Source organism: Mya arenaria, chromosome 13 (genome assembly GCF_026914265.1).
Source record: "Mya arenaria isolate MELC-2E11 chromosome 13, ASM2691426v1".
In the NCBI taxonomy this organism is placed as follows: Eukaryota; Metazoa; Mollusca; class Bivalvia; order Myida; family Myidae; genus Mya; species Mya arenaria.
This window is the reverse complement of record NC_069134.1, coordinates 61,679,413-61,823,591: the sequence shown is the minus strand read 5'-3', so window position 1 is coordinate 61,823,591 and position 144,179 is coordinate 61,679,413. Positions and strand designations below refer to the sequence as shown.

Sequence of the window (144,179 nt, the reverse complement as noted above, 5' to 3'; positions counted from 1 at the left end):
TTCGCTGGCCAGCACCAGACGGGGAAGGAGGGGTGCTATTATCACATGCCCATATCACATGTCCATCAAGTACATTCGTCATGTCTGTCTCCCTGTTAAATTCAGCATTGGGAAACATTCAAGAAAGTTCAACTTTGGACGTGTCATAACGAAAAAGCGAAACATTGTATTTTTTATGCTTACATATTTAGGGTGTAAGTGTCGCTCATGGTTTGTAAAATGCACTTTTTTAATTACGAAGAAAAAAGTGGGGAATCATAAGGAGTGTTAAAACAAAAAAATATCAAAAGCTGGAACACTTCGCAAATGTAGATATTTGCTAAAACATCGTCTTTGAAGACCACAATTTTCATTACTGTTTATAACGCGATTGAAAATTAATTATGGCTGTGGTGTTGCGTGATTGGTTGATTATCATTATCACGTGTTATCAATGTAACAGGTACACATTTCTTCTATTTTGTTGACGTCCCGGTGGCCACGAAGACTAGCCGTTTGTTTAATCTATTTTTTCTTGACTTTACCAGCGACGGTCCGAACCCCACTAAAACCAAAATACTTTTTTATGCTGTAACTGTATTTTTCTGCAGTTTCGATATCATAAAGGAAAATAATGATAAAATAAGTGCTGTCTGATGCATTTCCGGGAAAACGAATTTTTGGTTCAAAAACATGAGCGAGTCACTTTAAATGTCTAGTCGAAATTGGATTTGTTATATCCGGACCAGTATGTCACTGTGATAATTTGTTAATTCAAATCGTTTATAATTATGATCTGATTCGATGCATGATTACATGTAAACTTAACTGTTGTGTTGCTTTGTTGTTTAAATATTTACACCTCAACTTCCATTCCTTAAATGAACTGCCTTCGGCAATTGCGTTTACAAATCGATGAACGCAACATCTTCGGATATGTTCGGATCGTAATTCATTGCATAACAATATACATGAAAACTATTGATGTTGTTATTTTTTTTGTATTGTGTCAGCAGGTCCCGAACGAATATAAATCCAAATTTAAGAAAGTATTAATTTACTATATTTTAAATGTATTGTTGCCATAAGTATTTCAATTTTCATTTTACGCTTAAAAGTGATTTCAAGTGGTTGATATTTTCCCGCGTTATTGTGACGTAATTTGAAAAAGTGTTTCCGGTTACAGTCGGGTCGTTCTATATACAGAATGGGTAAGAAAGGGTTTCTTAACTGAAATGAATTATGTTTTAAAAATGCTTGAATGGAATAATGAACTATTGGCGTAAATATAAGTAATGAATTGCGGTGTTGATGTCATTATCGGGGATATGAACGCAATTGGGCTGGTCAAAAGTACGCGTGGAGTCGGACTCCACACACTTTGACCAGCCCAATCGCGTTCATACACCGATAATGACATCAACCCCGCAATTCATTCCTTAAATAAATGCAAGTATCAATTTTTAACATACAATATATTCAAATCATTATTCTCTTAAATGTTCTCTTTATTAAATGATTATGGCGTGTATAATTATTAACTTAAACAAATGTACACCTCAACTTGTATTTTGAATGTGAAATACATCATTTTCTTAAAATTAAGTGACTTGTTACATTTAGACAAAGTTTTCCTTATTGCTCTAAAAACACCTCTTATGTGTTCAGCAAGTGACCTATATGAACCGGAAGTCACCTAATTGATAAGGTTAGTCATGCGTGTAAATATCCGTAACAGCCTTATTATTTTGTTACAAACTACATGTAGTTTGATTTGTTTTAGAAATAATATTTCGTACATTAAATATTACATTTTTTCATAGCACTGGTTTTACGCGAAAGGTAGTTACTCATCCGGAATACCCTAAAACAACTGTATTATCTTGTACATATATTATAGTATTTCTTGGAACATTATATCTTTTGCATCAAACAAAATTACTTCGAATCAGCGTTCGGAGTTCACTGATTCATTCGTTGTTGTTTTAGTCCGTTTGTTTCCTTTTACTTGTACAATCTGGTATATTATGCATCAGTCAATTGTAACCACGGCCCCCAGGTCCGGAAAATAGCGCGGAATTTGACTTTCCAGCCAATCCCGGTTAAAATCCCCGTCCTGTGGGGACAAACTGCTAGTAAAATCCCTGCCAAATGCACCCCGGGGACATCCAAGGTTAGGCCCATTCCACGCTATTTTCGGCGGGAAAAAAATCCCGCATTCACTCAGCACTGCAGGGTCACCTGGAAGGTAAAAACAACCCCATTTTCCCCGCTATCACCAGTATACCCCCGGACCTGGGGACGGGCGTGGTTACAATTAATTGGTGCATTACGAAAGCATTTTCGTTTCTATTGGCGGCTGTGCTGAATGTATTTGTTTTTTCATGTTTCGTCGTATCTATTTCAACGTAAACGCAAACACTTACTGGTTGCTAACTTGCAACAAAGGAGTTTGTAATTGCGATCTTAGTTTCGAAATACGTCATAGGCGATTCATCGCTTATTTACACCTTAATCCACTTCAATATTGCTTATCAAGTGCTTTTATGTTCATATACAAGATAAAGAAATACATTCCATTACAACTCAATAACAAAGTTGTAAACGAGAAATTGCTGTCACCATTCCATTTCGTGTACACTCCTTCTCCAAAACAATGACTCATGCACATTCTAGCTTTTCACTTCCACTAAAATGAAAACAATTACTCATACTATTTTCCAGCTTTTCACTTCCAAAATGTTACGGAGTTTGCATTACAGAATTCGACTACTGACAGTTGTGAATGTTAATCACATCAAATGAAATTATATGGACACCATATGTTCATTAAATGAACATTTCCTGAAAATACAAGCATACAGTTTAATATACTTTAAGCGACTGAATTTACTGAAAAAAGATCATTCGATTTCGACTTTAACACCACACTCATATCGGACTGTTTTGGTCATTCCTTAAGACTGAAGTTTTCCAAAGTCTAAAAATGTTTGTATGTTTTGCATTGAATGTTGAACGTCTTATGAGCGTTGGAAAAGGCTGAATCATTTTTATCTAACCCATCCTGAGGTGATTCAATGATCGATTCAATCCCCATAATTCAATAATAATGTGTCTAAACGATGTGTGTGAAGTTGGCTCAGCCATCGGCAATCGACAATCGACATTCGATATTATATAGCAAATCTTCAATGTCGAGCTGCAATGTCGAGCTGGACGGAATTCTAGCTCGACATTCGATATCATATAGCAAATCTTCAATGTCGAGCTGCAATGTCGAGCTGGACGGAATTTTAGCTCGACATTCGATATCATATAGCAAATCTTCAATGTCGAGCTGCAATGTCGAGCTGGACGGAATTCTAGCTCGACATTCGATATTATATATCAAATCTTCAATGTCGAGCTGCAATGTCGAGCTGGACGGAATCCTAGCTCGAAATCGATATTATATAGCAAGTTTTCAATGTCGAGCTGCAATGTCGAGCTGGACGGAATTCTAGCTCGACATTCGATATTATATAGCAAATCTTCAATGTCGAGGTGCAATGTCGAGCTGGACGGAATTCTAGCTCGACATTCGATATTATATAGCAAATCTTCAATGTCGAGCTGCAATGTCGAGCTGACGGAATTCTAGCTCGAAATTCGATATTATATAGCAAATCTTCAATGTCGAGCTGCAATGTCGAGCTGACGGAATTCGAGCTCGGCTTTCGATATTTTATACGAAATATTCAATGTCGAGCTGCAATGTCGAGCTCGACGGAGTTTTAGCTCGACATTCGATATTATATAGGTAGTCTTAAATGTCGAGCTGCAATGTCGAGCTGGACGGAATTCTAGCTCGACATTAGATTTTATATACGAAATATTCAATGTCGAGCTGCAATGTCGAGCTAGAATTCCGTCCTGCTCGACGTTGAAGCGCGACATTGAAGATTTGCTATATAATATCGAATGTCGAGCTAGAATTCCGTGCAGCTCGACATTGAAGACTTGCTAAATGATATCTTATGTCGAGCTAGAATTCCGTCCAGCTCGACATTGCAGCTCGACATTGAATATTTCGTTTATAATATCGAATGTCGAGCTAAAACTCCGTCCAGCTCGACATTGCAGCGCGACATTGAATATTTGCTATAAAATATCGAATGTTGATTGTCAATTGCTGATGGTTGAGCCATCTTCACACACATGTCTAAACGTTTGAACCAGATAACCTAAGTCAACACATGCATAATGATAGAAATAAAAGTGATCATGGATAAAGTGATGATAACAATATCATATGCACTAATTGTTTCACACTTGCATTCGGTTGATGAACACACTTAGTGTCTTAAGCCAATCAGTTCTCTGGTTACAATGACAGAACAGAACAGAACAAAACCGAACAATTATTAAGTCTTGTACAAAGTACATTATCTTCTTAACTACAAATGAATAATACATAAACACATGGTATGTATGCCGTAGGTTATACATTGTATACATCAAATAGAATCATAAATATAATTGAATCAGGTAAGGATGAACAAAACTACTAATTGTATATCAATATTAAAAGTTGATGTTCTAATACTCAAAGCTTGTTTGACAAATAAAGATATTGTTATAAATACTTGTTTATTTTTTGTGTTCAACAATTTATTGAACTTAAAAACAGACAGGCGTAAATAATAATGCCGTTTTAGTTTAAACATATTTATTTTACAACGATTGTGAAACAAGTTATTACAACATTATATTAATCACTCTCGTTGGCACGATTTTACGCGAGAGTGTGGTCTTGTGTTGTGGGGGAAACCGGAGAACCCGGAGAAAACCCACTTGTCCGGCTTGGTGACCACAAACCAAACTCACATGCGCCCAAGCGGGAATCGAACCCGGGTCGCCTAGGTGAGAAGCGTGTGCGCTAACAACTGCGCTAACCGGACAACCTGCCGTTTTGTATATTTCTTTCTTATAGTTTCAAAACGTGTACAAATATAAATAAAATGAAAATCATCTTCTGTATCTCTTGAAATAAAGCATTATTCATATCTTTCTTCGAGTCACAAAGAGAAGAAATATGAAAAGCAACGTAATGTCCAATGGAATGACGAATTCCTCTTACCATTAACAGACAAATGCCATTTCAATATGTGTTAAATGACGAAAATGTCTTTGTTTATTTGTAGATTTAAAATGACACTCTTCAAGAAATTTGTTTTATAAATGCCGTCCTACAAACAATTACAGGACAATGTCAACCTTAAACGAAAACAACTATTTCGCCCGCAATTCTGTAGCGGTAAACAAGTAAAAACGTAAAAGGATACTTTTTCCCTTTTTTGTACTCGTTTAAAGAGCTTTTGAAGAGCATAATAAAGCGTCAGAAACATTAGCTGGTCATTTGCAATTATTCTAAGACGGAAGTTTACGTAAAATTGCATTACCACGGGCAAACGTTTTTCGGATTGGTTCCAACGGTTTTAATGAAAGAACAAAACATGGTCGCTTTAAGTGTTGACTCGATTTCAAAACAACCAGGTGTTTTAAACTGATCAAAAGAGGGGAAAACATGTTACTAAATATGCAATCTTTGCGGAAAAAACAACACATCAGAAATGACATGTGCTATTGTTTTATAAAACATTTTAAAGTCCAATAAAGCCAAGACTGAGAATGTCGTTGTTTGATAGGACAATCATTACATTTCAGCCTGTAATATACATTTGTAACGTTCCGCCGTAGGCGGAAGTGCGTTTATAGTACGTTGATGTACTTGGTTGGTAATATGCAAATTGGTATAATTAGTTCTCCGTGTGAAAGTTCAGAGAATGTATATGTATAAACGGCCAGTCGACCCCTTCAGGGTTGAGAATGCTTTTCTCTGAAGGGATCTGTTGCGTCTTTGGCCCCGCTCGTTACAAATGGTGGCAGCGGTGTCATGAAGACAACTGCCGGATCGGAGTTGCCCTACCCACGAGTTCCCAGGGCAAGATTCGGGTCGAGTTTTCTCGATGGGGAAAGTAATATAACGTTCCGCTGTAGGCAGAAGTGCATTCATAGTGGAACATTCCCCTGTAGGCGGAAGTGCGTTCATTGTGCAACGTTCCGCTGTAGGCGGAAATGCCTTCATAGTGCAACGTTCCCCTGTAGGCGGAAGTGCGTTCATAGTGCAACGTTCCGCTGTAGGCGGAAGTGCGTTCATGGTGCAACGTTCCCTGTAGGCGGAAGTGCGTTCATAGTGCAACGGTCCGCTGTAAGCGGAAGTGCGTTCATAGTACAATGTTCCACCGTAGGCGGAAGTGCGTTTATAGTGCAACATTCCGCTGTAGGCGGAAGTGCGTTCATAGTGGAACGTTCCGCTGTAGGCGGAAGTGCGTTTATAGTGGAACGTTCCGCTGTAGGGGGAAGTGCGTTCATAGTGCAACGTTCCGGGTACGTGCAACGTTCCGCTCTAGGTGGAAGTGCGTTCATAGTGGAACGTTCCGTTGATGAACGCAACGTTCCGCTGTAGGCGAAAGTGCGTTCAAAGTGCAACGATCCGCTGTAGGCGGAAGAGCGTTCATAGTGCAACGTTCCGCTGTAGGCGGAAGTGCGTTTACAGTGGAACGTTCCGCTGATGAACGCAACGTTCCGCTGTAGTCGGAAGTGCGTTCATAGTGCAACATTCCCTGTAGGCGGAAGTGGGTTCATAGTGCAACGTTCCGCTGTAGGCGGAAGTGCGTTCATAGTGGAACGTTCCGCTATAGGCGGAAGTGCGTTTATAGTGCAACGTTCCGCTGTACGCGGAAATGCCTTCATAGTGCAACGTTCCGCTGATGAACGCAACGTTCCGCTGTAGGCGGAAGTGCGTTCATAGTGCAAGGTCCCGCTGTAGGCGGAAGTGCATTCATTGTGCAACGTTTCGCTGTAGGCGGAAGTGCGTTCATGGTGCAACGTTCCGCTGTAGGCGGAAGTGCGTTCATATTTCAACGTTCCGCTGTAGACGGAAGTGCGTTCATAGTGCAACGTTCCGCTGTAAACGGAAGTGCGTTCATAGTGCAACGTTCCACTGTAGACGGAAGTGCGTACATAGTGCAACGTTCCACTTGCAACGTTTCGCTGTAGGCGGAAGAGCGTTCATAGTGCAATGTTCCGTTGAAGGCTGAATTGCGTTTAAAGTGCATAGTGCAACGTTCCGCTGGAGGCGTTCTTTGTAAAATGTTCCGCTGTAAACGGAAGTGCGTTCATAGTGCAACGTTCCGCTGTAGACGGAAGTGCGTTCATAGTGCAACGTTCCGCTTGCAACGTTTCGCTGTAGGCGGAAGTGCGTTCATAGTGCAATGTTCCGTTGAAGGTTGAATTGCGTTCATAGTGCATAGTGCAACGGTGCAACGTTCCGCTGGAGGCGTTCTTGGTGCAACGTTCCGCTTTAAACGGGAGTGCGTTCATAGTGCAACGTTCCGCTGTAGCTTTCATAGTGGAACGTTCCGCTGTAGGCGGAAGTGCGTTCATAGTGCAAAGTTCCTCTGATGAACGCAACGTTCCGCTATAGGCGGAAAGGCGTTAATAGTGGAACGTTCCGCTGTAGGCGGAAGTGCGTTCATAGTGGAACTTTCCGCTGGAGGCGGAAGTGCGTTCATAGTGTAATGTTCCACTGTAGACGGAAGTGCGTTCATATTGTAACGTTCCGCTGTAGACGGAAGAGCGTTCATAGTGCAACGTTCCGCTTGCAAAGTTTCGCTGTAGGCGGAAGTGCGTTCATAGTGCAACGTTCCGTTGAAGGCGGTATTGCGTTCATAGTGCAACGGTGCAACGTTCCGCTGGAGGCGTTCTCGGTGCAACGTTCCGCTGTAGGCTGAAGTGCGTTCATGGTGCAACGTTCCGCTGTAGACGGAAGTGCGTTCATAGTGCAACGGTGCAACGTCCCGCTGAAGGCGCAAGTGCGTTCTTGGTGCAACGTTCCGCTGTAGGCGGAAGTGCGTACATAGTGGAACGTTCCGCTGTAGGCGGAAGTACGTCCATAGCACGTTGATGTGCTTGGTTGGTGATATGGAAATTTTCATAACTAGTTATCAGTGTGGTTTAGATTCTATAGATATATAAGACCAGTCTATCCTCTCAGAGTCAAGCATGTTATTCTCTGAAGAGATAAGAAAAGCCAAAGGTCGGGTCGAGACTTGTCTGATTGGAAAGTAATATCACGCTAATTTGCATAACCAGTTCTTCATGTGGAGGTTTAGAATGTATATATAAAAGACCAGTCGAGCCCGCTTTTCTCTGAAGGGATCTGTTTTGTCTTTGGCCTCACACGTGACACATTCAACAAAAGTTTTAACAAGACATGACGAGAAGGCCTGTTGTTTAATTAAATAAATAACGTAAAGTAACGAGATTAGAAAAACAAAATGTGGACGCTTCAACTGCTACGAACTTATGTTTAGAGTGGTGTAGTGGTATAGGCATCCGCCTGTCACCCAAGAGGTTGTAGGTTCGACCCCTATCAATGCAACCTTCTGATTATCCTTCAAAATGGACATCAGTGCTGGTGTCTACCCATGAAACCGACTCGATTGTGATTTTTTTTAAACTGTAAGCTAATGTATAAACTAAAGAATTTGATCTGAAATTCGCAAGTTTATAAAAAAACTGCAAATATTAGTCTGAAAAATGACCGTCTAACAAATACGACATGCACGCACAATACATGTACACACTAGCGGATTCACCCGAAATGCACCATTTCGGACTAAAAGTTGTTAAAATTTTCTTGGGGCAGTACCACCAAAGCCACTGTCAACCCTTTTATCCCAATTCATTCAGGTTCAGAGGGAGAGGCGCCCCTGCTACATCTTGGAATACCACACTCATTAAATGTGGTCACACATGCTTGGAGTAAGATTCATCATTGTTTAAACGAGAAGTTTGGAATTTAAGTTGAGTGACTTGTCTCGACAGAAGTTCTGTTTAGAAAAGAGCTGATACTTGGACAGAATATGCACTTTAACAAAAGTACATTTTAACAAGAACTCGAGCGTTAACCAGACTTGCCACTTATCGGTAAATGTTGGGACAAGCATAAGAATGGATGCACGTACACCGGTTTTAAATTTAGACTTGAGTGGGTTTTGACTTAATTTTCACTGTCAGTGCAAAGGCGGTATCCCCGCTTTTATTTATGACATTTTTTTGATAATTATGCAATGATAGTTGTCTTGTAGCGCTGTACTCTTGTGTGACGATTTAAGCCTTGGTATTATTAGTGTAATGTGACCGCCTCACGATTGCTTCCCTTTGTTATTAGTATTCATTTTGCTGTCTATTAATAAAGAGACATCTCCATTCGGAGCTACTCGGCCATTTTTATCGAAAACAACCTCGGATGTTTATGGACGGTTTACAATGTCAGAAATCGATACACTTTAACACGCTGCAAGAAGATCGCGTAGTAATTTCAGTTTAGCAGTTGAACTTAATTACTAAACTTTTGCAAATCTTAATTATGTTTGTAATAATACACTTCACTGGCAATCAATTTAAACTTAGATCTACAAACTACTTCTGATGTTCCGGCGGTTGTTTTCGTAGAAAATGACCGAGGAGTTCTGAATAGGGATTTCTCATTATAAAAGGGGTTAAATATTGTGAATATAATCATTTTACAAAAAAAACAATGGGAATGGAGCATTTTTTTAAAGCCGGGTATTGATTACTTAAAGATAATTTGATGTTATGGCTTCACGTTAGTATTGTAAAAAAATGCGATATACATCAAAATTCCAAAATATCAATACAGTTAAGCCCCGTTGGCTCGAACTCGCTTGGCTCGAATTACTCGTTGGCTCGAACTTTCTGAAGAGGTCCGATTTTCTTTGAAATGAAGGTTAACAATCTCGCCTGGCTCGAGGTAATTTCGATGTGTGTGAAGTTGGCTCAGCCATCGGCAATCGACAATCGACATTCGATATTATATAGCAAAATCTTCAATGCCGAGCTACAATGTCGAGCTGGACAGAATTCTAGCTCGACATTCGATATTATATAGCAAGTCTTCAATGTCGAGCTGCAATGTCGAGCTGGACGGAATTCTAGCTCGACATTCGATATCATATAGCAAATATTCAATGTCGAGCTGCAATGTCGAGCTGGACGGAATTCTATCTCGAAATTCGATATTATATAGCAAGTCTTCAATGTCGAGCTGCAATGTCGAGCTGGACGGAATTCTAGCTCGACATTCGATATCATATAGCAAATATTCAATGTCGAGCTGCAATGTCGAGCTGGACGGAATTCTAGCTCGACATTCGATATTATATAGCAAATCTTCAATCTTCAATGTCGAGCTGCAATGTCAAGCTGGACGGAATTCTAGCTCGACATTCGATATTATATAGGAAATATTCAATGTCGTGATGAATTGTCGAGCTAGACGGAATTCTAGCTGGACATTCGATATTATATAGAAAATCTTCAATGTCGAGCTGCAATGTCGAGCTGGACAGAATTCTAGCTCGACATTCGATATTATAATAGCAAATCTTCAATGTCGAGCTGCAATGTCGAGCTGGACAGAATTCTAGCTCGACATTCGATATTATATAGTAAATATTCAATGTCGAGCTGCAATGTCTAGCTGGACCGAATTCTAGCTGGACATTCGATATTATATAGGAAATCTTCAATGTCGTGATGAATTGTCGAGCTGGACGGAATTCTAGCTGGACATTCGATATTATATAGGAAATCTTCAATGTCGTGATGAATTGTCGAGCTGGACGGAATTCTAGCTCGACATTCGAAATTATATAGCAGATATTTAATGTCGACCTGGAACGTCGAGCTGGACGTAATTCTAGCTCGACATTCGATATTATATAGCTGATATTTAATGTCTACTTGAAACGTCGAGCTGGACGGAATTCTAGCTCGACATTCGATATTATATAGCAAATCTTCAATGTCGAGCTGCAATGTTGAGCTGGACTGAATTCTAGCTCAACATTCGATATTATATAGCAAATCTTCAATGTCGAGCTGCAATGTCGAGCTGGACGAAATTCTAGCTCGGCATTCGATATTATGATTATAGAAAATCTTCAATGTCGAGCTGCAATGTCGAGCTGGACGAAATTCTAGCTCGACATTCGATATTATATAGCAAATCTTCAATGTCGAGCTGCAATGTCTAGCTGGACCGAATTCTAGCTGGACATTCGATATTATATAGGAAATCTTCAATGTCGTGATGAATTGTCGAGCTGGACGGAATTCTAGCTGGACATTCGATATTATATAGGAAATCTTCAATGTCGTGATGAATTGTCGAGCTGGACGGAATTCTAGCTCGACATTCGAAATTATATAGCAGATATTTAATGTCGACCTGGAACGTCGAGCTGGACGTAATTCTAGCTCGACATTCGATATTATATAGCTGATATTTAATGTCTACTTGAAACGTCGAGCTGGACGGAATTCTAGCTCGACATTCGATATTATATAGCAAATCTTCAATGTCGAGCTGCAATGTTGAGCTGGACTGAATTCTAGCTCAACATTCGATATTATATAGCAAATCTTCAATGTCGAGCTGCAATGTCGAGCTGGACGAAATTCTAGCTCGGCATTCGATATTATGATTATAGAAAATCTTCAATGTCGAGCTGCAATGTCGAGCTGGACGAAATTCTAGCTCGACATTCGATATTATATAGCAAATCTTCAATGTCGAGCTGCAATGTCGAGCTGGACGAAATTCTAGCTCGACATTCGATATTATAATTATAGAAAATCTTCAATGTCGAGCTGCAATGTCGAGCTGGACGAAATTCTAGCTCGACATTCGATATTATATAGCAAATCTTCAATGTCGAGCTGCAATGTCGAGCTGGACGAAATTCTAGCTCGACATTCGATATTATAATTATAGAAAATCTTCAATGTCGAGCTGCAATGTCGAGCTGGACGGAATTCTAGCTCGACATTCGATATTATATAGCAAATCTTCAATGTCGAGCTGCAATGTCGAGCTGGACGGAATTCTAGCTCGACATTCGATATTATATAGCAAATCTTCAATGTCGAGCTGCAATGTCGAGCTGGACGGAATTCTAGCTCGACATTCGATATTATATAAAGAGCTTAACGTGATCACAGCATTAAATTGACATATTCGAGAAGTTTGGACCAATGAAAAATGCTATTTTACCTAAATTGTACCTTTGTTCTAAATGACGTTACAACTTGTTCGTGAATTAATAACATTCGGCTTGTCACGGCAAATTAACAAACACATTTGAGGTAAAGTAGTAGTTAAGTACCTCAATTTAGGTAAAATAGCATTTTTCATTGGTCCAAACTTCTCGAATCTGTCAATTTAATGCTGTGATCACGTTTAGCTCTTTTTTTCTTCAAAAAGCGAGTAGTACAAATTGATTTTAATGGCTTTACTATCACCTCAAAGTAGTACATTAAGCTGCACCGTTTATACTGCTTTCAAATGTGTAGAATGCTGTAAAACGACTTATTTTAGAGAATGTTCCATTCATATTAAGCATTCTTTTTATTATCTTAAACTATTGCTATAAAGTCATAATTCATGGAAGTTCAGCAAATAACATTTGAAAACACATTTATTAATAACAATCAAGTTCAATGAAGACAATCCTGCACGGTTGAGATTATAAGTCATACAAGTTAAAAAAAATAGACACACAAAACATGAATTCATCAAACAGCCACATCGGCCAAAAATGTGTTAGGACATTCCCTTGACCGAACAATATATAATCAGTTTAAACGTTTTGGTACTTTAAAACATCTGCTATTGAACACCTAATTTTGTAGCTGTGTGAAGTTAGCTAAACATACGACATTGGACATTGGACATTCAAAATCGAATGTTGTGCTGGCACGACATTGGACATTGGACATTCAAAAGTGAAAGTCGTGCTAGCACGACATTGGACATTGGACATTCAAAATCGAATGTTGTGCTGGCACGACATTGGACATTGGACATTCAAAACCGATTGTCGTACCGGCACGACATTGGACATTGGACATTCATAATCGAATGTTGTGCTGGCACGACATTGGACATTGGACATTCAAAATCGAATGTTGTGCTGGCACGACATTGGACATTGGACATTCAAAAACGATTGTCGTGCCGGCACGACATTGGACATTGGACATTCATAATCGAATGTTGTGCTGGCACGACATTGGACATTGGACATTCAAAAGTGAAAGTCGTGCTAGCACGACATTGGACATTGGACATTCAAAATCGAATGTTGTGCTGGCACGACATTGGACATTGGACATTCAAAAGTGAAAGTCGTGCTAGCACGACATTGGACATTGGACATTCAAAATTTAATGTTGTGCTGGCACGACATTGGACATTGGACATTCAAAAGTGAAAGTCGTGCTAGCACGACATTGGACATTGGACATTCAAAATCGAATGTTGTGCTGGCACGACATTGGACATTGGACATTCAAAAGTGAAAGTCGTGCTAGCACGACATTGGACATTGGACATTCAAAAGTGAAAGTCGTGCTAGCACGACATTGGACATTGGACATTCAAAAGTGAAAGTCGTGCTGGCACGAAATTGGACATTGGACATTCAAAAACGATTGTCGTGCCGGCACGACATTTGACATTGGACATTCATAATCGAATGTTGTGCTGGCACGACATTGGACATTGGACATTCAAAAGTGAAAGTCGTGCTAGCACGACATTGGACATTGGACATTCAAAATCGAATGTTGTGCTGGCACGACATTGGACATTGGACATTCAAAAGTGAAAGTCGTGCTAGCACGACATTGGACATTGGACATTCAAAAGTGAAAGTCGTGCTAGCACGACATTGGACATTGGACATTCAAAATCGAATGTTGTGCTGGCACGACATTGGACATTGGACATTCAAAAACGATTGTCGTGCCGGCACGACATTGGACATTGGACATTCATAATCGAATGTTGTGCTGGCACGACATTGGACATTGGACATTCAAAAGTGAAAGTCGTGCTAGCAGTTAGCACATTCAAATCAATGTATGACATGTTTTGTAAATGAATGTTTTTTTTTTACCGACTTTAAATTAATTTTGATGGCATGCAATATTCGGATTTTTTGTTTGAGATATTGTCTTGAAATTATTTAAAAAGGTTTAGAGATCACAAAGCAATGAACCATTATAAAATTTATTAACACCAAGAGAGCATCGTCATGACGATTCCATCGCAATATTTGAAACTTAAGCATGATTCAGATATATATGATGTCAAATATGCAGAGAAAGATTCAAATGAATATACTTATGAATGGTCGTGGATTATATGTAGGCAAACAGTGATAATGCTTTCAAAATGGCATATTTTTAATAAGCTTAATTGTTTACACACCACTGCTACACATCTAGTACCATTTATAAAGGAAGTGAAAATAATTATATCCACAGTATATAATGACATATGGAAAATATAGACATGCATTGATGATTCCTACAAGTATAAATGTAATCGTCCGTACATCTATCTGGTTTTACGTAAACACACCAATCAGCATTGTCAAATTTTATTATTTTTTATCATAAAGATGTCGATTTAATTTCATCAAAGGCTGTTAAACCCCCAAAAGGGCATTACATTTTCTACAAAAAGTGACTCTTACTTACATTTTCCTGTTCCTCTACGTAACACGGGAAAATGTTAACAAGTCAATGATATATATATATATGTTGTTCATAGCATACATGCTATCAAATTCAACGCCAATATACCTAACTTGATGACATAATTCATTTTTGTATTATAACATTGGTGTTCGGGTAAGTACACGCCCGTACATCGAATCCCATATACTCAAGATGTACGAGAACTGTTAATGAGTTAAGAATTGGAGTATTATCACCGGTAAAATTATCTTAAGTAACATAAAAAATGGATATACTAGCATTACATGTAAAACGCTGTGTGTTCCCCCTAGTATCGGCGAGATATTGAAACTATAACGTTTTTTTTTTTAATTTGCGTTCAGCATTGTAAGGAAACATAGAGCTCCCGACACACTCTAACCAGAACTTTGTTAAAGTTAACAATGTGTTTAACGACATCGTTGTTATTTTAAACGTGAATAAGTGATGATGTGCTGATTTATTTAAATGCTAACAAGTACAGCTCAAATATTGTTTGAAATACAGCAGATCACAAGTGAGTTCATTAAACTTCCAGAGCAGGAAAGATTTAAAAGTTAACAACGATGTTAACTTTTAAAAAATTCTGAACGATCGGCCCGAGATGCCTATGACCTTATTTTACCCATACTGTATCATCTTGTCACATCCATAAAAAAGGTGCTATTTCGAACAGGTGGGAATAATAGGATCTCATTTGCCACACACATTTCAAACACATACGTTCCTGTAAGTTTTTTTACCAAAATGTTTATTTTTTTTTACATTTCTGTCACATTTTTTAAATAAAGATAGTGTTGGGAATTTAAAGCTATGGTAAAATGTTCGTCTAAAGAGCCACTTTTCTATTCATAGTTGTTTTTGTTGTTCTAGGCGTGATTACTGAAGTAAAAAAACACGTTGTTTATGGTGTGTTGCTGTATTGGTAGTTGCGACTTTACTGCGATTGAAGGCAAAGTAACGTTTGATATAGAGATATTTGTTGTTGTAGTAGTTATAAAGAATATGTTTCTGTCTTTTATGTTGTTGTTGTAGTTTAAGTTATAGTTATGGCCGTTGTTGGTGTGGATATTTGGGTTGGTTGTGGGGTGTAAGCAGTAATGGACGTGTTTTCAGTTGAGGGATTTTGATAATTAAAATCAAGATTACTAGTGATAGACGAATACAATTAAGAAATAGTGTTCCAAATATAAGAAACAACAATGGATTTTGTTTAGAACAAACTAAAGAAGAGATCCTTTTTAAAAAGTACCGTTCAAAATTGACTTCTTTATATCAGTTTGAATTATACAATTTTCTATTAGTTTTCGAGTGTTACTTACGGAGCACTGTAGTACCTTAATATTCCCAGATATTCTTCACAGGTCTGGGAAAAATAGGATCCTATTCTTCACAGTTTCAAACTGTGACATATATGATTGACCAAAATGGTGGTAAGCAAGAGAATCATATTCTTCACAGATTTTGTCGATGACATTGCTGTTTGATAATTATGATTTTAAAAATGTAATATTAAAATGAATAATACTAATACTAATACTAATACTAATACTTATAATAATAATAATAATAATAATTATAATAATAATAATAATAATAATAATAATAATAATAATAATAATAATAATAGTAATAATAATAATTAATAATAGTAACAACAACAACAACAACAACAACAACATATATTCTTAAAACTACGCCTTATACAAAAACAATAAATCATATTCTTACAACAACAATAACAACAACACCACCACCAATTCTCTGTCTATCATGGGTCCAAAATTTATATTTATTACCAAGACAACTAGCCAGCACGACATATTATTTTGAATGCCCAATGTCGTGCTATTTCCATTTTGAATGTCTAATGTCCAATGTCGTGCCAGCACAACATTCGATTTTGAATGTCCAATGTCCAATGTCGTGCTAGCACGACTTTCACTTTTGAATGTCCAATGTCCAATGTCGTGCCAGCACAACATTCGATTATGAATGTCCAATGTCCAGTGTCGTGCCGGCACGACAATCGTTTTTGAATGTCCAATGTCCAATGTCGTGCCAGCACAACATTCGATTTTGAATGTCCAATGTCCAATGTCGTGCTAGCACGACTTTCACTTTTGAATGTCCAATGTCCAATGTCGTGCTAGCACGACTTTCACTTTTGAATGTCCAATGTCCAATGTCGTGCCAGCACAACATTCGATTTTGAATGTCCAATGTCCAATGTCGTGCTAGCACGACTTTCACTTTTGAATGTCCAATGTCCAATGTCGTGCCAGCACAACATTCAATTTTGAATGTCCAATGTCCAATGTCGTGCTAGCACGACTTTCACTTTTGAATGTCCAATGTCGTGCCAGCACATCATTCGATTTTGAATGTCCAATGTCCAATGTCGTGCTAGCACGACTTTCACTTTTGAATGTCCAATGTCCAATGTCGTGCCAGCACAACATTCGATTATGAATGTCCAATGTCCAATGTCGTGCCGGCACGACAATCGTTTTCTGAATGTCCAATGTCCAATGTCGTGCCAGCACAACATTCGATTTTGAATGTCCAATGTCCAATGTCGTGCCAGCACAACATTCGATTATGAATGTCCAATGTCCAATGTCGTGCCGGCACGACAATCGTTTTCGAATGTCCAATGTCCAATGTCGTGCCAGCACAACATTCGATTTTGAATGTCCAATGTCCAATGTCGTGCTAGCACGACTTTCACTTTTGAATGTCCAATGTCCAATGTCGTGCCAGCACAACATTCGATTATGAATGTCCAATGTCCAATGTCGTGCTAGCACGACTTTCACTTTTGAATGTCCAATGTCCAATGTCGTGCCAGCACAACATTCGATTTTGAATGTCCAATGTCCAATGTCGTATGTTTAGCTAACTTCACACAGCTTAATTTTGTTCAGCATATACAAAACAGTACGAATGTTGTGCTGGCACGACATTGGACATTGGACATTCAAAAGTGAAAGTCGTGCTAGCACGACATTGGACATTGGACATTCATAATCAAATGTTGTGCTGGCACGACATTGGACATTGGACATTCAAAATCGAATGTTGTGCTGGCACGACATTGGACATTGGACATTCAAAAGTGAAAGTCGTGCTAGCACGACATTGGACATTGGACATTCAAAATCGAATGTTGTGCTGGCACGACATTGGACATTGGACATTCAAAAACGATTGTCGTGCCGGCACGACATTGGACATTGGACATTGCTAGCACGACATTGGACATTCAAAATCGAATGTTGTGCTGGCACGACATTGGACATTGGACACTCAAAAGTGAATGTTGTGCTGGCACGACATTGGACATTGGACATTCAAAAGTGAAAGTCGTGCTAGCACGACATTGGACATTGGACATTCAAAATCGAATGTTGTGCTGGCACGACATTGGACATTCAAAAGTGAAAGTCGTGCTAGCACGACATTGGACATTGGACATTCAAAATCGAATGTTGTGCTGGCACGACATTGGACATTGGACATTCAAAAGTGAATGTTGTGCTGGCACGACATTGGACATTGGACATTCAAAAGTGAAAGTCGTGCTAGCACGACATTGGACATTGGACATTCAAAATCGAATGTTGTGCTGGCACGACATTGGACATTGGACATTCAAAAGTGAAAGTCGTGCTAGCACGACATTGGACATTGGACATTCAAAATCGAATGTTGAAAAAAGTGAAAGTCGTGCTAGTCGTCCAATGTCGTGCTAGCACGACTTTCACTTTTGAATACCCAATGTCCAATGTCGTGCCAGCACAACATTCGATTTTGAATGTCCAATGTCCAATGTCGTGCTAGCACGACTTTCACTTTTGAATGTCCAATGTTCAATGTCGTGCCAGCACAACATTCGATTTTGAATGTCCAATGTCCAATGTCGTGCCAGCACAACATTCGATTTTGAATGTCCAATGTCCAATGTCGTATGTTTAGCTAACTTCACACAGCTTATTTTCGCACGTACCTGGGAGTTCGAGCCAACGGCTGTATTCGACTGTACTAATACTGGTACGGTCTTGTAAACGAACTTACGCTGATTGTGAACATGTTTCCACTATGAATAGTTTTTAAAACTTATAGGCTTTTTGGTTTTGACTTATAAACGAAACTATTTTCTGTATTGTAACCCAGAACAGAATCATGATATACATGAAAACATAGCCAGTATAAGTACATGCATATTAACTTATTAACATTCAGAAAACACATGACCGTTGTTTTGGACTAAAAAGCGATATTTCAGTCAGAACTCGCTTTGGCGAAGTCGCTGTGACATCGGGACGTACTTCGAGATAACGAACATTCGATATAACCGAAATACCGAAGTGTATTTTTTTACCAAATACGTTTGAAAAAGGTTCGATTTTCACAGAACATCGAGAAAACAGAGTTCGACATAGCGAGTTTCGACTGTTGTTTTATATTATATTAGAGTTAAAACATGTTTTTGGTCATAGATGTATATGTATGAGTAATGAGACGGTCATGTATTTATTTGTATAGATAGACTTATACGATCATACTAACATTGAGATTGCTGATAAGCATTTTACACTTTGGTCTCAATAGTACAAGCATAAAAACATAAATCAGCACCTGACTTGATATGAAAAGTGCAGTCAAGAGAAAGAATTAATGAATCAATCTGCTAGGTAGAGCAGAAGTAAATTAACTATTGAATATTTATCCGCTAAGTTACACCATTCTTACTCGGAGACCACCGTCATATTCATATTTTGGTCTGATTTGATAGGACTTTAATAAGTTTAATTAATCGGTTAATACCTTTTGTCTCCATATGCGATATTTTACAATTTGGTGATGTTGTCGAAATGATTTCTCATTAGTGGTTTCTTGAGTTACTTCCTTTTGTTAACACTAGATAGCCTATGTCAAAGAGAGATACGTAAATCGCGCGCTCTTCTATTCTCCCATTGTTCATCGATCTTGATAAAGCCTTCGACTGTTGCAATCGCGACAGTCTACTCTAGTCAGGGCGCATGTGGACTCGTATATCACTAGCCACAGCTGAATACTTCACTGCCAAATTGTTAAAATCAGGTTCTTCGACCTCATATTTGTCAGTCATCTACCATCCGAAAATCTCCTGAATGACATGATAAGGGAAAAAAATAATTGGCAGATGGGGTTTTAATAATGACTAAGTATCTGTGATTTAGTACTATAGACTAGTTGACATGACATGTTATTTTGTATAAATTAATTATCAGAGAAATGTTACGCTATAGATATTTGGGCGAATATTTCTTTGGAATGTTATTTCAATGCACCTAAAACCTTTCTGCTTGCTTTCGTAACAACGTAGCTTTTGAGTGTACCTTTATTCTCATTGTTAAGGGTGGGAGTAATTTAGTGGATAAAGTCTTTAAAATAGGTATAAGTCTGTATTAGATTATATACATATCCGTCTTTTAATCAAGATGTCGTGCTTTCGATCTATACCAGGGGAACACTGTATTGGCCTCTCATAAAGAACACTACTGGTTTTTGTCAAGAATGATGAATATAAGTTTAATATGGTCTTGGTTCAAACGTACTTTTTTCATATAGAAGTACGAATCACAGCTAAGTTTCAATTTATGGATCTGGTTGTCTTATACAATAATCAAAACAAAGGCGTTAAAGTTAACAACGATGGCGTTAACAACGTTGTTAACTTTAACGAAGTTGTGAACAACCAATCCACAGTTAGTTGTTCAATGTAAAGATATATTACATAGTTAGGCATTATAAAACAGCCGACGACTTCTATTTGAAGGATTGGTTTATATTTGAAGTTTTGACTTCTTTGCTTGTCCCTGTACAGGGGCGGATCCAGGATTTGACATTAATGGGAGCGTAAATTAGGGGCGTGACCTTTTGACTTGCGCCCCCCTCCTTTCGAACCTTGATTTATTTCAAGTGTTGGCAGGGGGGTGGGGATATTCTAGTCTTGGGCGTATCTTTATACTTTTTTCTCCTATATTCCTTTTTTCTCCTATATTAAAATATTTCTATTTTTCAAAAATGGGGAAGGGGGCACCAGGTGCGCCCCCTTTCCTGGAGCAGCTGGTGCTGTAGTTTTTTTATTGTATCGTTGTCATTGCAAATAGCTGATCCATTTTAAACGCTACCAGAAATATTTGTTCTACGGGCTGGTTCCGCAGTTCGAAAAAAAAAACAGAACAAAAGTTATTTTTAAAAAAAGGTATGCGCATGACTCAAATAAAATAGCAACTTGGTATGAGGTCATGTTGTAAAAAAGGAAACATCCTTGCTCTAGAATGCGAATTATGTCGTGTAGATCCAGGTTTAGCACCATGACTGACTTTTAGCATAATCCAAGGAGATCATGATCGCGGCATTAGACACTTTCTCTGCTACAATGATCCCACCCTGTGTCATGAATTCCGCGAGTTGCAAGCATTCTTACATGCGGGTCATAACAAGAGTACTTATCTCGCCCTGGAATACAATTGCATTCTTACGAGGGCATGTCTTACATCATTTCGTGAGGAATATCATTGAAATATACAAAGGCTGTACCTGTTCTTGACTCGTGGTTCTTGTTTGAAGCGTCTTAGGTTTTGAAACATTTTGGTCGTAAATGTTGGTATTTTTTGCACACGTCAATTATTTCAAAAGGGCAGAACATAGATTACACCTGATATATGTATATTTTTAAAGTTTAATGCATTTGTTTTTATGCTGAACTTATTTGACTTTAATGATCAAAACAAAAAAGCGTATGGTTTGTGTACCAATAAAAAGCGGTATGTTGGGGCTATATTTTCCTTAGAGAGTTTGTGGCCACGTAGCTGAAGACCCCACTTATAATGACTAATATTTTTATATGTACACATATGATATGCTTTTTTGTTTTGATAATTTATTCTTTGTTAAACATCAATCTATTTTATTCCCCCTTCAAATTCAATGACTTAATATCGGGACATGATTAAAGAGATCTAGTCCACCTTCTCAATGGTATATAGATTATTAAGAATACGTTGAACCGTAATATACTGTGATGTTTTTATGTGTGTTATTTTGTTTTGTTTCGTGTTTTGCGACTTCGTTTGTATATATTCGTTTGTTTTTGTTTCGTTTTGTGTTTTGCTATTTCGTTTGCCTGCTTGCCTGCCTGCCTACCTGCCTGCCTACCTGCCTGCCTGCCTGTCCGTCCGTCCGTCCGTCCGGCCGTCCGGCCGTCTGTCTGTGTGACTGTCTGTGTGTCTGCGTCTGTCTGTCTGTCTATCTGTTTAAATGATAACGTTTTTGGTCTTTGATACCGAAATTATACAAGAAAACACCTTAAAGAATAAAAAAGTCTGGTTTTTAGTTTGGAGCGAATTCACGCCGGTACAGTCAATAAAAAAAATCAACAAAACCACTCGCCCACTAGGACTCATATCCCAACTGAATGATAACTAACCTTTAAGCCTTTTGTTGAATCGAGTTACTTACACTGTAGATAATATTTGAGGAAATATCAAAATTTGTTGAAGGGATCCAGCCGTCAGTACTTTGTTTTAACACTACTAATGATTTGCCAAACTTTATTTCGTCATAAAAAAGTGCATGAGCAAATCAATTTAAGGTAAGCCATCCATGATTATGATTCAAAGATGTGTCAGTGCATTTTAGATTTTAACATTGATACTAGTTCTACGTTGAATTTAAATTGATTAATCATTATAATATTTTTGCATGGATTACATTTTTAAGTACACCTTACTGACGATAATGCTATGATAGGTTATAACAACGGGGGATATGTTTTTGTTACTATTATAAATTAGCAATTTAAGTAATTTGTTTCTGAAATTACACACTGTCTGTATGAAAACTCTCGGTAAAACTTAAAGTATTAAAACTTAGCATTTTGTAAATTTAAATCGAATCTTCATCAGTAGCAAACGGTTCACTGGGAGGTAAAATCTCAACTTTTTGTCCGAAAGTTATCAATAAGAGCCAATCAAATGAGTAAGCAAAAATATCTTTAAGCGAAAAACGTAAAAGCAAAAAGTCATTTAAAATAGCGGGTACAATTCTCCGGCATTTGATGATGACAATATCAGGATGAGGAACCAAGTGACTTAAAGGTGTTCTTACGTGGGTCATCAAGGGTTAAAAACGATGTCAACAAACAAGTGACGTGAATTCTGAATAACTTTTTTTGTCAAAAAAATCTTAGCCTGTAAAAAGACTATGCTTTTTTCTGCTTCTGCATGTGTGAACTATTTTAGCTTTCTTGTATTTGTATGATGTAATCCTTGGCTAAATTTCACCTGGACATGATTGTGTAAAACAATGCAACGCTGAAATTCTGGCCAAGGATTGCATCATTGAATTACAAGCAAATCTAAAGCACTGTTTGATAAATCGGGTTTCAACCGTTATGACCCATGTGAAAACCCATTTGAAATCACGTGATTCCTCACCCTGGAGATAGTGAAATATGTGCAGTCTGACACTGTTGTCTAAGGATGTTGTCATGTGTCGTTGAGCTAGACCATGGCCATCGTTCCTTAGTTTAAACTTGCATGTAGTTACTTTAGGTAGATTATAACGAAAGCTGATATGATATAAAATCCCTATCGAGTCCGTTCCCTTGGCAACAAACAGTACTGGCTCTTTTTGACATGCTGTGAGAGTAAAACCTCTGGTTGTGCTAGAACGCACAACCTCTTGTGTGAGAGGCGGACTATGTGACGAAAGTTAACACGCTATAAAATCACTATTGAGTCCGTGCCCTGGGCAACACACACTGCTTTCTCCGTTTTGACATGCCGTAAGAAAGAACCTCTGGTTAGGCGCGAACCCCCAACGTCTTGTGTGAGAGGCGGAATTGTCTGAGAAGCGGACACTTATACTATTAGACCACTCTTACCCTAGTTCAAGTAATCAATGACTGTCTGATTTTCCCTGTAGTTTCAAATTTATCATTATTTAAGTATTGTTGTACCTTTATAAAAAAAAAAACTATTTTAGTAGTTTACAGAGATAAATCAGAGAATTAAAAATGATATTTCACTGTTCCAAACAGTGAAAGTATGAATTTGATTTGTTTTCCGTTTTAAAATCTAGCCCGTTCTGCTATTCAAATCAAACAACAACGCACACGATGCTGGGGAATGGTATCAAAGACGTGGCGTTACGTGCCAATGCGTATTGGCGCGTTTTTCTGATAAAATGCAATGAAATGCCTTAAAATAATCTTTTGAGGGATAAAATCAAAGATCACAATATATTTCACCTCGTGAACATCACAGTGAATACTTCACTCGTGGTATAGCTTTTGGTGTTCAGTATGTGAAATACATTACGATCTTTCTCGGAAACATACTATTATACGCTATGTATTATGTTCTTTATATGTACATTTAACACAAAAAACTGTTAAATTTTTCGTGTAACATATTGGGTTTTGTTCTATTCTGTTCATTGATAGAGTAGGAGTAGACAGATGATTTTATTTTGCGATCTAAGTCAAAAATAAAAGAATTCTTAGCACGGATATTTTAAGCATTTTGGCGTATAATTTTTTTTAAAACTATTGCTTTTAGAGAGCCAATTCACTAACCGGTAAAGACATTTACTTAAATCTTTAAATTTAATATTTGAACACAAATATGGATCAAATTTGACATAGCTTTTAGATCGTGCTTTTAAAACAAGCCTTACAATTTCTTCAGAAAATGGAGGCCAAACTGTCAACTTAAAATAACATTGACATTTAGATGCGAAAAATGACGACTTATATTACGATTGTAGACTTTATAGTTATTAAATATGCTGTGGTATTCACCAGTTGAAGATGAGGCCGATAGGGCTTTCATGTGGTGAAATCACATCATATTGAATTACTTACAAGTTCATTGGTTTGTTATTGTTAAGTTTACTATAATAAATGAATTAACGTCGTCTGTAAAAGTGAGACCTGTTGAGGCTTTCTTGTTTACAACAAAACACATTTTAAATCTGCACTCTCACAGATTGACTTTGACAACTTGTTTTTATTTTGTCTTGAAATGAGCAATTTTGCGTAAATGTCTGTAAACCAGGGATATAAGACTGCTGACAAAATATCAGCTCGCAATTTTTCATCTTAACGTTCGAAAATTGATGTTTGATGTCTAAAAGGGTAACCCGAGGTATTGAAGTGAAAAGTCTCGATAAAGCCGATATTTTATCACGAAGGGTCTCAATAAATCTGTAATTTGTAATTTGCTGTCTTTATAAGCGCGATTCTTTATATCGAGCAGTCTCAATAACCTGATGCATTGCATTGAACATGCTCAATTAATTCGATACCCTGTAATTAACAGTCTCAATAACCCCGATACTTTGCCGCGAATGGTCTCAATAAATCCGAGAATTTGTAGTTTACTGTCTTTATAAACCCGATACTTTGCCACGAATGGTCTCAATAAATCCGAGAATTTGTAGTTTACTGTCTTTATAAACCCGATACTTTGCCACGAATGGTCTCAATAAATCCGAGAAATAGTATTTGACATCTTAATAAGCCCGATACTTTGTAACGAGCAGTCTCAATTAACCCTTTACACTTCACTGAAAAGTCTCAATAAATTCATACTCTGTTTTTTACAGTCTCAGTAAATCTGAGATATTCTACTCACAGTCTCAAAAAATCTCCGGGACTTTGTAATCTCAAAAGAAATCCGACACTCAGTAATGAACAGTCTGAATAAATCCGAGACTATGTAATAAACAGTCTCGATCAATAAGAGACTTTGTAGAAAACAGTCTCGATAAATCCGAGACTTTGTATTAAACAGTATCGATGAATAAGATACTTTGTAAAAAGCAGTCTCAATAAATCCGAGACTTTGTTATAAACAATGTCGATAAATTAGAGACTTTGTAATAATCAGTCTCAATAAATCCGAAACTTTGTAATTAGCAGTATCGATAAATTAGAGACTTTGTAAAAACAGTCTCGATAAATAAGAGACTCTGCATATTATTTTTTTCGAAAGGATTTGCTTCAGGAATATTATTTTCATCGATCATGCTTTTAAACTTATGAATATGTTTAGAATAACTCAAAGTAAATTAATATCATCATCAGATGTGGCCTAGTATGACACGTCGTAAACTATAAATTAATAAAAAAAACTCCACCCATTATCAGCTATTGTGTATGCTAATTAATGACGTGTTTATTTTGAGATCTTTAACGATCACGCAAAAGAAAACACTAGAACTCGATTCTATTTTCAGACAAGAAGTGAATCTTTTTTAATTTAGAAATTCTTTAGAATAATGCTTTCGTCTTTCCTTTCTTTTCATTTTCTTTCAATTTGATTCAAACGTTTTTCAATTATCATTGCTGGATTGGATGTCTTAATTTTGAACTTTGATAAATATTTCCAATACGCTTGAATGCTGGTTGAATTTGATACTTCTGAAATTTAAGTGTTGTGTTCCATCACCCACTTCATCAAGTGCAAAAATTAGAATAGGGTAAGCTAGGAATAAAGGAAACATAGATATGTAAGAGAAGAAAAAGCGATAAAAATATCTGCTCATAAACATGAATTTTTGCGCACCGTGACTTTGCAAAACCATTAAAGCGTAATTTATTATTGTAAACCTTCGTGAATTATTGCCTTTTTAAAAGGATGATATAATTAAGGAGGCATGAAAAATTGTCTAAAAACTGATTAGATCTATGTAAAATGTTTAATTTCCATTCCAACCATGCCTCACGTTTCACTTAAAGGCAAGTATCCCAGAAACTGATTTACTTCATTACCTCATACAAAAAACATTAACACACATGGTCCATGTGCTGACATGGGGTATGCTTCATGAAGCCCCAACGAAATTCCTGTATTGATATACCTGCTTATGATGCCTCAACGGAATTCCTGTATTGATAGACTTGTTTATGATGCCTCAACGGAATTCCTGTATTGATAGACTTATTTATGATGCCTCAACGGAATTCCTGTATTGATAGACTTATTTATGATGCCTCAACGGAATTCCTGTATTGATAGACTTATTTATGAGGCCTCAACGGAATTCCTGTATTGATAGACTTATTTATGAGGCCTCAACGGAATTCCTGTATTGATAGACTAATTATGAGGCCTCAACGGAATTCCTGTGTTATTAGACTTATTTATGATGCCTCAACGGAATTCCTGTATTGATAGACTTGTTTATGATGCCTTAACAAAATTCCTGTTTTGATAGACTTATTTATGATGCCTTAATGAGATTTCCTGTATTGATAGACTTATTTTTGATGCCTCAACGAAATTCCTGTATTGATAGACTTCTTTATGATGCCTCAACGAAACTCCTGTATTGATAACCATATTTATGATGACTTAACGATGTTCCTGTTTTGATAGATTTATTAAGAATGACTCAACGATATTTCTGTATTGATAGACTTTTTTATGATGCCCCGATGAAATTCCTGTATTGATAACCATATTTATGATGACTTAACGATGTTCCTGTTTTGAAAGATTTATTAAGGATGACTCAACGAAATTCCTGTTTTGGTAGACGTTTTTATGATACCCCAACGTAATTCCTGTATTGATAACCATATTTTTGACGAAATTCCTGTATTGATAACCATATTTATGAGACTCCGACGAAATGCCTGTATTGATAACCATATCTATGAGACTCCGACGAAATGCCTGTATTGATAACCATATTTATGAGACTCCGACGAAATGCCTGTATTGATAACCATATTTATGAGTCTCCGACGAAATGCCTGTATTGATAACCATATTTATGAGTCTCCGACGAAATTCCTGTATTGATAACCATATTTATTGGACTCCAACTAAATTCCTCTATTGATAACCATATTTATGAGGCCCCAAAACAGTTCCTGTATACATTGATAAGCGATTTTATAAATAGAACAATTGGATTTATATGACCATTGACTTAAAACAGAAACAGGAAGGCCTCAACTGTGATGGTCAGTATTGGAAAATTCCAGCCGATTGACAAGGATGTCCTCTTTTCTTGTTTAAACAGGGATATGTGCCTTTAAGCACCCACTTGTTTAATCGAATTGACAATAAAGATTCACGCAAGCATGTAGACACAGCACAAAAAACTGACTTAAACCAAGTGGAAACCACATTTGGTGTATTCTAAACCATTTTACTCATGAACCATACCTCTTGCACTCAATTTTGACTGCAAAAATATAAAATGGTTATCTGAAAAGAAAAAGAAAACGGTATTTGGAAACGGTATTGACCACCAAGGCGGTAACCCTCACAATATATTATAACAATATTATAATGGTTTATCGTCTTGTAACGTTGTCATATATACAAGTAAGCAGGTCGTTTCAAAAATGCTGATTTTTGAATTGGATCTAAGAATGATGTAGCCAATCGGATTGCTCGTTATAAATAATGGACCTATACAGTGAATGGAGTCAATGACGGATAGGTTTTGGTCTACCCAATCAAAAAAACAACACATTTTATTTGATCAACGACCTTGACGATAATTTTCAATTTCCTTCTATTCTGTTCTGGAATTCCGACTACAGCTCACAAGTGCTAACAACAGGCTTCATACTTTGTACTAGTACTCTTAGCATTTGATTTCGGAAATGATGCATTATGTTATGTGTGATTACCATTATCAACACACTTAAATACAGGGTTAAATGAACACATTTTGCAGTGGAAATACGTCAAACAACTGAGAGAGGTCCAGAATGGGCTAATGAAGCTTTAGTAGTATCATGTAGTCAAGTACGCATACTGACAATTTGGCTGATTTGTTTTTCTCAGAATCATCTGGATTCATCTGCGTGTTCGCGTTTAGGCAGCTACGCGCCTGGCTCCAGGTTCTTCCTTTAAGATAACGTTGTTACTCGACAGTCTGGCTTCGCCTTGAATAGATATGATGTGACCACGTAAAGTTTTGATTCATTGCAATATGTCAAAACATCGGAATAAACATTATTATAGAACTATTTATTCCTTCAACATTCTTTCGCGAATGATATACACCTTTGATTGAAATTGTCAACCAATTATTACAAAGCGTTTTCTGATGCCGCAATGTTCACCCGACCGTGACAAGAGGAAACACCCTTTTCTGAAAGGTGATTGTGATGTATGTCTTATGCGCTTAGTGAGGCCTTAATTTAGAATTATGTGATGTTAGTTATAGGGGCAATTTGATCATTTATTTATTTATATTGATTTCCTATAGAATTTTGATTAAAAAAGTTAATGATGGTTGCTCCATAAAATGTTTATCCCCGCTAAGGTTTAAAAGCGCCGTTCTCATATTTCATGTCGACGATTTATTGTTCATATTTGTTTTCAAGATGAATAGTATATTTATTTATCTATTTATCTATTACTATATATAGCCTTAATGAATTTTATTTTCAATTAATAGCTATGTAAGCCACAAATACCAGTTAAACTCGCCAAAATTTCGCTTGTATTTTGTAATCTCACAAATCATTCACTTTTCTTTTTTTAATAATTTGTCAAATAAATTAAATAAAAAAAAAATAAAAATAAAAATAAGAATGCATTGAAAAATATGTTTCTTTTGTGTCCTTATCAAGTGTAAACATAAGTTGTTTCCCTTTAAAAATATGCATTGTATTAATTAACGAAATGTATTTCAATATACACCAAAAAATGAACTAACATATTCACTTTCGATCATGGTTATTAAACCAATGGAAACTACAAGGACAAGCCAAGTTGCCTGAAGCTAAACTAAGATTTTAGGCACAAGAAGCAAGGCCAGTGAACGCCGAACTAGGGGCTTAGCGATACCAGTGTGTGTATACCACGTGAAAAATTACGTCATAAATGCTACGTTGGAACTTAATGTTTTGCTTTAACGAAAACTTTAAACAAAGATAACTTAACTATTTATTCACCATATTAAATGAAACATAACGGAGTATCCGTCGCTTACATAGCCCCGCCCTCGGGATTTTACTAGGGTTTGATTAAAAGTCAAGTTCCTTAAAACCCTTCGACAAATATTTTCCCAAAACCCCCGCCTGATGGAGCACTATCAAAACAGTTGTTGGAAACATGTTTGTCGAAGTGTTTGAGGAAACTTATCACGTAATCAAACTCCGGTAATAAAACGAAGGCGGGGCTTTTTAAGAGGTATAGACTGCTGCGAAGAAATTGAAAAGTTATCATTGTTTAAAGTCATTATTCCAAGCAAAATGTTGCCTTGGGAAGAAGCATTTATGACGTATTTGGTGTACACACACTGGAAACAAGACAATACACATAGAACAACTGTCAAAATATAGTCATTGGTAAATCCTGGGGGTAAACATATTGGCACTGTCAGTGAAAATTGGTAAATGTTGGGGGTAACCATATTGGCACGGTCAGTAAAAATTGGTAAATGTTGGGGGTAACCATATTGGCACGGTCAGTGAAAATTGGTAAATGTTGGGGTAACTCTATTGGCACGGTCGTTGAAAATTGGTAAATGTTGGGGTAACCATAATGACACGGTCGGTGAAAATTGGTACATGTTGGGGTAACCATATTGGCACGGTCAGTGAAAATTGGTAATTGTTGGGGTAACTCTATTGGCACGGTCGTTGAAAATTGGTAAATGTTGGGGTAACCATAATGACACGGTCGGTGAAAATTGGTACATGTTGGGGTAACCATATTGGCACGGTCGTTGAAAATTGGTAAATGTTGGGGGTAACCATATTGGCACGGTCATGAAAATTTGTAAATGTTGGGGGTAACCATATTTGCGGGGTCAGTGAAACATAAGTTATTACTAACTAGGGGGTTTAATTGGGGGGTTTCCGCACATCAGCAAAGCACATTCACATTCAGAAACTCTTAAAACTGAAATGTTGAAGCAATAAGAATAAAACGATGAGACCTAAGACCGTATTAAATATAATTCTTATACTTATCATTTTTATCAGGCTTAGATATACCCGAGTGATTCCCCTCAGGAGTGATTTTAATCACTCTATTGGTAAATTAATTTTACTGTCCAATCATAGCTTCTCCTATATTTAAGTTTGGTCTTAGTTGGCTATCGCGTACGGAACCTTGTTTATTATTCGTCGCACTGGAATCGAAAGCCAACAAATAAACAAAACAATTGGTAATAAAATTGTTATATTAAAATGTTGATCGTTATATAATTATAATCTCCTTTCCCACGTGTTGCGATCGTTATGTTCGCATTAGTACAGTAGTTTGAAAATTCAAATGCGTAAAATAAAATAAAAACTTGAAACACCTGCTGCATATAGTTTTGCAATTGCCATTCATTCTGTTTGACCTTCGCTGAGTAAACAATGTAACATCTTTCTAATTCATTTCAAATCACCTTCAATCATTTAAAAGTTCACAGAATTACACAGTTAGAGTGATGTATTGAAATGCCCTTCATTACAAAGCATTAATTTTACAACCTGTTTTATGAACTAAACGGCAAATAAAATCAAAAATCATAGAAATGTATCGTGATCACTTCATCCCATTCAATTTCACTTAGAATGTTTCAGCTTGTTTTCTTTTTTCAATACTGTCGAGCTCCCTTGGCTCGAACTTGCAGGGACAGGCGAAACTATCTCGAGCCTCGGGGAGTTCGAGCCAAGCGAGAATGCTTATATTCAGCATAAAGAATCGGTGCTTAACATCCAGTTCAGGTCAACGAGGAAATCGAGACAAGCGAGTTCGAGCCAAATGGGTTCGTCTGAATCTTGACTATCTCATTTTCAGTGGTTTTATGTTCTTGTTTCGTAAACATGTGAACTAACTTAAACATTCCTAGTATTTTTGGTGCTGAAAGGAGATTGGATGCTGAAAGTACATTGGGTCACAATTTGCCGTCTGTACATGAGGTATTGGGTCATAATTTGCCGTCTACACATGCAGCATTGGGTCACAATTTGCCGTCTGACCATGGAGCATTGGGTCACAATTTGCCGTCCAAACATGAAACATTGGGTCACAATTTGCCGTCCAAACATGGAACATTGGGTCAAAATTTGCCGTCCATACATGGAGCATTGGGTCACAATTTGCCGTCCAAACATGGAACATTGGGTCACAAATTTGCCGTCCAAACATGGAACATTGGGTCACAATTTGCAGTCCATACATGGAAGATTTGGTCACAATTCGCCGTCTATTTAAAGGGCATTGGGTCACAATTTGCAGTCCATACATGGAACATTGGGTCACAAATTTGCCGTCTATACAAAGGGCATTGGGCCACAATTTGCAATATATACATGGAACATTGGGCCACAATTTGCCTTATATACATGGAACATTGGGCCACAATTTGCAGTCCATACATGGAAGATTTGGTCACAATTCGCCGTCTATTCAAAGGGCATTGGGCCACAATTTGCCTTATATACATGGAACATTGGGTCACAAATTTGCCGTCTATACATGGAGTATATGGTCACAATTTGCCTTATATACATGGAACATTGGGTCACAAATTTGCCGTCTATACATGGAACATTGGGCCACAATTTGCCTTATATACATGGAACATTGGGTCACAAATTTGCCGTCTATACATGGAGTATATGGTCACAATTTGCCTTATATACATGGAACATTGGGTCACAAATTTGCCATCTATACATGGAGTATATGGTCACAATTTGCCTTATATACATGGAACATTGGGTCACACTTTGCAATATATACATGGAGCATTGAGTCACAATTTGCCATATATTCATCGAGCATTGGGTCACAAATTTGCCGTCCATACATGGAAGATTGGGTCACAATTCGCAGTCCATACATGGAAGATTGGGTCACAATTCGCAGTCCATACATGGAAGATTGGGTCACAATTTGCAGTCCATACATGGAAGATTGGGTCACAATTTGCAGTCCATACATGGAAGATTGGGTCACAATTCGCAGTCCATACATGGAAGATTGGGTCACAATTTGCAGTCCATACATGGAAGATTGGGTCACAATTTGCAGTCCATACATGGAAGATTGGGTCACAATTCGCAGTCCATACATGGAAGATTGGGTCACAATTCGCAGTCCATACATGGAACATTGGGTCACAATTCGCAGTCCATACATGGAAGATTGGGTCACAATTTGCAGTCCATACATGGAAGATTGGGTCACAATTGCAGTCCATACATGGAAGATTGGGTCACAATTTGCAGTCCATACATGGAAGATTGGGTCACAATTTGCAGTCCATACATGGAAGATTGGGTCACAATTCGCAGTCCATACATGGAAGATTGGGTCACAATTTGCAGTCCATACATGGAAGATTGGGTCACAATTTGCAGTCCATACATGGAAGATTGGGTCACAATTCGCAGTCCATACATGGAAGATTGGGTCACAATTCGCAGTCCATACATGGAAGATTGGGTCACAATTCGCAGTCCATACATGGAAGATTGGGTCACAATTTGCAGTCCATACATGGAAGATTGGGTCACAATTGCAGTCCATACATGGAAGATTGGGTCACAATTCGCAGGGCATTGGGCCACAATTTGCCATCCATACATGGAGAATTTGGTCACAAATTTGCCATCTATACATGGGGTATATGGTCACAATTTGCCTTATATACATGGAACTTTGGGTCACACTTTGCAATATATACATGGAGCATTGAGTCACAATATGCCATATATTCATCGAGCATTGGGTCACAATTTGCCATCTATTCATGGAGCATTGGGTAAAAAAATGACATCTAAACATGGAGCATTGAGTCACAATTTGCCATCTAAACATGAAGCGTAGGGTCACAATTTGCCTTATAAAAATGAAGCATTTGATCACACTTTGCCATATATACATGGACATTGAATCCCAATTTGCCATCTTTAAATAGAACATAGAGTCAAAATCTGCCATCTATACATGGAACATTTAAGTTATAATTTTCTATATACACATGGAGCAATTTTGTCACAATTTGCCATCTAAACATGTTCGTTGTCTCCTCCTGTTCGCCTATTGGGTTAAAGTATTGGCTATGGTAAGTGGCTTAAGACATCACGAAATACTCATGTTATTTCACTTTTAAGCGTTTTCATGATTCAATTTTGTTTTTGAAACAGCGTTCTATAACGTATTATGGTTATAAGCATCATTGATCAATATTTTTAAAAGAAGTAATTCTAAACTTAAGCAAAATCAAAGGTTCTTGAGTGATACCTCAAAAATGATAAGTTGTAGTCAAATTCTTTTTGGCTCAAGAATCATTTGTTATTGGAAGTTTTTTTTATCAACATAATCTATCAGAAAATACCTAATTAAAATAATCACAATACGATATACTTGCAGCGTAGTTAAATGTAAAGAAACGTGAAATTGTAAACCGTTCATTTACATGGTTTTCGATGGATAATGGCCGAGAAGTTCCGAATGTTATCCAAATACAGATGAATACATGTCATAGGCAAGGACAATTATCTAACCATTATGTGGAATTTTAAACGGGGAAACAGATGAGACAGCAATATTTTAACCATGTAAAGTTATGTATTATCAGCCTCATACTAGCTCCCAATGACAATTCTAGGCTTGTTTTGAGAAAATACTTAATTTGCCGACTTTTAGACCATCTGGTGTCAAGCCCCTTTAAGATTATAAGTATCTTTCATGGCCGCTCGTGTAAGATAGGTTCATTCCGACTCGAGCGTAGGGTGTTTTGTGGAAACGAGGTTTACCGAGTTTCCGCAAAACACCCTGCGCGTGGGTCGGGATGAACCTATCTTACACGAGCGGCGATGGTAGTTGCTTTTTCTCCCACCTCAGTTAAACAAAATTAAGTAAAAATGTATTTTTTTTGCTGGAATTCTTTTGTGCTTAGTGAAAATAATTGCGTATGGATATGCGATAATTCGTGGTTGTCATGGATATTCGCGCAGTGATTCAGAGTATGTAAATTGTCTGGTCGGTCTTTAAATAGTTCTAAGAAGAGTGAAGCATTATTTCTTGAAAGGTGCGTGAAAACTGTTTTCTGGTGACATTTGAAGCGAGAAATAATTAACTAGCGTTCTAAATATTGCCACAAGACAAGGTTTCCATGATGCCCTTCAAACAGACGCTACAGACGACAGTCTTCAACCAGGTAGGTAATTACAATGTGGTGACCATTAAAAGAAGTTCCATACGGGCATTTTATCTTCGCCCGTGGGCAAGATAAGAATTTCTAGCATGGTTAAGGTGGAACGCGACTATGATTTTTTTTTCGAGTTTCTGTCTGAAAATTGGAATACGAATAGAAGAGCATATGCCCGATTAGGAACTGTTTTTACATTTTCAATATTCGGAACAATTTTGAAACTATGACTCCTCAAAATATCTTTGCGTTCCAGCTACAATATCCGATAGTCTCACCAATTCTTCGTTTACCGCTAAGAAATTTAAACCTCAAGTGCCTATTGTGAAAACGTCCCTAACTGGGCATATGCTCTTCTATTCGTATACCAATTTTTAGACAGAAACTCGAAAAAAAATCATAGTCGCGTTCCACCTTAAATTAATGGATCTATTTATCTGAGGTGGGAGAAATATATTTGAAACTTGATAGACATGATGATATAAACATTGCGCACATATGTAGAAAGGCTAATAACTCAATACTATGTCCACAAACTTATAAAAACCGTACGGTCTCCGTACAATCGTTGCTTCTGGTCACATGTCTACGGGCCAAGTACGATCTTGTTGAGAAGGTGGTCGAAGGGTATCCGTACGGACACTGGAGACAAGGAGCTCAGTTTTGCTCCACCTTATGGCTTCAAAGCTGCACTCTCACAGACTGGACGTTTTGACAACTTTTTTTGTCTTCCGATGAACGAGCCAATGTATGCGAGATTTCATGGAAACATGTCATATAAGACTACTGACCAACAATCAGATCGAAGATTTTCTTATTTAAGTTAAAAAAATTGATTTTTCTGTATTTTCTCAAACCGTTAGTAACGATTTTAGCCATAATATTAATTTACGAACGGAAATATGAAAATCTGCAATCTGATCTTTGTCAGCAGTCTTATTTCACTGGTTTGTAGATATTTACGCAGAAATTGGCACATTCCAAAACTAATCTAAACAAGTTGCCAAACGATAAATCTCTAAGTGTGCAGCTTTAAGGATGTCGGACGGAACCCGTACGTCGAACGTATCGCTCTGCTCGCCACGTTCGGACAACGTAAGTTATTAGCCAGTCGTCCGTAGTATCGGAGTACGGACATCTTACCTTGACCGTACGACTACCCTCCTGTCCTTAATCGGAATACTTTATTCGCTTTCATATATTTTTGAACGCGTTGTTCAACTTAAATGTCATTGACTTCGGTGAAAACCTATATTTAATCAAAACCTCACACGTACAAACACCTACTTTGTCTGTCATGGTCATAAAACATGCCATTGGCCTGGCATCTTACATTCATATTTTGTCAACGATATTAATAGACAGAAATAATGGGAAAATTATACTTTATAAACGTTTTAAGTATGTATTTTAAGGTCAATCTTAACTGTGTCGTATAGAATGAAATATATTCAATTATCAGAGATAAATGATGAATAATCTCTTCTCTGTTAAACACAACTGTTAATTGTCATTTTGATCGTATGTATACATCTTTATATAACAATAAAACGTTCTTTAAACTGTTTATTTACAGTTTATTTTTTGTTAACCTTCATTATATCATGGTATTTTATCAGCTTCGCCATTTCAAACGATTATTTCCCCTGATTAAAAAAGATACGTACAAGGGTGGCGGGGGTCGGAGTGTGTGTGTGTGTGTGGAGGGGGCATTTTGCAAGCTCTAGCCAACCTAAATGGGTTTTGCAAGTTTTACAAATGAAATGAGATATCTTTCAAGATCTACATTTAAATTATCGTTAAAGTCTTTAATAGGCATAAAAATATTATTTGCAATTTCAAACTCTCTGTATTTTACGTGTTCAATCAAATATTTATTTAAACTTAGAAACATTACAACTTAGAATTACCGCTTTGAAACGACTGTAGATAAGTGATCCACATTGTCTAGTGCTTGCACGATACCCGAATAAAATCGAATAATCGATGCAAATCGCTTATAACTACCCTTTTTAGCGATGGTATCAACCACTAAAATGTTGTCATGAATGAACAAAAAAACAGCTTTTATGTATGTATTTTTGGTAACTCAATTTGTTGGACAAAGTTTGATATGTTTGTGACAAAGATGTTGTTGAAACGAATATTAATTGTATTTTTATACCAATGTTTATAATCGAAAAACACTTTCAATTCGATAATTTATCTATTATGAAGCGTGTCCGATTATCATTCATCATCAGAGTACTACTGTCCATTTCCAAACTTGAGTAATCTCCCTTTATTCAAATGGAATGTAGAATTTACGAGAAATTTATTTTGATATAACTTCTTTATAACCCAATTTGCCGTAACACGCCTCGCCATTATACGGTCATATTAGTAAGTCATATTAACGATGTGGTTTAAACTTATTTTATATTGGCCGAAATGATCTTCTTTACGACCATAAATGTACATGTTTTTATTTTGCAATATTGTTTATTACTATGGAAGCGTATATCGTATATACTGTTGATGTGATCTTGTAGTCTTGTTGACTTGTTTTACGACGACTACCACTATGTCGACTTAATTTTCGTCAACAAAATTAGTTCAACATGCTATGTCGGCTTCGTTTTGATGACGTCATATATATCTTGTTTAATCTGATTTGTCGACAAATCCTATGTCGACATTAAGTGAAGTAGAGAACAAATTGACATATTTTTTAAACATATGGTGTTGTCACTCGTTTAGTCGACTTAAAAAATACAACATGTTAACACTATCAGTATATACTATATACGCTTCCATAAGTTATAGTACAAAAATTAGAAGATATAATTATTGTACATGAAAATATATATATATATATATACATCGACGGCTTTCAAATATTTCAGATCTCATATTTATGCAAAATATTAAAAAGTAATACTACCTATGTATTTAGTATGTTGTTACACTCATGTGATCGTTGACATCATCGCTGACATGTCATATTATATTGAATTGCCTAAAAATGCCCAAAAGGTGAATTCCGTGGGTGTACAATATAGCTTTAAGCTGCATTCTCACAGATTTACCGTTTTGACTTTTATTTTGTCTTGGAATGAGCCATTTTTTGCCACAATGCCTGGAAATCTTTAATACAGGACGGCTGACAAAAGATCAGATCGCAGTTGTTCACATTAACACTCGAGAACTGATTCTTATGGCTATAAACCTTACATACGAGTTCAGAAAACTGAATTTTTCGGCAGTTTCCCAAATGATTGAGATATGTTACACTGTGAGTTATCGTATTTGATTGAATTGAAGGCATTCATACCAAAATCAGCTGATTCTGAGACAAAAACTAAAAAGAACTGTCAAAACTGTCCTTCTGTGAGAGTGCAGCTTTAATGTGAAATGAGTTTTGTGTTCAATAGCCACCATACGATTATGTTATATAACACTTTTATCCTTATGTTTCATGGTACTTATTCAATAAAGCTTGGAAAGAACCGATTCAGGGATCATATATTGAAAAAAGTTTCCCGTTCGTCGTAAAAAATCTTTTGTTTCCACTTATCCGACCGACCCATTTTTTCTTCCCGACCCAATACATTTATGTTGCCGTAGTCGGCATTTTCATTTCTTATTTTCCTAAAAAACTTTTTTGAGTGAAAATATTCAATTTTTACCATTTTATATTTATATTAACTACAATAACTAGTTTATACTTATTATTACTGCTCTGTTTTGAAGACGGTTGACAATTGTTATGAACCAGCTAGGAGCCTGTTCCCTGGATATAACCCAGTACTGATGTCTTTTTTCGAGAGTCCATGACTTTCCCCGGTGAGAAACGAAACAGTTAACACAAATGTTTATTCTTTTTGTAAAAAATAATTTAAAAGCCCGGGTGGTTTTGCCCCAATATCTCAGTGTTCATGCCCCGATTTCCCGGTGGCTTTGACCCGATATATCGGTGGTTATGCCCTGATATCTCGGTGGTTATGCCCCAATATCTCGGTGGTTATGCCCTAATATCTTGGGGTTATGACCTGATATCTCGGTTGGTTATGCCCCGATATCTCGGTTGGTTATGCCCTGATAGCTCGGTGGTTATGTCTCGATATCACGGTCGTTACGCCCCGATATCTCGGTCGTTATGCCCCGATATCTCGGTGGTTATGCCCCGACATCTTGGTGGTTTTGCCCTGATAGCTCGGTGGTTATGCCCCGATTTCCCGGTGGCTTTGACCCGATATATCGGTGGTTATGCCCTGATATCTCGGTGGTGATGCCCCAATATCTTGGTGGTTATGCCCTAATATCTTGGGGTTATGACCCGATATCTCGGTTGGTTATGCCCCAATATCTCGGTTGGTTATGCCCTGATAGCTCGGTGGTTAGGCCCCGATATCACGGTCGTTACGCCCCGATATCTCGGTCGTTATGCCCCGATATCACGGTGGTTATGCCCCGACATCTCGGTGGTTTTGCCCCGATATCTCGGTGGTTTTGCCCAGATATCTCGGTTGGTATGGCCCCGATATCTCGGTGGTTATGCCCTGATATATTGGTGGTAATGCCCCGATATCTCGGTTGGTTATGCCCCGATATCTCGGTGCTTATGCCTTGATATCTCGGTGGTTATACCCCGATATCTCGGTGGTTATACCCTGATATCTCGGTGTTTATACCCTGATATCTCGTTGGTTATATCTGGATGACCTTATTATTCCCACGTCTGGTACGTAGCTTAAGAGCGTAGAAATATAAAACGTCGAACTTTCAAAACAAGGGCCGTATTAATTAACCAACTTAGATTAAACTTAATAGTAAAGCTACACTCTTAGAGATTTACCGTTTTGGCACCTTTTTTCATTTGGTCTAGGAACAAGCCATTTTTGCGTAAATGTCTGGAAACCAGCGATACATGACTGCTGACAAAATATCAGATGGCAGTGGTTCATATTTACGTTAGAAAATTGATGTTTTAGGGCTAAACTCGAGATATTGTGAGTTTTCTTAAATGACTCAAGTAAAGGCATTGGAGTCAAAATCAGCCGTGTTTGCGACAAAATTGAAAATATGTCAAAGCCATCAGTCTATAAGAGTGCAGCTTTAAAGGGAATCGCTTATGTTTTTAAATAATGCACTCTTTTGGATGACAAAATAAAGTGTGGCAAATCATTAGGCGTGTTTTAAACAAGAATACCAAAAGCTGGAACCCTTCAGCAATGTTAATATATGCTCAAATATCGTGTTTGAAGACCACAAATTTCATAAGGGTTAACACGGCTTTAAGCGATTCGTTGTTGCGTGATTGGTTGATTGACATTATCACGTGATGTTATCAATGTATTGTTAAAAGGTCAAAATAACCATCAATTTTGTGAAAGTCCTTGTGGTCTTGTGGTTTTTGCTGTCTTCACAAATGAGCTTAAATAAATTAATATAAACTTAAAAATTGAATAAGTCGGTCATCCCCTCAGAATGTGTTATGAATGCATATTCTTCTCTTCCTTAAGTTACAATTTGAATCTGTACTGTCTGAACATCTGGCGAGGCATAGTTGTCGTATAAAATATGTCTGTGAAAAATCGCGAATTATAAAAGTGTTATTTTACAACCTTAATGCACATACACATCTATTAGATAATGTAAATTATGGTCGTTTGTTGTAATTTAATAGCCGCATTCTACCCTTATAGCATGTCAAGTGAGGAAACTTTAGGAAAGGACTTGAATTTCACAATAGTGAGGTGTATAGCAAATAAGATATTTAAGTCAAAAATATTTTATCAGATGTACTGAAGAATTATTAGGCGCTAAGTAGTTCCATTTAAGATATACTAATATAAAGAATACAATAAATGCGCAACCCCTCAGGTAAATCGGTGGAGATTTTAATATGAAAAGTATATTATCAAAAATTTTAACAATTACTAGTTTCATATTTTAAGTTTTGAATGTCGACGTTGTCAAAATCATAATCAGTTGCAGCGAAAACAAAACCACATGCGGTAGCAACAACACCAGCAGCAACACAGCAGCAACAGTTATACCAATAGAGAATAGACTACAGATAGAAAAATTTACATCAGTTATCATCAGCGTCGTTGTCATCTTCATTATCATCTTCATTATCATCTTCACCATCATCACCAGCAGCAGCAGCAGCAGCAGCAGCACCCACAGCAGCATCAATAGCAGCAGCAGCAACAACAACAGCATCAGCAGAAGCAGCAGCAGCAGCAGCACCAGCACCAGCAGAAGCAGCAACAACAACAGCAGCAGAAGCAGCAGCAGCAGCACCAGCACCAGCAGAAGCAGCAACAACAGCAGCAGCACTAGTGGCAACAGCAGCAGCATCACCGTTACCACATTTGTTGCAACGTCTTTCATAACTGCACAGTCATTACGCCGTTGTCTGCAGCAGTATCATATGCAGAAAACAAACAATAAATACATCAGCCTGAGTATTAAACAAACTTACCATATATTGCTGCAGATGATGTCAAATTTTTCGAATCATATTTAATTAAGTAATAAATGAGACTAAACCGATTAGGACATTTTATTTTATTAAGCATATTTGAAATACAATCGGAATACTCGACCGTGAACGCCCAGTTTCTTTTGTTAAAATATCTGCTTTGTCACTATTAGTTTGGACCACATCTTAGCTTTCGACAAGCTGTAACTAGCTATAAATCTCGACACAGATGATACAAAATTTTATACCTTTTTAAATTACCTGGTTTAATATGCATGGTGTTCGCTTTACTATGTAACGCTTAATTGCTCATGGAAATAGCTAAAACTCGGTATCTTGTCAATATCGCAAACGATATAAATTTTTAAATTAAATATTTTATGTCCATTTTTTGGTATGGCAAAAATGTTAAGATCGGGTACTGGATGTGAACTTATGAAGCTTATGAAGACGTAATTATTCGTTAAAAGAGGGCGGGATATCGTATGACGTTATAACTTATAACATAATAGTTATGTTTTCGTTCGAATGACACTAAATATTAGAGTTATACTCCATCAAGTGAAAACAGACCGCATGAAGCATACAGCATATTAGTCGCATTTGCTTGGCTTCCCTTTCAACTATTTTAACACATTTCATCAGAAAGAAATACTTGCCTTTGTTCAAGGCAATGCAAATTAATAAACTTTGAGGTACGTTTTGGTTGACTGATCGAATGTGAATTTACTCCCGAGTAATCGTTATTGTTCATGTTTACTTCACTAAACTATTAATTCTGCATAAGGCGTGCGCAGCCCGGCTGTCGAATAATTTGATTAGTAAAGCAACAATAAAAAAACTAATTAAATTAGTGTTGGCGCGAATGACTCTATACTAACCGGCCATACAGCCAATAAATGACTTAATGCAAATATGGCTTTTCTTTTTTCATCAGAAGCCTTCCAAAAGCCAGCCATTAAACCAATATATGACTTATTGGAAATATGGTGGTTCTATTTCGTCAGAAGCTGTCTTAGTGATTTAATCAAAATATGTCCAACGATATCCATTTGCGGAGACGTAAGCGTAAACACTAAATGAGCTTTCAAGTGCCTTTAACAGTCGACCCCCGATGGCTCGAACTCGCTTGGCTCGACTTCCTCGTTGGCTCGAACTGGATGTAAAGGACCGATTTCTTTATACTGTAGGTAAGCATTTCCGCTTGGCTCGAATTATTCGAGGCTCGAAGTATTTTCGCCGGTCCCTGGGAGTTCGAGCCAACGGGGCTCAACTGTAAATAGCGATAGTCAACGCAATTGTGTTTGTGTGCATTGTTTTATATGGTTGTTGTTCTTATGATTAAGTCTGAAGCGACAAACATAAATATGTTTCATATCTAATAATTGGAATTCCCAGTTATTCGCAGCAAGTGAAATATATGTTTATATCATGGATATAAAAATGAAATGGCAATAACCGAAGAAGCCAAGAAGGTTATATGAACTTTTAAACATGTCACATCACGTCGTTAGTAATCACACCACCATATGACTTACGAAATATTTGACTATACGATCGCGGTAATTTCAATAATGCAGCAATAAAAATATATTTGTTTGCAGGTTTTCGAGACTAGTCAGGTGGGCAGGCAGGCAAGCGGGTCGGTGGTTTGGCGGGATTTTTGGAAGCCAGGAAGCAGGCGGGAAGGCAGGCATGCAGAGGGGTGGGCGGTAAACAGGCTGGCAGGTGGGCGGGCGGCCGGTACGCAGGCAGGCTTTTTAAAACTAGTTTTGTCGACAAATAAAGTCAACATATCCGTTTCATGAGTGAAAAAGTCGATATAAATGTCTCGTTATAAGAATTTATGTAGACAAAGAAAACAAGTCAACAATACCTTATGCTCATGTCTTCAGTATACTTGTATATATACGATATATTCTCCCATAGTTATTTGTCGAATCGGCTTTTTGTCAGTGCCCATGTTATTTCTTCAATTAGTCACAAATCTCGTCAGCTCAATAATTTTTGACCCGCTGGAAGTATTTTGAAATTACTGGCCACAAATATTTTCCACATTGAGACGATGTGCAATGCGCATGTCACAGCCAAATTAGTCAAGGTAATCCTTAGAGGTTAAAGGTCATATGACTACAACTTATGTTGGTCGATATCTTTTGAACCCCTTGAAGTATTTTTAAACTATTCGCCACAAATATTTTGAGACAATGTGCAGAGTGCATGTTTTAAACAGGTTGGTTCAAGGTCATGGTCACATTTCAATGTCAATGTCATACTTAAAGGACAAAGGTCATATGACTACAATACGTGTCCGCTCCATATCGCTTGAACCCCTTGAAGGATTTTGAAATTGCTCGCCACAAACATTTACAGCGCATGTTACAGCAAGATAGGTTCAAGGTCAATGTAGTACATGTACTTTGAGGTCAAAGGTCATATGACTTCAATTCGTGTCCGGTCCATATTTCTTGAACCCCTGAAGGATTTAAAAATTGCTCGCCACAAACATTCACAGCGCATGTTACAGCCCGCTAGGTTCAATATCAATGTCATACTAAGAGGTCAAAGGTCATGTGACTACAATTCGTGTCCGCTCCATATTTCTTGAACCCCTTGAAGGATTTTAAAACCATTCGCCACAAAAGTTCAACATATTGAGACGATGTGCAGAGAGCATGGTATAACAAGCGCGGTTCAAGGTCAATGTCACACTTTGAGGTCAAAGGTCATATTACTGTAACATGACTATTTTTCGTGTCCGCTACATATGTCTTGAACCCATTGAGGGGTTTTGAAATTACTTGCCACACATTTCCAATCTCAACTGTCGTGGAACCCAGACAAACACAGGAAACATCTGCGTTTTGGTCATACAAACAACCGTCTAATTTCGACATCGAATTCGACACAATGTGTTCAACAAGTTTTGTCTACAAAATGTTGGCATATACAGTTCGTCAATTAACAATCGACATACATTTGAATAATTTTCGCGTTATAACTCGTCATTTAAACCACCAATTACAAGTCGACAAGACTACATTAACACATCATCAGTAAATACGATATACGCTTCCATAGATATTATAACCAAAAGGTGGGCCGAGGCCTTAATCATATCAGTTGTACGCGCATGTATATTTATGCTATACCTTAATTATCAGTTTTTATATGCAGCGGTGTCTCATGTGCGGGTTCGATGTATCTTAAGTCGGGTTTATACGGATTGAATTCCCCCATCCAGGTCACGTTTGCTGACATACAATACCTTATGTGTATGACATAAAACAAGTATCAAATACGTCTCCTGTGCGCTTGCTTAATGTTTTATGATTTTCTTACTGATTTTGAAATGTGGCTACACACATCAAGGTCGCACAGACGATTGAACTTTTGATTGTTTTTCAAGTTCGCATTTTCCAATTAAATGACACCTACTGGGCTAATGGAATCATTTTGTATAATGGGCAACTTGATACTGTATTTGTAATAAAATAAGATGTCATACAATTTATTCCAAATTACTTCATAAAGCTTTTGTAAGTACATCTCAAATTTATATGGTTTCTGTCGCTAACTGATTATCAAGGAGCCATTAATTTTGGCTGGAATTTTGACATTATCGACGCTGATTGTATATTTAATGATAACTATTTAGCAATTCACGCACAGGCATATAGTTGAAGGTCTTCTTCAGAGAATTCAATTACATAAAAACGAAACCGGAAGTCATGTATTCAAAAAATAAAAGCATAGACTATGTTTATATATTTTTTTAATAATTGTTTTTCATTACTGACATAACAATAAGTTAAATAAGATTTAAACATATTTTAAACAATTTTACATGATAAGTATAGTTGAAACCTACAAACAGTATGTCGACAAACTGTCCCGTTATAATCTCCATTTCATCTAAAATGCGCGTGCGCATAGGAACACAAGCGCGCATGCGCAAATGTATCATTTATACTGGCCATCTATATCTATAATAAATAAATCTGTAGTTCTATACAGTTGTTGTTTTTTTACCACTTTCAACAAACATAAACATACTGTTTCACTCTGGAATGCTTTATATTCCAAATCGGAATGTCTCGATTAAGTGTTAATACACATTTTATCACAATCACAATGGCGAGCGTCGTTAATAAAAACTGCATGAAAATGGATTTCGTACGTTCTGTCCTACTCCAAATAGCTATTATCACTGAATCTAGCAATAAGTACGTACATACGCCTTTGAAATAGTATCAACTGCTAGTTTCTCGTACTTATAGCATACCACAATACTATATACCCTAATTTCTCGTACAAAGCTCGGTTAAAGACACCACTAGGAAACCAAAAGGGAATGTCTCATTTTGGAATATAATTGCATGTCAAAACAAAAAGTTTGACGAAACCCGTGTGAATACGTGTACACTTTTAAACAAAAAAAATCTGCCTCGTTTTCATTCGTCCCTCCCACGGTTTCTGTTTTTGCCCTTTTTATTTTTATTTTTATTCCTTTTGCCCGAAGATCGGCCACTTTTCAGGCCGCACTCACACGCCACCGTGGCCTCGTGGTCCTGTATAACCCACGCCTCCTCATACGTCGTCGTTTCGCCAATTAATGGAACGGGCCGACAAGCGTTTTCGGGGTCCCTTTTAAGAAGTTTGATCGTGTACTTTACGGGCTTGCAACGATAAAGCCCAAAGAAACACGATTTCTGCGTACACTCCCCTTCCCAAATGTATTTAGGAAAGTATTCATCTGACATTGGCTTCCAATATTGTTTGATTTCACACTCCCAAGCAGGGTGGAATTGTTTATCACTAGATCGACTTCGCTTTTGTCGAGATTTCCGTCTAGAAATTGTGTCGAAAACCATATTTTGGTATAGAAATCTCGTATCAGTTGGAGTGTTTGTATTTTCACTGTCCTCTTCATCCCGTTTTCGCCGCCTCATAAACTTTCTATTTTGAACACTAAGGCTGGTATCTTTGTCACTCTTAACTCCGATGTCATCAATATCAGACTCGTCCTTAAAATAGTTTTGTAGAAATTGTTCATTTTTGTCTATCACAGAGTTTCCTGAACTTCCTCGCTTTTTTGTACCACCACCAATGACGTCATCATCGTCATTGATGACGTCATCGTTTCTCATCTTCGTGTCATCCCACGCAATACCCATTAAAGTTTTAAGATCGTCGTGTGTCAACGGCTTACAGCCAGTAGTTCTTACTGTAATTGAGTCCTTGTGTTGGATGACAATACTTTTTGGACTATCCAACATCTTCTGGCTCGGGAACGCCGCCCCAGAGGTCGTGAGTAACATCAGGTAAAAAAGGGTGAATATCAGTTTCCTCGATAGATGTACCTGAAAAATATAAACAATTACTTGTCACCACGGAGTAGAAGTTCGTAAATTATTACAAAGAAGTTGCGAAACTCGACTTTTACGGGTAATTGTACATTGAGTATATGTTGAGTTTTGTTTGTGAACTACGTCATCAACGTATGCGTACACAAAGACAAGTTCAGACTGGAATTTACGATAGCTAGCGAAAAGATGCGAATATTAGCGAGTCTATAAATACAAGTGTAAATCGAAATTTCGGAAAGTAATTTTGAATAATGGCAACTTTCACAGGCACATTGTCATTTGCAACCTCTCCATTCGATATGTTTCAAAATGCTACTTATAATAATACGTTTACATGTGGACTACTTTTTGTGAGTTACGTCACCAAAGTATGTGTACATTGTACATGTTTAAAATGGCATGCAAAACGTACCACACATAACGTAGTTTATGCGGTTTTCGGTTGCGAAATAATAATTACAATGGTACGTTTATGTGTGGACTATTTTTTGTGTTCTACGTCACCAAGTTATGTGTACTTTGCGCATGTTTATAATGCCATTAACAAATACCATAATGAACGTAGTGTATGCGATTATCAATGCACAAGTACAATGATAAAGAAGAGTTTACTCCAACATTTACTTGTACGGGTTGGTACACGGACAAGTACAAATATATGTGGTGTTCCGCATTATGTCTGATATTGAACTAAGCGATTTCAGTATTACATGCGAAAATATTTAACATGCATCATTATTACCCAACACTGTTAAGTCGTGTCCAATTAATATTTTTACTAATCCATAATTTATCCCACAGTGCATAAAGACAATTTGCGATGGCGTATAATTTTAAAATTAATGACACCCGCGATGGTTGTAAATTAAATATTAAAACATGACAGTCTATCATATATTTTGAACTTTACGTCACGTCGTGATCGCCTTGTATGGAAATGTTAAACATTAGAAAAGACAATGGTATGACAAAATTGAATGAAATCGACAATGAATTGAATAAATTCGTATTGATGAATAGCGAAATGTTCATAGTCATCGATTTGCTACGAGAGATTGAAAATGAGTTGATTTTTCATTATTCATTCAAGAAAGCCTTTAGTAAGGCAGGCGCGTAGCTGCCTATATGCGAGTACGCGGCTGAATCCACATGATTCAGGCAAACAAAAGTAAAAAAAGAAGCCAAAGTTGCAGTATGCCTACTTAACTACATGATCCTAAAGCTGTCAATTTTCCAGAACTAAATAAAGCACCTCAGAATGTCCACATTGCAGAAGATTGCAATTGTTTGCTAAATTTACCGAGGGGGCATGCCCCCGAACCCCCCTACCACAATTATGAATCCACATGAATAGAAGGCTACCTACGCCCCTGTAAGGTACATCTAACTTCAACCTTGAACTGGATTTAGAACCAGACAATCACAGAGTGCTCAAAAGCGAATAGTTCATATCATTCGACGTTGTTTATATCTAGTTTTGCTCATACAGTTAACGTTATATCAAGGCGATTGGTTTTGCGTTGCCAGACAACACCCGAGGCGGTATTTTTTTCACATTCATGTCCTTTGAAGTATCTCGGCTTGAAAATATGGGGGAAAAACCCTGAACAAAACAACTTTTTCGTCCTTTTAAGGTTAAATGAGCCATTCGATCATTTGCTTTTCATAATCTAATTTTATGCAACGGAACGATTTGGGAATAATTATATACCATTAATAGACATTAAGGTACATAATATAATTTCTTTTTCATTTTACGATGATATATGCCAGGTTTTGATGTCGCTGAAGACAGGTGTGAATGTGGGTGTTTCAATAAATAAAAACTTGTCAGTGTTGCAACGTTTTGTGAACTTTACTTCGGAGAAAGTTTGAGTCTTTAAACTTTTAGCTTGAGTATTTAACCTTTTAAGTTTTTAACTATCATAAAGTGTCCGTAATTTATTCGAGAACGCCATGAAAGTGTATGGGTGTGATGTGTGTCGCATGAATAGTATCAAAATATAAACGACAAAAACGAAAGTTAACTACTGCCACCATTCATCAACATCTTTAGGCTCAAACTCAGAAAAGTCTTTTTAGAATTACAGGATGTTTATACATATGTATTTCCGACAATGATACTTAAATACAAGTAAAACAAGTTAGTTTCCATAGATAATTCAATTTTAACCATTATTGCTCTTTAAACATCAATTAGAAATTAAAAGCTCACACTCAATACCAGGGTAAGTTATCACGTGACTTTATGGGGTTCTCACATAGGTCTCCACGGGTCACCTCCGATGTAAACAAACAAGTAAGTGACGTTATTTTTTAAATATCTTTTTTTGACAGAAAAGATATGAAAATCTTTCTTAGCCTATAGAATACTATGCTTTTTTCTGCTACTCGTGTGAACTATGTTAGATTTGCATGTATTTTAATGATGCAATCCTTGGCCAAAATGGTGACCCATGTGAGAACCCATTTTCTCACCCTGAATACGATAGTGAATAAAGGTCCTGTATTTCATAAACGCCTGGTTAATTACTCAAACTTGCACTTTTACCATGATATATGTTCTTGCCGAAAAGTTTTATGAAGCAAAGACAATAATTTTATAATTCTTTCATTTGTGATTGTCGTTAAACTTTGAACATCTATTTGTGTTTGTTAAAAATAAATAAAATGAAAAGCACATAATTGATATCAATCGGAAAACATCGGTCATATTCGCCATACGACGAGCCCGTATGCACTTCTAGCCAGTTCAACAGTAAAAGTAGTTCGCAAATAATAATAGTAATCAATTATAGTTTTTTAACATGTAATTCATATTTCTAAGTTCAAATTGCTTACCACGAAGTGTATTGTTGCATAGATCATGAACATTCCTCAGAGTAAAGTAATTATATTCAAAACTGTTTAATTGAAATTACTACGCGATCTAATTGCAGCGTAGTTAAATTTCAATAATTTCGACATCGTAATCCGTCCATAGATCTGAGGTTCTTTCGATGGAAAATGGCCAAGGAGCTCCGATTGAATTGAGCATACACATGTATTAAAACATCGGGCTATAACCTATATTAAGATATATCGGTTATTACCTCGCTAAAGCAGACTTCAGTATAGTATACTACAGTATTCAAAAATAGTTGTATGTCATTGTTTTGTTTATTTTTGTCTTTCCTTTTTGTCTATAATATCAAACACTTCCGCTGCTCGTCGGAAATATGCGTGTTTGTATCATAAGTATACTTCATAATCTATCTTTCCCATCGTGGTGGCCTTGTTATTTTCTCATTGATTCGGTGTGCCTTTGATTTCGTTCGACTGATATCGCTTAAGAGCTATGTTAACTAGATCTGAATTAGATATATCGATAATGCTTTAATGTTATCCGTCAAATCCGAATAATTCATATCTGTTCATTAATTCGTTTCCCATAACTTGAGTTGACAAGTACATCTCGTTTCGGCATATCGAATTCATTCGAGATTTCTGTTCGGCTAGACCGTATATTTCACAATTCACATTATTTTACGATCGGACGAATAACTGATCAGATTTTTCACAATTGTGCAATTTGTGATCACATTTTTCACAAAGGTGGGTTTCTCCGGGTACTCCGGTTTCCCCCCACAAAAAACAAAACACAAGACCACACTCTCGCGCAAGATCGTGCCAACGAGAGTGACTTAGTATAAGTTATCACAACTTCCTTTACAATCGCTGTAAAATATATAATGTTTAAACTAACAATATTCAAAGCCTACAGATTGAAATGCACTTTTCACAAATTATAAATCTGTGATTACAATTATCACGTTATTTGTATGAAACATGATATGTGAGCTATTTTGTCATTATTCGTTATCACCCGGTGACGGTAAATAGTTCTGAAGCCCTTTTTTATACAGATATTTAACATATACATATAAAATATATATACATACAACTGTATGTAGGTTCGGCGCCAAAGTGCTCTACAGTAAGGTTCTTACATGATTATCAATGCGGCGTGAAACAAATCTTTCATATAGCTTAGCCTTAAGTCCCTCAGTTTCGTTCGAGTTTCCAAAAACATAAAAACTGATGAAATGTGTTTGAATGATAGTTTCGTATTCAAAATGTTTACTACAGAATGGGATATTCAAAATATCAAATTCAGGAAGCGATTACTACAGTTCACTGAATTCATGCATGCATTTCGATAAACCTGTCATAAAGTGCAGAATGTCAAAGCCGACAATTAGCGGCGGTTTTCTTTGTAGTTCTTTAATTTAGATTAAATTGCGTGGTTTTTTAAACATGCCATTTGGGTCTTAACATCAGATGTAATATTTCTGTTTTTAACTTTAAAGAATAAAAAACATATGGTCGTTGAAAACAGATGGTTTTAAAATTTAAATTTAAACAAATCTTTAAAGAGAAACTTTAAAGAAACTTTAGGGAGTTTCCCTTTGAATTTAATTTAAAAACATACATTAATTTATGTTTTTGAAATTTCATTCTTTAAAAATAGATGCTATTTTACGCCTTGAAAATAATATATCATTAAAAGCTATTAGATTTTAACCACATGTTTCAGTGTGAATATCTTTCGATATCTCTAGGTGGAACTATTGTAAATTACGAAAACCAAATACACTTTCTACAATACATATTAATGGCGTAGATAAAAATACGGAGAAATGCATCATGGATTTAGGCGTACCCCTGTTTTGATCTAGATATTTTATCTCCTGTCCCACTTATAAATATAATTACCTAACGCCCATTCACACAAAGGTATGAACGAGAAAGTATGGAAGCGTATATCGTATGTACTGATCCAGTAGTTCTGTTTTATGTCGACTTAACGTGTTATTTTAAGCTTTGGAAACGTATATCATATATACAGATCATGTAGTTTTGTCGACTAGTTTTATGTCGACTTAACGTGTATCCTTTAGCTATGGAAGCGTACATCGTATTTACTGACCATGTAGTCTTGTCGCCTTGTTTTATGTCGACTTAACGTGTTATTTTAAGCTATGGAAGCGTATATCGTATTTACTGACCATGTAGTCTTGTCGCCTTGTTTTATGTCGACTTAACGTGTTATTTTAAGCTATGGAAGCGTATATCGTATATGCTCATCACGTAGATTTGTCGACTTTTTTTATCATATGTCGACACAACGTGTTATAAAAGGACAAGTGGGCAAAATTATTTTATATCAGCTTGTTGTCTTATGAACTGGATACGCCGATTTTGTTTTGACAACACGCTTTGTCGATAAGAAAAAAATGTCGACATAACGTGTTTATATTTATAAATCGGCAAAATGTTAGTCAAATGTACCGTTAAAAAGTGAAGAAGTCGACATTGGAAGCGTTCTTACTTACTTTGCTTTTTTATTCAGCTTTGAATTGTTTCTCAAATATGATTGAAATTTTGTCCGAAATAATAAACACAAAAATACTTACTTTTTCATATGTAACACTATATATGCCAATTACAATGAAATAAACCATCATTTTTATGTTTTTATCCATTTACAACAGATCAAAAACAAAACAATTTAGAAACAACAGCATCGGGAACAAGACGTGTCATTTTTGTCTCAGAGCGCATTTGATTTTTAAACACTTCGTTGCCTTATATACTTTTTCTAGCTTCAATTAATTACAGATACTTGACATATGACATACTCTGTATTTTGGTATTAATTTCACTATTTCTCAGTCATTACTTTATTTCTTTTTTACTCAATGCAACCATTCATATATGCAATTCCAGAGAGCAGTTAATTGAGTGATGGCGTGCAGAAGACAATTATATAAATGTATTAAAGATATAAAAAAACAAGTACACCTTAGCATTGTTCAAAGTAAGCACTGGCTACAGAAGTTCAAAACCGTGCAACCGACCGGCCAGGAAAAACCAGAGAAACTTGTACACATTGCTTACAAAGTATGAATGTTGAGCCTTGATTTATTTTATGATTCACAACCATCATGTTCAATGCAAAAGGAATTAATAATATAAACAGCGTAAAGTCGAATGGTAGATTGACCACTTTTTGACAACATTTAGTGTTATATCTTGCCAGCGACCACACTACGAAATCTCATCGTCAGTAGTTATACAGTAGATACGATATACGCTTCCATAATAACACAAGCGGGTCTTTGTTGCTGATGGAAACAAAAATCGTACTTTGCATCTGGCATTTCTAAGACAGCTTTATTTACAGTAAACCTTGGTTTTATCACGCTACGTCGGTACAATTAGAAAAAAAAGACTTCCTACAACTTGACAACGCCATTGTTAATGGTTGTGGTGGTTGTGGTTGTGGTTGTGGTGGTGGTGGTGGTACCGATGAAGAAAATAATGTGTGATATTTATCATGTTGATGTTGTTGAGACGATGATTAATGTTGCTAAATATAATACTGATGCTGATGCTGATGCTGCTGCTGCTGCTGCTGCTGCTGATGCTGATGATGATGATGATGATGTTGGTTAAGAAACTGTCAAAATATATGATACCTTACATATTTTGATATAAAATTATAAAATATATCTACCTGACGCAGAGAATAGGCCGCTCGCATCTCATGTGAAAGCGGATGTGGATACAGTGTTCCCCGGAAGCAGCTAGCCAGGTCAGGATCGAGTCTTACGACCCAGCGTCTCGATAATGTAGATGTCACCATTTCCTGCTCGCCCTGAATGCCCGTGGCCCGCACGCATTGTTGACACGCCAATCCCCAACTTCCGGTGCTGAGGAATATTCCGTCCGCCGTTTGGATTATTTATTTCGTAAAGATATAACTTAAGTTATTAAGGTACACTTTTCTTATTGAAGTGTTTCGTTCACTCGTTTTTGGACAATTTTCTATCGCACAAATTTGTTTTTCATTTATTTGAGTATTTGTTATTTTAAATCTCGCTTAAGGTAACCTGACATGAAAATACAAAGTATCTGATAGTTGTTTCTATCCGATAATAGTCTTAAAAGGTTTGTATCTTATTTCGTCTTAATCTTCCACTGCCGTCCAGTTACTGGGATCTTCGAATGAGAATTATCCGTTTCACAATCATTTTATATAAACAAATTGTCGATCAATATTAATTTATTATTTTTCCAATATCTTCGTTCGCCAGTTATGCGATTTGAGATATTTAAATATAACACTTTGTCCGTGATAAGATAAACATGCAGAACACAGCTCCTGTGAGCACTTCCAGCAACCCTAGGAACAATGGATAAATCCGTATTTTTGACGATGGTTCGGTAGCGGTTTCTATTGGACGAGCTTTACCTCCCACGCAACACTACTTACGTCTATCAGTTTATGACGGTAACGCTGAAGGAACGCCTCAATTCTGAAAAGAGACAATTCGTTTTTTAAATGCTATGTAACAATATTTTTTTTATTATAAACTCAACGATCAAAAAAATAAACAGTTTTATATTTGAAAGCTTATATTCTGGGGAGGGTAGTTTTTCTATAAAGTCAGAATGTTTATATTTTTGTCGTGGAAAATAAGACACTTCGAAACAAAAGAAGCCTTTCAGAAAAAGGATATCAAAATATCAAACGTCAAAGATATATAATCAAACGGGTTAAAATATGACTTAATTACTGCCCGAATGTTATTAGCTGGTAAATCGCGAAATTAATAGTGAAAGGATCATTCAACTGCGCTTTTCGTCAACGATAGATCAAAATTCAAAAAAGGTTGAATAATTCAGGCCATTAATTATGACGTCCAAAAGTTAGGACAACACTCAAGCGAAAACGATTTAATTTAAATGCAAACAACGCACGGTTGTATTTTATACGTTTGTATTTTGCTAAAAACCTATGTAATTTCGGTGTAACTAAATTTTTGTTTTTCGATTTTTTTTTCAATTTTGCATCGATTCACAAATCTAATCGAAATTTTGTCCGAAAAATAAACACAACGAATACTTACTGATTGATATGCCAATTACAACGAATAAAAAACCATCATTTTTATTTTCATTCACAACATATCACTAAAATCATTTAAAAACAACAAAATCGGGAACATTCAAAGATGTGACTTTTTTTGTCTTACAGTGTACTTGCTATTAAACATTTCGTCGCCTTTATATACTATTTCTAGCTTCAATTTATCATGGGCAATCAAGTGCATGACATCTCGTGTTTTTTCAGTATTAATTTCACTATTTCTCATACTTACAAATCGTTAAGTCCTTATTTTTGGACCAAAATGATTGTTTCTTATCAAATTCATCAATTTATTAATGTGTTTTATTGAGATATTGCGTTAAGACAGTCTTGGGTCCAATAATAACTTTCATTCATAAACCACTCGAACCGCATGTAAGGCGATATGGCTGTTCTGGCAATTACAGAATGAAAGGAATGGTAGAACTATGCGTGCCTGATTCTGTGAGTACAGATATTAATTCTCTGGCGTAATATTATTTTTGCCAATGAAAAGCAGAACTGTCTCTGAGTCACAGAAATAACTCATGGCACGGTTTATCATGATGTTAAATCTGGTATGGGTTAGGGTTTGGCCATTCCTCAGGACCATGGTAAACTCCTTGGTTTAAGGTAGTCGACCCACAAATAAGCCAGCCCCAATTTGTCAAAATTGCTTAATGTTGACACGCTTATGTAACTTATTTTATTATACCATATGTCTTACTTTATCAAGAGTTTACTAAATACAACTAAGTAAGATTACCATTTCTTTTTTAAATCCATAAACTCTGTAATGTAATTGTTTCACAAATTATACCCAACCAAAATTAGTGAGCTTAGCTTAATTCTGTTATAAGTGACTAAAGATTTTGTTCGAGAAAGTGTAGTCACATTCTTTGCTACATCCTTTAATCTTACATCGTCGGCAACCACGGTACATTTTCCGTACATTTTAAGTGCTAATGCCTCATGACGTCATAATTATAATTATGACGTCTCACCATTTGAAAAAAAATGTGGGCTGATTTATATTTTGGAAAAAGAATGCCCTAAAACGATTTCACTGTTTTTTATGTTGCACGTTTTTGTTTTTATTTCAAACTAAAATGAACGTACATTTTGGCAAGGCCAAATATTCATGATGTTTAATAACGTGAGATATTAAATGATTGCTCTCATATTAAGCAATAAATAAGGACAGCTGAAACAGCTGTCTCGAATTTCGTGAGAAATACAGCAAATCACAAGTGTGTCCATTGAACTTCCAGAGCAGTAACGATTTGAAAGTTAACAACACTTGCGTTAACAAAGTTCTGAACAATCGACCCATATTCTACTCGCAAGATTCTTTCAAAAAATAACAACATATTTTGAATTAGTATAAAAATTTGACATTTTGTTGGTTGTATACCTTAAACTATAAATAGAATTTGAATTCCAACTCTCAGTCGGACTATTATATTATTCTGCGAGGCAGAATAAGGAGTGCACTTTTAATATTTGCTATTTTCATAGGTGTTATTTTTTCGGAGCATAAATCAGCTAGAAAACCGCCATTGCTTTGTACAAATAAACAAAAATCACTACAAAGGTTTAAAGAATGTTTAAAGAATGTGTGAAATTCGTTTTTGAAAATGATATTGATAAAAAAAGATAGGAAACGTGATGTTTTTCGAAATAAGCGTGTGTAAACAAGCTTTTTACGTTTACAATAGTACATAAGTTTTTCACGTTCAATAAATTTATCACAAATGTAGAGGACTCCTTTAATTTATATATCATAGTTGCATGCCAATCGAATCATTAAACAAATATCATTGAAGTGAAATTGCGTTGTACGAAGAAGACAGTCTTATTAACACAAGGGAGTCCATGAACATCAAAGCCATAAATAGTAATTAAAATTTGTTCTTGATGAAAAACTATCCTAGTTTTTCATAATTGCAATGATTAAACGCCATTTGCATACAGAAATAAATATTAAATATCAAGCAATGAGTAAAACATTAATCGAATCGAAAATAACGGAATCAAAATGTCGGAATGATCTCGGAATCGAATCGAATCGAGGTTCAGTAAGTGAATCGTAGCAGCTCTTATATATAATATACAATAACGAAGGAGGCATAAAATAATGTAATCATATTAAAATGTAACCTTTTTAATTAATATGTGCAACATATCAGATTGATTGATTCAACATTCGAGGAGATGTGACTGGATATAAAATCCCTATGTAATTTTTTATTGTCAGCCATTAATCCATTAGCTATGTGGATTATATACCGGAAGTACTCTCCCTTTGGATGTAAAAACGTTAAATCTTTACCAATGGATTGAATAATAATAACCTTTGGGCATTGTGAGATTTTTGCATAAAATTCCAGCAATAAGCGAGCATGCGGCTTTAACAGTAGACGAAAAATACCAGAACCAAGAATGTCTAAAATTAGACAAATTAAACAAAAGTCAATCTGACTGGTTTGTTGTTCAATGGAATTTAAACTGATTATATTTGTAGCAATTAGCATGTTAAGATAAACCACTGCTTGAAAATCTGAAGAATTCAATTTGATAAACAATTCCTTGTTGAATTTTTGCTCTCCGAAATTGGAGCCGCAGAACAGTGCTAAATCATAAATACCTGTTTTAAACATGAATGGCTAGAACAATCTGAGATATTTCTAATTCATCAGAGACGCTATAAAACACTATGTGTACTTGTACGTGTATCTGTGGGCACGGGTACGTGTCGTTACGTGTTCGTGTAACTATGGACACGTGGAGCTATAGGCACGGGTAAGTGTCTTTACTTGTACGTGCAGCTATTTACACGTGTAGCTGTTGGCACGTGTAGCTATGGGCACGGATACGTGTCGTTACGTGTTCGTGTAACTATGGACACGTGTAGCTATAGGCACGGGTAAGTGTCTTTACTTGTACGTGTAGCTATTGACACGTGTAGCTAAAGGAACAGGTAAGTGTCTTTACTTGTTCGTGTAGCTATTGACGCGTGTAACTATGGGCACGTGTAGCTATGGGCACGTGTAGCTAAAGGAACGGGTAAGTGTCTTTACTTGTTCGTGTAGCTATTGACACGTGTAGCTATGGGCACGTGTAGCTATAGGCACGGGTAAGTGTCTTTACTTGTTCGTGTAGCTATTGACGCGTGTAACTATGGGCACGTGTAGCTATAGGCACGGGTAAGTGTCTTTACTTGTTCGTGTAGCTATTGACGCGTGTAGCTATGGGCACGTGTAGCTATAGGCACGGGTAAGTGTCTTTACTTGTTCGTGTAGCTATTGACGCGTGTAGCTATGGGCACGTGTAGCTATAGGCACGGGTAAGTGTCTTTACTTGTTCGTGTAGCTATTGACGCGTGTAGCTATGGGCACGTGTAGCTAAAGGCACGGGTAAGTGTCTTTACTTGTACGTGTAGCTATTGACACATGTAGCTGTTGGCACGTGTAGCTATGGGCACGGATACGTGCCTTTACGTGTACGTGTATGAGTTACATTTTAATCTAAAATTTCTTGAGGAAAATCATTTAAATGTGTACTTGCAGCCAAACATATTCTCTCATAAATCACTATTTTCGGGCTTTTGCATGTTTCATGTTAAAAGTGTACAATATACACGTACATTTTCCTGGATGACGTAATGCGCACAAAGTAGCCCACACGTACATTTTCCTGGATGACGTAGTGCGCACAGAGTAGCCCACACGTACATTTTCCTGGATGACGTAGTGCGCACAAAGTAGCCCACACGTACATTTTCCTGGATGACGCAGTGCGCACAAAGTAGCCCACACGTACACTTAGCTGGATGACGTAGTGCGCACAAAGTATCCCATACGTACACTTAATTTGGTGACGTGCGCACAAAGTATCCCATACGTACACTTACCTTGATGACGTAATGCGCACACAATATCCCATACGTACACTTGCCCGTACATATAGTGTTCACAACTTCTTTATCATTATAGGTATACATGTAATATTATAAAAACACACGGGTAGTATGAGGGCTTTCTTCCATCTCACCAGGGACCGTATTCTTAAAACAGCTTAGGTTGAAATTTTCAACTTAGTTCAAATTGCCTTTTTTTCCAATTTAAAATTTATGACAACTTGCAATGTTTGTACAACAAAATATGAAAATGAAGTAAATGCTCTCAATAATAAATTGATGTGAATTAATTTGAAAAGATGTAAAAAAAGGTGTTTAAATCAACGTTGTCAAAAGTTTGATGGCGTTTTTTTTATTTCATTATACTTAGTCTCTTTAACCACTCAAAACGAAATAAAGTCGAAAAGCGACGAGTGGGAGTTTGTTTACTTACATTTGTAGATGCTTCAGAGAATTCAATACACCTTATTCCTAAAATGTTAATTAACCGTAATTTATGAGAGCCATCAAATTATAAAAATAAATCGTAGATAACTATCTGCTGCAAAATTTCTTTATGTTTACAAAACGACGGTCAGAAAGCTAATAAAAGCTGCAAGTCACGTGACTTATGCAATTTTAGCCGTAAAATGCTAGATATGCGAACTTACTCAGTAATTAGGCTTTAATGGATATATAAAAAAACACATTTTAATTTATGTCATATTTGGTTACTCGTTACTGAACTCTTTAAATTATTTAAGTGTCTAATTACATCTGATTTGAGTCTTTTCACTCAATTCATATTATTTACGGCATAAGTAGCTGTCAAATATAATTCACTAATGTCCCCTATGCAAGTGTTTAGGACCTCTTTACGTAAATCATAAAGTCCTAAGGACACTAAATGTTAAATACTTTTAAAATGCTACACTAAAATTTGAAATAAAGTATCATAATTCGCACATGAATGGCAATCATCGTTAAATATGGAAGCGTATATCGTATGTTACAACCAAAATATGAAAAGAAGTATCATACTCGTGTGAATGTCAATAATCGTTAAGTATGGAAGCGTACATAGTATGTTACAACTAAAATATGAAATGGAGTATCATACTCGTATATGAATGTCAATCATCGTTAAGTATGGAAGCGTATATTGTATATCACAATACTGTTAATGTTTTTATGTAATCTGGGCTGAAAGTAGTCTAATTTGGATATAAGAACGATGTAGCTAATCGGATTACTTATTATTTATAACTGACGAAATAGACTGAAAGAAGTCAATGCTGTATGTCTATAATAGTTACTGAAGTTGAAAACTGAATGCTACCTTTTGTAAGTTTGTGTTATGTCGACTTGGCGAATTAAAACACCACATCTAATCAAAATTTGTCGACTTGTTCACTTACATAATGAACAGTTGACAATAATGAAATCGACATGTACAACTAATGTTTTGATGAAAAATAAGTGTACTTATCCGTCTATACAAATGAGAGATTAATAAGAAACTGAGTAACTGAGTTATGTATTTCAAAGCTTTAATTTATAAAGGTCAAAGGTCAAGGTCATTAAAAATTAAAACTATTTAGTTTAACAATGATGCTCTGCCCACATAAGAAAGATGTTGAACAGCCAAATTGACAAAAACACACATAACACGTGTAATGAAAGAACTAACACGTGTTCATGAATATGTTTAGAAATATGCATGCATAATTCTATAGGTAAATGGTCAAGGTCATTTAAAATAAAACTATTAATTTCAACGATATACATGATCATGAATTTGCTTAAGAAATATGCATGAATAACTCTGTGGCTGTCTAAAGGCAACTACTGAAATATGTTTTAACTGCAAATCATGCACACATTTGTTCATATTTTGCATTCATTCTTGCACATTCTGTATTTAGATAAAACTGGCTTTTAAGGAAAGCAAAATGTTTTGCGAAATTGCATTTTTATGAAGCGTGAAGGTTTTGTCAAATAAATGTATTTCAAACTTGATATCACATGAATAAATTTAATAACATAAGAGGCAAACAATTCCGATCCAACTTCATCTGTCACAAAAAATAATTTTGTCCGACATTCGTAGCTTTCAAAATAGACATTTATGAAGTGAGTTCAAATTATTTGGAACTAATTTCGATCTTAACAAAATAGTTCATTGTTTTTTTTAACAAACCATCGTAGTCATTGATATTGTATTTAGGTATGGAAGCGTTTATTGTATATACTATAGATTTGGTTATGAAATCTGGTTGATTTGTTTTATGTCGACTCGCGAGATGTCCAGCTTAAAGGTAAACAAATCGACATATTGTTGGCAACGTGTAGTGTTTTAAAAGTAACAAATCGACATAAAACAAGACTAGATGATCACATAATCAGTGTATACCTTATGCGCTTCCATACACGACATTTATAGCTCGCATTTGTATTGTTATTATTTTCTGCTTATAAAGAGTTTTTGTCGTCATTAAAATGGTTTGGATATGCGAAGTCTTGCTAAATTCGCAATTTGTTTATATTTTCATGCAAACATAGCTACCGGCGTGATAAAAACATGGCTCATTTTAATTATATTGTGATATAGATGGAATTATATTTCTGTCAATTGGAAATGCTGATCGATCTTATATCGCCCGCATATGGCAACAAGTTTAGATCAAAGAAAATTAGAATCGTCCAGACACTTGTGTTGCTATTTCAAGAATATCTTCAGGACTCAGAGAGTTCTAAAATAGTCCTACAAGATCTATATCTCCGTTAAAATAAACAACGAGGAAAGGCTCCCAATCTGCGTTTCTAAAGGTCAGAGGTCAAGGACATGAAAATCATCTGTTAGTGTATCTAGTTTGAAAACTCAGATGTTTGCTCTTTTTTAAATTGAGTTGTACCCTTTTTGTGGATTTCCTCAACTTTAATTTTCCGTCGAAAACAAAAAAGTAGTTCGTAAATTTCAAGTAATGTAATTAATGACCTGTAGTGTTTCGACGCGTATTGTGTATATATTAGTTTAAAATGATTGCCAGTGATGTGTATTATTGCATAGGTAATTAAGATTCCCAAGAGTGAAGTCATGGAAGAACTACGCGATCTACTTGCAGCGTAGTTAAATGTGAAGGTTTCTGACATTGTAAACCGTCTACAGATGAAAAATGGCCGAGGGTTTACGAATACCTTAACTGAACGCAGAGCTGGTATATGCACGTTATACGGTTGATGAAATGTCTCGCTGAACTATGTATTTTACAATCTCGGTAATGACAGCTCTAATGGTATTGAATCTCGAGTGGGGTACCCAAATTGAGGATCATCTTGTCTTTATCTCCTGTCAAAATGTTTGTATCACTGGAGCTTATGCATTGAGATAACCTTGTTTATTATTAATATTTAACTAGGTGGAAATACGTAATCCGTGTTTGTCTAAATCTCGCTGATGTAGTCTTTTTTGGTTATGTATGGCCTGATGTATGCCCTTGTGTGGTTAATTTGGAAAAAAGATGATTTATAGAGCGGGGTTTTAAGCAAAAATAGAGCCTGATGACAAATTATCGGTCGGAAATACCGTAACCTTTGTTCCGTTAAGGCTTAAAGAGACACATCCACGTTTTATAGATTCATACATCAAACCAATTATTTTTAATTAAGTATGAAATGTGAACAAAATGCTTTTTTAGGTAATATTAGGTCTATAGATCGTATTAAATATCTTTTTTTAAGAAAAGGGTGTCAAAAAAAGCTATTTTGCCGAAACACTTCCTAAACGATACTAAAAACTGAACTATTTTAAGCTTCCATTTACTAAATTACGTCAAATGAATATCTGTAGGTTGTTGTTAAGTATTTGTTTGTAACAGTAAACAAGATAAATCAATTTCAACAATGTTTTAAAAAAGCCGTTGCCCTCATATGATATGTGGGTAGGTCCCTTTAAGGTTGCTATGAAAACCTTAAACAACGTGACATTGACTAACATCCACTTTATCATTATCATATTTTTCTTATTCTTTTGAAATGGAGACCCAAGAAGTTACAAACATAAGTGTAATAAAGGATAGGAAGTTAGGAATGAAATATGACACAATTAATTAGCAAACAAATCCAAAGTTATTATAATTATAACCTTGACTTACTTTTACATTTATTTTAAATACTTTTCTTGTTTACGTTTAAAGTTGATTCTGTATGTATAACTAGCATTTCTTAGTAAAGAACAAAAAGGTTACAATAAATTATTATAATTTATTACAGTTATTTATGATGATATAAACCACATTGGAGATAAATCTCCAGTAACTGTTTCAAGAGGCTAAGAGAAGAATACCAGGTTGGGGCTTGAACCAACGACCTCTTTGAGTGAGAGGGAGACATCTATATCACTAAAGTGCCTTACATAAGCCTCTTTAATTCCAATGCCATAATTAATCTGTTTAAATCAGATTTATGAGAACATACCTGATAAATATTATTGCGATATAATTAATGAGACTAGTTTACATATTAAATATTCGGTTTTCTTGATTGATGGGAAATTAAGCGACTACATATCCCCCACAAAAAACATCACGCGGGTTCAGAAAAGAAGAACGCTAGTTACCAATGGCATCGGATTTTCAAACTCAATCATTTTTTTTAAATAAAAAAAAATCTTATAATTTCAAACTAAAAATTATCACCCCAAAAATGTGAAAAAAATATTTTTATGAATATGCATTTTGTACTGTATATATCCCATTGGATGTTACCACCATAACAGTAATCGTCACCAAAGCATTGTTTTACCCCCGTTTTTATAAACAAACCATTTTATACATAATTAATGTCTTTCTGCCATACACGTAGGTGGTTTATAGACTAGAATGGGTCAATAAAAACCCGCAGAGAGTCAAAACAATGATCCACATGTTATGTCTGTCGAAAGCGTGAACAGGCAGTTTTTATAAGCAAAAACTTGAAAGGCATACTTTTTAAATCCGCGATCTCCCCGTTAACGAACAAGGGAAGCACTAGGCGGGGACGGGGCGGTTCTGTAATGTGAAGGTTTCCAAACAGAACCTGCGTTTGTTTAAGTACTTTGAAGGTTTGTGATAGTTTTGTATTCTGTAAGTAGTGAACATACATTCCATCGTAATGATATCACTGTTCAGGAGGGCTGCAAAACCCCACAAGCAACGCTGTTAATGACTATTCAATATAGGACTTGACTTTGAGAGCGCGAAATCTGGCAGATTAAAGCATAAAATTGTGATAAAAGTGGACAAATCCAATTGAGAACTCCCACGCAAGCAGGCTGGTGTAATTTAGATGCAATCAAAATGATTTTACCTCTAATCAGGCACAATAGCGCCCAGGGAAGATATTTCGATGGAACTTTTGAACAATTTTCCCATAAAGAATTTTAATCTTGTGCAGTTTGCTATAAAACACAGCTTTAGTTTGGAAAAATTGGAAAACGATTACCTTCGACTAAAAATAGATTATTACAAATGCTCCATGCATAAAGGTTGTTTAGTGGAAGGAATGCTGAAACTGTACCAGGTCATTGTCATGTTAACATTTAAGATGAAAGTTTACATAGAACATACTGATGCAATAGAAACTGAAAAGGTCAAGCTCAAGCCCCAATTTCTCAAACAAGCTTACGTCACCAAGATCATGCTAACCTCAATATTTTTTTTTCCCTTTTTTTAAATCATTTTGTCATTTTCTTCTCATTTTAATACGTTTTGAGACTTTGTCAATTTATGATAAACAAATCAAGTTTAATCAATCAATATGGCTTAATGAAGTAAAATACATTTACCTTTTATGGTTAAGATATTTTGAGCAATAGGGACCAGAAGCCACTACTCTGATATGATATTTAGTGACACAACGATCGAAGCCATATTGGAACAAAATACGATTCGCACAAAATTTGATATAAGACAGAAACCACCCACGCACACAATCCACATCAGTATTAATACAATCAGTCAAAAATTGGGGGTTAGCGTCCAAGACTGCAAACGTATTTACAGTGGGTTTAAACCCCACTTGTAAGCGCTTAACGTCAGACTTAACGTTACGCTTGCAATGTCACTCTTTTAAACCCGAACGTTTATTACTGAGGGCTAAATTTACATTATACTTTCTTTCTTTCTTTCTTTCTTTCTTTCTTTCTTTCGTTCTTTCGTTCTTTCTTTCTTTCTTTCGTTCTTTCGTTCTTTCGTTCTTTCGTTCTTTCTTTCTTTCTTTTCTTTCTTTCTTTCTCTTTCTTTCTTTCTTTCTTTCTTTCTTTCTTTCTTTCTTTCTTTCTTTCTTTTATTGCGCTCAACACATTATACATGTAAATAGAGGTAGACTTTATATTATAACATGATATAATTATAATATAAAAAAACAACAACTAATGAACCAGGTTTTGTGGGGTCTGATGTTAAAGCATAATATATTTGAATATGAAAAGACATAAGATACACTTAACCATAACTAATTATAGGCGAACAATTCATCTTAAAAATACTAGGTTATATTGCCAGGTGGGTTTCGCAATGTTTTAAATACAAGAGATATGAATTTGCTTGTGGCCATTAACTTCTGACAGTCATTCTCACACATTATCCTTTGGAAGGATATAATATTGACATCATTTCTAAGAATAGCTTATAAGAATATAATATTGACATCATTTCTAAGAATAGCTTTTAAGAATATAATATTGTCTAAGATTAGCTCATAAGAATATAATATTGACATCATTTTTAAGATTAGCTTATAAGACTCGTACCGTGAGGGCAATTAACCAGAACATGCTCGAAGTTGACCTCAGAGACCGTTGACAGCTGTTTTCACGTGGTCGTGATGACAATATATGCTTACCAAAGTGGGGCGTGGAGTCTTTGGTGCGAATAGTACGCTCATCATTGAAAGTCAGGAAATTTGATACCACTTGTTCAAATTTACACAGGAATTATAATTATGGTTAATGTAAAGAACATTAACAGGCAAAAATAGTTTTAACTAAACATCTCTTTCTAAACATAGCACCTCCATATTGAAAAATGACGCGAAATAACATGTGGACCGAAAATCGACAAATTGAAAGATAAAACGAGTTTTATTACTTTTAAATGGCAGGCGATACGAAGGAACGTCAACCGTAGTAAGTTTTTTGTTGCTATTTGCATAGTTTCAAAACTATGCATAGTTTCACAGCACTTCATACTGGGTTCAAAGTTTCACCAAGATTTGGTTATACGTACTCGTCTTTCGAGTCCCGATGAGTTTTTTTTCCTGCGTAAAATCGCACGTAAAAACCTGTTAAAATATTACAGGAATTTCAGATTGTACAGCAAATACTCGTATGTAAATAGCTTCTTTGACTGCAATGTTTAAGGATCTCTTGATAATCTTTTCTTTGTATTATTTACAATTCTGAAATTGTTTATCTATTACACATGCGTCACGGCAGAAAAAAAGTTGAGTTCTCTCGTGCAAATAAACGAACAAAACGAGTATTATATGTTTCGTCTTAGGCAGTGAATGTTTTTTACCAAAATAATCACATTCCATTTACATTCCCGAACTAAAAGCTATCAATCACGATAGCTTATTACAATTCACAATGTGCATTTCAATGATTTAAAAAGACAATTTTCTTTGGGTTAAATAGACTAATTTCTTTGGGTTAAATGCAACCGGTGACATAGCAATTTTCTGCAATTGGGGAAATAATGGAGGCCACAAAAGTCTTTGTGCAAATTTAAGAGGTACAAAAAGTCAAGGGCCAAATTAAGAAGAGTAGAACTACTTCAATAAATCATATTTAACTATTACGACCAGCTTTGTTCACAATTACAATTATAAAAAAAATAATATCACGTGTCAAACATTCGGCACAAATCTTACGCAGCATAATAAATGGGGGTTTCGCCACAATTAAAGCAGAAAGTATACAAAATAAACATTACTCTAAAATGTGTAATTAATGCATACCACGAAATGATTGCTATGGATGGTTTTCAGATGTCATTGAAATGATTATTCAAGCTATATTGATGTGATCTACTATCATAAATCGTACTTTTTATTAGTTGAGATATGGGGAATACATTAAGCAGGGATATCATTATTAAATCAGAAAGCGAGGGACGACTCCGGGTAAATTTCGGGCCATAGAAAACACCCCAAGCGCAACATTTTCGCTCATCACTGTAAAATTTCATACCATGCTCGAGATCATTGAACAAAGATATGCATGCAAGATTTTCATTTTAAAGCTGCATTCACACATATTTATCGTTTTGATTTATTTTTAGTTTTTGTCTTTGAATAAGAAAATTTGTGTGTGGAAATCAGTGAAATAAGACTGCTGAAAAAGATCAGAGTTTAGTTTATAATAATTACAATTACGTTCGCAAATTGATGTTTTATGTCTAAAAACGTTATTAACGTTTTTTTCTGCAGGTTATCAAACAATTCAGACCTGTTCTATTGTGCATACCTAATTAAAAGCATTGATGCCAAAATCTGTTGATTCGGTGACAAATTATTCAAAACTGATATGTGTGAGAGTGTTGCTTTAAAGGGACATACTCTGCTTTGCATTTTTATAGTTAGGAATAAAGATACGGGTCTATAAAGACAATGAATGTCTAAAACAATTGAAACTACATGGGCAAGCCCAGTAGCCTTAAAGATAGCCATGATTGGTATCAAATGAGCAAGAATCAAGCCCAAATAAACACCAAACAAACGATACAATGGTACAGGATAACACACTTTGAACAGTTATCAAACAATCGTCATTAGTAAATGTTGGGGTAACCGCATGGGGCCTCTTTTTAATATAAATCTTATCCTTATCCTTAGACATGCCTCAGTGATTCCATTCAGCTAATTATGCAGGCCAATCAGAACACTTCTTCTAATTTTAATTCTGTCAGTCCAGAGGCTGCAGGTTCGAATCCCCTCCGCACCACTAATAAAATACTTATCGTCTTCCAGGACGGACGTTAAACGCTATGCACTAGTGCACGTTAAAGAACCAGGGTAGCTCTTACCAGGGTTACATTCTGTCTGTGCACTGTGCTCCAAAAACCTAATATGACTAACAATCTTATCAGAGCCCTCGCCGAATTGGGCCTTGCCCGAGTGAGAGTATAAAATACTCGAAACCGGACAATTTTGAACTAAGACGAGTCCGTTGAATAAGTGCATCTTTTATGTTGTTTGTATTTATTATTTTTACTTAACGAAAACAACAAGCTTTTAAAAAGTTGAATATGAAATATATTAAAGAAACAATCATTTAATTTCCCTTTCATCTCGTTTGAAAATAATGCTCAAGGGTTTCATCTTGTCAACGGGTTATTACTTTCAAGTGCTTCAACCCCTTATATAATTGACATATTTGTGCAGTTCGGATTGTGTTAGAGGGCTGAAAATTGAAGTTTAACATTCTTACACAGGCGAACATTCATCTGAGATTACCATCTAAGCCATATGCACACAGACAACATTCATATGGAGTATCTTGTCTAGGATTTTAAATGACCTAAACTTTAATATGATATACCAAAAACCGCCGTGTCCTTAAAAACCCTTGCCCCATATTAAATTCTCGATGATATCATATATCATAATGTTTTAGTGGCCTGAAAACGGGTACTTATATATAAGAATGTTGTGTACAAAGTGAATGTTTATTTGACATTCAATTTTTGTTCCTTATTCAATTCGATAATGTATTGACTGATTTATATCCAGATACAGGTTTCGATATCTTTTCACAGATGTCCAAATAATCATATAAGGGTAGTTTTGAATGTGAAAAGTAGTGCTTAAGTTCTACGTTGACAAAAGATAGATGCATTTCCACACGTTTCCCGAACACCGGCTGAACACCAAAAACGTCGCATACTGTGAAATTGTAGGCTTTTTTATTGGCACATAGATAAGACAGCATAAAACATAGATATGATCCAAATAAGAGATTAGCCTGAACAATTATGGTACTATTTTGTTTGTTTTCTGCCTGAAATTTGCGAGCTGCGCTGTATATTGATGGGCTTAAAGATAACCTAAAATCATAACCTACATTTCAAGCCAATGATATTGCCGATTAGGCTCCAATTAGACCATGTTTAATCGTTAAAATTTGTAGTTTTACACTTTTGAAAAGACATGACGTCATAATTGGATTCCCACCTGTTGAAGAACAGGTTATATTTTAGGACATTAGCACATATACGGTGTTCAACGTGATATAATCGCATACTTTTAGAACATATAAGGTATTCCCCACTTGCTGAAAACCAGATATAATCTAAGACATTTAGAACATGTAAGGTAATATTTCAATAACTTTAACATAAACCAACCTCTATGCAAAAAACAGACAAGATTGTCCAATATTACATTACTAACTATATTTGATATAGTTGATACTGTCATATACTTATAAAAGTTTATTGTGTGCTTTGTCATGCTGATGTCATGTAATACTGCCATTAAAGGTTGTTGTTGCTGTTGTTGTTGTTGTTGTTGTTGTTGTTGTTGTTGACAAGTCCATAAGATATGTACATTATTTTATACTATTTTGTATCCATTTATTATCTGTAACACATTTAACAGGCGACTACGTGGAAAATTTCGATATCAATACGTTATTTAATCAAAACTAAATAAAAAATAACAGTTTAAATTACAATCAAATGTACGAAAAAATCCTGAACAAATGTTTGTAAACATGCAAAATTTATTCAACAGTTTACATATCCTCGTTTATTCGCAATCAAATATTGATGTTGTGTTTTAAAAATAAATGTATATCTTTTGTATACGCCTATGAACTGTCTGTCCTATACAAGTATTGTGTGTTTGCGAGCTATAAAGGAGAGTGAAATATTAACAAGTTGTTAAAATAGCTTGGGGTTGCGGAGGCATATCGAACGCAGATAGTCGTCATTGAAATAGATCAGCTAGCTTAGTAAGTGACTTTGTCATTGCAGCAGAAATGTGTCTTGTCATCTTTGATATTTATTTGTGATAGCGAAGTTAATAGTCACAACTTTTCCACTTATTCAATTAAAGGCACATCAGTCGCGAGGCCTTTGAACAGTTGTGGACAAAAATACTTGAACCGTTTTCATCAAATATGACCGTACCGGTCAGGCTTGCTAAAGAAATTGTTTTTGTTTTATTATATCATGTAAATAAGTAGTATGTGTGTGCCTAATATGTATATAATTTTACCTTATCAAAACAATACATTTCACCATCCCTGTCAGAAACAGTCCCCTATGGTATGCAGTTCAAAAACATAAATAAGTCGAAGCTCGCTATGTCGAACTCTGTTATCTGGTTATGTCGAACATTTTATGAAAGTGTATTTTCAGTCAGACATGTTTTGTTTTTTTGGTTATACATAATGTTGGTTATCTCGAAGCATTTCCCTAGTTTCAAAAGACTTCGAGATAACGAGTTTTGACTGTATATCAGTTTCAACAGTCTTTCTTAAAGATGTTTGATTACGTTATATAGAGGATACTTGTTTCTTTCAGTGTACGATCTAAATATATTTCACCGAGTGAGCACCGAAAGTTAATGTATATACTTTTTGGTGTTCACGAGGTGAAATATGGCCAAATAATTTTTTGTTATTGGTCATAAAATACACAAAAAAATCCTACGCGTATATACTCATTCAATAAAAAAGTGCGATCCATCATTAACTTCTTATCTACTTCGAACACAGTTCTTTTGTTTATGAAAAGACATTCTGTAAGTCTACGTGGCTTAGAGGGTAAAACCCTCGAATGGTAACCCCGAGAGTTTGTTTATGAATCTTGATGACGTTTATGATTTCTTTTCTGTACTGATTTAGATGCAAAAGTGGCATTGGAATAATCGTTATAACACTTTTTTAACAAATCATTAGCACAATCGAAACTCGCTATGTCGAACTATGTTATCTCGATGTTCTGGTTATGTCGATTTTTTTTCGAAATGTGTTTTTTTAGTGAGTCATGTTTTTTTATATTCCGGTTATATCGAATGTTCGTTATCTCGAAGTACTTCCGCGGTCTAAACGACTTCGACATAACGAGTTTTGACTGTATATATTTCTGTGCTTTCCCAAAAATATTTAGGTACAAGGAAATAGTGGGTCTTTAATATAGAAACCAGTGTACTTCTGTCTGTTTTCAAAGTAAACAAGTTCAGCTGGTGTTAGTTCGAAGGCTAAACAAAGATGTTTATTTTATACTAAGCGAACTAACTTACTTATTAAAACAGCAAATATGACTTTTGAGTCAGATTTTACAAACTTATTGTTACATGAAATTTAGCCAGCGGGTATAAAGAGTAATTTCGTATTTAGCTATTCGGTGTAAATATAGCTTGAAATATGTAAACAAACTATAAATGATTTTCTTTTAACCAAAATTCCAGATCAATGTGTTAGATTTCGGCCTAGAAACGACATCGTACGTACTTTTAAAGTATTTCAGGTGCGTGAAATTGCTTTTAAATTAATACACCTCGTTAAATATGTTCGAACCTACCCCTATTTTGCTAAGCAAATATCTCAGTTGCAATAAATTAAAATAAGGCGTAGAAGATCATTAGCGGAAGGCCAAAAATATACAAAGCTTGTAAATATTTGCTGCAAAAAATGCTAGACCTTACTCTGATGGTTTGAATTAATAATTTATTTAGTTAACCGGGAACGTAAAATGAAATGTGATATATTTGTAAACATGTTATAGATCGATTGTAAAGTTTAAAGAAAACGATCTGAATTTTTCATTTTTTAAAATAATTATTATGGGTGGAGCGCTCATATTATAAGGTAACGTACAATAATTCAAATGATTGGAATAAGTTTTGCCATAATAAAAAGTCCTGGTATTCAAAGACAACAATTCATACTTGAAGTGGCTTTATAATACCACTGATAGCAAAAACGATCAGTTTTACTATCGATAGTGGTCGACATTATATTTTGTCCATTAAGAAGGCAGGTTTTCAGTACATTCATTTCAGAAAATCAACAGTCAACCATTCTTGATTTTAATCAGGTGAAGCGGTAGATATAAACAGTGGCTGGCCCAGAAAGCGAGTAGTTTACACAATATAATGTAGACCACTAAACAACTCAAAAATTGTTATACTGAACTTACAAGAAAATAAATATATATGCGACTGCTTCACATGAAACCATTTATTATTGTTAGTACATACTTAGAATCTTTAACCATAACTAAGGGCCATCTGAACACCAAGCATACGACGAACTAATGTTAGATAGTGAAATATCATGTCCGTATTACCAATTGATTTGAACTTAATAATAGAACCCTGTAACAAACATTGCAAAACATGCCTAATGAACATCATAGTTTTGAGGTGCAGATAGATGTAACATTTGCACATCTTGAAGTATATCATTTCGGAAAAAAAACATCGTAAATAACGAGCTTTGAAAAACTGACCCCAATGTTCGAGGAAGGAAAGGACATTAGAAATTTCAAACTGATGTGCTACAATATCATATGTGTTCAAATCTTGCTTTTTTGTTTGTTTGTTTTTTAAGTCGCTGTTGCTCCATTTGTGATAAATGATATATAACCTGTTGTCCGTGACATAATCTTTAATATATGGTATTTCACTCGAACTAGTTATTTCTTAAGGCATTAACAAAAACGCATAAATTTGAAGTTAAACCATCTTTGGTATTTCAAGCAAAAATGATGGATTTTGCGAGTAGTGCAAAAATAAATGAAACAAAGATCATTACTCCTATTTAACTTAATGCAGACTCTACACAACCGGTTGTTTCGATTTGGGTAATAAAAGTAGGCATTAGTGAACGACATTATGCTGCATTAAACAATGTTAAAGGCAAGAAAACTGTTCAAGAACGAATTATAAATCACAGACTAATGAACTTACAAGCCCAACTGGTTACTTTATTTGACTTGAGTGTTGTTAAATGGCGCTAGACATGCAAACGCGATCAAATGATAGCTTTTGTTAAAACTCTCCAGCAATGTTTAAATTATCAAATAATTTGAACCACTGATTCGTTTGAAACGCATGCAAACTTGATAAGAGGCAAAGAGCGCATTACCGCAACCAAGTGTTTAATTCTTACACGAACATTTGATTAACGTGAGCTATTTGAAAGTTTTACCACCCTAGTTTGTAAATTGCAGAAATTCTATTTAATTTGGAGTGAAATCTCAGACAATAAAGGTACATATTTGTCTAAAAGAAACGTGTTCGAGAGTTTTGGGGGAAATAAATTATTTCAATACAAACTTTCACGAGACTTCCTGCATTTTTTCCACAATACAAAAATCTTTAAAATTGCAAAGTCGAAGCTCAACAAAATCTTGTTTAATTTTATAGAGGAAATCTTGTTATGTGATATGCTTACTCGCTGACTCTAAATTCCAATATTTATCTTGAATTATTATCATAAAGCTGATTCAATGCAAACGAAAAACGCTAACATGTACTATTTCTTAGCAGTATTACACCCTTATTTCAACAATCAAAGTAATGTTTTTCATTTTCATATCACAATTAACCTCACAAAACATATTAAAATATTTACTCACCAGTTATGTAAAATCTTAAGAATAATCCTTGAAAACTTTAAGAACAACTGAATGTCTTGACCACAAGTTTAAATTCCAAAGGTGTAGAAAAAAAGTGGAAGGATAATCCAATCAACAGATTAACACACAGTATAATTATGTTTCTTAATTTTCTTAACACAAAATATCCAATCAATAAGCGTTATCAGAACAGGGTTTTTTTCTTTCTTAAATCTTTCTTTATTTCTTTACATCTGCTCACTGGATTTCAATCCTCTTTAATAACCGTAGTTGGTAAATTTGGAAGGTATACTAGCAAGCTATATTGCACGCATTGATAATCATTCGTTTACAATGTGCTAAGGCTTCGAAAATACACCATGTTTCGGTAGTTTGCAAAGTATTAAACTATTTTAAATCTGAGCTATCTTCTTTTTTTTCAAATGTTTTACTTGAATTTTTACGCAGAAAATGAATTACATACAGGCAAAAAAACGGACAAAGATTAAAACTGAATTAAAAGTGCAGAAATAATGTTTAGAATGTTTTAAAATATGTTTATATTAACTGGAGTTTATTGGGTTTAATTATTTGCCTCAATAATGAAAAATTAAAAACTTTTGACGATGATTCGGTTAATATATGAAATCTTTTGCGATCCGGTAACTTCATTTCAGGCACGCTTGATGCTATAAATGAAATGTTGAACTTACTATCTGCCGGGTTATAAATTTTGAGGATTTATTCTATTTCATAATATTGCTTAAGATGCAATCAGTTTTGCACATTCTTGTAAGAAGTTTTGACTTTGTTATGAAGTCGCTCTTCATAGAAAGATGTACGTGGTTGGAATGATATAGAAGTGCGAGCTATTTAGATTTTTAGGACAACTCTTTGCATATTTGAAATAGCTGTAATTTAAAATTCGCCACGGTTTATTAGCATTTAAAAGAGATTTGATGGGTAACGAAGTGCTTGAATATGATTTGATCAATCTAACACTGGGAGCTATTGGTAGAAATTTAAAGACTTACATAAAAAAATCACCGCCTATATAAAGTCTTTATTTTTTCTCGTAAGATTCGTGATTAAATATTTACTATATCTAATGACCAGGATTTAAAATGATTTCTGTTGTGTGAATTATTTCATAATACCAAATACAGTCTGCAGACCAGCAGCCAGGAACGTCAAAACTTTTCACGCGGACTCAGTTTTAATTGAATGAATGTTCTTTTAAATTGACCGTAACGGTAAAATTGCGTGACTTTTCAATATAAAACTTAGAAAAAGTTAATAGTGATAAATCATTATAAAGCATGAATGATAGGTATCTGTGATAATTTCGTATATTTTAACATGAATTTCTAGACAATTTCTAAAAATAGAAATTATGACGTGGGTCTTAGTAAGTCATATGGTCACAAGGCCAGCCAATACGATTGCACAATGTTGTGTTTCAGCCCAAAATTCCTAAAGAATTAAACTATTTCCAAACTATTCAATAATTTCAAAGTCTTACGTTAGGCGATGCGATTTGTAATTCGATTTCGCCCACAGATGCGTTTATTTTAAAACTAATGTTTAATTAATGACAAAACACTCGCGGTTTTTTGCACTTAAGTCATGTTCGAGAAAGCCCGAGGTATGTTCTAATTTTAGACATTTTTAGTATTGACACTCCACCTAACTATTAACTAATAGCTACTATCCCGTATTTATGCGATATACGTTTACAAATAAATGAACGGAATTTCATGATGAATACATTTATCTTTAAAATTATTACTGCAAATTTAGAGTCAGCACCTGTTTTACTTCAAGCATGTACATTTAATATGAAAATAAACTATTTTGTAAAGAAGATCTATTTTCGAAAAACATTAACTTAATCCAGCGTCAATCCGCCCAGAGTTTAAAAACAACTCAAATTTTACAATAATACAAAAGAAACTACAGAAACAAGCCCAGGGGCTTATCATTAAAAATGGTTTGGGTATCAGTTATAGAAAGAGTAGATCAGTAAAACCAAAATCCGATTCCATAATACACCGAATACTGCCCCCCCCCCCTATCTACGCTGTGAAAACGTCAAAAATTGACTCCGCAATACAAAATTGATGAAAGATTAACTACACGTATTAATGCCAATTGAATTAAGTTGAAATAACACATATATACAAACTGAAATAACTCATGTATGATGAGCTTTTTTTGTTTATTATTTCACGTATTATTTCTCATCAAGTGAATACTTTTCAGATGAGACCAAAACAGTTTGGGACACAAGGTATCACAATTTAGCATTACGGTTTATGGCGAGGTAGTATTTTCATGGTGGGATACCTTACATGGTATTATGGAAGGTTCCAAGCATATTTGTGGGTGGGATACCTTACATGGTATTATGGAAGGTTCCAAGCATATTTGAGGGTGGGATACCTTACATGGTATTATGGAAGGTTCCAAGCATATTTGAGGGTGGGATACCTTACATGGTATTATGGAAGGTTCCAAGCATATTTGGGGGTGGGATACCTTACATGGTATTATGGAAGGTTCCAAGCATATTTGAGGGTGGGATACCTTACATGGTATTATGGAAGGTTCCAAGCATATTTGAGGGTGGGATACCTTACATGGTATTATGGAAGGTTCCAAGCATATTTGTGGGTGGGATACCTTACATGGTATTATGGAAGGTTCCAAGCATATTTGTGGGTGGGATACCTTACATGATATTCCGGGCGGTTCCAAGATGCTTCGGAAGCATTTTCTCTAACGTGAACGCTTTTTTTAATCAACCATGTATATTGTTCCGACACAAACAAGAAATTATTTATGGTTGTAACGATGTTTGTTTATTTCAGTTTTTGTGCTATTAAACGTGAGTGCTGTATAAAAGAAGTTATGCTTACGATATTTAGGATAATTTGAATATTTAATAGGTTCGTGCCGTGCTGTTTCATCCATAACAATACCCGTTGTTCCGCTGTAGAACATATGCATTTACAATGACATTCGGTATTTTAACTTTAAAAGCAAAATCAAGCCTGCGCATTCATGTTGAATAAACATACTATTTTCAGGTTTTAATTTTATTATTGAATCAAAAGTGCAGAAATAATGTTTAGAATGTTTTAAAATGTTTCTATAACGTGAATTTATTAGGTTTGATTATTTGCCGCAGTAATAAAACAGAATGTTTTACAAAAATATCATATTGGTTTGACGAACGCTGTTATGCGTCGATATCGTGACATGATGGTATTTGAAAAGATGGCATTTTAAGTTATTGTAAAAAAAAAACAAAAAAAAAGAAGTTGCATGAAGTAATTGCTTTCAATAATTGTTGGATAAAAACTTACCAAAATATAGAAAGTTAATGGAAAAAAAACAACAAAATAACAATTATTAGAATATCAACGTAAAAAAATGAAATTAAATCGCCTTGGTCACGATATAATGACAATTTCCTTTTTGCTGTTGTTACGTTGTTATTTTCTTAACATGTTATGTCTTTTTTATGTCTCATGATATGTAGAATATATCTGTCGACTCAACTTATACAGACTTCCATCGCTTGATTTGACGCTTTTTCTAAAATCAGACTCCAAATAGCCAAAATGTGGCTAAAAACTGTCGTTACGATATTTCATTTCAAAATTAACCCTTTTTTAACATAAAAAATTTCAAAAAAATACTGGAAAATAATTGTATCAGATATCTTGAGCATTGAGTAAGCAATTTAGTCTTCTTTCTGTAGCTGGTTATTTCATTTGAATTGCATAAAAACTGATTTTTTTTTCAGTATTCCTTGATACATAAACCTCCCTGAAAAAAAAAACTGGAGCTCGAACCTAATGATTTTATTCGAATTATTATAACACCATGACCCTACTGTTACGGACCGTATGTAATTTGGCTATTTGAATACTTTTATTGTTTACCCTTTGTGAAACACTTTTTGTCATTATATCGTGACCAAGGCGAAAATTATTATAAGTGATTGCCAGCAATAAATGCATTAAACAATTTCTGATATTAATTTATTATCCACACACATGATATGATTATTACCTACCTTATCTGCACTTTGAAAGTCATAACTAAACAATTATAAAATAGTGTAAGGCCGAACCCCAAAAAGTTCTGTAATTATCGTTTAATACCCTTGCTGAACTATGTAAGTAAGGTCTCGATTCTTAATCAGCTTGTATCTTACTTCCACATGTTATACCTTTCCCTAGATGAAGGTAAAGAAATAAACACAGTATTCTGTGACATCTCTTAAGCATTTGATTGCGTATGACATAAAGTGCAAACTATGGCAAGAAGCATTTTCGGTTTCTTTTCAATATGGCTTATTATCTGATTATCTCGATGAAAGAAAAGAATGTGTTGTCTAGCCTTGTACTAAGTCTGATACAGTTACAATATCTGCTGGGATCAATCAAGGTTTAATTATTGGGCCCTGTCTTTTTCTTTTATACATTAATTGTATTGTTATTGAAATAGAATCAACAATATATATTTAAAAAAATGCGTCGAAAGGGGTTAATGTTGCCATGATGTCATAATGACTTGATCGCGCTGTGCATCTTTGTAAGACTTGGTCACAAAATGTATAAGTTTTGTGTCAAATTGTGTTGCTGATGAAGAACTAAACAGTGACAGTGAAGATTGGAAATCAGTAATCAACGAAATCAACAATATGTATTTAAAAAAATGCTTTGAAATGAGCTAATGTTGCCATGCCGTTATGATAACTTGATCGTGCTGTGCATATGTGTGAGTCTTTGGCACAAACTGAATAGGTTTTGTGTCAAATTTTGTTGCTGAAGAAGAATGTAACATTGACAGGGAAGGTTGGGAATCAACAAAATCAACATTATGTATTTCAAAAATGCTTTGAAAGAGGTTAATGTTGCAATGCCATTATGATAACTTAATCGTGGTGTGTATCTGTATAGGTTTTGTGTCCAATTATGTTGCTGAAGAAGAATTAAACACTGACAGGGACGATTGGGAATCACCAAAATCAACAATATATTTTTTTAAATGCGTTAAAAGGGGTTAATGTTGCCATGCTGTTATAATAACTTGATCGCGCTGTGCATCTGTGCAAGTCTTGGTCACAAACTGTTTAGGTTTTGTGTCAAATTTTGTTGCTGATAAAGGATTAAACACTGAAAGTAAAGGTATACAATATATATTTCAAAAAATGGTTTGAAAGGGGCTAATTTTGCCATGTCGTTATAATATCTTGATCGCACTGTGCATCTGTGTAAGACTTGGTCGCAAAATGTATATGTTTTGTGTCAAATTGTGTTGTTGGTGACGAACTAAACATTGACAGTGAAGACTGCATTAAAACCACAGGGGAAAAACGTCTTCAAGTATCTTATTCAGTGGTGTCACCTGAATGAAAAACGAACGAACGAACGAACGAACAAAACAAACACTGAGAACATCCATTTCTAGGACGCGTTAATCAATAAAATATAGGGTGACCTTCTTCAGAAACCAAGCAAATTCAGTGAAGTATTACACGATATAGGTAATGTACTACTTCTGTTTATGTTTTTTGTTTTGTTAATGCAAACATTCTCTGGATGTTTTCTTCATTATTTCTTAAACGAAGGCGTTTAAAGTACTTTAAATGTAAACAAAAATAGATTGAATTAAATTTTATTAAAACAAATACAATATGAGATTAACTGAAACGTCTTACTGGTACAATGAAAACTACAGGGACAAGCATAGTAGTCGGGTATTATTTTATTTTTTAAACAAACACCGTTTAGAGATACGAGGCAAGGGCACAATTTACGTTCATGAAAACAAAATCATTAAACCATTTTCGAAAAAAAGAAACTTGCAGCGATTTTAGACTTTTGTATTGTACTATATCTTTCGAAATGTCCTGAATATGGCCAGTTTAAGAACATCATGACCAGCTATGAAATTTACCAATCGTCAACTAATCTTTTAACACTTCGGTTTGTGCAAACATGTTTATTTGATAGACATAGCGAAAAATTAAGGATACAAGTCCATACAGTAAGTGTCAAGTTTTTATACAAACATATCTTTAAGACATTCACCTTTCTGTTGGACCTTCACCTAGATAGTATATCAGTGTAGCATTGATGGAAATCAATTTACGCGTCCAACTGAACTATCAACACTGTAATGTGAAGATGATATATGAATGTGTAAATATGACCAATTGTGAGTTATTTATCTATAAATTAATGATCGATGGAAGGAAGTTCAACGACTCTTACTATCTTTCGTTGATTTCACAAAAATGTTTTGAAAGTATATGTTTTGATGTTTTTAGTTAAAACTGTCTTAATAGTCGTTTCTTTTTACTCGCAATCATAAAGTGGCATTAGTTTTCGTTACTAATATTCCCGTGTAAACCTTAAAGGGACACGTGCATGGTTCGGAAAATGCACTTATTACGGATTTTTTATTGCAAAATACGGTGTGAGAAATCATTAGGAGTGTTAATACTAACATAGTAACGGTCAGTTGGAACCCTTTAACAAATGGTGATATATTCTCAAATATTGTCTTTGACGTCCACCTTTTTGAAATGCGTTACTAGCGCGTTTCAACAAAAGGCTGTATCGTGATTGGTTGATTGACATTATCACGTGATGTTACTAATGTTTCCAATAAAGGTTTAAATATGCATCAGCTTTCTTGGAGTGCCTGTGGGGGAGTGGAAAAGGCGTCGATTTTAAGATTTTTCAAGTAACGCCAATTAAATTCAGTGTGTTGAACTCATGTATAACATCGAAATTTATTTCACTTGTGATCACAGAGAACTCAGGTTTCGCCCGTGACTGCTTTCTATGATCATTCGGTTAAATAAATTTTAATCTTACATCGAAACTAAATCTATATTTTTGACTTCTATTTCTGGTGTTATAGACTAAGAACATATGAATTAACTTGATGAAAATTAAGCAGACAATCAAAGTATTTTGAAAATGTTGATATCAGGTGACCCCATGTAGAGTTGGTATCATTTGAAAAGATATTGCCTTTTTATTAATACTGGTATGTCAAATATTGGACCGGAAATACATCATGGATACAGTTTTGACAGTTTATTTATGTTCTTTAGTTCAACTGAAATCGGAAGTAAAATGATCGATTATTCAATGCTTAAAAACTGCGTGTTTGTAATAGTTGACATGAAGTAAATTTCTTATGTTTAAGAATGGTCGGAGTGGGATTAGTGAAGGAGCCCTTTCTTAATCATTAATATATCACTTCAGGTTATCTAACTGACTTAGCATACAATCTCATTGGCTGATAAATTGCCAACGCATAAACAGACGTAGGGAGTGTATATCGGGATGGTGGCAGTAGGCGGACCTTTAAACACCCGCGAAAGTTGAAAATCTTACTAAATAAGCATAGAACTTAATAATTGCCTATCTGCAATTTCATTGGTTGAAAATATAGGTTGTATTCTAAATAAAATTGATATCGGTATAACATCGACATTTTCTGACTTTGAAAGAGGCCAGTATGACCCTTGATCAAATTAATGTAATACAATGGCTTAGATATGTATGTATATATGGCGGAGCATATTTATAAATAGATAAAATCAATTAATATCACAATGTTAACAACTATATAGTCCAACCCCGTTGGCTCGAACTCGCTTGGCTCGATTTCCTCTTTGGTTTCCTCTTTCGGTCTAAAGGACCGATTTCTATAAACTGAACGTAAGAGTTCCCGCTTGGCTCGAGCTCCCCTACGCTCGAGGTATTTTCCCCGGTCCCTCGGAGTTCGAGCCAACGGGGTTCGACTGTATCTCTATAATTCAATATAATTGTTTAAGTATATCAATAATGAAATCTTCCTCTGCTGTATATAGGTATAACTTCTGCTTGAACTTACACATTCGAACACATGGCTCATGCTCAAATTCATATAAAATATATTATGTTCGTAAGTAAAATCTTTGGCGGACAAATAATTGAGTAAACAAATAAACATATCATAAAACAAACAACTTTATCTTAATTCAGTATACCAATCTGATAATAATATAATGTTTATTACCTAAATAGTGAATAGACATGTTTATGAAACTGGTTATATATTTTGGTCGTCCAGCATGAAAGCGATTTAGGCCTCCCTTAATTGGCCTGAATTTGGGTATGTGTCTTTCTTATTTCAAAAGCATTAAATATTATCAGTATCTTCCATGGCCAAGAGTGTAAGATAGGTTCATCCCGACCCGAGCGAAGGGTGTTTTGCGGACGAGGTTTACCGAGTTTTCGCAAAACACCCTGCGCAAGGGTTGGGATGAACCTATATAACACGAGTGGCTATGGTAGAATCTTCTTCTCCGACCTCATTTTAAAAAAAAATAGACAAATGTATTTTTTTGCTGGAACTCGTTCTGCGTCGTGAAAATAAATGCGAATAGATATGTGATCATTCGTGGTTGTCATGGATATGCGCGCAGTAATTCAGATAATGTTAATAGTGAAATCAATCTTCAAATAGTTCTGCGGAGAGTGCAACATTATTTCTTGAATTGTGCGTGAAAACGTTTTTTATGGTGCCATTTGAAGCGAGAAATGATTAATTAAGATTCTAAATATTTCCACAAAACAAGGTTTCCATGATGCTATAGACGACGGTCTCCAACAAGGGAGGTAATTGTGTGATGAAAATAAAAAAAAGGAGTTCCATACGGGTACTTGTTTCATCTTTGCCTTAAGAATTTCTAGCATGGTCAAATTCTTTGATCCACTTATCTGAGGTGGAAGAACAATACGGCTAATTTCTTCACTGTACTGACGAATCTATTTACTAGCATGTTCAGATGAAACCATTGGCTGACTTTGAATGAGCCCAACTTCATTACAAAAGCCTCTGTTATTATTATCAGCCGGAAACTACATGGCCAAGCCCAGAAGGTTAACATATAGCCAATATCATTCGGAGCTCCTCGGCCATTTTTATCGAAAACAACCTCGGATGTATGCCGGTACATCAATGGATGTAGTTCGTAAAATGTTGAATTATATCATTTATTACACGTAGTAGTTTAGATTATATTCGTTGATCTAAGTTTAAATTGATTGCCAGTGAAGTGTTTTATTGCAAACATAATTAAGATTCCCTAGAGTAAAGTCATTAACTTTAACGGCAAAATTAAATTATTACGCGATCTACTTGCAGCGGACTTTAACATACCAATTTCCGAGTATATAAGCCGTCCATATACATCCGAGGTTGTTTTCGATAAAAATGGGCGAGGAGTTCCGAATGCCTGTTTTTTAAGGCACACTAGTCAAGGGCATGTGGTCATCTACCAAGCTTGTTCAATTTATGCCCCTGGGATCAAAACTGGACACGCCCCGGGTTTCACAAGTTTCCTATATACTTTTATTGGGAATTCTTATAAAATCTTCGTGTCTCATACCATAATGCCCAGACATTTGATATTTCTCATGTAGCATCATATGATGGCCCTCTACCAAATTTGATCAAATTCTGCTCCTCGGGTCAAAGCTAGCCCCACCCCTTTTGACCAACTTGAGGGGAGGGGAGGGAGGGTAAAACCTGTTTTTTTATATATCTTCACACTTGAAAACATTAAATATAATAAGTATTTTTATGCAGTGAACCATTCCCAATCTTGACAAATTATTCCCAATTGGGTTTTGATGGATTTTCAATGGATGGATTTCGGACGGAAGTGAAAGGCGCCAGCCACAACCTTTCCATAATTGTGATGTGATGCGAGTGGTAATTTCTGCCCACCGTACACCTTCAAACGTTTCGTTGAAAATTGAAAAATGAGAAATTTTGAATTACATTTTTGTTCATCCTTGTTTTAAATGCACTGCACACTCTTCCTCATCTGTTTTAAAAAATCGTGAACATCAAACAAACATAAATCACCATCATTTCCCCATGGGGGAGTTTTCCGTTAAAAGCCCCACCTTCCTAATACGATAGAAGGCGATAATATTCATCATCCCTGCTTACTGCAAAAGTTTCTCCCCACTGAAATGGTAATCATTGACTGGAGATTACGAGATGTCTGTATTCCATATGCTCTTGGTAATATCGTTCCATCTGTACCTCTGGGGCCATAGTTGATTGAACTAACATTACCATATAAAGTCCTGAACCCGCATCATGGACTGTGTCATTCAAATATTTTACTCCTACGTGCTGAACAGTCATGAAATGATTTTTCATTTTCCAGACTATTACATTTTTCCTTAATTCGTTGTGTAACCAAACTATGCAATTACAGTCAAGCCCTCTAAGCTCGAGCTCTCAGGGACCGGCGAAATACCTCAAGCCTCGAGGAATTTAAGCCAAGCGTGAATGCTTCATTCAGAAAAAAGGAATCGATCTTTTTAATCTAGTTCACGCCAACAAGGAAATCGAACCAAGCGTGTTCGAGCCAACGGAGTTCGACTGTACTGGCTTCAGCTGTGAAATATTATGATTCTATGGTAGTTACTTCCTGTCGCTAAAGAAGTATTTTGATGCGTCAAACTCAGTTATATATTTATACTACAATGAAAACTACACAGACTAGTCCAAAAGCCAGACATTTAACTTTGCCTTGGATTCAATGCCCAGCAGATATTCAACGGAAGGCACACAGCGTCATATCCAAAACGATTTAGATTTTGTAGTCATAACAATATTGTTATCAATAAATGTGGGGTAACCACCTCTGACTTTCTTTGGAAATATGTGTTTCGTCGGGTTACCGTCATGGTACGGCCAGTAAATATATGACTTTCTTCGGGTAACTGCCTTGGAACGGCCAGTGATCGAGTGAGTGTCTTGGGGTTACCGCCTTGGAGCGGCCAGTAATCGAGTGAGTGTCTTGGGGTTACCGCCTTGGAGCGGCCAGTAATCGAGTGAGTGTCTTGGGGTTACCGCCTTGGAGCGGCCAGTAATCGAGTGAGTGTCTTGGGGTTACCGCCTTGGAGCGGCCAGTAATCGAGTTTGTGTCTTGGGGTAACCGCCTTGGAGCGGCCAGTAGTCGAGTGAGTGTCTTGGGGTAACCGCCTTGGAGCGGCCAGTAGTCGAGTGAGTGTCTTGGGGTAACCGCCTTGGAGCGGCCAGTAGTCGAGTGAGTGTCTTGGGGTAACCGCCTTGGAGCGGCCAGTAGTCGAGTGAGTGTCTTGGGGTTACCGCCTTGGAGCGGCCAGTAATCGAGTGAGTGTCTTGGGGTTACCGCCTTGGAGCGGCCAGTAATCGAGTGAGTGTCTTGGGGTAACCGCCTTGGAGCGGCCAGTAGTCGAGTGAGTGTCTTGGGGTAACCAACTTGGAACGGCCAGTGATCAAGTGAGTTTCTTGTGGTTACCGCCTTACCGGCCGGGGAATAGCGGAGTTTCTATGGGTTACCGGTGAAACATATGAGTTTTTTGGGATTGCCGCATTAGTAAGACCAGCCAAACAATAGTTTGTGTGAGTGTGTGGGTGTGTGGGTGTGGAGGGGGGGGGGAGGTCAGACACTGTCATAAAACAAGATCGCTAGAACACCATGGTATGCATACATGAAATAATAAATAGTGGGGCTACCGCCTTGAAATGGTCAGTAAAACAGTAGTTCATTTTGGGAATATAAACACATAAGGTTAAATCAACCTCACATTTGTCAAGTCAATCAAAACTACTACACATTTTCCACGGACGTGGCCGGCTTTGTACTCTCATACGAATTTTCCTTCCATGGACTAAACTGTGGTAATCTCCACAATTTATGTGTATATTTACATAACATTCACGATTAATAATAATATCATCATCATCGTTTCCTTCTTAATTTACATTTTTGAGATTTTCTTGGCCTTAAAAATGAGACACGACTTCGTATTTTATCTTATATCACTCCGTTATGACTTCTTCTTTTGAAAGAAACGGACCAGGTTAACGATAATTGAATTGTATCTACTTACAAGTGAGTGATGCATGTATCAGAAATAATATCAACTTCAAGGCTGAATAGAGGTTTAAGGAGAAACTATACCATGGTCCGTAATGTGTTTCACTATACAACATCAAAGACTGTTCGTTGTTTTGTAAGTTCGGGCCAGGAATTTCGTCAGTCTGTAGAAGGTCGGTCTGAATTTTAAATGAGATAAATCTGACCATCTTCCATATTACGCTGTGTCATCCTTTGTGCTGCTTTCGGAAATCACCCTTTGAAACGGTACTTGAGATTGAAAATGGGAATTCTGTTGATATTGAAAGGTATACTTGAAAGTGAAAACAAACACGACAATGATATGTGTCAAAGCTGAAGTATTGAAGTCCCTGGGGCTGTTATAACAGATACATATCGCTCGCGTACTATTCAGCTGGTATGACGCGGCAAATAAAGCATAGGTATGCATAACTTCAGTTAATTCCTTCATCATATGTCATGGTAATATAAGAATCTCTTGTGGATCTGTCCAATAAATTCCCGGCAGAGAGCCCTACAAATCATTTCGTCGGTCGTAGATCAAGACTTGACAAATTATCGTCTAAATAGCTTCTCATGCAACTCTTTCTTTGTTTCTTCAGCAAAGGTTAAACATTAAACCCATACATTAAATAAAACAGTCGAAACGTGTTGGCTCGATATCGCTTGGTTCGATTTCTTCGTTGCCTCGAATTTGATGTAAAGGATCGATTTTATACTCTATATACGCATTAAAAAAGATACTCCGAAGTATATGTCAAATCTCGCATTTTTTTTCGATTTTTAAATAAAAACAACATAGTTTTCCTTTACAAAGTCCTACATTTTTTTTTAAAAAGATGCGAAATTGTAACAAAGAAATGTCGCCTTATTTTATTTATTTATTTATTTTAATTTTTTTTTTTTTTTTTTGGGGGGGGGGGGCAAATAATATGACAAAATGTTGGATCGCGATGGCCCTAATAGGCTTTCGTAATAAAGGCCATATTTCAAGTACGACTAAAGTAGCAATTACGCAACTTTCAATATTTGTTTTTACTTACAGTCACATAATATGCCCAACGAACGATTATGTAAATTGAATTGCTTTTCTTTGATAAGTCGTAGTAGGAAATTTTGATATTTACCTTGATGTCATTTCTAGACGCCATTTCACTTGATACTAAACTTTTAACAAAATATATTTATCAAAGAATGATTGTCTTATTTCTTTTGATCAAGTATTAACTAGCAGTTTATCTTCCCTTTAAAAGCTATGTATTTTGAAACAAAAACATTCAAGATAGTACGAATCCTTAGCAAAATTTGAGTAGTTGAGTTTTATTTCAATGTCGTCTTTTACTTATGTTTGTCAGACACTAATGAAATGTAAACAAAAATGATGAGCTTAAATTTCTCAATTTTTGAAAGGAAATATCATTTGTTAGCACTAGCGGAGCCAGGGGGGTTCACCCGGCGCCCCCCCCCCCTCCCAAAAAAAGATAAAATAAAATAGCAAATCGTCCAAAATTACCCTTTATTTCAATATAGGAGAAACATGTAATAAAATACGCCCGGGACGGACTAGAAAATGTTAAAAATGTTTGGTGGATAACCACAAAACGCCCCTGCCAACACCTAAATTTTGTTTCTGAGGGAGGGCGCAAGTCGAAAGGTTACGCCCCTAAGTAACGCCCCCTCTAACGTCAAATACCGATCCGCCCCTGGTTAGTCAAAAATATTCTATGTTTCCACTAACATCTCAAAAATCAAAGGGTAGGTAGGGAGGCATAACTCCTTTTTTGAAAACCGTGACTCTGTACCAAACCGCCCTATATCAAGATATATTAACTAGTGTCGAGCATTTTAAATATAACGTAGAACATTCTGAATATAAAAACAGTCAAATTTTAACATGTTCACACAAAAATACACATATTCTAGAAAACTGCGAAAAGGCATTGCAAACTATGGCAAAAACGGGAAAAGCCGGCGGAAAAAATGGGTCGGTGGGCTCTTATTTTTCATTTTTACCCATAATATTCAGAACAAAAATAAAAAAACTACTTAAGGTATACAGTCGAAATGCGTTGGCTCGATATCGCTTGGCTCGATTTACACATTGGCTCGAACACGATGTAAAGCACCGATTTCTTTTTACTTATGTAAGAGAATTCCCGCTTGGCTCGATATTCGCGAGGCTCGAAGAATTTTGACCGGTCCCTGGGATATCGAGCCAACAGGTTTCGATTGCACAAAGAAGTATTATCATATAGTTTTCATTTTTTATTATTTATTATTAAATTCCTTTTCTTCCCCGTTTGTGGATCAAACATTCATCCAGTTTATCTCAAAACCCAAATCGCTAGCTTTCATCTAAACAGGTGTCTTCGTTGCCATCTAAAGTGCATAGAATGGGTTTTCATTGTCGTTATATTTTGACTTACCCCACAAAAATGAAAATGAAGCAGAAGGTACATAATAGAAATATGTAATTTATGCAGGCTTAAGATATAATACATTCAGGAATGTTAAGGCGTGAGTCGACACTTTTTATCGTATATTCTTTTCATTTTTACCGCGATGTTATAAAACGTGAACACACCAATGATGATTAGGTCTAAAAAATACGATTGTTTCGGGTAACCCGACTCTTCCTTCGAAAAAGGTGCCGACCCTAACATTTTAGTAGTCCTTTGAAAAAAAATAATAAAAAAAAATAAAAAAAAAATAATATTTTTTTAAAATGATAATGATAGTATCAATATGTACTTTAAAACCCTTTGTTTTTATGCAGAAGATAGCTTTAAAGCAATTATCCAATGATGAAAATAACGTTCTTACATGAAGGCTAATGGAAAAAAATCTGTAACCCCACATATTTTGGAAATGGATGTAACCCTAACCAAACCATTTTTTGGCCTTAGCACATAATATTGTAATTTGAGACCCTTTTTACATTTTCAATACAAGTTATGAATCGGCCAGGACCAGGCGTAGATTGCTAATTTACATAATAACATTTAGTATAAATAACAGACTTTAAAGGGACCAGACACCAGATAATATAATTGCAAGAAAAAAAGAAAATTGTTAAAACCTTACATAAAATTGATATCGTTGTGTACTACGTATTGCATTTTACTAAATAATGTATCCCATTACTAACCAAACGTGTATTATTCGCATTTTCTTGCTCTGTTTTCAAAATTGAATTTACTGGGATTGTCTACCACATAAATACCAGTAAATTTAAGTAAAGCGTTGGTATATGTAGCTTTACTAATCACATGACTTTCACATGCTAAATGTAGATACCACTACAGTCGAAACCCGTTGTTTCGAACTCGCTTGGCTAGAATTTTGTTTTCGAAATAGTTTTCAGTAAGGTTAAGGTAGTTTGCGAAGTTTTGTTTCCGCAAGTAGTATGCATAACCAGCATAATGTTCAATGAATGATAAACAAAGCAACTTTTGTATTCATTGCAAAAGTGTTAACTTTTTATATTACTTCAAGCGAAAACATACTCGATAGCGCCACCACTACTCGACAGCGCCACCACTAGGGCAACAGCGCCACCACTTTATAAATATGTGCATTTTTCCTTTTTAAGAAGTGCTTATTAGCTTTGTTGTGTTCCGGCATAGGTACTATACATAACAGTTATGTTTGCATGCGTGAGAATGTTCTTACGAGGTGTGTAAGAACCGAAATGTACTTGCTATGCAATCAGATCTCAAAATATGCACAAGTCCGATTCGGGAGAAAAGCTCCTGGCACCACAGTTTGCATAATATTGAAACGAAATAGTAACTAGCCTACAGTAGAAGTGTTCTTACACGGTACCACATTCTCCGATTTTCGAAATATGTCAAATGAAATTATCAAATAAAATATAAATCATACTCACGTTTGTTCATGTAAACATAGAGCACAGCTCCACCACGGAAGTGTCGATAGCTCTTTTTCTTTGCACCACCATAAAGTGGTGGAGCTGGCGTTTAGAGGCCGTGATATCGAGTCACCTAGTAACTCCACAACGTATATTTCACGTCGACGACCTGTTTACATGTTCAAATGTATCATTTATTCACCGGAATAGGAAAATAGACGCCATTTTGGTACAATATAAATTGGGTGACCCAATATGGACCAGTCTTGGACCAATGGCATTGTGTCATTTATGTCAAGTAAATCTTAAAATGTTCTTCTCCCAATCAATCAGTTTGGTTTATGATCATCAAGACCAACAAATAGGTTTCCCCGGTTACTTCGCATTCGGAACTCCTCGGCCATTTTCAATCGAAAACAACCTCGGGTGTATACGGACGGTTTATCAATTTAAACTTAGATATACAAAAACACGTTAAAATTGAACACTTAATAAATTATATTATTAAAAACTTTACAAACTACTACTTCTGAAGTACCGGCATGAATTCGAGGTTGCTGTCGATGGAAAATGGTCAAGGAGTTCCGAATAGGTTACACCTGTTGGTCCAACAACGTTAAAAACAAATCTCTCGCGAAACATTCTGCTTGCGATCATAAGTTTACATAATTTTCTCACAAACGTTTAAAAAAGAAAAACATGTTAAATTTAGTACAATGCCAACCTCTGTATTGCATCAGAATTCGCTAGGGCAGGGCCATATATTCATACTATTAAGTGCATATTAAGTACCTTTATCATCAACCCCAAGGTCATGATAAATGATTAATTGATTTAGACACACCCTTGTGCAAAAACACGTTTGATTTTTCAAATGTTTTCTTGTTTCAACGGGTTACGTGAAAAGATCGCCGTTAATTTAAGAAAAAATATGGAATACTATTAGGGCCAAAGCGATTCCGCGCCTCGCCTTTTAAAAAAGCCTAAAGAGCACTCTACCTTCGTCAGAAATGCACTTCGCATGTGACCAGTACATGGTAATAAAGTACGGAATCCTATTAGGGCCATCGCGATATCGCCCCTCAACTTTTAAAAATGTCCAAGAAAAAAGGCGATATTTGTTTTATAAAATGTCGTATCTTTTTTGAATTTGAACAATATATAGTGCAAATATGGTTGATAAATCGCCTGTATGTTGCAGCTAATTTGTTTCATAGAATCTGACTAGTGAAATGGGTAGAAATGCGCGTATATTGTATGCAGGTTTTATAAACATATGAATAGATATAGTTGTGATATACTGAATCCGGACCTTAATTTTAACTTCGGAATAGCGATAACTTCGAAATAGCAATTTCGGATTATTGCTGAAAATTTTGATTAAACAACGAATATATGAAATTGGGACCGAAAAATAAACTCGAAATATCATTAGTTTCGGATAAACGGTGTTCGGATTAAAGGTGTTCAAATGTATCTGCATGATGAAGATGGTGCACATGGTGCCGGTATAATACAACGTCAGCCCAACTGACAATAGTTAGATCACTACAAGATACAGTTGTGGACACATGAATATAATGTTTATCCAATATGTAAGTCCCTTTTTCACTAATTTCTTCTTTTACATTAAGCTTGATTTATTGTGAACATTTTGAAACTAATAGTATGAAATAGACATGAAAAAAGATGTTATACTTGAGGTTTCAGCATTAGGTTGTGCAGAATTAGCTTGGGTAATATCTTTTTTCAACTGTAATCGAACATTAGTGACACATTGTGCAATCTTTGAAGACCTAAAAAGCTTATTTTTGAAAAAAAGAAATTCATGAAATGTTGTACATTTTCTCGTCCGCAAGCAAAACCCTCCAAACTATTATGGAATCACCGGGCATCGAAATTCCAAAATGTAAGTCATAGTGCAGCCTTTAATATATATTGCCAAAATATCCTCCTCGACCACCACCCCTCCCTCCCCCCCCCCCCCAAAAAAAAAAAAATAAAAATAAAAAAAAAAATAAATAAATAAATAAATAAAATAAATTAATAAATAAATAAATAAATAAATAAATAAATAAATAAATAAATAAATAAATAAATAAATAAATAAATAAATAAATAAATAAATAAATAAATAAATAAATAAATAAATAAATAAATAAATAAATAAATAAATAAATAAATAAGCAAACAACAATTACAACATTTAAGAAAAAAAAAACAGAATGAAATAAAATCTTCAAAACAGTTTGGACCACCAGGCTTACCGGACGCTAAATGTTATCATAAATAAAGCTAATAAGCCTCGTTAGGAAGTTATTTATGTATGTGTTTTATGCGTGTTTGCGACACTATAAGATTCAGGCAACAAACACTCTAGCGATGTTTTGCACTTTATTACCCAACAATCATTTTGATGTTTGCAAAATACAACCTGTAGTGAAACAAATAACATTAATTTAATTACAAAAACTCTGACAAAAGATGCATGAAAGGAACCGTATTAACTTTTCAAGCAAATGGGCAAAGTCAAGGGTGTTCCGTATACAACGCCCCTCACATTTATTACGTAATGGAACGTGATGGTTTCCTGGGTAATTCAGACAGTATTACGTTGTTGACATTATAATACTAATCTGCGAAATATTGGTCTAGTATCTTTAGAGTAAATTAATGATAAATTTGAAACTTCAGCCCACACAAGTTATTTAATGTGGTGGTGTCATTTCTGACAAACAAACAAAAAATGAAAAAAAAATGAAAATTAATTTGTGCTCATAACTTTCCATCTATTCCCAAGATTTATGTCCTTATAGTTTTTACTGTTTCAGAGTCTCAAAATGTGCCTTCAAGGCGGATATTTTAAACAAGTTAGGTCCTTTGTCTTTGAAGGATAAAGTGTCAGTGTCTTAACTTTACTTACAACTTATAACATACCAAGGGCAGACCGCTCTGACGCTTTACGAAATATCAAACAAGTAACTGTGTGACTGGTTTCCAGACATTTACACAACGATTGGGTAACTCCATGACAAACAAATAAAAAGTTTTCAAAACGGTCAATCTGTGAGAGTGCAGCTTTAAGAGGGCCCCAGTAGACATAACACTTATGTAGGGTGAAACAAAGCGTTTTCGTGCATCTATTGTGGTCTGTATGTTATTTACTAAATAAACGAATAACCCTTCTTATGTTAACTTTTAGCTCGCTCCGCTAAAAAAGAGTTGACTTAGAAGAATAAGATTTTCTCCTATAAGATATGCCCTGAAGCTGCAGTAGTCAAATGTCATTATGTAAAAAAATAACAAATTGATATGGTACTTCAAGGCCCAGTGGTGTTAAGTTCAACTAATGCTGATGAATTGTTGAAAAAATACCTGGCGCACGGATTAATTCATTGTATATGCTAAGGTCAAGGTCAAGTCGATGGATCTTGAAATTTGAGTCCATCTTCCAAGTTTGAGTAATTGAGCTAAACATGAGTCAATTTCTGGTTTTTTGTTTAAGAAAAACAAACAAAAACACCTTGAATCATATTAAATTATGGTGAAGTTCTGTACAAATGACTCATAAATTTTAAAGGGGTAATATTTGGGATAGGCGTAAAGCATAAATGCTGTTTTCTATAACGTTTATTTTAAAATTATTTATTTTACAACGATTATGAAACAAGTTATTGCAACATCATATTAATCACTCTCGTTGGTACGATGTTACGCGAGAGTGTGGTCTTTTGTGGTGGAGGAAATGGGAAAACTCGGAAAAACAAAGCTCGCATACAGTGTTCAAGTAAAAACAACCGGTAGTCATTGTTCAAACACATTTAATGGTTTAGAAAAGCTCTGACAATCATATTATCTTATTACAAAACCGCTAAATTTCCATAAAGTTACGAAAATATGGGCATAATTTGCATTAGGTTGCGAAAATGTAACCGCCAAATTTCCTTTTTGACAATATTTGATTTTGTTAAGTTAGATTTTTTGACGGTCACGCATGCGCACTGGCTAATGGAAATGCCTTCGTGCTGCATTTCGCGATAAACACAAAAGAAAGGTCGCAATTATTTTTGCCGTCGAAACATTTAGTCGGCGCCCCTTTGCGCTCGGCCAACCGACTTAATCGTTTTGACCGCCACCCCCACCCCCAACCCCGGACCCCCCCCCCCAAAAAAAAAAAAACAAAAAAACAACAAACAAACAAACAACAACAACAAAACAACAACAAAAAACACAACAACAACAAGCTATCACAAAATAATTAGTGTATTTTTTTATCTCGATTACTCCCGTACCTGAGTCTTTCAAAGTATCTGTCCATATATGTACATATCCTTGCAGGCACTGTGCACTTTGAACATTGAATCTTTATATCTTATCTTTATTTCCATTTCCTAATTACTTAATGATTTATTTCATTTATTAATGCATAAATTGATGATATTGCCATTATGTATTTTTTTCCTATTTAACATTGTGTTGTACTCGATTATTACCCTACCACCGTATTTTTGGTCCTAATTAACATTGTGTTGCATTCGATTGTTACCCTACCACCGTTTTGTTGGTCCTATTTAACATTGTGTTGCATTCGATTGTTACCCTACCACCGTTGTGTTGGTCCTATTTAACATTGTGTTGCATTCGATTGTTACCCTACCACCGTTGTGTTGGTCCTATTTAACATTGTGTTGCATTCGATTGTTACCCTACCACCGTTGTGTTGGTCCTATTTAACATTGTGTTGCATTCGATTGTTACCCTACCACAGTTGTGTTGGTCCTATTTAACATTGTGTTGCATTCGATTGTTACCCTACCACCGTTTTGTTGGTCCTATTTAACATTGTGTTGCATTCGATTGTTACCCTACCACCGTTGTGTTGGTCCTATTTAACATTGTGTTGCATTCGATTGTTACCCTACCACCGTTTTGTTGGTCCTATTTAACATTGTGTTGCATTCGATTTGTACCCTACCACCGTTGTGTTGGTCCTATTTAACATTGTGTTGCATTCGATTGTTACCCTACCACCGTTTTGTTGGTCATATTTAACATTGTGTTGCATTCGATTGTTACCCTACCACCGTTTTGTTGGTCCTATTTAACATTGTGTTGCACTCGATTGTTACCCTACCACCGTTTTGTTGGTCCTATTTAACATTGTGTTGTATTCGATTGTTACCCTACCACAGTTGTGTTGGTCCTATTTAACATTGTGTTGCATTCGATTGTTACCCTACCACCGTTGTGTTGGTCCTATTTAACATTGTGTTGCATTCGATTGTTACCCTACCGCCGTTTGATTGCTACGCTACCACCGTTTTGTTGGTCCTATTTAATATTGTGTTGCATTCGATTGTTACCCTACCACCGTTTTGTTGGTCCTATTTAACATTGTGTTGCACTCGATTTGTACCCTACCACCGTTTTCTTGGTCCTATTTAACATTGTGTTGCACTCTTTTTGTACCCTACCACCGTTTTGTTGGTCCTATCTAACATTATATTGAACTCGATTGTTACGCTACCTCAGTTTTGCTGGTCCTATCTGACATTGTATTGCACTCGATTGTTACGTTACCTCAGTTTTGCTGGTCCTATCTAACATTGTATTGCACTCGATTGTTACCCTACCTACGTTTGGCTGGTCCTATCTAACATTCTAGTGAACTCGATTGTTACCCAACCTACGTTTGGCTGGTCCTATCTAACATTCTAGTGAACTCGATTGTTACGCTACCTCAGTTTTGCTGGTCCTATCTAACATTGTGTTGCACTCGATTGTTACGTTACCTCCGTTTTGTTGGTCCTATCTAACATTTTATTGAACTCGATTGTTACGCTACAGCCGTTTAGCTGGTCCTATCTAACATTATATTGATCTCGATTGTTAGGCTACCACCGTTATCTTCATCTTTTTTAAAACTCTATTGGACTCGATCGTTACCATGCCACCGATTTGTTGGTACTTTCTAACATTTTGTTGCACTCAACTGTTACGATACCGCCTTTTTGTTAGAAGACAGATTGGTATACAATTACTCACTTTTTAACAACAATTTATAGCTGTTTCTATAACAACTTTTTTACAGTGTGTGCACTTCTTAGAATGTGATGTTCCTCAAACCACGACATTTAAAAAAGCTGCAATCCATCAAGTGCCTTTATTTGTGATGTATTGATCAATTAAACCAGGTTTTGTTTAAGAACCATGACAGTGTAAATTCTCATTGGCACGTGTTCTAACATGATGCAAACATAGATCATTTACATCGCAACAAATGTTATCCAGTAAAAAATCTAATTTCCTTAAGTTCTTCAAAATCCACTACTGCAAACATTTGGTTATTAGTAAAATTGGAGACAAAGATAATTTAGTGGTTTATGCAAAACATGGCGTTTGACCTAGATTTAGGACCAATCAAATGATGTAAATATAAAATAAAATCAAAATGAATAAATCGAATGTTTTGATTGGTTAATATAATATTTTTAATTGAAGAGGCATCAAATGGCTCGAAAAACAAATTAACTTATTATCTGAGAGCAATGTATTATAGCGGATCCGTGGTCTAGTAATAACACACTTGACTGTCAATCGAGGGGTCACAGGTTCGGTTCCATGCCGCACCACTAAAGCGATACTGATCGCCCTCCGGAGGGACGTTTAATGGTAAATTTTGCTCTTGTGGTGTGTAAGCTTTTTTAAAGACAGAATGTAACCCTGGTTAGAGCTATCATGGTTCTTTATCGTGCACCAGTGTATTGCACTGTCACTGGTGCAAGATAAAGAACCATGGTAGCTCTAACCAGGGTTACATTCTGTCTTAAAAAAGCTTACGCACCACAAGAGCAAAATATCTGTACTATCATTCGTGCTTTGTTTTCAATGAGCTGTAGGTTTAATTAAAACATATCTGTAGACGATCTCTAGGTTAATTGATTCATATAGTTGATTGCATATTTTCATATTTTTTTTTATTCACCAGAAGAATGTTGACAGCCACCATTTTGAAGGCAACAATCATTTAATATCTCAAAGTTCGATGGCATGACATGCGCAGGTGTATTTCTTTAACTAAAATGTGATTTTAAGTGCACAGCTGATGTTTTTACAATCGCGTTTTGTTTTATATGTCCAGTTATTGTCGTATATTTAGCCGTGTTTCTGATCTCTATTTGTTTAGAAACAGCAGGACTAATTGTTTGATATTGACAGCATTTCTCTCATTACGACAATTTGGATTACAAAAAACAAACACAATTCGTATCGTGATAGATTTTCATAACCAATTAGGTTGCTTTTTTGTATTCAAACTATCTCAAAGATGCACTCTACTCCCAAATAAGATGCACCACAATTAATGCAATTGTTTTAATTTACCAATAAGGATGAATGAATATCGAAACAATGGTTCTTATGAAGGATACCGTGTTTAATTTGAAAGAAAGATGCAGAAAACACGGCATTTCTACCATATGAGACGATAGGAGATCACTATTAATCTTTTAGGACCCATCATTTGTTAAAAACTTTTCAGCTATTTAATACACGGTTACAGTTATCAATAATAAATACTGCATCTCTTAAGTGCATTGTATTAAGTAGTTTAAGGTGTATCAATAAAATTTAATGTTTTTTTTTTATATAGACGAGTATCACTTGAATATTGACAGCAGTTCCCTCATTAAGACAATTTGAATTACAAAATACAAACACAATTCGTATTGTGATAGAATTTGCATAACCAGTTACGCTTCTTTATTTGAAGAAAAACTATTTCATGGTAACACACTACTAATTAATTTCCCTAAATTTTCAATGCATTATATACAGACAGCACTTCAGATTAAAAAATGCCAGTTTTAGCGTTTCAAATATATGACAACCATGCATTTCCTTATAATTATTTTCAATCCCAAAATAAACAATAAAACTTTGTCGCGTTCTTTCACCTTTTGAAATTTTGCATCGTACATTGTTCATGAAATCCATGTTGCATCAGACCGAAAGACAGCAAGTTTTAGTACCAGCAAAAATGTATAACCTCTTAGATATTTATGTTTTTTTGTTCTCAGTCTTAAATATAGAAAGGTTATCCTGGGCCTGGCCTAAGACCACAGTTATTTTTACCTATATGTTTCATATAGACATTAACTTGGCTTTTCACTTTAAAACTGTCCCATTTGAAAAACAAGTAACTGGCTGCTGTGGAACAATCCAAGACACAGAATTTTATCACAAGAAAACATAAGGTTGACCAATGCTGTGTCTCACAAATAAATAGTTATACATGAGCCTGAGGTCAAGACGGAATAAGGCTACAAACAACCAATTTACACAGTTCCACAGGCAATGATTGTTCTATTTTTTTTTTACACTGAAAGGCATCATTTTTTTCAACACAGTGTCAAATTATGCAAAATTCTATGCAGAAAGACCATCCGTGGTGGTGGTGGTGGTGGGGTGGGGGGGCTGGTTACAGATACCTGTGGTCTTGAGTCTTGAGCCATTTTTTCCTGTGAATTTGGGTATAACGTACCTTAAAACATTAACAGATGCTGCAGATGCAAATAATAACGTGCACGACATTTTGACAGGAAGTGTTTGTGTTCGCAAAACCTGGCACAAAAAAATAATATTTTGAAATTAAGCGAGTGGATGAAAGTGTAATAAATAATGTTTAAAAATATTGAAAATCTCAGATTTGGTATGCGTCTTATTATAAAACATACTGTGAGAGGTTTATAAGATGAACATATTCGCTTGCCGTTTTGACATTAAGTTCTTCAACTGACAGGAGCTATCATTCTTAAACAGTCTGTAAAATTGCAATATTATTTTTTTCCATATTTTTGCTTAAACCTAAGCCAGGTCAACAGTACATAAATCGAATAATTTCGTGTGCTTTTTCAGTTTCTTAAGTTTCTGAAACTGCATTTTAATGCGTAATTTGCTTTTTATGTCAAATAAGTTCAGTATTCATTGTTTCATCGTGTGCCCTTGATTTCGGAAACAACTGTTTTTATGTTCTGCTTAAGGTGTTTCACATTTTGCTTAGCGCTTGATTAAGTCTATGCAAATAACGCCTTGAGTTAAACAGCAAGTTTATTTCAATTTTCATTTGAAAGTTGACATTGGTCGAAAAAATATTTAATGTCGCAGGGTTTTTTTTGCAAGTAACACTTTGGCATTAGGTGCATATGTCGGAAAAAATAAAATCATTAATGTCGAACACCATGTGAAGTCAGGGGCGTTGTCATTTCTGTACTTAGTATTCAACAATGCTCCTTTTCGTCGATACCAGCATCTCAATAATTCAAAATAATCTCCTATCGCTATGACTTGGTGGAGGCAAAATGAATCAACTGATTGTACTGTTGTTGAGTTAAAGACATTTAGGTCTCAACTTTTGAATTTGATATGTTTAATATAAACAGTTTGATGTGATAATGATTTACATTATACGTAATTGTCTTTAAATTGATGATAGTGAATTGATAAAAAGGCTTATATGTTTATTATTGCTGTTGTTGACAAATGTTGCGATATTGGTAATGACGATTTTGAATTGCATAGTTGTATGTAACCGCTAATCGATTGGTCAAGTGTTAAACCAACAATCAGAGAGTCCTGGTTTAGGGCCGAGACTTTGGTTCGCTGCATCTTTCTATCCAACGACATCTGCTAGAAGTTGGCCGTTCCGCTACTTAAGATTCGAAGGTATCATATTTATTTATTCGGCTGCTTCTTTAATAATGTTATTGAGAGGCGAAAAACCATTTAACCACCCCAGTGAACTTCGGTTTTTAATGGGACGTTCCAAATCTAAGCACTATAGTTATATATGATGATTGTATATATTAATGTGTACGTTGTCTTTGTTTTATCACATTGCCATTCAACTTTCGTTCAATGTGTGTTGAGCATTGGTCTTTAAACAGAATCATGGCTATTTGTTTATGTTTCGAGGCTAGTAAACGTAGTTCTGATTCGTCTACGTAGTCTTTGTGTAATCATCTTTCGATCAATGTCTGTTAAGAACAAAGCAAAACAGAATTTTAGACTTGTACCATCACAGAACATAGTCAAATAATATCAAACACATTTACAAATATGAATTCAACAAGTCACATAATACAGAACTGATGTAGGTCGAATACATGTGAAACATTTGTCTTTAAACAGTACTGTGCTTAATTGCTTGGCTTCGAGGCTGGTCCACGTACTTTCGATTGTATGGCTTTGCATAATCACCTTAACACTCAAGCCTAGACTGAAGTAGGGATGGAATATGTGTTTACTGCTTTCTTTAATTGAAAATATAATGCTCTTACTGCTACCGACTGCATATATACAGTCGAACCCCGTTGGCTCGAACACACAGGGACCGGCAAAAATACCTCGAGCCACGGAAAATTCGAGCCAAGCGGGAAAGCTTACATTCAGTATAAAGAAATCGGTCCTTTACATCCAGTTCGAGCCAACGACAATTTCGAGTCAACGGGGTTCGACTGTATAATTAATCATACCTTGCATTTTTGAGGGAAAATTCTCCTGTTTAATTGCTGTGTTTTTTCACCTAAACCTATCATGTAAGTCTCTCATGCTCACATTGAAACTGACATGACATAATTTTAATGTTATAGAGAGCTTTACTCAAATAAATCTTATGCTAATGATATAAGACCACAAAAGCGATCGCACATGCAAATAGCGTACATAACTGTCGGAAATTGCAAATGATAGTTGCGGATTTATACGTTCTCTTGGCCATAAATTTCGTGTAATAAAATACTTTTGCGAAATCGGTTAATGTTGACTGAAAAATAAATAATCTGGCTTCTTGAGACAAGAGCGCCGCGTTTCGAACGACAATGCTCGACTTTTCTTTTGTTTTAAATCAAAATCATGGAACTTGTTAAACACGTGCGAATAATCTTGCAACTTTGTACCAAGTTCTGAAAGACTCTGGCAATAAGATTTTATTTGAATATATTGAATACAAATTTAATACTACGACGACATCGATACTCAGACTGTGACAATCTTTTGACCTTTTTTCTTTAAAAAACAGACGAGCTAATAGTCTGATCAGGGCCGGTATTCAATACTGTTCTTAATTGGATCTAAATACGATATAGCAAAGCGGATTGTTTACTGACGAGGTGATAGTCTAATCATGGCTGCTATTCAAAACTGATCTTAATTGGATCTAAAAACGATATATCAAAGCGGATTGTTTAACGGCGAGCTAAGAGTCTGATCAGGGAATGTGTTCAACACTATTTTTAATTGGATCTAAGAACGATATAGCTAATCGGATATTTAGATATCAATAACGAACCTATACAGTGAATGTCGTCAATAATGTATGAGCAAAATATTGACTTAAGTTGAATATTGAATACCATCCAGGAAGTTGATTGTCTGGTAATACTTCTGCAAAGTTTCATGAACATTTGTATACACACACCATTAAATTAGTTATTATACCATTGACTATTACTTTCTTCTTTGTTAAAATTGCAATAGAAAATACAGACGGTGGTTTATCAGCATATAGTTACGTAAAAAATGGTTGTTGCTCAAAGTCAAGGACTATGCTAACTTAAGTCGTAAACATTTGTGGTCACATGGACATGTGGATTTTCCTTCGGGCACTCCGGTTTCCCCCTAAACACAAGACCACACTATCGCATAACATCGTGCCAACGAGAGTGATTAATATAATGTTGTAATAACTTGTATCACAATCGTTATAAAATAAATACAGTCGAAACCCGTTTGCTCGAACTCGCTTGGCTCGATTTTCTCGTTGGCTCGAAATGGATGTAAATGACCGATTATAACCGCTTGGCTCGAATTTTCTGAGGCTCGATGTATTTTCGCCGGTCACTAGGAGTTTGAGCCAACAAGGTTTGACTGTAAGTTTAAACTATAAACATTTCAGTTTGGCTTTGAGACCAAAAACTGTTTTGATGCTAAAATCAGTCTTAAACCGGCTATATCCCACACTGGCCATCTCAGCTTTCTTCACAAACTGCGGTAATCGCTATTTTCATTCATATACAAATTGTAGCAGTAATGTCATTATGTTATGAGTTTACTGCAATTATGTATATTTGAAATATGTCTCTTGACATAAATAATATGATAGTTAATGTTTACATCGTAGGCAAATTATAAAAAAATGCATGTACACATCTGTCAGTTAAGCGCTTCATGGTTCGGGCACTGGCCTCTTTTTAGTGCAAGTTGCTGAATGAAACCATAGTACGAGCATAATAATATTAAGATTTCATCTGATAGGCTCAAATTTCTTTCTAAAGAAATATCTTTTGCCTTTTTAATATAACCATATGAACGTTTTAAATGGCGTAGAGTAAGTAACACATTTCATTTTCTGCAATGCAAGCAAGTGACCGTACGGATGAAAGCCCTTTGATAGATATTTGTTATTTTGAAATTAATTAAAGTACTTATTTATGCATTCGAAACCCGCTGGCTCGATATCCCAGGGACCGGTATTATACCTCGAGCCTCGCAAATATCGAGCCAAGCGGTAATCCTTACATATATTAAGAGATCGGTCCTCTAAATAAAATTCTATGCAGAAAGACCATCCGTGGTGGTGGGGGGGGGGGGGCTGGATGCAGATACCTGTGGTCTTGAGTCTTGAGCCATTTTTTCCTGTTAATTTGGGTCTAGTTATAACGTACCTTAAAACATTAACAGATGCTACAGATGCAAATAATAACGTGCACGACATTTTGACAGGAAGTGTTTGTGTTCGCAAAACCTGGCACAAAAAGGATATTTTGAAATTAAGCGAGTGGATGATAGTGTAATAAATAATGTTTAAAAATATTGAAAATCTCAGATTTGGTATGCGCCTTATTATAAAACATACTGTGAGAGGTTTATCAGATGAACATATTCGCTTGCCGTTTTGACATTAAGTTCTTCAACTGACAGAAGCTATCATTCTTGTACAGTCTGTAAAATTGCAATATTTTTCTCTTCATATTTTTGCTTAAACCTAAACCAGGTCAACAGTACATAAATCGAATAATTTTGTGTGCTTTTTCAGTTTCTTAAGTTTCTGAAACTGCATTTTAATGCGTAATTTGCTTTTTATGTCAAATAAATTCAGTATTCATTGTTTCATCGTGTGCCCTTGATTTCGGAAACAACTGTTTTTATGTTCTGCTTAAGGTGTTTCACATTTTGCTTAGCGCTTGATTAAGTCTATGCAAATAACGCCTTGAGTTAAACAGCAAGTTTATTTCAATTTTCATTTGAAAGTTGACATTGGTCCAAAAAATATTTAATGTCGCAGGTTTTTTTTTGCAAGTAACACTTTGGCATTAGGTGCATATGTCGGAAAAAATACAATCATTAATGTCGAACACCATGTGAAGTCAGGGGCGTTGTCATTTCTGTACTTAGTATTCAACAATGCTCCTTTTCTTCGATACCAGCATCTCAATAATTCAAAATAATCTCCTATCGCTATGACTTGGTGGAGGCAAAATGAATCAACTGATTGTACTGTTGTTGAGTTAAAGACATTTAGGTCTCAACGTTTGAATTTTATATGTTTAATATAAACAGTTTGATGTGATAATGATTTACATTATACGTAATTGTCTTTAAATAGATGATAGTGAATTGATGAAAAGGCTAATAGGTTTAATTTTGCTGTAATTGACAAATGTTGCGATATTGGTAAGGACGATTTTGAATTGCATAGTTGTATGTAACCGCTAATCGATTGGTCAAGTGTTAAACCAACAATCAGAGAGTCCTGGTTTAGGGCCGAGACTTTGGTTCGCTGCATCTTTCTATCCAACGACATCTGCTAGAAGTTGGCCGTTCCGCTACTTAAGATTCGAAGGTATCATATTTATTTATTCGGCTGCTTCTTTAATAATGTTATTGAGAGGCGAAAAAACAATTTAACCACCCCAGTGCATTTCGGTTTTTAATGGGCCGTTCCAAATCAAAGCACTACAGTAATACATGATGATTGTATATATTAATGTGTACGTTGTATTTGTTTTATCACATTGCCATTCAACTTTCGTTCAATGTGTGTTGAGCATTGGTCTTTAAACAGAATCATGGCTATTTGTTTATGCTTCGAGGCTAGTCAACGTAGTTCTGATTCGTCTACGTTGTCTTTGTGTAATCATCTCTCGATCAATGTCTGTTAAGAACAGAGCAAAACAGAATTTTAGACGTGTACCATCACATAACATAATCAAATAATAACAAACACATTTACAAATCTGAATTCAACAAGTCACATAATACAGAACCGATGTAGGTCGAATACATGTGAAACATTTGTCTTTAAACAGTACTGTGGTTAATTGCTTGGCTTCGAGGCTGGTCCACGTAATTTCGATTGTATGGCTTTGCATAATTACCTTGACACTCAAGCCTAGACTGAAGTAGGGATGGAATATGTGTTTAATGCTTTCTTTAATTGAAAATATAATGCTCTTACTGCTACCGACTGCATATATACAGTCGAACCCCGTTGGCTCGAACACACAGGGACCGGCAAAAATACCTCGAGCCACGGAAAATTCGAGCCAAGCGGGAATGCTTACATTCAGTATAAAGAAATCGGTCCTTTACATCCAGTTCGAGCCAACGAGAATTTCGAGTCAACGGGGTTCGACTGTATAATTAATCATACCTTGCATTTTTGAGGGAAAATTCTCCTGTTTAATTGCTGTGTTTTTTCACCTAAACCTATCATGTAAGTCTCTCATGCTCACATTGAAACTGACATGACATAATTTTAATGTTATAGAGAGCTTTACTCAAATAAATCTTATGCTAATGATATAAGACCACAAAAGCGATCGCACATGCAAATAGCGTACATAACTGTCGGAAATTGCAAATGATAGTTGCGGATTTATACGTTCTCTTGGCCATAAATTTCGTGTAATAAAATACATTTGCGAAATCGGTTAATGTTGACTGAAAATGAAATAATCTGGCTTCATGAGACAAGAGCACCGCGTATCGAACGACAATGCTCGACTTTTCTTTTTTTTCAAATCAAAATCATGGAACTTGTTAAACACGTGCGAATAATCTTGCAACGTTTGTACCAAGTTCTGAAAGACTCTGGCAATACGGTTTTATTTGAATACATTGAATGAATATTAAATACTACGACAACGTCGAAACTCAAACTGTGACAATCCTTCGACCCTTTCTTCTTTTTAAAAACAGACGAGGTAATAGTCTGATCAGGGCCGGTATTCAATACTGTTCTTAATTGGATCTAAAAACGATATAGCAAAGCGGATTGTTTACTGACGAGGTGATAGTCTAATCATGGCTGCTATTCAAAACTGATCTTAATTGGATCTAAGAACGATATAGCAAAGCGGATTGTTTACAGACGAGCTAAGAGTCTGATCAGGGAATGTGTTCAACACTATTTTTAATTGGATCTAAGAACGATATAGCTAATCGGATATTTCGATATCAATAACGAACCTATACAGTGAATGTCGTCAATAATGTATGAGCAAAATATTGACTTAAGTTGAATATTGAATACCATCCAGGAAGTTGATTGTCTGGTAATACTTCTGCAAAGTTTCATGAACATTTGTATACACACACCATTAAATTAGTTATTATACCATTGACTATTACTTACTTCTTTGTTAAAATTGCAATAGAAAATACAGACGGTGGTTTATCAGCATATAGTTACGTAAAAAATGGTTGTTGCTCAAAGTCAAGGACTATGATAACTTAAGTCGTAAACATTTGTGGTCACATGGACATGTGGATTTTCCATCGGGCACTCCGGTTTCCCCCTAAACACAAGACCACACTATCGCATAACATCGTGCCAACGAGAGTGATTAATATAATGTTGTAATAACTTGTATCACAATCGTTATAAAATAAATACAGTCGAAACCCGTTGGCTCGAACTCGCTTGGCTCGATTTTCTCGTTGGCTCGAAATGAATGTAAATGACCGATTATACTAGTAACCGCTTGGCTCGAATTTTCTGAGGCTCGATGTATTTTCGCCGGTCACTAGGAGTTCGAGCCAACGAGGTTTGACTATAAGTTTAAACTATAAACATTTCAGTTTGGCTTTGAGACCAAAAACTGTTTTGATGCTAAAATCAGTCTTAAACCGGCTATATCCCACACTGGCCATCTCAGCTTTCTTCATAAACTGCGGTAATCGCTATTTTCATTCATATACAAATTGTAGCAGTAATGTCATTATGTTATGAGTTTACTGCAATTATGTATATTTGAAATATGTCTCTTGACATAAATAATATGATAGTTAATGTTTACATCGTAGGCAAATTATAAAAAAAATGCATGTACACATCTGTCAGTTAAGCGCTTCATGGTTCGGGCACTGGCCTCTTTTTAGTGCAAGTTGCTGAATGAAACCATAGTACGAGCATAATAATATTAAGATTTCATCTGATAGGCTCAAATTTCTTTCTAAAGAAATATCTTTTGCCGTTTTAATATAACCATATGAACGTTTTAAATGACGTAGAGAAAGTAACACATTTCATTTTCTGCAATGCAAGCAAGTGACCGCACGGATGAAAGCCCTTTAATAGATATTTGTTATTTTGAAATTAATTAAAGTACTTATTTATGCAGTCGAAACCCGCTGGCTCGATATCCCAGGGACCGGTATAATACCTTGAGCCTCGCAAATATCTAGCCAAGCGGTAATCCTTACATATATTAAGAGATCGGTCCTTTAAATAAAATTCGAAACAACGAAGAAATCGAGCCAAACGATATCGAGCCAACGGGCTTCGACCGTATCAGCACACTCTTTGATTCAAGATGACTCTTGTCTGATATAAAGACCATTTAGTGTTCGAAATTATGTTTTGTCCAAGGAAATGGCAGTTGTTTTTCAATTCTGCCGTACATTTATTTTGGTAATTCAGCAGTCAGTAGTTATTGATTTTTCAGGCTGAGGTCTTCAGACAAAATGGTATCCTAAACACTATGCTGGTTAAAAGATGCACTCTTACACCGAAATCAGATTTACCACAATACATTTTTATACAATTGTTTTAATATACCAAAAAGGATGAATACATGTCGAAAACAATGATTCTTATGAAGGATACCGAGCTAAATTTGAAAGAAAGGTGCAGAAAGCACGATATTTCTAGACCATAGTAGATCACAGTAACTCTTTTAGCACTCACTATATCATTTATTATTAATCAACTATTACGTATTTGGCGAGATACAGAGACAATTGCGGTACCATTACCAGACAATTGAAGACAATAGATGCCAGAACTCGGCCAATATCAACAAAACTCGTCTAATATGAGTTTTCTCCGTTTTGATTGGCTAAAAAACTCGCCTTATATATGATTTGAGAAATGGGCCATTTTCATTGGCTGTCGAAACTCGCCTAATATGAGAAATATGCCGGAAATTATTTTTAAAGGTAGCCATTTTGTTTTTCGTTTTCCGACTGTTTTGAAAAGTTTGTGCTTCTTATAAACCTATTTGGAATACTTGAACCTATTGAATGATTGAACCACCTTGTACGGTTTTATACTACAGTTGTATTTAACCCGTTTGTGGATTTTACGACTATTACGATTTTGTACACCGACAAAATGGACGACGAAGGTGAAACATTTGACGTTTTGGCAAATGATTTACGAATTTAAGACGAAAAGACATGCTTCCTTACAATGTACAGTGCTTTATTCATAAGTATGTGCAATGTCACTCTAAGGATGCATGTCAAAATCAGCAGTGTCAAGTCTAGAAAAGCAGACACCATGAATGAATAAGGGATAAATACGGCTTCACTGTGAACTTAAAGGTAAGTTATAAGAATGTTTTTAACCAAAATGGTAATAGTTAATTAATAAAATACTTATTAATAAGGTGATTTCATATTGGCCCAGTTATTTGTCCTCGGTCAGCTGTATTTGCCTTCGCCCTTTCGGGCTCAAGCAAATATAGCTAACCTCGGACAAATAACTAGGCCAATATGAAATCACCTAATTAATAACATTATAATATTTTTGCGTTTCCAGCTGTTAAATACACGGCTTCAATCTTGTTATCAGTAATTAATATATTTCCGTAAATGCATTATTTAGTAAGTAGTTAAGGGTTTATCACTCAAAATTAATGCTTGTTATACATGTGTATGTATTGATTTCGAAAAAGGGTGTCCCTTTAAGCGTTATCTGTATGTACTGTATGTAATGATCTAACATGCGTCGCATTTATTATTACGAAGTTTGAAGGGGGTATATTAGAGTCACCCTGTGGTCGGTCGGTCGGTTTGTCGGTCCGTTGCAATTTACCTTGTCCGGAGCATAACTTAAAAACTACTGGATGGAATTGGATTAAACTTCATACAATGGTAGAGCATAATGAGAGGAAGTGCAGTGTACAATAACCATAACTCTATTCTTGCTTATTACTAAGTTATCGCCCTTTGTTACTTTTTTGTCCGGAGTATAACTTGAAAATTACTGGATGGAATTCATTGGAACTTCATACAATGGTAAAGCACAATGAGAGGAAGTGCAGTGTTCAAGAACCATAACTCTACTTTAGCCAATTACTGAGTTATTGTCCTTTATTTGTTTTTTTGTTGTCAAATGTTTTTCCAGACATTAACTTGCAAACTACTAGATGGAATTTATTGAAACTTCATATAATGGTAAAGCACAATGAGAGGAAGTGCAGTGCACAAGAACAATAACTATATTTTAGCTAATTACAGTGTTATGGCCTTTAATACTTTTTCTTGTCCCGAGCATAACTTGAAAACTATTGGATGGAATTTAATAAAGCCTCATACAGTGATTGATCATCATGAGAGAAAGTGCAGTGTTCAGGAACCGCAATTCTATTTCAGCTAATTACAGAGCTACTGCCCTTTGTTACTTTTTCTTGTCCGGAGCATAGCTTGAAAACTATTTGATAGAATTTCATAAAAAATATTATACTATTATCTTGCCGAAGGGCTATTAAAAAAAGTACTCGTAAGGAACTACATTTTTATAGTTATCACGCAATTACCTTGTATTTCACACGAATAAACGGTAATGGCTTCCATAACTTTCAATGCGGTGAAATTGCGTTTAAATCAATGTCGATAAAACAATAAAATGATAGACATGCCTCGCCTTGTGGTTATAATTAGAATCAGAATATAATATTTCTTACTTCAAACGTCACCAAAAAAGTTTTTACGCCGAATTCAAAAAATAATGCTGCACTCTTCGAACTATTTCAAGAACGATTTGACTATCTACGCATTTCAAATCACTACGCGCATATCTATGACAACCACACTACTTCGTAAATAAAGTCAAACGTTTTTTTACCTAAATTGACAACATGTACTATTTACCAAATTTGTTACATTCTGGAACACTTGCCTTTCATGAACATTCAACTCAAAAATAGCATTTATGAAACAGTTTGTAGCTTTTATATCTTGATTAACCGTCTCCATTAAGCGACTCTATCTTTATTGAGCGACAATTCGAGAAAGTTTTCATTCATATTATATGCTGCTGTTATAATAAAACGCACCTTGTCCAAAATTAGAACCATTATCAACTTGCTTGTCATTTTTGTCAGGTACGGCATTAAACCAACATATCATTTCCTGAAATTCAACTTACAAAACTTGAATGACAACTGTAAACAAGACCGAGCAGTCGCCTCAACAGGGGTTATGTTTTCTAAGAAATTACCGTGACCAGATGTAACAGCCTAGGGACTATAACTATCGTCTGGCGTTTGATAATAACACAATGCATTGCGGCATGATATTAATAATTTTCATATCCGAATGTCAAGAAACTAAAGCTAGAGTTACCTTTAGGGCAAAAGAGGCACTCGGAGGTGGATAAACTGTGCAAACATCAACAAGGCTAGCGACCTGAAGAGAAAAGTTTAAATATTTACGAAACGTTTTAACGAAACCACAGATACAATCTTAATTCAATTTTAAGGATTGATTGCATATTTTCTTGCTGAATATTTTCATGCTGAATGAACGCAGTAGGGCACGCGAGCAAATTCCATATAACCTGTCAAACGTATAATTTAAACTATTTCGAAAGTATGCGTACAAATCAATACCAAATTTTGATTTCCAGAATACCGCTTAACATCCTGTTGAGTCCCACGTACACAATAGTGCCCCCACAGCCTTTAAATACTGCGTACCAAAGGGAGATTCATCATCACTAAGACCCAATACAATACAGCCGATTCCAAGTTAGGTTAACCCTTCCAAGATAGTTATCTTAATTCGGTGGCGAATCGAGGATTTCATAACTGAGGGGGAAGTGTGTGTGTGTGGGGGGGGGGGGGGGGTATCAACCGTAAAAATCTTATGTATTATATATATTGATATTTCAGCGCTTTAATGTAAGGTATCAATAAAAGATTAAAATAAACGTCAATTGCTGGCCAACTTGGGCATCTTCGGCTCTCACTGAAACCGCCACTGTAATTGTTATTGTGTTGTCCTGACCGTTTCAAGCTGCTTACTCCAAATATGTTAGGATAAATGTATTTCGATGAGAGTGTGGTATCTTTGTAATGTTTTGTATGTGGTTACTCTTAACTTGTGTCTGTTCGTCTTGACCTTGTGCCCTGAAACACGGTCAGTAAATTATTGAGCTTCTAGCCCCAATTTCTCAAAACATCTTGAGCAGATTAAGTAGATTATTTCACTTAGCCAAAATTCAAACTTAAATTTGATTTCAATAAATGAAAACTTGTTTATTACAATTATCATAAACATAATCCCTATTTAAACTCTAAAATCTCCGAAAAGATAATATTACACAAAGCTAAGGGAAACAAAAATAGTGAGCTCAGCTTCACTTTGTTAAAAGGGACTTAATCTGTAAGAGAAACTGAAGCCAGGGTTTGTCACTGTAGTTTCATTGAGTAAATGGATATTTGTATTGTTTGTGACTAATTTGCTTGTCCGTTTGCGGTTTTATTTATTTGCCTGGAAACAGATTCGCAGTGTGTTTAGCTAATTTGCTTCTGAGACAGCTGTTTCCTCTTTGTATGTGTTGTGTGCGTCATGACAAGGATTTCTTTTCCATACTGTTATCGCCACGTTCTTCATCTACATCGTAGTTTGTGTTTTTATCTTCTGGTTGTTCTATATCATTCAAAATGCTGTTGAAACTCGCTATGTCGAAGTAATTGGAGCCTTGACCAGAACTTCGAGATAACAGAGTTCGGTATAGCGAGTTTCGACTGTACTAACATTAGTAACTATTATATGCAATTGAGCTTATACACTTGTACATGATCTTTCACTCTTGAGTTACATTTCGGAAGCTTCCTTACATTTGTGTAACATTATACAATAAAGAAATTTATGATAACTTTACTAAGTCACTCTCGTTGGCACGATGTTGCGCGAGAATGTGCTCTTGCGTTGTGGGAGAAACCGGGGTATCCGGAGAAAACGAACTTGTCTGGCTTGGTGAACACTAACGAAACTCTTATGCGCCCAGTCCTGGAATCCAACTCCACCCGGTGACCTTCGCCCATGGTGAGAAGCGAGTGCGCTAACCACTGCGCTAACAGAACAACCAGACTTCCTAACGTTTTTTTCTACCGAATACAATTTTACCCGAGTTTTCTTACAGTTTCATATTGAAGACATTGCCTGTGCAATTAAATCGTCGATTCATAGCGAACTTAAAATTTAATTCTACGTTCTAATTAGAATGAGTTATTATTAAGGCTAGATTTTCTTTGCAAGATATATGATGATTTCTTTAGCGTACTTTCAGTACAATTTATTAAGATTAATTGGGAGATTGTAAAATCGTTTTGTGTTTCGTGGAAATACAATACGATCAAATTCGTGGCAATAAATTAAGAATGTTAATGTAACTTACTAGGTACTTCAAAGGCCTAGTTTAAGGAATGTTCGGCATGATAATCCCCTGCTGTGCATCTCCTGCCAATTGCACTAGTGTCACAGAAGGGACCCATTTCCTGTGTATTTGTTTATTGGCTCGGGCCATTTAGGGTCCATTTCCATAATAAAACCTCCAAAACTGCACAGCAGATCGGAGATCTTATCAGAGGGATTAAGGCAAGTAGATTAAGATCAATACAGAGAATGTGTACTGTCTGGTGACTCCTTATTATGTTAGCATCATTTGAAGGGGTTCTAGGTGAAATAACAAGAAGAAGAAAAGAATATACAATTATGATACCTAAACCTTATAAAGACATAAGGTTTATTTGCCGGAAAATATTTCGAAATATATTATTTCACGTTCAAAAACACAATTTGAAAATAAACAAGGTGTTGCTTGTTTTGGATGCGTATGCATTGGCAACACTTTAATTATTGTATGTATAAAAGCGATATATATGGTTAATCCAGTTTATATCGATTTAGTGTTAAATTTCGTAAGCGAAAGTACTTGAATTCTTAGACACCCTGCGGAAACAAATATTTTTTAGGCCTGTATGGCCTTACCACTCAACTAGAGGACATTAAAACACAAATAGACACACAATGGTTACAAAATAAAATTATCACCTTCGGAAGCTTCGTGGAAAATATGTCTAAGGTGTGTGAGTTCAATTAATAATGATTTAGTTCATACTAATTAATCTAAACTGGATCGTGAAAACAGTTGAAAGGTGATATAATTACTCTTGGGTCCGTTTTCTTGGTAGAATTAATACTGGTGTCAATTTCAAGTTTAAGCGGTCATACGAAAGTACCCCTGGTTTATATCGAACTCACAACCTTTGGTCTGAAAGGCGGACAAATATACCACTAGATTACTGTTATCCCACTGGGGATCGAACCAACAATCTCATGGGTGAAAGGCGGATACGCTTACCACTTTCACTCTAGTGGGGATCGAACCCACAACCGTCTTGGACAAGAGGCGGACACCCATACCTCTAGGCCCTAACATCCCGCTAGGGTTGAACCCACAACCCCTTAGGTGAGAGGAGGACACCTATACCACTTTCGACCTGGTAGGGACTGAACCCACAACCTTATGGGTAAAAGGCGGACTACCATGCCACAAGACCACTCCCATCTCGCTGGCGACCTTACAAACAACCTCTTGGGTGATAAGTGAACACCTATACCTCTCTCATCCTGGTACGGATTGTACCCACGACCTCTTGAGTGAGAGGCGGACACCCAAACCACTTGACCACTCACACCCCGCTTGGGATCGAACCCACAACCAATTGGTGGACAACTATACCACTCTGACTCGTGAAGTGGTTGAACACACAACCTCTTGGGTGCGAAGCGTACACCCATACCACTAGAACCCTCGCATCCTCTGTATGTTATGTAAGACATGATACAAAACATCCTGTGTTCCGATTTCAATTTTACAGTCGTTATAAAGAGAGTCGATTTCTAGCTAGTTCCATTTAAATATTTCAATGTAAACAACATTGACAAGCTGCAGTATATCACTGCATATATAATCACTGTATTATTCTTATTTGTTTCCTACTAATAACAATATATTGCACAACTTTGCAACTCATTTTCAGATTTGATGACATTAACCGTGTAGATAATTGATTCATAACCCAAAACCACCTGTCCCGATCCTGTCATGCAAATTAATAAGATATATGGAGAACTGGGTGACAAAGACGAATTTATAAAAGAGAATCAAACAAAATATGCAGCCCATAAACACTTTCATAAACCGGCAGAGCGAGACATTGACACTTTAATGGCTTATTATAGGCTAACGCATTAAACAAACCCATACATTACAAATTACTTTAATACAAAATGCAGACTCCTATCATAAATATAGTGGGTGGCGTAAAATACACACAGGGTCGCTTTTATACTTTTGGTTAATTATAAACGATCATGTCTGCTTTAATATGCATCACTGCATTCAGGTATTGTTTGTTACAGAGTTGCATAAGGCTTTCTGACGTAACCAAATGGGTGTCACTGAGTGTTGTGTGTCTCTGTCATGGCAACAACGCGTTCCGTTTGTATGAAAATAGCAGCTGGTCTCATATACCTATTCTGCTACTTTAGATTATGTTAATCTAAATCATTTTAAAATAAACAAACAAAGAGTTTGTTGTATAGGAACTGAGTTGTTGTTATACCATGGAAACTACTGGGACAAGCCGAGTTGCCAAAACAAGGGTAACATTGTAGAGTGTTCAGGATTGTGAGTGTGCCAAATGCTGTTTATTTGAGTTTATCAAGGTCTGTCCGCGCCCATTGGCTGCATTATGGCTTGACCCCGCCGTGACGTCATCATGACTGAAATTGTGTTTTACCACAAGTGACATGAGATAGAAGTGACACCAATTTGCAGTCAAATCCAGATATTAGAAGTCTTGAAGAAACAGAGTAAGATACAAGAGATTCGGGTGCGATGGTCTAGCTCTTTGCGAAGAGACCTCTTGGTTCTTTAACGTGCTCGGTGTAAAGCACCGATACACGGGATACAACTTTCCTGGGTTGAACCAGTACTGAGTACACCACTTTTCCAAGCACTACCCTTTAAATGCCGAGCGCCAGGCAAGGGGGCTACTTGTACCCACTTTTAACGTCTTTCGGTATGACGCGGACCGGGATAGAAACCACGACCTCCCGCTCCATAGGCGGACACCTTAACGACTAGACCACGAAGAAGGTGTGTGCCAAATGCTGTGCCTGATACCCTATATGCACTACAACGCTATGCGTCGCTGTGTACCGTGGGCGAGTTGGCTTGGAGAATCTTGTACTCATAAATAATAAGTGCGGCAGTTTTATTGGTTCCGCAAGGTCTAGGATACTTTCCCGTTGAATAATATTCTGTCGAATGCCGGGATAGAACCGGTTCCGCCATTTGAGTTCAATGATATATGATTGCAGGCAAGACCACTCGGTCATGGAGGCTATTGTCTTTTGAGAATTATTGAAGAATAGTTAATTGTAACATGCGATTTCATTGAAAGAAGAGTTGTCTCCCCTGCTTCATGCATTTTTATTTAAACGAGGTATTGTCAGTCAATTGTCCCGGTATTCATGAAGTATAACAGAATGATGTACCTTGATTGCCGACGATGCTGGCAATGGGATCAACAGACGGAGTCAAATTTAATTATTTAAAAAGCCATGAGCGCCCGAAACAAATCAATTAAGCAAAATACAACCGACAATTCTTACATTTAATAAGAAAAACAACCGCACAATTTCCTTTTAATGATTAGTTTGTTGTATGGCTTATGTTAAGGCATTCGATAGAAATTTCGCGGCGAACACTTGGAAAGGAAAAATATTTTTGGTCTTTCGTTATATTATCTTAATATTACGTAGCAGCATAAGAATCAATGCCTCATGGGAGAGATCTTGTTAAATAGCACCATGGCAATCATCGTCGGCAATCACGGAACTTTTTCCGTTACACTCCATGATAAATATCGTGGGAAAATTGACTGACAAATTGTTATTTTAATACATATGCATGAGGCAGGGGAGACAATTCTCCTTCCAATAGAATAACATATTACCATTAAATTCTCTTCAATAACCATGTATTGTCCATTGTATCCACAGGCGAGTGGTCTAAATTTACAATTTGTAGTGACTAGTGGAGGGAGTTCAATCCAGCTATCGCCAGAATACTTTTCAGTGCTTCAAACTCTCTGGCTATGTACATTGAATAGATAACAGAGGTGTTGAAGTAGTGCTTCAACGCCTCTGAAAAGGAGTAGAATATAGTGCACGCTACCACAATGTATAAAGACTATAACAGCGGAGTTGATGCAAAGCTTCAAAATCCCTGTTCAACACCTCTGTTCTCTATTCAATGTATATAGCCAGTGATTTTGAAGCTCTGAAAAGTAGTGTAGAATATAATTTATACTGGTATAGAATATAAGAGCAGTAGGTGTACTGTCATGATATATCGTACCTATAGGAGTCGATGCACTACGTGAACACCTCGGATCTAGATGTCAACTTGTACCTTGCATTCAAGATGTAATGACCTATTCTAGATTCCAATTTTCACTGTTAAAAGTATCGTTCAGTCCGTCTATTTTTCCAGCTAGTCATACTTGTTAATGTGGTGTAAGTAGTAAAATGTAGCATATACTTGGTGTTTACTTTTTCGTGTGGGCCGACGACAACCGAGGATTTTTCAAGTGTATGTTCAATATTTTTCTATATATCGATTCTGAGAAATGCATCGACAAACACAAAGAAGTTGTGGTCCACTTTTGACGATAAACAGAAAATAGAGCGACCAACCTACGACCGAGGTACGCCCGCTCTATTTCCTGTAGAGCGACAAAATTGAACCAAACATGGTGACCATATAACCTTCAAAAAAAGAATTCGAAAGGAGTTCTTATCCCGACAAAAATATTAGAGTTGGGTTTAGAAGCGGTCGAAAGTGCTTCAAGTACAGAAAAGCTAATTATCTGTGTCAAAGTTCACATATATGTTTGCTATTGTACATATATTAACGTCACACGATATGCTCCTTGCTCATAATGTAAACAAGTCTAGCTAACTTGATGCAAATGCATTCAGATAAGTGAAAAGGTCGTGACAATTTATGGGGTAACTCTGGTTTAAAACAAGCACACATATTGTGACAGGCACTTGACCTTAAAAAAGGTGAACGTCAACATGAAAGGCATTGTTGGAGTTTAGATAATGTAAAAGCTGCATTTAGATGCACCATCACGTCCACTGACATTCCGAACATGATACATTGTTTTCGTGCACTTTGATTACCGGATCTGCACAATTAAACTTCACTCACGAGGCGAGTATTTCCTGGTAAGGATATAAACACTAGCTTAGTTACGAACGAACGTTTGAGGTTAAACTTTGGTGCACCTTTTATCAAAATTTGACAGTCTGGGGTTTTCAAAATAATTATTTGACAGTCTGAAATAATTTGATTCGCATTACGTGTAAACTTGTCTTCATCTATTTTCGAATGGTAAAGAAAATCGTAGTGAGTACGACACACCCCAGTCCTGTGACTTTGCCATGTCCTGGTATAGACTAGTCACAATCAAAGAATAAGTATATTCTTTCTTATTTTTGCAATGTTGAGTGAATTGTATTTTGTTTCGAAGGTGAAAGAAACCATGTTGTCATCGTTGTTAAAGGGGCTAGACTCCGTCTACCACTTGAATCCCAGCAAATTTAAAAATAGCGTCGGTATATTTATCCATTGCCAACTTTGGAGAAATCCGCTAAAGCGAAAGGGCCTATAGAGTTATATAGGGAAAATATGGTTAAACAGTTCTCCCGACTTAGTCTTTCAACAGATCAACTTACTTCCTACATATATGTTAGGATAATTCTTGCCCTTTAAGATGATGGTTATGTATTGATTGTATGATTTTTACATTTTGGTCCTTTTTAAGGGTTTTGTTGGTCATTATGCGGGGACATTATTCGACGTCATACCGCCATCTATCACTGTGCGTGGTTTCGCAGATGATCACACTGCCGATAAACAATTCTGCCCGAGCGATCCTGGCACCGAAGAAATTGCTAAACATGAACTCGAACAATGTTCCTTATTAATCAATGAATGGATGAACCAGAACAAATTAAAGATGAACGCTTCCAAAACGGAGTTTATCAAGTTTGGCAGTCATACTCAACTAAATAAATGCAAAACAAATTCAATCAAAGTTGTTGGTGATAACATCGAAGCAGAAAACTGTGTAAGATACCTAGGGGCGTTCCTTGACGAAAAATTGAATTTTAAAGAACACGTGAAAAGAAAATGCCGCACTGCTATTTTGAATTACATGAGAATAAAGAGCATTAGACAATATTTGACGAAAGAAGCAACAGAAATTCTAGTGTTATCCCTAGTCATGTCCCACCGTGACTATTGCAACGTCATTCTCTATGGGATAGCCCAGTGCGACCTACAGAAAATGCAGCGTATACAAAATATGTGCGCAAAACTCGTTCTATCTCGCTCTCGATATGATAGTTCCAAACAAGCTTTATACGATCTGCACTGGTTACCCGTGAAAGCTAGAATCACGTTCAAAATTTTAACTTTTATGTACAGCTGCTCAGTTGGAAACGCTCCAGAGTACCTTACAGAACTTCTTGAAGAACAACGACCCAAGCGCAATCTAAGCTCAACACAAACTTCAGGATGTTATAAAATATCATTCAATAAAAGAAAGACTTTCGCCGATAGGAGTTTCAGTACCGTTGGTCCGAAACTCTGGAACGAGCTTCCAAGTAACATCAGGAACTCGTTATCTTCAGAATGCTTTAAGAAAAACTTGAAAACGCATTACTTCAGGGACTACTATGCATTATTCTAAATAAACACAGTGTTGGTGGGCGGACTGTTTTGACCCAAACCATTTTCTGTTTTGTTCAACATTTATTTTTATATTATTTAATTCCTTCATGTATATTTTAAAAATATATTTTACGATACTCTTAAATATGGGCCACACAGTACTCACATAGTGGTATATGACGCTTTTGGGTATGACGCTTTCATATTTTATAGTAGACACATATAAGTTTTAATTAAACTTATTCTTTTTTTATTTTCACACAATCGCATTTTATTTTTATAATGTCGCATTTACCTGTCTTGAGTATGTTTCGTGTGTTTTATGAAATTGTATTGATGTCGATTTTATATTTGTTTACATTACTGTGTACAACGCCATTGAGTATATTTATAAAATTAGGCGTTTAATCAAATAAACAAGTTTCAAGTTTCAAGTCATTAAAAGTTACATTGAAATAAGAAGGAGCTAAAATTGTTTTGTTATTTAAAGTTATTATAGACAACCGATCGCTAAGCTTCCAACGGATTAAATGAAGAATGTTTTTTCTCTTTCAAATGCACTTTTCAAAATAATGGATTTTTTGGTCCTTTTTGAACATTTATGTAAAATTTGTAGAAAATCGATGCCCAAAAATTGTGTATTCAACTGTACGGTAATGGTTTTATGGCCCACCCCGCGGCGCATTCACAGCAGGATAGAAATAATCCATCGGCAAGGTTATGACACATGTGCAACGAAGTTTGTCATTTATAGTAATAAATCTATTCCATAACTATTTCGGATTTTTTTCTTTTATCATTATCATATTATTTAAATAATATATATGACACTCGATTTTTCATCTATATGTAGTAAAGAAATGTCATATTTTTTTGTGTAAAAATAGAAAGTAATATATTTAGCAAAAAAAGATTCCCATTTTTAACCGCAATCACTATTACAGACAGTTTAAACGTAACTCTTTTCTTATAAAATATTAATGTTTCAAGTTGAAATAATTTGATTCGCATTACGTGTAAACTTGTCATCATCTATGTTCAAATCGTAAAGAAAATCGTACTGGGTACGGCACACCCAAGTCCTGTAACATTGCCATGTCCTGGTATAGTCAAAATACAATAATCAATTATTATTTCTCATATTTGCTACGTTGCATGAATTGCTATTTGTATGGATTGTGACAGAAACCATGCTGACATCGTTGTTAAAGGGATTAGACACCAGATGATGATACCATTGCAAGACGAAAAAGAAAATAGTAAAAAAAAAATACATAAAATTGATATCGTTGCGTATAACTTAATGATGTATCATATCGCTTACGACACATGTATCTTTCACAGTTTTTGCGGGTTGTTATTAATACCAGAAAATGTAAAAATAACGTCGGTATATTTGTCTTGACTAATCACGTGACTTTCACATGCTAAATATACACACTATAAACTGGGAATCCATTATGCGCTATTTCTAAACAGATAAACTCCGCTAGCGCGACAAAATATTATATTATCATGTAAAATGGTCATACTAATTCATATTGACAATTATATGCTTGTTTTGATGAAATATTGTATTTGCCGATTTTGGGGACCATCTGGTGTCTAGTCCCTTTAATAACTAATGATTTAGTTTGATTAGATATGTTATACGAAGAAATATTTGACAGTTTGTACAAAGCAAGTTGTCGACTGAGTATAGCATTTGTGTTTCTTGATGAATAAGGAATAGGGAGTTCAATCCGACGCACAACACAAAACACACATCAAATGTAAACTTGAATGTCAGTTTTGGTGAAAGCTATTCAATAGTCATTGAAATCACTAAATCATATCCATCGAGCCCAAAGGACAAGCCAGAGTTTCTTAAGAAGCTAGCTATAGATACCGATATACTATTAAAGATCGGAACAACTTCGGATATTATCTAAATTATGATTCCTTGGATAATAGCCGAGGGTGTTTCGATTGTTAATGTTGTACAAACAACCAGCTCCAGTACATCGCCCTCACTTGCCCAGTGGTAGAGCATTCGCTTCGGTTGCGAAATTTCGCGGATTCAAACTCCGACCGCGACAAACCCATCGAAAGACGTTAAAATACGGTATTAGTAGCTCTATTGTCTAACGCCCGGCGTCAACAGGGTTGTTCTTGGAAATTCTATACTCAGTACTGCCTAACAAAAAAAAGTAAAGTTTATCGGAGCTTTACACCGAAAACGTTAAATAACCAAGATGTATCTTCGCAAAGGGTTATCGCACCGGTTCTCTTGTATCTCATTATGTTTCTTTTAATATCTGGATTTGATCGTTGCTGTACAACCTCAATAAGAAAGGTTTTTATTTCAAGGCCATTGTTTTACACCCATGTGTGGGCTTTGTACATGCAGTAATTACGGCTTATCTCATACAATATTCACACAGTATAAACTAATCTAGCTTACTTGATGCAACTATGATTAGACAATTCTCAGCTAGGTATGGGCTACTCTGGATTAAAACAAGCAACAACTTTCTGACAAGCGCTTGACCTCAATAACCGTAAACATAATTTGAATAATCTCAACACCAATTATGTGTGTCGTGTTACTACATTCAGATGCAACATCACGTACGTCGACATTTTGAACATGCCGCATTGTTCAGTGCACTTTGTTAACCGGACCTTCACAATTATCTCCCACTCATGAATCAAGTAGTTCCTGGTATAGATACAGAAAAAATACAAGTACTGTTGCGAACTTCTGAGGATAAGCTGTAGTGATATTTTTTTTCTATCATTTGAACGTCTTTGGTTGTCAAATTATTTAACAGTGTGAAACAATATGACGCGAATTACGTGTAAATTTGTCTTCATTAACGTTAAAATCGCAAAGAAAATTTGTAGTTGTCAGGCCAAACAAATGAATTCTTTGTTTCTGTTAACAACTTCAAAACGATAGGGTAGGTAGGTAGGTAGGTAGGTAGGCAGACAGGCAGGCAGGCAGGCAGGCAGGCAGGCAGGCAGGTAGGTACGTACGTACGTAGGCACACCTTTTTTCTTCTTTTTTTTTGAGAAGCAGAACTCTGTACCAAACCGACCTATATCAGGGTAAGTCATTATAATCGTAGAAAGTTTTAAAAATAAAATAGTCAAATTTTAACGTGTTCACTCAAATAAATTCTTTTATTTAAGAGAATTAATAAAAAAATCCATATATCCATTAAACTCCAAAAAATGTAGGGTCGGTCGGAAAAACTAGGTTCGGTCGCGAAAACTAGGGTCAGTCGGCACGACAATCTATGTCCTGTAACATTGACATGCCCTGGTCCTGTCAAAACCGGTTTTACCTTCTATGCTTTTTCGATGAAATATGAAGTATTATCAGTGAAATAACAACATTGAAAATATAAAATTGATTTTCACTGCAAAATAACGAGTGAAAATATCAACTTTTAGAACTATTTTTAAAATTCTTTGTAGTTACTTCCTCTTGATCAAAACAAAACACTTCACTTTGAACAAGAAAATGTTGGCAAAAAAAGACGAAAAAGGTTATGTAAGTTTAAATAAAAATATTTTTGAAAATAATCAACTTACCGTTTATTGGAGAAATGGTAATCCTATTTTCAATCGTTTTCTGGAACTTTGTGGCTAAATGTTTGAACAGTTGCTTTCATAACAGATTACAGACAAAAACTCTCGAACATAAATAAAATATCATCGTTGAAATATAGTTTGAACTGTTTGTCGTTGTTATACGTGATACGAACTTCCCGAAAAAAATCACACAACATTTTGCTGATGAACTGATACTTTTTAACCCTAACCACGCCTCAAAATGTGTAAATAACCTAGTGTGGTCTTCACTCTTTACCTGGAAATCGACCTGTCTTCAAGCGAATCAGACTTGTCTTTGACAATGAGATGACTGAATACCCATGTTTCATGAAACAAACTCTAAAACTAAGAAAACCGTTTTATATCCAATGATTATACGCAATTGTTTTGCTAACACGTTCGACCTTTCAAATGTCCATTGAATAAATGGCGGCGAAGTAAATTGGTTATGTATTCATGCCCCGTTTTAAATAAACCTTCTTTTAAACAAAGATTCACTCATAACACCTCACTGATGAATGCTTATAATGTGTTTGCACTAAAATCGATCAAATAATAAACAACATAAAAAAAATCAGATAACTTTTTCTCAACAATCCGGATATAGAAAATTGACAAGTACGTCATCAGCTATAGTTTTGTGTGAGGGGCGTCTCACGGGTAGCGGCGTAAATAAAACACTTCAAATAATGTGATAATTAAGAAAATAAACTAAAATAAAATAAAACCCCCAAAATAAGCATGAATGAAACAGAAAATGTGTTTGTTTAATTGTAAGATCGTATTTTATTTCACGGGTTTCATGGAAAAACATATTTTCACAAGTAGCTTCCTCTATTTATTTGGGATATTTTTGCAATAAGGAGAAGAACAGTATTTTGTGTCGGATATTAATGCGACCATATCCTCTTCATATAACATAGTTTTTTTAAACAATTTAGTTTCTTTAGATAAGCTTTTCGTTTAGATAATAAACTTAGTTTGAACATAACAAGCTGTCAACTAAACCCTATATTCGTAATTTTGATGGATTATGAAATGAAATATTCATTTGAAGAAAGACATTTATGCAATATAAACATTAAAGGGACACAATGTTAGTTAAGGGACTAGAGAGCAGATGATACAATCGCAAGATTGTTTTTTTTGTCTAAAACGTACATAAATTTGATACCGCGGTTCACTGGGGTTGACTACCACGTAAAATCCAGTAAGCTTATAAATAGCAGTTGGTATATCTATTTGTACTCATCGCGTGACACACAACTGCTAAATATACACAGATCATGACTTCCCGGAACAAACGGGCTTTGTAAGGAAGCCATAAACTGCTTTGAAACCAGGTAGATACAGAGCACGACAGAACAACTCGGAGATTCAATTGATCGATTGAAACTTTTGAAAAAGGTTAACTCTGCTCAAAATGACACCGAGTTGCTCAAACGCTTAATGACAGTTTAATATGTGTAACGACCACATGCCTTGCAAGGTTTTTGAAAAAAAACATTCTGAGATTTTTTTAAACTGGGAAACCATTATGCGCTATAATTAATCTTAGCTGAGATAACGACACGATTGTTGCGTTTATTCTTTGAATCGTGTATAATGATGTATATAATGGGTCTCATCCTAGTTCGCCTTGCCACTCCCTGGCTTGTTTTGAGGATATACTCTATTTTCCGTTTTTGGAACCATCTGGTGTCTAGTCCCTTTAACACTTGTCCCTTTAACACTTGTTAGAAAACAGCCCATGACATTTCAGGTAGGAATTCATAGTATAACATTCAGTTATATACGGAAGTACGTTCATAGTACGTATGTTTACTTGGTTGGTAATATGCAAATTAGCAAAGCCCGGGTTCTGTGTGGATAGAGAATTTACTATATATAAAGGCAAGCAGACCCCTTCAGGGTCGAGCATGCTTTTCTCTGAAGAGATTTGCTTGCCTTGGTTTGATTTCGCACGTTACACTAGGTTTAATCATTAAGAAATTCAACTTTCGATGGTGTTTAAAAGTCCGCTTACTGCCACACATTCGATTTATTCTCCATGCGTCAGGTTTTGCGTTGACAATTTGCAAGCCAATGAGATTGTATTCTAAGTCAGTAAGATGACCTGAAGTAGCATCTTAGTGATGAAGATTTCTTTTTTACTTTAATGATCACAACAAAAAAGGCATGTGATTTGGGTACAGATAAAAGCTATTTGCGATATTTTGGCGCTTTTTAACCAGGGAATATGTGACCACGGTGCTATTTATCGAAAAGCACATATATAAAGGCTAATTTTGTTTATCTGTCAACCAATTGTATGCCTAGTCTAATGCCTAAAATTGAGTGAGGCTATTGAAAATAAAACCTTGTTTACGCTCGCTTGCACTGACTTAAGCCCAACTTCAATCCAAGAATCACTTGCGCCGGAATTGAGCAGTCTCAATGTTGTTGTTTTCTATCAAGAAAACTGTCACAGTCTTTGTTTACAGCGTACAATCCGCTCACAGTATATGACGATGCCAACAAAATAAATAAAAACATGTTAATGCATTATTGTGTTTACACGTTTGACGTCATGATCAAATCAAAGAAGCAAATGCTTTGTGTACGTAGCTACAAATTCCCAAGTTAAAAAGCGCCACTATATCACTAATGTTCTTTATCTGTACACTTATCAAGTGTTTTGCTTTTGTTCTGATCATACAAGTCAAACGAGTAAAATTAAAATAAAAATGTTTGAACCAACCTATAGTATGCCCCTTTTACCTATGCAGTGCCCCTTCAATCTAAATCGTGCCCCTTTAACCTATATTGTGCCAATTTAACATATACGGTGCCCCTTTAACCTACATCGTGTGGCCCTTTAACCTATACTGTTCTCCTTTAACCTACACAGTGCCCCTTTAACCTACAATGTGCCCCTTAAACATATATTGTGTGCCTCTTCAACGTAAATTATGCCCCTTTAACCTATAGTGTTTCCCCTTTGACCTTTAGTTTCCCCTTTGACCTAAAGTTTGTCCCTTTTAACTTTATTGTGCTTCTTTAACTAGTCTAGATAACTTGATTAGTAAAGTAGGTGATGCTCTGGTTTAGAACAATCACAAACATTCTGACAAGCACTTGACCTCAACAAAACGTAAATATAATTTACATTATCTTAACTCCAAAAATGCCTTTCATGTTGCTATAATTAGATGCAACATCACGTTCATTGACATTCTCAACATGCTTGAGTGGTCCTTGCACTTAGAAAACCGGATCTGATAGAACCACGAACTAGTTGGATGACATGAATTAAAATCTTAATCATTAAGAATGTGCGGAGTGAGCCTAGGGATGAGCCCTCCTTAATCATTAAGAGTTTACTTTATTTCAGATTATCTTTCTGACTAAGAATACAACCTCATTGGCTGACACATTGTTAACGCAGGGATTGTGCTGTAGGCGGACCTTTAACTACCTGCTAAAGTTGAAATTCTTAATGAGAAAGCCTAGTACTTAACGATTTCCTATCTGCAATTTCATTGGCTGTAAATGCAAATTGTATTCTAAGAAATAACAGCTAATCCCTCTAAGGTTCTTGTACGTATTAAGCAGACTGTAACACTATGGCATAATACGGTGTTAGATTTATATTTGTCTTAAATGTATATCAAACTATGTTTGGATGGTCATATCCTATATACAACAGACAGATTTTACTTCTAAATTTAAGTTTAATCTAAGTTTGGCTTTCTAATGGTGACCCCGATCTCAATAAAAACATTAGCAGGTATTAGTGGCAATTATATATTATTAGATAATGGGCCGTATTCTTTAAGCATCTTTATATTGACGATTTTCAACTTAGTGTTAAATTGCCTTTTTTAAGTTGACTTTTAAGAAAACTGAATATGTTTGTACACCATTATAAAACTATAAAAAAATCAAAAAAAATGCTTAAACAATAAATGCATATGAATAAATTTGATGAAAAGTGGAGGGTATTTAAAATAATCTTTGTCAAGAATTACGAAAAATTCTACAAAGATGAAAATATCCACTTAGGTGTTTTATGAATACGGCTTAATTTTGTATAAAAACATCAAGTCCTCTTTGAAGAAACAATATGGAGAATCAAGCCGTAGTATTCTATATTCACGAATATATTTAAGCATGCGCGTTCAAATTTCGGGATGGAAATGTGTATTTAAAAAAAAGAAAAGAAACAATCTTTAACGTTTAATCATCTTAACAAATATGCTGTGTACACGGAATGCGCATTATACTTTTTTTTATCTGTTGTGTTATTGTGAATTGTGTCATTAGGTTCTGAAAGACGAGCACGTTTGTTGACTTTCGGTTTAATCAATTTGCCAATATCAAGACACATTTTCGACTTTCAGGACCTAACGACGTCATTCTCATCAACATAAAAGATGCTGATTCAAAGGTTTAATCAACGTACATTTCGTGCTCATAGTGGATTTAAGCTGCACTCTAACAGATAGACAGTTTTGTCATGTTTTGTCTTGTATTCAGCTTATTTTTGCGCCAATGCCAATTCTTTAGTAATGTTAAATCTCACAATAGAACCTATAACAATTGTTGGAAAAACTGCCTAATGTTCGTATCTCTTAAATCGTTAGTAATTCTTTTAGCAATACAACTTCACTTTAGAACGGCAATTATAAAAAACTGCGATCTGATCTTTTTCAGCAGTCCTGTATGACTGGTTTCCACACCTTTAAGCAAAAAAAATAAATTAAAAAATGGCTCATTCCAAGACAAAAAAAGTTGTCAAAATGGTCAATCTGTGAGAGTGCAGCCTCAAAAAAATTGATATTTTAAAAAATGCACTTATTTTTTCCTCAAAATTACGAGCAACTGCTCCATTAAATTCGTGATTACTTCGACTCGATTATACACGGTGAAGAACTACAATCCTTGATCTACCATCTCATGTGTAATGCCTCATCTAGCTTTCATTATTATATTTATGTCAGTGTCTTTGTACGACTACTATATGGAACATGTCAACGTACAACAACTTAAATAGCATACCATAAAAAGCATCATTAACAGTTTCAGAAACGGTATATATGAATTACCATTCTATCTACAGTGATTGTGACTTTGACCAAGACCTTAAGTTTAACACATGCAGTTGCATAATTTATAATAGATAATGTGTGCCATTAAACGAAACAACATGATAAGCAGATTTATTTAAATGTACATTTAAAAAGTATTCTTAGTTCACTTGTACTTCGTATCAATGATACAATGCAAACCATAGGGACGAGCCAAGTAGCCAAAACCATACTATAATCTTGTTTAGTGGTAGAAGGGTCACAATAATACAATGGAAACTACAGGGACAAGCCCAGTAGCCAAAACCATACTATAATCTTGTTTAGTGGTAGAAGGGTCACAATAATACAATGGAAACTACAGGGACAAGCCCAGTAGCCAAAACCATACTATAATCATGTTTAGTGGTAGAAGGGTCACAATAATACAATGGAAACTACAGGGACAAGCCCAGTAGCCAAAACCATACTATAATCATGTTTAAAGGTAGAAGGATCACAATAATACAATGGAAACTACAGGGACAAGCCTAGTAGCCAAAACCATACTATAATCATGTTTAGTGGTAGAAGGGTCACAATAATACAATGGAAACTACAGGGACAAGCCCAGTAGCCAAAACCATACTATAATCTTGTTTAGTGGTAGAAGGATCACAATAATACAATGGAAACTACAGGGACAAGCCCAGAAGCCAAAACCATACTATAATCTTGTTTAGTGGTAGAAGGGTCACAATAATACAATGGAAACTACAGGTACAAGCCCAGCAGCCAAAACCATACTATAATCCTGTTTAGTGGTAGAAGGGTCACAATAATACAATGGAAACTACAGGGATAAGCCCAGTAGTCAAAACCATACTATAATCTTGTTTAGTGGTAGAAGGGTCACAATAATACAATGGAAACTACAGGGACAAGCCCAGTACCCAAAACCATACTATAATCTTACCATACTATAATCTTGTTTAGTGGTAGAAGGATCACAATAATACAATGGAAACTACAGGGAAAAGCTCTGTAGCCAAAACCATACTAAAATCTTGTTTAGTGGTAGAAGGGTCACAATAATACAATGGAAACTACAGGGAAAAGCTCTGTAGCCAAAACAATACTAAAATCTTGTTTAGTGGTAGAAGGGTCACAATGATACAATGGAAACTACAGGGACAAACCCAGTAGCAAAAACCATACTAAAATCTTGTTTAGTGGTAGAAGGGTCACAATAATACAATGGAAACTACAGTGACAAGCCCAGTAGCAAAAACCATACTAAAATCTTGTTTAGTGGTAGAAGGGTCACAATAATACAATGGAAACTACAGGGAAAAGCTCTGTAGCCAAAACTATACTAAAATCTTGTTTAGTGGTAGAAGGGTCACAATGATACAATGGAAACTACAGGGACAAACCCAGTAGCAAAAACCATACTAAAATCTTGTTTAGTGGTAGAAGGGTCACAATGATACAATGAAAACTACAGGGACAAGCCCAGTAGCAAAAACCATACTAAAATCTTGTTTAGTGGTAGAAGGGTCACAATAATACAATGGAAACTACAGGGACAAGCCCAGTAGCAAAAACCATACTAAAATCTTGTTTAGTGGTAGAAGGGTCACAATAATACAATGGAAACTACAGGGACAAGCCCAGAAGCCAAAACCATACTAAAATCTTGTTTAGTGGTAGAAGGATCACAATAATACAATGGAAACTACAGGGACAAGACCAGTAGCCAAAACCATACTAAAATCTTGTTTAGTGGTAGAAGGGTCACAATAATACAATGGAAACTTCAGGTACAAGGCCAGTAGTCAAAACCATACTATAATCTTGTTTAGTGGTAGAAGGATCACAATAATACAATGGAAACTACAGGGACAAGCCCAGTAGCAAAAACCATACTAAAATCTTGTTTAGTGGTAGAAGGGTCACAATAATACAATGGAAAATACCGTAACACGCCCAGTAGCCAAAACCATACTATAATGTTGTTTAGTGGTAGAAGGGTCACAATAATACAATGGAAACTACAGGGACAAGCCCAGTAGCCCAAACCATACTATAATCTTGTTGAGTGGTAGAAGGGTCACAATAATACAATGGAAAATACAGGGAAAAGCTCTGTAGCCAAAACCATACTATAATCTTGTTAAGTGGTAGAAGGGTCACAATAATACAATGGAAACTACAGGGACAAGCCCACTAGCCAAAACCATACTATAATCTTGTTAAGTGGTAGAAGGGTCACAATAATACAATGGAAACTACAGGGAAAAGTTCTTTAGCCAAAACCATACTATAATCATGTTAAGTGGTAGAAGGATCACAATAATACAATGGAAACTACAGGGACAAGCCCAGTAGCCAAAACCATACTATAATCTTGTTTATTGGTAGAAGGATCACAATATTACAATGGAAACTACAGGGACAAGCCCAGTAGCCAAAACCATACTATAATCTTGTTTAGTGGTAGAAGGGTCACAATAATACAATGGAAACTACAGGGACAAGCCCAGTAGCCAAAACCATGCTATAATCTTGTTAAGTGGTAGAAGGATCACAATAATACAATGGAAACTTCAGGGACAAGCCCAGTAGCCAAAACCATATTATAATCTTGTTTAGTGGTAAAAGGGTCACAATAATACAATGGAAACTACAGGGGCAAGCCCAGTAGCCAAAACCATACTATAATCTTGTTTAGTGGTAGAAGGGTCACAATAATACAATTGAAACTACAGGGACAAACCCAGTAGCCCAAACCATACTATAATCTTGTTAAGTGTTAGAAGGATCACAATAATACAATGGAAACTACAGTGACAAGCCCAGTAGCCAAAACCATGCTATAATCTTGTTAAGTGGTAGAAGGATCACAATAATACAATGAAAACTACAGGAACAAGCCCAGTAGCAAAAACCATACTATAATCTTGTTTAGTGGTAGAAGGGTCACAAAAATACAATGGAAACTTCAGGGACAAGCCCAGTAGCCAAAACCAAGGTATAATCTTGTTAAGTGGTAGAAAGATCACAATAATACAATGAAAACTACAGGGACAAGACCAGTAGCCAAAACCATACTATAATCTTGTTTAGTGGTAGAAGGGTCACAATAATACAATGCAAACTTCAGGGACAAGCCCAGCAGCCAAAACCATACTATAATCTTGTTTAGTGGTAGTAGGGTCACAATAATACAATGGAAACTACAGGAACAAGCCCAGTAGCCAAAACCATAATATAATCTTGTTTAATGGTAGAAGGATCACAATAATACAATGGAAAATACAGTGACAATCCCAGTAGCCAAAACCATGCTATAATCTTGTTAAGTGGTAGAAGGATCACAATAATACAATGAAAACTACAGGGACAAGCCCAGTAGCCAAAACCATACTATAATCTTGTTTAGTGGTAGAAGGGTCACAATAATACAATGGAAACTACAGGGACAAGCCCAGTAGCCAAAACCATACTATAATCTTGTTTAGTGGTAGTAGGGTCACAATAATACAATGGAAACTACAGGGACAAGCCCAGTAGCCAAAACCATACTATAATCTTGTTTAGTGGTAGAAGGGTCACAATAATACAATGGAAACTACAGGGACAAGCCCAGTAGCCAAAACCATACTATAATCTTGTTTAGTGGTAGAAGGGTCACAATAATACAATGGAAACTTCAGGGACAAGCCCAGTAGCCAAAACCATACTATAATCTTGTTTAGTGGTAGTAGGGTCACAATAATACAATGGAAACTACAGGGACAAGCCCAGTAGCCAAAAACATACTATAATCTTGTTTAGTGGTAGAAGGGTCACAATAATACAATGGAAACTACAGGGACAAGCCCAGTAGCCAAAACCATACAATAATCTTGTTTAGTAGTAGAAGGATCACAATAATACAATGGAAACAACAGGGACAAGCCCAGTAGCCAAAACCATACTATAATCTTGTTTAGTGGGAGAAGGGTCACAATAATACAATGGAAACTACAGGGACAAGCCCAGTAGCCAAAACCATACAATAATCTGGTATAATGGTAGAAGGGTCACAATAATACAATGAAAACTACAGGGACAAGCCCAGTAGCCAAAACCATACTATAATCTTGTTTAGTGGTAGAAGGATCACAATAATACAATGGAAATTACAGTGACACGCCCAGTAGCCAAAACCATACTTTAATCTTGTTTAGTGGTAGAAGGATCACAATAATACAATGAAAACTACAGGGACAAGGCTGGTAGCCAAAATCATACTATAATCTTGTTACGTGGTAGAAGGATCACAATAATACAATGAAAACTACAGTGACACGCCAAGTAGCCAAAACCATACTATAATCTTGTTTAGTGGTAGAAGGATCGCAATAATACAATGGAAACTACAGGGACAAGCCCAGTAGCCAAAACCATACTATAATCTTGTTGAGTGGTAGAAGGGTCACAATAATACAATGGAAACTACAGGGACAAGCCCAGTAGCCAAACCATACTATAATCTTGTTTAGTGGTAGAAGGATCACAATAATACAATGGAAACTACAGGGACAAGCCCAGTAGCCAAAACCATACTATAATCTTGTTTAGTGGTAGAAGGATCACAATAATACAATGGAAACTACAGGGACAAGCCCAGTAGCCAAAACCATACTATAATCTTGTTAAGTGGTAGAAGGATCACAATAATACAATGGAAACTACAGGGACAAGCCCAGTAGCCAAAACCATACTATAATCTTGTTAAGTGGTAGAAGGATCACAATAATACAATGGAAACTACAGGGACAAACCCAGTAGCCAAAACCATACTATAATCTTGTTTAGTGGTAGAAGGATCACAATAATACAATGGAAACTACAGGGACAAGCCCAGTAGCCAAAACCATACTATAATCTTGTTTAGTAGTAGAAGGATCACACTAATACAATGGAAACTACGGAACAAGCCCAGTAGCCAAAACCATACTATAATCTTGTTTAGTGGTAGAAGGATCACAATAATACAATGGAAACTACAGGGACAAGCCCAGTAGCCAAAACCATACTATAATCTTGTTAAGTGGTAGAAGGATCACAATAATACAATGGAAAATACAGGGACAAGCCCAGTAGCCAAAACCATACTATAATCTTGTTAAGTGGTAAAAGGATCACAATAATACAATGGAAACTACAGGGACAAGCCCAGTAGCCAAAACGATACTATAATCTTGTTTAGTAGTAGAAGGATCACACTAATACAATGGAAACTACAAATCAAGCCCAGTAGCCAAAACCATACTATAATCTTGTTTAGTGGTAGAAGAATCACAATAATACAATGGAAACTACAGGGACAAGCCCAGTAGCCAAAACCATACTATAATCTTGTTTAGTGGTAGAAGGGTCACAATAATACAATGGAAACTACAGGGACAAGCCCAGTAGCCAAAACCATGCTATAATCTTGTTTAGTGGTAGAAGGACCACAATAATGCAATGGAAACTACACGACGAGCCCAGTAGCCAAAACCATGCTATAATCTTGTTTAGTGGTAGAAGGATCACAATAATAAGATGGAAACTACAGAGACAGGCCCAGTAGCCAAAACCATACTATAATCTTGCTAAGTGGTAGAAGGATCACAATAATACAATGGAAACTACAGGGACAAGCCCAGTAGCCAAAACCATACTAAAATTTTATTTAGTGGTAGAAGGGTCACTGTAATACAATGGAAACTACAGGGACAAGCCCAGTTGTCAAACCAATACTATAATCTTGCTTAGTGGTAGAAGTATTACAATAATACAATGGAAACTACAGGGACAAGCCCAGTAGCCAAAACTATACTATAATTTTGTTAAGTGGTAGAAGGGTCACAATAATACAATGGAACTACAGGGACAAGCCCAGTAGCCAAAACTATACTATAATCTTGTTTAGTGGTAGAAGGATTACAATAATACAATGGAAACTACAGGGATAAGCCCAGTAGCCAAAACTATTCTATAATTTTGTTAAGTGGTAGAAGGGTCACAATAATACAATGGGAACTACAGAGACAAGCCCAGTAGCCAAAACCATACTATAATCTTGTTAAGTGGTAGAAGGATTACAATAATACAATGGAAACTACGGGGACAAGCACAGTAGCCAAAACCATACTATAATCTTGTTAAGTGATAGAAGGATCACAATAATACAATGGAAACTACAGGGACAAGCCCAGTAGCCAAAACCATACTATAATCTTGTTTAGTGGTAGAAGGATCACAATAATACAATGGAAACTACAGGGACAAGCCCAGTAGCCAAAACCATACTATAATCTTGTTTAGTGGTAGAAAGGTCACACTAATACAATGGAAACTACGGAACAAGCCCAGTAGCCAAAACCATACTATAATCTTGTTTAGTGGTAGAAGGATCACAATAATACAATGGAAACTACAGGGACAAGCCCAGTAGTCAAAACCATACTATAATCTTGTTTAGTGGTAGAAGGATCACAATAATACAATGGAAACTACAGGGACAAGCCCAGTAGCCAAAATCATACTATAATCTTGTTTAGTGGTAGAAGGATCACAATAATACAATGGAAACTACAGCTACAAGCCCAGTAGCTAAAACCATACAATAATCTTGTTTAGTGGTAGAAGGATCACAATAATACAGTGGAAACTACAGGGACAAGCCCAGTAGTCAAAACCATACTATAATATTGTTTAGTGGTAGAAGGATCACAATAATAGAATGGAAACTACAGGGACAAGCCCAGTTACCAAAACCATACTATAATCTTGTCTAGTGGTAGAAGGATCATAATAATACAATGTAAACTACAGGGACAAGCCCAGTTACCAAAACCATACTATAATCTTGCTTAGTGGTAGAAGGATAATAATAATACAATGGAAACTACGGGAACAAGCCCAGTAGCCAAAACTATACTATCATATTGTTTAGTGGTAGAAGGATCACAATCATAGAATGGAAACTACAGGGACAAGCCCAGTTACCAAAACCATACTATAATCTTGTTTAGTGGTAGAAGGATAATAATAATACAATGTAAACTACAGAGACAAGCCCAGTTACCAAAACCATACTATAATCTTGTTTAGTGGTAGAAGGGCCACAATAATACAATGGAAACTACAGGAACAAGCCCAGTAGCCAAAACCATACTATAATCTTGTTGAGTAGTAGAAGGATCACAATAATACAATGGAAACTTCAGGAACAAGCCCAGTAGCCAAAACCATACTATAATCTTGTTAAGTGGTAGAAGGATCACAATAATACAATGGAAACTACAGGTACACGCCCAGTAGCCAAAACCATACTATAATCTTGTTTAGTGGAAGAAGGATCACAATAATACAATGGAAACTACAGGGACAAGCCCAGTAGCCAAAACCATACTATTATCTTGTTTAGTGGTAGAAGGGTCACAATAATACAATGGAAACTACAGGGATAAGCCCAGTAGCCAAAACCATACTATAATCTTGTTGAGTGGTAGAAGGGTCACAATAATACAATGGAAACTACAGGGACAAGCCCAGTAGCCAAAACCATACTATAATCTTGTTTAGTGGTAGAAGGATCACAATAATACAATGGAAACTACAGGGATAAGCCCAGTAGCCAAAACCATACTATAATCTTGTTTAGTGGTAGAAGGGTGACAATAATACAATGGAAACTACAGGGACAAGCCCAGTACCCAAAACCATACTATAATCTTATTTAGTGGTAGAAGGGTCACAATAATACAATGGAAACTACAGGGATAAGCCCAGTAGTCAAAATAATACTATAATCTTGTTTAGTGGTAGAAGGATCACAATAATACAATGGAAACTACAGGGACAAGCCCAGTAGCCAAAACCATACTATAATCTTATTTAGTGGTAGAAGGGTCACAATAATACAATGGAAACTACAGGTACAAGCCCAGTTGCCAAAACCGTACTATAATCTTGTTGAGTAGTAGAAGGATCACAATAATACAATGGAAACTACAGAGACAAGCCCAGTAGCCAAAACTTTACTATAATCTTGTTTAGTGGTAGAAGGATCACAATAATACAATGGAAACTACAGGGACAAGCCCAGTAGCCAAAACCATACTATAAACTTGTTGAGTAGTAGAAGGATCACAATAATACAATGGAAACTACAGGGACAAGCCCAGTAGCCAAAACCATACTATAATCTTATTTAGTGGTAGAAGGGTCACAATAATACAATGGAAACTACAGGTACAAGCCCAGTAGCCAAAACCATACTAAAATCTTGTTGAGTAGTAGAAGGATCACAATAATACAATGGAAACTACGGGGACAAGCGCAGTAGCCAAAACCATACTATAATCTTGTTTAGTGGTAGAAGGATCACAATAATACAATGGAAACTACGGGGACAAGCGCAGTAGCCAAAACCATACTAAAATCTTGTTGAGTAGTAGAAGGATCACAATAATACAATGGAAACTACGGGGACAAGCCCAGTAGCCAAAACCATACTATAATCTTATTTAGTGGTAGAAGGGTCACAATAATAGAATGGAAACTACAGGTACAAGCCCAGTAGCCAAAACCATACTAAAATCTTGTTGAGTAGTAGAAGGATCACAATAATACAATGGAAACTACGGGGACAAGCGCAGTAGCCAAAACCATACTATAATCTTGTTTAGTGGTAGAAGGATCACAATAATACAATGGAAACTACAGGGACAAGCCCAGTAGCCAAAACCATACTATAATCTTATTTAGTGGTAGAAGGGTCACAATAATAGAATGGAAACTACAGGTACAAGCCCAGTAGCCAAAACCATACTAAAATCTTGTTGAGTAGTAGAAGGATCACAATAATACAATGGAAACTACGGGGACAAGCCCAGTAGCCAAAACCATACTATAATCTTGTTTAGTGGTAGAAGGATCACAATAATACAATGGAAACTACGGGGACAAGCGCAGTAGCCAAAACCATACTAAAATCTTGTTGAGTAGTAGAAAGATCACAATAATACAATGGAAACTACGGGGACAAGCGCAGTAGCCAAAACCATACTATAATCTTGTTTAGTGGTAGAAGGGTCGCAATAATACAATGGAAACTACAGGGACAAGCCCAGTAGCCAAAACCATACTATAATCTTGTTGAGTAGTAGAAGGATCACAATAATACAATGGAAACTACAGGGACAAGCCCAGTAGCCAAAACCATACTATAATCTTGTTGAGTGGTAGAAGGATCACAATAATACAATGGAAACTACAGGGACAAGCCCAGTAGCCAAAACCATACTATAATCTTGTTTAGTGGTAGAAGGGTCACAATAATACAATGGAAACTACAGGAACAAGCCCAGTAGCCAAAACCATACTATAATCTTGTTTAGTGGTAGAAGTATCACAATAATACAATGGAAACTACAGGGACAAGCCCAGTAGCCAAAACCATACTATAATCTTGTTTAGTGGTAGAAGGATCACAATAATACAATGGAAACTACAGGGACAAGCCCAGTAGCCAAAACCATACTATAATCTTGTTTAGTGGTAGAAGGGTCACAATAATACAATGGAAACTACAGGGACAAGCCCAGTAGCCAAAACCATGCTATAATCTTGTTTAGTGGTAGAAGGATCACAATAATGCAATGGAAACTACACGACGAGCCCAGTAGCCAAAACCATACTATAATCTTGTTTAATGGTAGAAGGATCACAATAATACAATGGAAACTACAGGGACAAGCCCAGTAGCCAAAACCATACTATAATCTTGTTAAGTGGTAGAAGGATCACAATAATACAATGGAAACTACAGGGACAAGCCCAGTAGCCAAAACCATACTATAATTTTGTTTAGTGGCAGAAGGGTCACAGTAATACAATGGAAACTACAGGGACAAGCCCAGTTGTCAAACGTATACTATAATCTTGTTTAGTGGTAGAAGGATCACAATAATACAATGGAAACTACAGGGACAAGCCCAGTAGCCAAAACCATACTATAATCTTGTTTAGTGGTAGAAGGATTACAATAATACAATGGAAACTACAGGGATAAGCCCAGTAGCCAAAACTATTCTATAATTTTGTTAAGTGGTAGAAGGGTCACAATAATACAATGGGAACTACAGAGACAAGCCCAGTAGCCAAAACCATACTATAATCTTGTTAAGTGGTAGAAGGATTACAATAATACAATGGAAACTACGGGGACAAGCACAGTAGCCAAAACCATACTATAATCTTGTTAAGTGATAGAAGGATCACAATAATACAATGGAAACTACAGGGACAAGCCCAGCAGCCAAAACCATACTATAATCTTGTTTAGTGGTAGAAGGATCACAATAATACAATGGAAACTACAGGAACAAGCCCAGTAGCCAAAACCATACTATAATCTTGTTTAGTGGTAGAAGTATCACAATAATACAATGGAAACTACGGGGACATGCCCAGTAGCCAAAACCATACTATAATCTTGTTTAGTGGTAGAAGGATCACAATAATACAATGGAAACTACAGGTACAAGCCCAGTAGCCAAAACCATACTATAATCTTGTTTAGTGGTAGAAGGATCACAATAATACAATGGAAACTACGGGGACATGCCCAGTAGCCAAAACCATACTATAATCTTGCTTAGTGGTAGAAGGATCACAATAATACAATGGAAACAACAGGGACAAGCCCAGTAGCCAAAACCATACTATAATCTTGCTTAGTGGTAGAAGGATCACAATAATACAATAGAAACTACGGGGACATGCCCAGTAGCCAAAACCATGCTATAATCTTGTTAAGTGGTAGAAGGATCACAATAATACAATGGAAACTACAGGGACAAGCCCAGTAGCCAAAACCATACTATAATCTTGCTTAGTGGTAGAAGGATCACAATAATACAATAGAAACTACGGGGATATGCCCAGTAGCCAAAACCATACTATAATCTTGTTAAGTGGTAGAAGGATCACAATAATACAATGGAAACTACAGGGACATGCCCAGTAGCCAAAACCATACTATAATCATGTTTAGTGGTAGAAGGATCACAATAATACAATGGAAACAACAGGGACAAGCCCAGTAGCCAAAACCATACTATAATCTTGTTAAGTGGTAGAAGGATCACAATAATACAATAGAAACTACGGGGACATGCCCAGTAGCCAAAACCGTACTATAATCTTGCTTAGTGGTAGAAGGATCACAATAATACAATGGAAACTACGGGGACATGCCCAGTAGCCAAAACCATACTATAATCTTGTTTAGTGGTAGAAGGATCACAATAATACAATGGAAACTACGGGGACATGCCCAGTAGCCAAAACCATACTATAATCCTGTTTAGTGGTAGAAGGATCACAATAATACAATGGAAACTACGGGGACATGCCCAGTAGCCAAAACCATACTATAATCTTGTTTAGTGGTAGAAGGATCACAATAATACAATGGAAACTACAGGTACAAGCCCAGTAGCCAAAACCATACTATAATCTTGTTTAGTGGTAGAAGGATCACAATAATACAATGGAAACTACAGGGACATGCCCAGTAGCCAAAACCATACTAAAATCTTGTTTAGTGGTAGAAGGATCACAATAATACAATGGAAACTACAGGGACAAGCCCAATAGCCAAAACCATACTATAATCTTGTTGAGTGGTAGAAGGATCACAATCATACAATGGAAACTACGGGGACATGCCCAGTAGCCAAAACCATACTATAATCTTGTTTAGTGGTAGAAGGATCACAATAATACAATGGAAACTACAGGGACAAGCCCAGTAGCCAAAACCATACTATAATCTTGTTTAGTGGTAGAAGGATCACAATAATACAATGGAAACTACAGGAACAAGCCCAGTAGCCAAAACCATACTATAATCTTGTTGAGTGGTTGATGTATCACAATAATACAATGGAAACTACGGGGACATGCCCAGTAGCCAAAACCATACTATAATCTTGTTTAGTGGTAGAAGGATCACAATAATACAATGGAAACTACGGAACAAGCCCAGTAGCCAAAACCATACTATAATCTTGTTGAGTGGTAGAAGGATCACAATAATACAATGGAAACTACGGGGACATGCCCAGTAGCCAAAACCATACTATAATCTTGTTTAGTGGTAGAAGGATCACAATAATACAATGGAAACTACAGGTACAAGCCCAGTAGCCAAAACCATACTATAATCTTGTTTAGTGGTAGAAGGATCACAATAATACAATGGAAACTACAGGAACAAGCCCAGTAGCCAAAACCATACTATAATCTTGTTTAGTGGTAGAAGTATCACAATAATACAATGGAAACTACGGGGACATGCCCAGTAGCCAAAACCGTACTATAATCTTGCTTAGTGGTAGAAGGAGCACAATAATACAATGAAAACTACAGAGACAAGCCCAGTAGCCAAAACCATGCTATAATCTTGTTTAGTGGTAGAAGTATCACAATAATACAATGGAAACTACGGGGACAAGCCCAGTAGCCAAAACCATACTATAATCTTGCTTAGTGGTAGAAGTATCACAATAATACAATGGAAACTACGGGGACATGCCCAGTAGCCAAAACCAAACTATAATCTTGTTTAGTGGTAGAAGGATCACAATAATACAATAGAAACTACGGGGACATGCCCAGTAACCAAAACCATACTATTATCTTGTTTAGTGGTAGAAGGATCACAATAATACAATGGCAACTACAGGGACATGCCCAGTAGCCAAAACCATACTATAATATTGTTGAGTTGTAGAAGGATCACAATAATACAATGGCAACTACAGGGACATGCCCAGTAGCCAAAACCATACTATAATCTTGTTTAGTGGTAGAAGGATCACAATAATACAATGGAAACTACAGGGATATGCCCAGTAGCCAAAACCATACTAAAATCTTGTTTAGTAGTAGAAGGATCACAATAATACAATGGCAACTACAGGGACATGCCCAGTAGCCAAAACCTTACTATAATCATGTTTAGTGGTAGAAGGATCACAATAAAACAATGTAAACTACAGAGACAAGCCCAGTAGCCAAAACCATACTATAATCTTGTTAAGTGGTAGAAGGGTCACAATAATACAATGGCAACTACGGGGACATGCCCAGTAGCCAAAACCATACTATAATCTTGTTTAGTGGTAGAAGGGTCACAATAATACAATGGCAACTACAGGGAAAAAAGTCAGTAGCCAAAACCATACTATAATCTTGTTTAGTGGTAGAAGGGTCACAATAATACAATGGAAACTACGGGGACAAGCCCAGTAGCCAAAACCATACTAAAATCTTGTTTAGTGGTAGAAGGATCACAATAATACAATGGAAACTACAGGGACATGCCCAGTAGCCAAAACCATACTATAATCATGTTTAGTGGTAGAAGGATCACAATAAAACAATGTAAACTACAGAGACAAGCCCAGTAGCCAAAACCATACTATAATCTTGTTTAGTTGTAGAAGGATCACAATAATACAATGGCATCTACGGGGACATGCCTAGTAGCCAAAACCATACTAAAATCTTGTTAAGTGGCAGAAGGATCACAATAATACAATGGAAACTACAGGGACAAGCCCAGTAGCCCAAACCATACTATAATCTTACTTAGTGGTAGAAGGATCACAATAATACAATGGAAACTACGGGGACATGCCCAGTAGCCAAAACCATACTATAATCTTATTTAGAGGTAGAAGGATCACAATACTACAATGGAAACTACAGGGACAAGCCTAGTAGCCAAAACCATACTATAATCTTGCTTAGTGGTAAAAGGATCACAATAATACAATGGAAACTACAGGGACATGCCCAGTAGCCAAAACCATACTATAATCTTGCTTAGTGGTAGAAGGATCACAATAATACAATGAAAACTACAGAGACAAGCCCAGTAGCCAAAACCATGCTATAATCTTGTTTAGTGGTAGAAGGATCACAATAATACAATGGAAACTACGGGGACAAGCCCAGTAGCCAAAACCATACTATAATCATGTTTAGTGGTAGAAGGATCACAACAATACAATGGAAACTACAGGGACAAGCCCAGTAGCCAAAACCATACTATAATCTTGTTAAGTTGTAGAAGGATCACAATAATACAATAGAAACTACGGGGACATGCCCAGTAGCCAAAACCATACTATAATCTTGCTTAGTGGTAGAAGGATCACAATAATACAATAGAAACTACGGGGACATGCCCAGTAGCCAAAACCATGCTATAATCTTGTTAAGTGGTAGAAGGATCACAATAATACAATAGAAACTACGGGGACAAGCCCAGTAGCCAAAACCATACTATAATCTTGTTAAGTTGTAGAAGGGTCACAATAAATACAGTAGCAACTACAGGGACAAACCCAGTAGCCAAAACCATACTTTAATCTTGTTTAGTGGTAGAAGGATCACAATAATACAATGGAAACTACAGGGATAAGCCCAGTAGCCAAAACCATACTATCATATTGCTTAGTGGTAGAAGGATCACAATAATACAATGGAAACTACAGGGACAAGCCCAGTAGCCAAAACCATACTATAATCTTGCTTAGTGGTAGAAGGATCACAATAATACAATAGAAACTACGGGGACATGCCCAGTAGCCAAAACCATACTATAATCTTGTTTAGTAGTAGAAGGGTCACAATAATACAATGGAAACTACAGGGACAAGCCCAGTAGCAAAACCATACTATAATCTTGTTTAGTGGTAGAAGGATCACAATAATACAATGGAAACTACGGGGACATGCCCAGTAGCCAAAACCATACTATAATCTTGTTGAGTGGTAGAAGGATCACAATAATACAATGGAAACTACAGGGACAAGCCCAGTAGCCAAAACCGTACTATAATCTTGTTTAGTGGTAGAAGGATCACAATAATACAATGGAAACTACAGGGACAAGCCCAGTAGCAAAACCATACTATAATCTTGTTTAGTGGTAGAAGGATCACAATAATACAATGGAAACTACGGGGACATGCCCAGTAGCAAAACCATACTATAATCTTGTTTAGTAGTAGAAGGGTCACAATAATACAATGGAAACTACAGGGACAAGCCCAGTAGCAAAACCATACTATAATCTTGTTTAGTGGTAGAAGGATCACAATAATACAATGGAAACTACAGGGACAAGCCCAGTAGCCAAAACCATACTATAATCTTGTTTAGTGGTAGAAGGATCACAATAATACAATGGAAACTACGGGGACATGCCCAGTAGCTAAACCATACTATAATCTTGCTAAGTGATAGAAGGATCGTTTAGTGGTTGAAGGGTCGCAATAATACAATGGAAACTACAGGGACAAGCCCAGTAGCAAAACCATACTATAATCTTGTTTAGTGGTAGAAGGATCACAATAATACAATGGAAACTACGGGGACATGCCCAGTAGCCAAAACCATATTAGAATCTTGTTTAGTGGTAGAAGGATCACAATAATACAATGGAAACTACAGGGACAAGCCCAGTAGCCAAAACCATACTATAATCTTGTTAAGTTGTAGAAGGATCACAATAATACAATAGAAACTACGGGGACATGCCCAGTAGCCAAAACCATGCTATAATCTTGTTAAGTGGTAGAAGGGTCACAATAATACAATGGAAACTACAGGGACATGCCCAGTAGCCAAAACCATACTATAATCTTGTTTAGTGGTAGAAGGATCACAATAATACAATGGAAACTACAGGGACAAGCCCAGTAGCCAAAACCATACTATAATCTTGTTTAGTAGTAGAAGGATCACAATAACACAATGGAAACTACAGGGACAAGCCCAGTAGCCAAAACCATACTATAATCTTGTTGAGTGGTAGAAGGGTCACAATAATACAATGGAAACTACGGGGACAAGCCCAGTAGCCAAAACCATACTATAATCTTGTTGAGTGGTAGAAGGGTCACAATAATACAATGGAAACTACGGGGACATGCCCAGTAGCCAAAACCATACTATAATCTTGTTGAGTGGTAGAAGGGTCACAATAATACAATGGAAACTACGGGGACATGCACAGTAGCCAAAACCATACCATAATCTTGTTTAGTGGTAGAAGGGTCACAATAATACAATGGAAACTACGTGGACATGCACAGTAGCCAAAACCATACTATAATCTTGTTTAGTGGTAGAAGGGTCACAATAATACAATGGAAACTACGGGGACAAGCCCAGTAGCCAAAACCATACTATAATCTTGTTGAGTGGTAGAAGGGTCACAATAATACAATGGCAACTACGGGGACAAACCCAGTAGCCAAAACCATACCATAATCTTGTTTAGTGGTAGAAGGATCACAATAATACAATGGAAACTACGGGGACATGCCCAGTAGCCAAAACCATACTATAATCTTGTTTAGTGGTAGAAGGGTCACAATAATACAATGGAAACTACAGAGACAAGCCCAGTAGCCAAAACCATACTATAATCTTGTTTAGTGGTAGAAGGATCACAATAATACAATGGAAACTACGGGGACATGCCCAGTAGCCAAAATCATACTTTTATCTTGTTTAGTGGTAGAAGGATCACAATAATACAATGGAAACTACAGGGACAAGCCCAGTAGTCAAAACCATACTATAATCTTGTTTAGTGGTAGAAGGATCACAAATATAGAATGGAAACTACAGGGACAAGCCCAGTTACCAAAACCATACTATAATCTTGTCTAGTGGTAGAAGGATCATAATAATACAATGTAAACTACAGGGACAAGCCCAGTTACCAAAACCATACTATAATCTTGCTTAGTGGTAGAAGGGCCACAATAATACAATGGAAACTACGGGAACAAGCCCAGTAGCCAAAACCATACTATCATATTGTTTAGTGGTAGAAGGATCACAATAATAGAATGGAAACTACAGGGACAAGCCCAGTTACCAAAACCATACTATAATCTTGTTTAGTGGTAGAAGGATAATAATAATACAATGTAAACTACAGAGACAAGCCCAGTAGCCAAAACCATACTATAATCTTGTTGAGTAGTAGAAGGATCACAATAATACAATGGAAACTACAGGAACAAGCCCAGTAGCCAAAACCATACTATAATCTTGTTTAGTGGTAGAAGGATCACAATAATACAATGGAAACTACAGGGACAAGCCCAGTAGCCAAAACCATACTATAATCTTGTTTAGTGGAAGAAGGATCACAATAATACAATGGAAACTACAGGGACAAGCCCAGTAGCCAAAACCATACTATAATCTTGTTGAGTGGTAGAAGGATCACAATAATACAATGGAAACTACAGGGACAAGCCCAGTAGCCAAAACCATACTATAATCTTGTTTAGTGGTAGAAGGATCACAATAATACAATGGAAACTACAGGGATAAGCCCAGTAGCCAAAACCATACTATAATCTTGTTTAGTGGTAGAAGGGTCACAATAATACAATGGAAACTACAGGGACAAGCCCAGTACCCAAAACCATACTATAATCTTGTTTAGTGGTAGAAGGGTCACAATAATACAATGGAAACTACAGAGATAAGCCAAGTAGTCAAAATAATACTATAATCTTGCTTAGTGGTAGAAGGATCACAATAATACAATGGAAACTACAGGGACAAGCCCAGTAGCCAAAACCATACTATAATCTTATTTAGTGGTAGAAGGGTCACAATAATACAATGGAAACTACAGGTACAAGCCCAGTTGCCAAAACCGTACTATAATCTTGTTGAGTAGTAGAAGGATCACAATAATACAATGGAAACTACAGAGACAAGCCCAGTAGCCAAAACTATACTATAATCTTGTTTAGTGGTAGAAGGATCACAATAATACAATGGAAACTACAGGGACAAGCCCAGTAGCCAAAACCATACTATAATATTGTTTAGTGGTAGAAGGATCACAATAATACAATGGAAACTACAGGGACAAGCCCAGTAGCCAAAACCATACTATAATCTTGTTTAGTGGTAGAAGGGTCACAATAATACAATGGAAACTACAGGTACAAGCCCAGTAG

General features: G+C 36.0%; 1 protein-coding gene across 3 annotated transcripts; it reads right to left on the bottom strand.

The window, feature by feature from the left end:
* Positions 1-45,111: 45,111 nt before the first annotated feature.
* LOC128213153 (uncharacterized) lies at positions 45,112-121,542 on the bottom strand. 3 transcript variants are annotated; one of them, XM_052918701.1, is made up of 4 exons: positions 120,992-121,542; positions 108,934-108,996; positions 53,264-54,065; positions 45,112-46,698 (listed from the first exon to the last, which is right to left on the bottom strand). In XM_052918701.1, the coding sequence occupies exons 3-4, from the start codon at positions 53,390-53,392 to the stop codon at positions 45,790-45,792; spliced, it is 1,038 nt and encodes a 345-aa protein (XP_052774661.1). In that variant the 5' UTR covers positions 53,393-54,065; positions 108,934-108,996; positions 120,992-121,542; the 3' UTR covers positions 45,112-45,789. The 3 variants fall into 3 exon arrangements, with proteins under 3 accessions (XP_052774661.1, XP_052774664.1, XP_052774662.1); XM_052918704.1 differs by lacking the exon at positions 108,934-108,996; XM_052918702.1 differs by lacking the exons at positions 108,934-108,996; positions 120,992-121,542 and adding an exon at positions 73,187-73,430.
* Positions 121,543-144,179: the final 22,637 nt, after the last annotated feature.

What these genes read in the sequence shown, in the direction of transcription:
- LOC128213153 (XM_052918701.1), bottom strand. Translation starts at nt 53,392, where the DNA reads ATGGTGACATCTACATTATCGAGACGCTGGGTCGTAAGACTCGATCCT. An exon ending in CGGCCTATTCTCTGCGTCAG is followed by an intron (nt 46,699 to 53,263) that starts GTAGATATATTT and finishes TATATTTTTCAG; the next exon opens with GTACATCTATCGAGGAAACT.